At 30.2% G+C, this 122,057-nt stretch overlaps 2 protein-coding genes across 2 annotated transcripts; both read left to right on the top strand.

Moving 5' to 3' along the window:
* Positions 1-1,456: 1,456 nt before the first annotated feature.
* Positions 1,457-6,051, top strand: LOC131842053 (mediator of RNA polymerase II transcription subunit 12-like). The gene is made up of 5 exons (XM_059190487.1): positions 1,457-1,706; positions 2,281-2,501; positions 3,513-4,246; positions 5,435-5,498; positions 5,966-6,051. The coding sequence occupies exons 1-5, from the start codon at positions 1,658-1,660 to the stop codon at positions 5,978-5,980; spliced, it is 1,083 nt and encodes a 360-aa protein (XP_059046470.1). The 5' UTR covers positions 1,457-1,657; the 3' UTR covers positions 5,981-6,051.
* Positions 6,052-26,354: 20,303 nt separating this feature from the next.
* LOC131841889 (leucine-rich repeat-containing protein 24) lies at positions 26,355-66,894 on the top strand. Its single transcript, XM_059190253.1, has 4 exons — positions 26,355-26,608; positions 57,720-57,762; positions 64,059-65,652; positions 65,861-66,894. The coding sequence occupies exons 3-4, from the start codon at positions 64,130-64,132 to the stop codon at positions 66,705-66,707; spliced, it is 2,370 nt and encodes a 789-aa protein (XP_059046236.1). The 5' UTR covers positions 26,355-26,608; positions 57,720-57,762; positions 64,059-64,129; the 3' UTR covers positions 66,708-66,894.
* Positions 66,895-122,057: the final 55,163 nt, after the last annotated feature.

Genomic DNA, 122,057 nt, shown 5'->3' with positions numbered 1-122,057 from the left:
AGCAGCGGGAAAGAAGGAGGTGAAATGATGAGTCCAGATTGTTGTTATGTACATATTTATAATTACGAAATATTTACAATTAATATATAGGTATGTACAAGAAGGCGATTCGGTCTCGAATGACAGGCTTGTTATTCTATTCGTTTTGTCGTAACTAGGCAACGGTGTTGCCGCGCGATAATAGTTAATTCGCCACAGCTTCATGAGATTTTGACAGAAGGTGTAAACCGTGAAGCTCGCTTTATTTATGTAATAAAACATTTTTGACGCAAGTGTAGTTGCGGCCTTTTTACACGGGATGTGCGATGTCATCAATACGTAGGTGAATGCTTCATTGTCGATAACCTGATGAAAAAAGAGCGGGAATTATCAGATATATCAAAATTGAAATGCTGCCGTCCTTTGGATTACATATGTATTTTAATTCCTTTTTTTAACTCGTAATTATTTAAGTGAGTGTTTTAAAAACAATTTACTTATGTATAACTACTTAATAATGCTTCGGTTAAATGCAGCGTTCATCACATAACATGTTGCACATCAAACCATCACGAAAATCTAAAGTATATCTTTCACACGAACTAAAAAAATGTATAATAACAGTTGTCGTCCTCATTACTGTATGTATGTTGGTTATATATCCTTATAAAACTAATCGTGTGGTTTTCTTTTCCTAGAGGAAGAACAACAAAAACATGACAAAATTCCTTCAATAGACGCTAGGACAGATTTTTAACCGGGCAGACACTTTACATAGCTTTTAAAGGTCCCAAACATGTTTTTACCATTAAGTAATTGGTTTCATTTGACCTATATTTCATCTTGGTTAAAAGTCAAATAAATTAAGGCATATTCTATTTAGACTTAATTACAACGCAATGGCGAAGAGTAACATTTTTATGTTTTTTGTGCTATCTTTTTATATTCTACTAGCTGTCCCAGCAAACGTTGTTTTGCCTTAAAATAATAAAAAAAATTAGGGGTGGACTACCCCTAACATTTAGGGGGATGAAAAATAGATGTTGGCCGATTCTCAGACCTACACAATACGCTCACAAAATTTCGTGAGAATCGGTCAAGCCGTTTCGGAGGAGTGAAACCTGTGGGAATGAAAACTGTGACACGAGAATTTTATATATAAGATATAATATTATGACGGATAGATATACTCGTATGTTAGTTAAAGGACCCACTAACTTTATAGGGGAAAAATCCATAATGAAGATTCGTGAAAATAAATAGTGATTAGTTGATCAATGCCTACGCAAAACCACCATCATTGGCTGACTAGAGCTCCATAGGTTAATGAAATTAGTAAATTGGTTTTACCCTTAGTATTATTCATTTAACAGTGGATTTACCATGTGCGTGGGTAGATATTTTATTTAAGTAGTTAATTAGTTATCAGATTTTTATATACGTTCCAATGAGTCTACAAGCATTCAAAGGAAATGTGATTCAAATCATGGCTGCTTTATAGACTATTATTAATGTTTAAAGCTATTAAGTTAATGTTAATGAATAATACTGGTATTTATCTATTGCTTGAACCGTTAGTAAGCATTTAGTTGCAATCAAACGCATGCGGGACTGGTGTTTTGGTTTTGGAGTGTTTCTAAATCTAAATAAATTTGAATAACTTAAATAAATAGCAAAAATGACTATTGATAGTCAAAATAATTGGATATTCACATGGTTTATAATAAGTAAGTTATTTATTGATACTTAATATCCTATATAATAAACAGAGAAAAGTAAATATTGAGTGGATAGATTATATGTAGAAGTAGTGGTGCTGTTCATAAAATCGTACATAGACTAAGGCGACTTCGTCGCCACTTTCTATCACGAGGGACTTTAGCTTGTTTTCGATTCCAACTTCATTTTGTTGTAGACTTAAGTTGTTGTAGGTGTTAAATAATAATAGTAATAGAACTTGGGTACGAGTTTTATAGTGTGGTAGGTATATGCCGATATGGCGCAATAATATTGTAGAAATATGTAGTTTGATGAAGAAAAAGATATGTAATTTAAATACAAATGTAGAATAATAAATACATTTCTGATTAGCCAGTACAGTATAAAACAAACTAATCGGCTAACTAACTAAACTAAACAAATAATAATGAATACTTCTGGATAATTCACACAGCGCCAACTAGTACCAAGTTTTCCAAATAGAGCTTAAGTTATGGATAGCAGAGAGACCAGCTAGGTCCTCTAGAGATGTTATTCTATAATACATATTTCTATAATACATTGTTTTCTATTATTTTGCAGCATCTACATTAATTTCCATCTCATATTCAGCAGAAGAGTCTAAAACGGAAAAACCCCTGACACTGGAAAAAAAGGACGAAATTACACCTGATGTTAACTCAAGATTTTTTGATCTTAGTGGACTTTTTAACCAACTAAATCCCAACTTTAATCAAAGACCCGGCGGGAATACGGGGCCTAATTTACAGTCACCTTACCAGTTTTACCCTAGTGGTGCTCAGGTAGGCGTAACTTAATATATCTAATTTAAATTTTCATTTAATTTTGTGGTACTTTCACTGTTGAAAGATCTAAATTGGTTATTTTTAAACTTTTAGTTAACAAAGTAATTAGTATCTATCTACATATAATTCGAAAATTTAAAGTAGTTATTGAGAAATGAGATAATACTTAATGTAAATTTAATTATTGTAGAAAGAATGTGAATATAGGTATATAGAGAAAAGTATGACCATTATTATAAATTCTATAGATATCTATTGTTGTTTAAATAAATAATATAAAAATCAATGATATAATTTATATGTTTAAAAAAACACACAGATGTATACCCTACCACCCTTGCATTATCATTATAGATATTTGGGGAATAAACATTTGCAGTAGGTACCTATGTTTTACAATACATTTCTACTTAATACATCTCTTTGGTAATGTACTTATATTTTAAATAAGTATCACCTGATTTTTATGATTTAGGTTCATAAAAAATGCCTGCATTTTTCCATCAAATGGGTAGAAATGATTAAAGGTGTTATAAAGGTGTTATAAAAATATATAAAGTTACTTAGTGAAGATAATTTTATTATATCAATATGTTAGAATTTTAGATTAAGATTTCTAGTTATAAAAACGAGTAGTAAGTACCTATATTAAAAGACATCGACATCAAGGAAACAAAATTACTAATGTATTCAACATTACATTTTATCACCCATAGTATCTACCTAAGCTACTTATCAATATGAAGTTGAGTGTAAGATGATAGTATTTAACTACTAAATAGCCTAGTTAAATACTATCACCTTGCACTCACTCATTTTAAGTTAAAATTAAAATACTCGTGAGTGTGTTTATTCAACATGAATCTAAATATACTAGGTTAGTAGTTAGTAATATAAATATAGTAGGAATAAAGTAGGTTACTGTTACCTTTTCTTATTAGGTAAATCGGAAACCTTTTTGCTTTATCAATACCTGAAATTATTGTATTTCTGTAATATCGTTTTCAGAATGGCGGATTTCAACAGAATCCTAATCAAGGAAACTTTAACCCTATGCAAAACCAAGGTTTTAACCCTCAGTTACCTAATAACCCTAATCAATGGCAAGGATCAGAGTACCCTAATCAAGGAAGTTTCCAGAACCCTCAATTAAATGGAAATAATCCAAATCAGCAAATGGGTAATACGAGACCGGATATGAATAATAAGGGGCCAAGTCAATTTCCAAGTCAAGTACAAGGAAATATTCTACCACCAGTATCTGCCGGTCTCCATACTCAAGTTCAACCAAACCAGTGGGATCAGCAACAATATTTGAACCAACAGCGTCCAATACAAGATCCGGATTATGAACAAAATCAATATCCTAATCAGATGTATCAACGCCCTTTTAATAACCCTGGGTTCAATAACTTTCCGAATGGAAATGAACAGAATAATGGGTATCAAAATATTCCGGGACAACAAAGGCCTAATTTTAATCAGCAAGCGTCTCAATATCCTAATGGGGGTCAGGGCTTTCAGAATCCTTCACAGGCTGGCTTGAATCAGGGTCAACAACAGGGACTTATTTTTAATCAACAAAGACCTAATCAGTACCCAAATTCAGGTAATTTAAACAGTGGTGGAACATTAGACGATATAGAACCTCAATACAATGGATCTCAGAATGCGATTTTGGGTAGACCCGTACAAATACCGTCTAGTACATTCTCACCGGATCAAATATATTTCGAAGACAGGTTAGTTGCTTTTACATAATTAAAATCTTTAAATAAATATATATACTGTAATTTATTCTTTGAAAATCACGAGGGCGAACTCGAATCAATTTTATTTAAAAGAAGATATATATACAGATATAAATATCATGTAGAATAATTTTTGTTTGTTAAACTATTCATGTACTATATCTTCATGTACCTTTGCATTCCTAAAAGTTAGCTGGTAGAGAATGAGAAGAACCCCGTAACGTGATTTATTAATAATCAATTAGGCATTAGTTTTAAATTAGACCTAAAAATGCACACAGTACCTACACACAGCTATAGCATATTGTTCACAACCACACCCGTGATTGTAATGAGCTAGTTAATATATTTATTTAACATTCTGTTCCAATGTATAATAAAACTGAATTCACAATTATTATACACGTATATACTCTTTATTGCATTTGTAACTTAAAACACTGCATGATTTCTTTTTAATGGATGTTAATGGGTACTCCGGCTCCCGCCAGCGTTAACCGTTTGCACTAGCGGGGCACCAGTGGAAGATGATAGGATGATCATTTTTAAATTTATTATTGTCCAATTTTATTACTTTGTAATCTTGTTAATTTATTGTCAATGATTTTAAGTTTTGTTTATTTTCTTAGTAGTAATTTAGAACTTATGTGCTATTGGCGTCGTCGATCTCTTATTGTATTAATTTACTATTAAGGGCTATAACAGACTAGTAGAGATCACTGCCCCTTGTGATTTATAGACCATTTGTCTCGTTCATTACTTTTAAATTTTATTATCATCATCATTACACAGTATTAAATAAAGTCGCTGTTGTTGTCTATTCATATGTAAGCTTAAATCTTTAAAGTGTCGCAAAGGATTTTGAAGCGGTTTTTTTAAATAGAAAGATGATTCTAGAAGAATAATACAAGTACACCCACCCGTGCGAAGTCGGGGCGAGTAGCTAGTTATTATATAAGCAGCATTTGTAATAGTTTTTATTTGACGCAAAAAAAGGTGGTTATTATTATTATGAAGTCTGGTCAGTTAACTCAGAGGACCATTCATAATATATGAATATTAAACAGATTGTTATTGATTAAATATAAGTACACATTCAAATTATTATCCCAGTATAATTTCATTTAATACATAGTAATAAAATTATATTATGTGGTTATATAATTTTGTTGTTCACAGTACTGAAAGCCCGTCGCAGAGGCAATGTGTGCAGGACTGTCCGGCCACACCTGAATACCAACCAGTATGTGGTTCAAATAATGTTACTTATTTTAATCCAGGCAAATTTGTATGCGCTCGCAACTGTGGCGTTCGTAAGTATTTCTAGCCACGTAATAGAAGAGCGGAAGTTAATATATTTAGAAAAAGAAATTATTATCATTGTAACAATAAATAGCTAATGTTAGACAGATATTTTAAATCCCTTTATATTAGGGAGATGCTTAAGTTTATACTATCATCTGTGCTATTGTATAAAATATCCAGGCCACTGAATCTATGTACATATTTTGAAAGATATTCTTTACTCCGCGATCTTTAGGAACTAAGACAGTCTGAGGAAGTCGATAGAACATTGAGATCGTCAGATATTTTTATGGCTATATATATATACTTTTAATAGTCAAACTTTTAAAAGTCACTCTTCACTCTTTTAGAAATCTAAATTCATGGCATAAGGTAACTCAATTTTTTTCTTGTAAATTGTTTCAGGGGTCTATGTTTTGAGGGACGGAGTATGCACACCACGACCGATGTGATTACATGCTGTAAAGGTATTTGCAGCTACATACTAGAAAAATAACTTCCTTATATTTATTTAAAAGTTCATTTTAAACTGTAAAGGAATTTGTCTTTGTCTTTATCTTTCTGTCTTTCTTAAATTAAATATGTATTTTAAAAAAGTAATTGTCTTAATAATATATGAATATATATAATTCCTTAATTGTTTATAATTTACGAGTAGCAGCGAACTGCCCCGACGACATCGAATTTCTTGGTCTTACATCTAGTAGTTATGATTATATATTAAGATCTTCATATAGACATACAAAATAAGACTACCTAAGAATCGCATCGCAGTAGTTGGTAATTCTTAATTGTTTAGGGTGAAAATTTAGTAATGCATTGTTAGGGTTGCTTTCCAGCTTTATCGTTGAAAACCCTGTACAGTAGTGTACAATATTTGCTGCATAGTTACATATATTATATTAAGTGTTAGTATTCCAAATATCAGCTTATATAATTGGTCAAATTCTCTAATCATAACACCATCTAACTAGTCCTACCCCCGTAATTTATCGCCCGTATTTTACAAAAATCGCCATGTAGTGCCGTAATCCTGAACTATTTATGTGAGTAATAAACAATTGGACACTGACCGGCTTTATGAAATAGAAATAATTATAAATGGTTATATTTTACAATTTTCCCTAACTTTGGCTGATTTGTAAGATTAAGTAATTGAAATATTCTTCCAATCTAAGAAAGTTAAATACGAACATACAACTATATAGTGTTTTAAAATCTAGTAACTTCGTGTAATCGCATGTCCCAGTTACAGTTTTATAGCATCGAACGTCATTATTTACGGCTATATAATATCACATTTTAATAGAAAAGTGTACCCATTTTAGTATCAAGTTTACAACTTCGTTTCCCTACTTCCAGTAAAATTACGTATGAAAACAATTTGGCGTGAAACACCAACAATAGGTTACCAGAAAGTAAATGTCTGAAGCGAAATTTTGAAATGAAACATAAACATTGTGCATTTTCGTAACGAGATTCGGTTATCTTGTCCCTGAATCAATTATTTAAATTTCAAGCTGATAACAATGTGGCTCTATGGAATATTACTCTGTCAGCGGTCCATGAATGTAGGTATATTTATATTTCGAAGTAAGCTTTTACAACAATGCCTCGATTCATAACGTGAGCTCCCGGTTTCCGAAACTGAATACAATTTATTGTTGTGACGTAAGCAATTTTATTCTGTAAAAACATTTCGACTGGTACATTGTGCGTGTCGATGAACAGACTGTTATTTTGTTTTAAAGGTGTTAATTTAATTAATATCTTACTTTTTCTTCTTTATCTATGTATTGTATCTAGATATATATAAGTATAGTACCAACATGTACGTAATTAAAACTAGGTACATAAGAAAACAGTAGTATTGGTATCTATAGTACATGTACATATTTCAATGCTTTTACAGCAAAGTAAGAAAGGCAGGACTGAAATTCTTATTAATATTATAAATGCGAAAGTTTGTGAGTATGAGTGGACAGATGTATTGAAGGATGTTTGTTAGTTTAGTTATTACCTAGTAGTTTGTTACTCTTTTACGCAAAAACTACTAAACGGATTTTATTGAAAATTAATACATCAGAATAACACATTGATGCATGTGAAATCGCGGACACAGCAGGTAATATACTATTTTAGCCCTTGGTATTGTAACAAAACGCGATCGCACCATATGTCAAAGAGGTACCTACACAAAATCTTAAATATATAAAGATGCACATTTATTTAAAAAACAACAGGCTTTCTTGTCTTCTTCCTGATTGAATCTGTATTCCGAATGGTCATATGTAATGGGCAGACTCAAGGCATATCGTTCAAAAATATAATTATATATATATATATATATTTCTATTATGTTATATATCTTTAGTTGCGCGTATAGCAAAATAAATTATTCGATACTTGTGGTTATTTATTTATTTAAACTTTAATGCACAAATACCTACATAAATGTACATACATACATATGGTGAATTTAACACCTAAGGACGTTCTCCAAAAAAATAAATAATCTAGATAACAGATAATGTTATCTAAATATTTTTTTGGATTATAAAAGATTTAACGTGGTTTGCAATACAAAATATTTTTTTTTATTAAAACTTCAATGCACTAAAATAGAAATAAAGGTGCATATGGCGGACATGGGTGAAAATATATGCAATGTGTTAAAGTACGAAGTGGAAAATATGAAATATATTAGGTACGTAGCGGCATACAAACGCCCTCTACGCTACATACGATCGAGGTATATTACGTTACACTTAATCTACGTTTTAATTAATGCGGAAGCGACTCGCAGACTTAACATTGTAAATTGGTGCAGTTTTTTTTCAATTGCGGCAGTGTTATAAATTGCTTCGTGATAGTAACAAATTTTTGAAAGATATCATTACTTTTATCTTTTCTATAGCGAACATATTGTTTTGTATTACAATAGATATTACCCGCGACTTCGTCTGCTTTATTGTTTGAAGTTTTAATTTTACAAAATTAAAAAAATAGCAGACGTTCAATATTTTAATAAAATTTATGCGTTTAGTCATGAAAGGATAACAAACAGACAGACAGATATATTTGCATTTATAATAAAATAATGTTTTGATTTATCAGGGTGAATTGAAAAAGCGCCAAAACTTTCAAATTTACAATAATTGTTGCAAAAATCTTTAGTGTAGCTTTATTACTGCGTTAATTAAATATAAAAGCTCAACTGAGATTGTTTGTTATGCTTATAGTGTAAAGAAGACTGTAAGCTATTTCTATCAGTTGTTTAGTATTCATAATACAAGATCTGCTTAGCTTGTGATTATTTGGTGCTATGTTAATTGCCCTGAGACAATATTTAAAAATAGTAATAAAATTGATATGACGTACACGAATGGCTGAAACGTTTTATTTCAATAATAGCTTTCGGCTTTGACTTTACTGCGGATAGTTTTACAGATTATCAGATTAGATTATCTAGGTAATTGGAAATTGTTATTTGAACAGATGTATTCTTTGAAAAATTTACTAATTATATATAATTAAGTATTAAATTACAAAGTTTTACCTAATTACGATCTGTAACCTATCTATATATATAAAACGTAGTTGTTACTTATCCTGGTATGTGTGTACAATAATATATTCCTTTTTTAAATTCCATGTCAATATTTTAGCACCAAAAATATTTGACTTTCTTTTTTAAATATAAACTATATTATCCTATAACTACCTTAAATAAAATAACAACTGTAGATCTATACGGACGTTATTAAAAGATTACCATTCTTACAATGTGGCATATATTACTTAATTTTAAAAATGATCTTATTAAATTTATTTTTTTAAACATTTATTTAAACAGCTAAATAATAAAAAAACAGAGGATCTATGGGGTATATCTGTTAAAATACTGGATAGTATAATGGAAATTATTGCGCCGTCTCTTGCTTTTATTTTTAATGAATGTATAGATGATGGTAAATTTCCTAATATAATGAAAATTAGTAAAATCATACCACTTTTTAAATCTGGAGACAGGACTGACCCAATAAATTATAGACCTATATCCATACTCCCAGCGCTCAGTAAAATTTTTGACAAAATAATTCTTATGCAACTTGTCAGTTATTTCAATTTAAATAATTTAATTCACAATAGTCAATTCGGTTTTTTCAAAGGTCGATCAACTACAGACGCAGATGCAGAGTTGCTCAGACACATATTTGCTGCATGGGAAAATAAAATGGATGCGATAGGTGTTTTTTGTGACCTTTCTAAGGCTTTTGATTGCGTTGATCATAACACATTGAAAAAACTTGCTTTTTAAAGACAACGCTTTAAATTTAATAAAATCTTATTTATCTGATAGAATACAAAAAGTAAAGGTTAGCAGCGCTACGTCTGACGGGTCACTTGTGCAAATGGGTGTACCTCAACGATCTATTCTCGGTCCATTTTTATTCCTAGTATCCATAAATGATAGATAGAAATCCATGCTGGATAGATGCGGGGTAGTGTTATTTGCAGATGATACTTTATTGATTTTTAAAGTTAATAGAATGACTAATAATTATGACGATGTAAATAGTCCTTTGCGGCGTCTCTTGCACTGGTTTACAACTAACAATCTTATATTAAACGCTAAAAAAACAAAATGTGTTAATTTTTCTCTGTCTAAAAGTTTTAATACTAGCTCAAATTCAAAATCTTGCAGCGAAACTGAGTTCAGCAGCTTTTGCCGTACGTAAGGTTAGACAGTACACTGATACTGATACTGCTAGATTGGTCTATTTTAGTTATTTTCATAGTTTACTCTCTTATGGAATATTATTATGGGGAAAAGCGGCAGATATTAAAAATATATTAATATTACAAAAACGTGCCATTCGAGCGATCTACTACATGAGAAGTCGTGACTCATTAAAAGAGGCAAATATTCTCATCGTTGTTTCTCAATTTATATATTCAAATATCCTATATGTTCATAAAAATCTTGACTTATTTCCAAAAAAGAGCAATATTCATAATTTGTATTAATACTTAATACTAGATTTAAAGACAAACTTGCTGTCCCCAAGTATCGTTTAGAAAAAGTCAATAGGTCTTTTATGGGCATAGGTATAAAAATTCACAATAAGATACCAAAGGATATATTGGAATTACCCTTAAATAAGCTCAAAAGATCTGTTAAATCATGTTTACTGAACAAAGCCTATTACTCACTAAACGATTACTTGAATGACGAGCGTGCATGGCAATAGTTTTCTTGTTCGGGATTTTCATTTAATGTTAGACATAAACACCTATATAAATACCTATGCATTGTAAATAAACTGGCTTTTATAAAAAAGTAATTCAATTGAGTTTCTTGCCAGTTCTTCTCAATTGTACCGAACTGGACGGTAGGGAAAAAAAATTATAATGTAAAAACTTGACGTTCATAAGCGGCTAAAATGTCCTACATGAATAAATGATTTTTGAATTTGAATAAAGATTTCTGTTTCTATATTTTGGACACTGTTCCCGCGACTTCGTCCGCGTGGAATTTAACTTTATTATTCTAAAATAAAAGTAGCCTCAGTCCTTTTACATCAGCTACCTACCAAAAGAATTCACGTCAAAATCGATCCAGCCAATTCAGAGATTACCCGGACCAAAAACAAATTATGGTTACAAAAAATGATTTTTTTGGTGTATATACCGTATTTATATTCATATGCATGTAGTAACAAACGGTTATTTCAATATTACAGACACTCCAATTTTATTTATAAGTATAGATAAACAGTGTAATGTACTTGATATTATATAGATCCATATTTGACGCTTTCCAAACAAACGTATATAATAAGCATTTACATAATCTGCAGAAATATATCATAGTGTTTGTTGTAGCAGCTTTTGATTATAAATGTACACGCCTTAAAGCAGCTTTGAAACTAGCTCAGGATGCAACAAACAGTTGCACAGTGTAACCTGTTTGTGCTAGTTTGGAAGTAGCTATCTGAATACGATTTCAATGGTGTTAAGTAGGTACATTCGTCTTTGTAAATCATTGAGGCAAGGTGATTTTTATAACGATTCCGTTTTGTCTTTTTATATTTGCAAGAACATTCAAAGGTTGCACTATTCATCCCGGTTAAGTGGTACCATGCAAATTAACTAGAATGAATGATTGAATTATATGAGAATCATTTGGGACTACAAAAAACCGACTTGAACACAGCTAGGTTGAATTGTTTCATTATTATTTTTTTATTTTTTTATTTATATAACTTTAATGCACAAAATACCAAGGTAAAAGTACATATGGCGGACTTAACGCCTTAAGGCATTTTCTACCAGTCAACCATAGGCTGTGCAAATATAATTAATAAAAACAAGGTCAAAAAAAAAAATTATACTTATACTAAAAGCAAATACATGTAAACACATGCACATACATACACAAATACGTATATATATATATATACATATAATATATATCAATCTATAAATAAATATAAAATAAAATATATAAATCAAATATACCATATACATATCATATAACATAGTCTGACAATGAAAAAGTGAAAACAGGGAGTGAACGTAACAAAAGATAGGAAATAGATACGAAAGAAAGAAAAAAAAAGATCAAATATAACTTAGAAAATGTACACACTAAAGAGCAATATATAAGATAATATACATTCCTATTATATATATTATCATTTATTATAAAGTTTTAATAAACTATTGACCAAATATTACGAAATATCTATGCATCTACATTCTGATTTGGCTTCTGCTTGGCGTCATTTAGACGAAGTTCTGAATCAAATCAATCAATCAAAATGTAAACCTCTCCTTTTTTATTCACTTAAGATCCACATATCAGTTTTATTGAAGTCCATATTTAAAAGTATTATACTTTTTAATCTTAGGCATCCTCCCTATATCTACAGATACGTACCGATCAAGCGTGCTTATAAAATTACAATAATTTTGTAGTGAACCATTAGAATAAAGTTTACGTTACGAGCGCACGTTCGCGATTGTCGAATCAGTGGGTACTAAATCGGAACTGTCGTTACGCTTATCGGGTCTGACAGTGCTAGGGTTGCCAACCTTAATAAATACCTAAGTAGATTTGGAAAAAATCGTCTGCGTAAGTACTTAATGTAGTAATGGACAGAGGTCTGGCTATTTAAGCCGTTTCCTACGCTATTTCATTTTGTAGTGTTAGTGTTGTAAAATATTACGTTTAGCATCTTTGTCCTCCGGTTAGGCAATTCATAAATGGTAACGCGGGCATGATGTGTAATTCGTAGTAAAGCCCACGTATATAGGCGATGGTTCCATTTAACATCAGATAGGACGACAACTTGTTTGTATTTCAAGTACACAAAAAAATTTTTAGCCTATTACGAAAAAATAAAAAACCTTATAAAATCTCGTATATTAGCTTAATTTAGCTTTCTAATTTCGTATCGTATTTGGACTTGATTCTGACAAATTTTCTGGTAAAAGTCTTGTACAAACTTGTACAAGAATAAAAACAACCTCGTATTGAAAACTGAAAATCTCGTAGGTACTTACGAGTATTCGAGGATTCTTATTCGGTTGGCATCCCTGGCCAGTTTGTTATCCTTATTTATTAATATTAGTTCCAAAGCTATTTTAGTTATAAATATATATATTCCAGTAAGTATGATACAAATATGCGAAAAATAATATACTATATTTACTATAACATTTCAATCAGTATCAATCTTGAATTAGTCCTTTGTAGATTTGAATTTGCTTGCATAATTATTATATACAATTTTAACAATTATGACTTAAGACCTTTTTACAAGCAAGATACCTATATCAAAACTAATGAGAAATAATCTCCAAAAGTATCACTACTAACAGAGAAGTTAAAGAAAAATCGATTCTAAAGACAAATGTCATATTACTTTATTAACTAGACTATTATTCTTCCTTCACTGAGCAGCATTAAGTTTCTTATATTACGGTTAGTTTTCTTTATCAATAAAACGTAGATTAAAAGAAAAACTTTCAATTTTAAAAATGCAGAGTCTAATCCCCTTTCACATGCTTTGACTCTTAATTAAAGCTGTATAAAATACGTAAATAATATAACAAGGGATGTTACCGTGATGTCATTCTGTAGCCGACGGGAGAAACGGCGTGACACATCTAATATTATTGAAAATCATAAAACCAAATCCATAATTTAAATTATTAACCGGGTCTTAACACGAATAATTGTTGTGTTAAGAGCCGGTTAATAATTTAAATAATGTATATTAAACACGAAAGTTTAAAATTAACCAAATCCATAATTCAATAAAAAGGTCTCTTAGCAAAACCACATATGTTACTAGTGGATCTTGGACTTCCTATTTTTATTATTATTATTTGTTAGAGAAGACAACCCTAACAGTGCGACTTGTACAGGTAAAATTACCTACGTCGCTATTGTTATAACGATCCAACTTCGTAGATAGTGACAGTCATATGTAGGTACTGACTAATTCCAAAAGATTAGTTAAGATTTGGCGTCACGCGACATTGTACTTTTGATTTATGGATTTAATATAAGTATGGTTAAAACTAACATTTACCTTAGGTACTATTCAGGTATTTTTTTGTATAATGCAAGTTGATGATTTAATGTTATATAACTAATATTAAAGTAAGTATTTAGTAATGGCAGAGACTTATAATCCTCCGTATAATTTACTTCATCCTTCCGATTATTTATCAAACGATATTACTTCACATCTTTAAAAGTCCTATAAGACATATATATATATAAGCAATAAATATTTCCATCTTTCGTGACTGTACACAAATATAATGGAGAGTAAGTATTATCGACTAGATCTGCAAATTCAAAGAAAACTGTGAAAACTGTGATTGTTACAGCCTATGCTGTAAAGAATATAAATGACGTACTGGAGTAACTTGAGACAGTCATGCTCGCTGTAAAGTTAAAACTTATGGCGTCGTGGTGGGCCCGGTCAATGTGCTCCCGCTAATATGTTTGAGTGCAATGATGGATGGCTGGCTCATCCGTCATACTCGTGAACGGGTGCTGCTTGTCAGGATTGGTCTGTTCAGGTTACGAACACTAATTAGACTATTTGATTTTGCAATAGCATGGTCACTCTATTCTCCCTAAAATGGATCTGTATTACTGTAAACATTTCTAACATTTATAGTATTTGAAAAGAATACGAGTTGAGTTTCTTGTCAGTTCTTCTCATTTCGAAGTCGTTGCTATCTTATGGTAGAATTGACATATCATAAGAAGCTGTAATAGATCTACATGAGTAAAGATATTTTGATTTGTAATTTGAATTTGAAAATAATTATCACAGTACACAAATCAATCAAGTTAATTGCGCATACATATTACGCTAGGCTACGACAATAAAATAAATCGATTTTCTTAAACTCCTGTTCAATAAATCCATATACTTGGCCTTCTTTGATTATGGAAAAGGTGAAGAGAGGTGCTAAGGGGCAAAAAGGTGGAGTGTCGAGCAAAAAGGGTATGCTAGGGCGAAATTGTGTAAAAGAACCCTTGAGTGAATCTCGACGTCTGAGTGCGTTTATATTGTGATGCGGCGGATACACCGAATTCTAGCTATTTATTAGATTATATTGACTATCGGGACTCATCGAATTGTTACTTGCCTCATATTAAGTTTATTAGGACACTTTCTTGAGAGTGTTGCGAGAGTGTGTAACACTAAGATATTTTTTATATACATCGTACATGTCCCATTCCCACAAAGCGCTACGGTAAGTGAGGTGTAGATAAAGCTACCCAGACATGTGTTATAGACATACAATAAATACTATAGACCATAGATTTGAATATGTTCACTAATATAAATTTAACCCTAAGATACGTATCTGTAAAATAATATATCTTGGGATTATTATTAGGCATATATCTATATGTATTTCTTCTTAAAAATGTACCCTTACCAAAGCAAATAAACAAAAATAGTTTAAATAATTGTATACAGGATATAGTTATTTATTTATTATGATTGTTTATTTAGTTGGAATGGGAAACAAACAGCTTGCGTTATAATTTCGGAGGACTTAGTCATATTTCCGTAGCCTGTAATATCACTGCCAAATGTCACTTCTTAAACAGAAACAAAGCAGGCTGTTTGGCGGCAAAATTGAAGTACCTTTATAGACGACTTTGTACAAAGTTTACCTGTCCCCGGATTAATTTGGTTTATTAAAGGGGTTAACCGCCGTCAACGAAATAGACGCAAAAGGACATCTAGGTTTTTGTGTAAATGTAAAAAAACGTAATATGTAAAAAAATCATGTCATTTGGATATTATAGTCGGAACAGTAAATACAACAGGCCATATATAACTTTTACAACCTTGTAATTATATTTAATGCAATATCTAACTACTTAGTTAATTTTAACCATGTCATCATTGGATATAGGTTGCATAATAGACTTCCTATTACAAAAATCTTTGTAAAAGTCAGTTACTAATAAGATTACCAATGTAAATATACAGTAACACTTTTAGTATTGAATAAATTTGGAAAAATATTGATTAAAATTAAATTTTAAATTTTATTTAAACTTAATAGTTATAATAAAGTACACTCTATCTGTTAATCTAAAAATTGGAATAACTTCTTTGACAATGTAATTATGATTACAAGAAATTAGTTACATGAAAAAGTACGACTGTGGTAAATGCCTATACGAAATCTATAATAATATAATACAGCACTATTGTTCCCGATATACGGTCTATCCATGGAGCATTCAAGACATTATGAGCTAATTAGTTTTTAAAATTATTTATTGTCATTTTAATCATTTATTACAGTTAGTCAGTTTAGTTACCTATACATATAGTTGTACCTATTTACAAATACATACACTACTTCAGGGTCTCACAGTTATTTAACGTTCGAATGTTTCATAAGGAGAAATTATCAAATATTAATAATCGTGCGCAAACTGTACATGATATAATAGTTTATATCTTATGAACTAGTTAAAGAACTTTATATTTAGACGATCATTTAAAACGATTGTTGTGTTTGTTTGCTGTTATTTTTTGGGGTGAAGTATTAATCAAAGACTTTCACTCCCTCTTGCATGCTCGAATTAAGTAGCTCAATGTTTGCTAACTAAGTCTTGGTAAACACAATTAAAACGGCATCTCGCATGTGGACGGATTCCAAGAGACTTAGGTATAATTTTCCATTGTAAATCCGGGCTTTAAGAGGCCTTTGAAAATTCCCCATCTGCCCTAAAGGAAATTTTAATGATACTAAGATACTTTGTATTAAAAGGTGTCTGCGTTTTGAATAAATAAAATCTAATTACTCAGTCCACAGAAACAATTATTTAATTCAAAGATAAAGATAACGCGATAACAAGTTCGTGGCCGGTTGAAGTATATTATAATAAGAAATTTATAGAAGTAATAATAGCAAAGGACTATATGAACATTAATAGCCATGATTTCGAATAGGTGTGTTTAAACTTTAGTTACATTAAGTTAGATTCTTGTATCTAGCATTGCTTTGACTTTTTTCTTGCATTGGTACTTATTTTATTCCTTGACCTTCTAGTTAATAATGTTCACCTTCTAGTTAATTTTGTCTTATTTTATTTCAAATAGAGTACCTAATTAATAAAAATACAATAATAGTAGAATAATAGTAACAATCCAGGATAGTTCACTCAACGTCATGTACTACCATGCTAAACATGTTACAGATACTAAATATCTGATAATATTTTTTTTTTGTAAATACACACATTATAAACATAGAAACACATAGACCAAAGTAATCAATTTATATATGTATATGTATATGTGATTGTATCGAAATCTAGACCTTAGGAGGTAAGGCGATGTGCTCAGCTACTAATTTGATAATTAATAAAAAAACTATTGACTCTTTCAAATGTTATCGAAGAAAATATGTATTTTTTCTTTTTAAAAAGAGAAACAAAATATATCCAGTGTCGAAGGAGATCCATTGTATTAATACACAGCTATTTATGAAATAAAAATTTTAATATTACATTATTTTCTTAAAATTAATAACCGGAACTTTCCAATACTAAGAGTACCTAGGTACCGAGCGTAGTTCAAGCTAAATGCTTCTACGACGCGCTACATCGCGTCGCTACGGGCGGAACTCGTAGCAATCTAATTGCTCATTACTCGGAACTCTAATGAAAACAAATTAATCATTAATTTTTACTTTTATTTTGTACAATATTGAAGTAAATACCGACTATTTCTTTTTCATTTAATGTTAACATTTTTCGGTATGGGAGTTTCTTGGAATAAAGCAGTAGTTGAATCTTACCATTATATCCTAATAAATACAATATAAATGACTTACCGCTATCAGATGATTATTGAATTCGACGCTCACGCAGCTTTTTCTACTAACTAGGGAGATACCTACTCATACATATAAACTATACAGACTGCTGGCTATTTGTGCAAGTTACAGTTGAGACCACCCGATCTCAATAGTCACTGATATGGGGGTGACTAGAAATTAGTAGTCCACGCGTTATACAAGAAATGTTAGATTGGTTACTAGGAGCAGGTTTTAATTATCACAAAAAGTAATTAAAGTAAGAGGTCCACAGAGTGAAGCGAAAATAAATACATAATAGAGATAAAAGTACGTAAAGATAGAGATAAATAAATACATAATAGAAAAAACCTGTCTATGCACATAATCTTATTTGGTGCGAATACTCTTTTTGTTATGCTATTACAGACTTTGTTACCTTGCTCTGGTAGCATATTGGTCATTCCTTGCAACTGGGTTTTACTAGATCAGTAGATTACAATAAAGTACTTTTTATCTACTAAAAAGCTTCTTTATGGTTTTATCTATTCCTCTATCGCCTTTAATCATAGTTAAATAATTTTATAAACTCTCAGTTACTTTAACCTAATTTAACGATGTCTACATATCTCTAGGGAGTTTCCTCAATCTGTTATTTATACTATCGGTAGATGAGGCTGCTTGTGGATAGTAGTCATTTTAAAGTTTACATTAACTTAGTTAAATTTGTCTTCGTAATATGTAGAGTTAATTAGACTAGCATTGAGACACTGAGTAGATGAAGATATTTATAGTAATTTAAATCATTTGGGAATGTAAGGTATCTAGGTAATGGTATTACATAGATTTCAAAAGTAATACATACTAGTATACAAAATAAGATATAAACCTATGAAAAGTACGGATACTACGTTACATACAGAACTGATATATATATGTATATACTATACATCAATTCTGTATTTTCCCAAGATTCCATTTAGAAATCACCACTGGCCTTTGAAACCAAGCAGTAACATTCCGCTGTGGGTTGACATACAAACGATTTATCGAATATCTGCAATATGAATCATTGCAACGAAGTAATCCCTAAGGGAACATAAACAGATTTGCGACACCCGACCAACTAGACTTGTACTAAGGAAAACTTAACTGTATGTAACTTCATCGCCATGAATATCTCTATCAAGTATGATTGTATGCTGTATTCTGATTACAATAATAAGGCATTGAAATTGCTATATATGTAGGCATAACACAATAACGTTCTATTTAATGTAATATAGTGACTATGACTTGAATGTAATAACTTAACTTAATGGTCAGTAAAAAAAAGTCAAATACGTAACGAGTACGAAAATTTAAAGTAGGTAATACAAAACATATTAATTTTTATGTTCAGGCAATAGACGCGATTTAGACAATAAAAATGTAATATAATGGTTGATGTATATTGAAACATCGACTCTTGGACTGACTTTATGGGCTATTAAGAGCTTTTATACTTTATTTGTTGCCTTTTTATTACAGTTAGCCTAAATTTAAAATTCTAAATTGTGGCTAACAAAATTGCATTTAAATAGAACTCGAAAATCACTCTTGCATCGTATTTTAAGTACTTTGCAGTTCCACTAGAACCACTAAAAGAAACGACACTACTCATTTTATGCTAATGTGTCTACATGGACTTTCTCTTGAAAGATAATATATTTTTAATGAAATTTAAGTTCTGTTCATTATTCTTTATATGGAAACTGTAAAACGAATGTGTCCATCTGTCGAAACTCAAACTTCTATATATCTGTATATGATATATAAATATTCCGAATATTTGTTTATAAGTTGCTATAGGTATAGCAATGCAAACTGTACATTATATCAATGCTTGTTTATAAACCTGGAATAGGAGAACAAATAACAATATTGGAGTATGGTAGAGATGTGTATGAGAATAAAAAGTAGACAAATTTTCACCTTCATTCACATCATATATTTGACGACGTCATAATCATTAAGATAATGTTTCTTAATGGAGTCTAAAAATCAGGAACAATTGCAGATAAGTACTTGTGTATTGGTATTGAATGTCTTGTTCTTAATAAAACAAAGCCCGTGTGTCCGTCTTTGTGATACAATAATTACGTAAAATTTCGTTAAGATCCGCAGCTGATTAATGAATAGACATTTTTGCATTATAATATTAGCATAGTTTAAGTACTCCTTATATTATAATTAACAGCAAGTCAAAAGAAAGCGAAAAAGAGAAGTCATTTTCATGAAACAGTCAATGGACGGTCGGTGTGAATAATAATCAGGCCCCCGTCAAAACAGGACACTCTATTAGTGTCGGGATGTTGTCCGAAGCGTAAATAGCCGAGCCTTTTAGGTAATATTCAACGTCACTTGTTCAACAACATACTTAGTTAACTATATAGATCTATATCTCTTTATCTTTAGACATATCTAGTCCCAAACTAAACATAATTTTACTATGGTTACTAGACAACTGATAGTAACATTTAAATACCTACGTATTTTTTAAATATTTATACCTACACGACTATTGAAAGTTACATTAAGTAGATTCATACAATATTTTGTTGGGCAAGGAGAGTAACTTGAGTAATGAAGGTTAACGTTGATATGCATCGGAAAGGGACTCCTTATATATACACCCATGTACAAGGCTAGGACTATAGTTCTTTGTCTCTCTACCATATTATGTATACTGTATCAACATGGTGAATCTGTGAAATGGATCATCCATAATAATATTATGAATAAGAGCATGTTTGTCAGTCTGCTTATTACGTTTTGATGACTCAACGGATCTTAATAAATCTTAATGAAATATGACGTGAAGATTGATTGTATTACGAGGTTGGAGATAGGTTACGAGTATCTAATTAAATCATATATAATTCAACACCAAAATAAATCAAACTTCTAAATAAAAATATTTGTATACGATGGAACCACCTACTATTGGAATATAAAACAATGTTTTAAACAGCTACATCCCTAAGGTCCTAATAAGAAAGTCCAAATATCTGACATCAAATCACATTAATTATAATAATATTACGCATATACTGATAATACGCTGTCTATATAAATTGCAATTTGTATTATTATTTTTTGGTTGACTGGGTTAAAATGTAATAAACTGTTAACTGCGCCATATGCGCCACCGTTATTTGTATATTTGTGCTTTAAAATGAAAATAATATTTTTATCAGTTTATTTACTATATTACTCTCCAGTAATACATTTACAATATACTTTTGTGTTCTTTTTTATTTAATCAATAAATCAATCAATCATTAGTAGAGATGTAGACGTAAAGCCTAAACACAGTCACTTTACCAACAGTATTTCCATATAAGTAATAGTCTTTCTTATCTTTTAACTTTTTCCAGAATTAACCATTACTTATGAAATTTGGTCTACAAGTGGTTGGGATAAAGAAAGCAATGTACTATGTTTTATCTCGGTAAATGAAGTTATCCTAGTCTTGAACAAACAGAATCGCAGGTAAAAACTTGTTAGGAATACATTCCATTCCAGGCATAAAAGAAAAAATGTATGCTCTGTGGAAAAACAAAGCTATGATGATTTTTATAATTTATCTCCAACACAACTCATATTGGAATTCGATTCAAGAGTAAATAACTTGCCCTAACGCAAAAACCAATTATTTTTTCAATGAAACAAACTTTGTACGTCTACGGCTGAGAAAACATGCGGAGAAACAATTTAAATTTCAAGGAATGTGCTGGTGACACGACTCAATTTGTAGATAATAGGGGCGTAGAAATTTCTGAATTTCCAATAATCCTACATAACGAACCCAGTCGGCGCGGCACGGTCACATTGTACTGCAGTACTGGTGATGTTACGACTACGTTTACAGAATTCAAAATAAACTTGTTTATTTAAACAGTTTCATTAAAAAAGTCCTTTCATTAATCATTAATTACATGAACTATTAGTGTATTAACTATTTTAGATGTAATTGTAAATAAAAATCTAATCTCCGTGTATGCATAAGAAGAGTTAATGCAAAAGTTACATGAGTGTGTGCTGAATTTTTTTCTTGAATTTATTTTGTTTACGTATTTATAGACTCATCAGAAAGCTTGCATTACAGCAATAGAACGAACTAGTGAAATAGTAGAAGAATAAACTACATATTTAAAAAATATATCATAATTGTGCGTGTGTGATTTTCTCCGTGTGAATTAAGATAATAAGTGTTCTAAGTCTTAAATGTGATATAACATATTTGTGTAGATAGCAGATAGCATAGAAAGAAACACTGTCGTTTAAGCGCGGACATCTTTACAAACTTTCGTATATGGCTATATTAAAAAAATATACTATCTCTATAAAATCTGTTTTTCAGAAAATGTTATGATAATATTTTTATATCATTTAACTTCTATATTTGACGTAAGAAGAGATTCAATATACAATTATAATGTGAACCGCGATGGCTCAACACGACATCGTTCTGCTGAATTATAAGCACACATAAGGCTGTAGCTATGTATGTGAAGATATGAAAGCCCCGTCTGTCGAAGTAATGGGACGGTCCGGTTCGTTAGTCTGATTCTGTCCCTCCACTCTGATTCGACTGGTTTCAACTTTTAACTGAATAGGTGCCTTCTACTTTAACTCAATCAATTCATGGGCTATATATCTAAGAGTAGATTTTTGTGGACATTCTATTATTAATATTTTTAATATTAATGTGAAAGTTAATGTTTCATACAGTGTGCCTTCTAGTTCGTTTTTCACTGCAAAACTGGTGCTGTAGAAAAATGTTTTAAAATACGTGGAGATATCCCGAGAAACATATTCTAAATTTAATTTCAAAGTTAATTAAGACGAGCATACGAATTAGAAAATTAGAGATTTTTTACACACACTAGAAATTGATTTCTACTAATGCAAATAATACTTGTGATATGATTGAAATAGAAAAACCCCATTAAAAATTCAGTGAAAAAATTTTCACCGACGTACGGTCAGTATAGTCTCTCAATCAAATCCCTACCTGCCCTAACTAGGATTATGACCGTGAGTATTTTAGTAGATAAAAGGATTAAATTTATTTACACCGAAATTACAAAGTATAATTTCTTTTTAATTACGCTTGCCGTTTGGAAATAATGGACAAACAATGTTTTGATTACATTATTTCCTTATTTACCTATCCCTCGCCTGGCTTTAATATGGTGCGTCACATCACGGTGTCTCTTAATCACTTAATTTCACTCTAAAAAGCAGCGGTAGTATAAACCGCACAAATGGTTGGGATCTTGCTAGTGTAAATTGAGTGATACAAGAATGAGAGTGCCTCCCTTGTTTATTTATGAACGGTAAGTAAGTCGGCTATGGCGGTACTGATGTCTTTTACACATCTTGGAATTTCTACTTGGAAATTATACAAACGCATCTCTGAGTCTCCGTTTTACATTTATAACGTAATGAATAGCTGTATCCCATGCATTTAGCCACGTGAATTAGGATAAATGTTCATTTAGCATATGACCTATCTGTGTGTAAAATTTCTTCGAACATCGTCTAGGGATTGAAGAGTATTTTATTTAAAAATCCTTATTGCCTTTGATACTAAATAAGTAATAGAGTAGAATGGATGTGCTAGATTATTTTATAGAAGTTTTCTTTATATTTTTGTCGTCATATTGCATATACAAGTTTTTGCCATTATAAATTTTATCCTAGATATAAGGTAATTTAAAATATGGTACTTTTATACCAACTTAAATAAAATACTAAATACGTGCTCGTTTATGCCTAATGCAGTAACAAACGTACATCTTTATAAACTTTCACAATTATAATTATACTACAACTGTACGATTTCAATTATGCTCCTCGGGGCGTATTCTCAGTTTCATGAATATTATCTTAGGATTTTGACTTCATACATTCATTACGACTAATCTGGGGGCACGGCAGTGCCTTCGGCTAAGTCGGGCAAACAAGATGTGGCCATACCATCCTTTACTCGAAGCAATTCACGACACGTAAGAAATTAGTATCTTTATTTTATTTTAGCGTAGTATGCACTAAATATTAAGAGTAAAATGTGTGCTTAGCTGAATATTTAAAGGAGAGCATAGAGCTCAAACTAGTGGTGTTCGTTTATTCCACAAAAATAAATAAAGCCTTTACGCAACATCATCTATGATTTTATTATTAAATATTATGAAAGTATTTAAAATTAATAAGAAACATATGTAATTTATCTGTTTGTGGGATTTTTTTAAAGATTAATCATTTAGCCTATATATTGACCCATATTTAACAATATATTTAATGAAAATGTATCTAAATACAAGGTAAATAAGTAAATACAAGGATGTTTCAATAATACTATTGTAATATACTAACATTTAAAATTCTTAGATACTTGGAGTAGGTGTAAACTTTGTAAAATTAGCATCTACATATATTATTATTACGATTAGTATAAAAACAAATAATATAAGTAAAACTACCTAACATACAAATTTTTCGAAATATTTTTAAGTTTCAGGGATATTAATTGGTAAAATATAATATTTAAAATATTAGTACTTTAATAACTTGGAATGAGAGATGGGGAAGGAGACAAATATATATATGGTAAATGTGGGTCTAAGTAGGATCTCACAATTTATGGTTAAAATTTTGTCCTAAATAACATTATATAATAATATGTTTTACATTTTAATACTATGGAATACTGCATACTTTTTAGCAGTAATCTTACTAATTACGAAAATGGTGTTCGTAGCAAGTAGTAAGATCTCAACATCGGCTACATATAAAGGTGGGCCATTTTGATACTATTGTTACGCTTTTGCAAGGGTACTCAGAACAGTTGATCCCGAGTTTATTGCAAATCTGCGCTGTGATGCAGTATCACAGAATTGTGTGTTTGCTTTATGAGACACTGAGACAATATAACAATGAACATCAATATGTGTATCTAGAATAACATGAATTCTGCGTAACGCAAACTATATGTATACAAGTATTAGGTATGTAAAACTGTCAGTGGCCGACAGTCATCGTAGAACGAAATCTTCTGTTTTCGGTTTATTGCCTTATTTATTTACTTATTTAAATATCACAAACAAATATAAATCATTGCCTTTTATAAACTTTTAATAACTTATTATAAACTTGTGATATACAGGTATGTATAGTTGACCACATAATTCTTATAATTACGGTAGTAATCTATCACTATGCGTTGGTTAATCAGTGGTCACATTTTTTTGTCTATTTCTTTACATTATTTTATTATGTAGTATTAATTCATGAGAGTAAAAGTAAATAAAAGATATAATCATAATCATAACTCGGACTGATAAGGATTTACCTGATATAGCTATGTAAATAATAAATTATAATTTTTAGTCAAATTCATAAAGTAAATTTTTATTTTACTAAGACTTAATTGTATATTTTTAGTAAAATTAAAAAATATGAGATTTTTCATTTCACCATGACTTTGTTCTTTATATTTTACGCAGTGTTGCATTTCAAATGAGTTCGCACAATATAAATATTATATTTTTTTTCAAATTTCATATTTCGATGATAATTTTTAAATTCAAGTTTTACCCTCCTTTTGACTCATATTAATTTATCACAATTCAAGTTAGTTTTTTTTAAATAATGTTATATGAATACGTACTTGCCTGTTAGTATGAAAAATATTGAATTTTAAACATACACTGTCGAACTGAACTGAACAACCTGTCGCTCGCGGCTAAAAATTAATTCACAGTGTTACGTACTCGCAAGAATTAATCAAAAATAGCCATTACATTATTTAAATATTTATTACTTGATGAAATAAAATAAAAATATCCAGGAAACAAGTATATTTAAGTTTTATAAAATAAACAATAATTTAAAATTAATGTTCTATTATTGCAATGAATGAATGATTAAAATTGAAGGTGGCATATTCAAACTTTATACGAAAAATATTGTCCCCTTTAGCCTACATGTTAACCCATTAGCAACATGAACAGTGAAATTTAATCTAAGATTCTTTCATTTTTGATTTAAATATAAACACATAGTAACAAAATATAAATGCATAGTTTTCGTTTGTCACGATTTTATACTCTATAATATAGTATGTAAAATATATTTTATTTACCGACCTGTAATATTACCAAACCGACTATCCAATATGATATATACAGATACAGAACTGGTCATACAATCCTTTTGTATTTGTCCCGACCACACTTGCCAACCAAGTACTCATAAAAACTTACCACTTCATCGAGTGGGTTTCCATGAATCGGGGAGTGTTCGGGATAACTCGGCGCTCTTCGACATCATTCGCCGTTTTGGGCGGGCGGAAACTCAGTCTTTGAATACTGTAGCTGAGTTTAGACGTACTCCGTTCTCCCTAAGGTTTTACTGTGACATCGTTAAACACATAGTAATTATTGTTGATAATCAAGGCTCGAGCGCGACTGTTAAAAAATTCGTAATAAAATTTAAAAAACTTTAATTAGTTTGAAGTGTAGTGTTAATTAATGTTTATAGTGGAATTATATTGTGAATTAAAATAATTGACTAAGTACATCTAAAATGATGTTAACACGACCTAATAAACGTATAATTATGAAATTAAATAAGGTAAGATAAATAAATTAATTAGATTTGATTATTACAGACATAGGAAATATATTTTATATTTCCTGTGTCTGTAATAATCAAACTTACCTATTCTTTCATTTGATTGCGATTATTATAGTTATTGAGTGTACAACTGTGTTTTTTTATTCTAACCACTGCTGGAATAATTTTATTTATAGATAATGTTGTAACACAGAACAAGCACTAGAAATCCAGCTAATATTATCTATAAATTTTATATTTCTATAGCGGAAAAAGAAACGCGTAATTTCATTGTCCCAAAAAAGCAAAATAAATACAAGGTTTTTGTATTCGTATTTTTGATTTCTTTTCAATAATGAGGAAAATATTGTTGGATTAAGTTTAGTTTATCTTAAAAATCTTTCCTCATTGTTTTATTTTTATAGTAATGACATTCTTCGATATATTATTAATTGTATTTAATAAGTTCTTTGCTTTACATGTTAGCTGCTTATAATTCCTATTTTACAGCGATATTAATTGATACATAATTAGAAAATTATGAAAAATACGGATATGCAAATTAGGCATGCACATTTTGTTTATATATTATTTTATAACACGTGGGTATTTATTTGAATAAGACTAGACTTTAATATTTCGAAAAAATCACAAGTAAAGTTACAAATTGAATTACTGTTATGCTCGGTTTAGTCAAGTGGTATTTTTTTCAGATCACGAGCATTGCTGTAGTACTTTGTGATAAAAATGACATAGTCATATTTATGTAGTGCACTTACAATAATCATATTTTTAATATATCAGTATAATATTATGGTTATATTATTTTGTAATAAAAACTTACTTTACCCAACTTCAAATGTTTAAGAAAGTTACAGTGAAGACTTGCTTACTTATTTATTAAATACAACTTTGGTTTCTGCAGAACGTATTTTCAATGAAGAGAAAACAACTCTTTAAGATGTACCTTGCACAAATAATAATTATGTTTTGAATACTTAAAAGGATTTTTAAATAATATAATAAAAAGGCGACCCTTACATATTATTTAAAATTCCTTATAATAAACACTATTAGAAATTGTATTAATAATTGATCTACTGACTTCAAATAAGATGAGGTTTTTAAGTCGACTCTATTCTTAGTAAATATATAAGCCATATTTTTATCAATTCTTTGTCAGCGAACCAAAGTAATACAACCAACTTATACATAGATTTTAATAGAAATTGAATTTGATTTTAAACTATAATTTCTTAATTACAATTTATTCTCATTGAATCCGTCTTTTACGTAAGCTTAGCATTATTACTGTTCTAAAGGATTATGAGGGATTAACTTTTGTAAAGGTATTGAAAGATGATTGAAGTAGCTAGTAAATGTTGCCGGTTTTCAGCCAAGTAACTACATTTATTATAGAATTTATATTTTGTTAGGCTTCGTTGCTGTAAGTAGTACCTATTCTAACATCTCGATGGTTTGCTGATTTAAACCTTACTTATTAATGGTCGCGGATAAGTTTCCCGTTATATTATCAATATTATAACCATGTACATTCTGTATATATATTTAAGCATGTATATTAGTTATTGAATCTTATAGTAAGTTAAGTTTTGTTTGATATTAGATAGTTGTATGAGGTTTCCACGATTGTTTATTTAATTCGTTATGATTATGAATGTGTATGTTGAATGATTATGTGGTATTACTGATCTTATTGTATATATTTCAAACAATGATACAAAGACAGCACTAAAAGCACTACAATTCCATATTGGATTCGCGATTGGATGGCGCTACATAATTAAAGATCATTAAAACATTCTAGTCTCAGTTATTCATGATATTCAACAAATGCCAAAGGTATTTCGTGTCAATAATAATCCTTTGCCGTTTCGCTTAGGTTGGTCAGCCCACCTCAATATTAGTGGGGTAATTTTATGATATGTATGATTACATCGATTGCTTTCTAAATAATAGACGTAATTACAACTAATTTCCTTTGTTACATTTTCATATGATTAGGGTCGCAAGGTAAAAATGTTGTAGCTGTTGTTCATACACTTCAACAGCATCACAATATACTAGGAATCTCAAGGTAATTCTAAGTCACTAACAGTCATGTTTGTGGTCTTGTATTCGATGTTAAAGAGAAAGAGAAAGAGTTAAAGTTTAAGTAGAAAGAAATCCTACGGTAAAAAATAAATATAGTCGTTTTCTTTTCATTTTTATGGTAAATGCTTATTTTATAACAATATTTATAGTATTATATAATTGATTCGTTTTAGGAGAGAATTGTAATAGTAACAGTCGTATCGACCAACCACTCGTAATGTAATGTAATACTTGGGAATTGATATTTGTATCCATTCAGCAATTTCCTCTGTGTTACCGAGCTCGTGTTCGCTGTTTATCTTTTTCTTTTGTAATATAGAGGCAAATATGTTCACTAATGTAAACATATTAATTTACAGTTATTAAACTACAATCACTGAATGTTTACAGTTCGCATTACAGACAGGTTATAATATTTTATTGCTTTAGCAATACATGATATTTAAAATTTCTCAAATATTATTTTAATAGTAATAATTAATCACATAATATATGAACAACATTTCCTTGGAAGAAACAACATCTACCGTTCCATCCGAGCTATTCAGGTTCGGAATATTTCTGGCCAGTAGAATCAGAGATATGGTTCGCGCAAGTAGAGGGATAGTTTGCAATTTAGAATATCACATCTATTATTTTGATTTAACAAAATTTTATTATGTTATTGGCCAACTGGACCACCAATTTTCAAAAGAATTTAAAGAAATGTTTAAACTGTTTATTATATATAAATAAATATGACATTTAAATTTGTAAATATCACATTGTCACCATTCAAGGGGTAAAATAAAATAGCAGATATTTAAGAATTTAATTATTTTACTAATATTATGAAAGTGAAAGTGACTCTGTCTGTCTGTCTTAAAAGCCAAAACTTCTGAACTGATTTAAATGAAATTTAAAGTCTAGATCTTGAGATAGGACATAGGTTACTTTTTAACGCTAAAAAGGGTTATAAGAGACTAAAAGAGAAATTTTTTAAAAGTTTAAGCTTCAATCTTATTTTTTTGCGTATTGATTAAATATAATTAACGAAAATGGGTTGTAAGGGTCAAAAGGGGAGTTAAAATGTTATATGCATGTATTGTCATTTTTTAAAGCTAGAAACTTGAAACCCATTTTTTAGGCTGTTGAGAAAATATCAGTACCTACCGCCACAGGACTCATAAATGGTTACAGTATAGCGACATCTTATCATTGGTACATGATGACACTAATATAAGTAGCATTAAAAAAAACAAGAAAAAGGGTTATAAGGGGTTGATAATGTATGTATGGTATGTATGGAAGTATCTTCATTTTAAAGATAGTAGTTTGAAACTTAGTTTTTGGCTGTTGATTGAATTGTATGGAATTATGTATGGAAATTTCATTTTTGAAGCTAGAACGATGAAACTTTTTTATTGGGTTAGATTATTAATATATATTTTTTATTATTTGCTCAAGGTCACTATTTTACGCGGACGAAGTCGCGGGTACAGCTAGTTATAAATAAAAGCATGTATAGTTAGGACAACTGAAATACCAATAAAATATAATATACTTAGACTTGTAAAGTTTAATTATAAAAACGTCCATTTTTAGTTAGTTGTTTCTTACACAATGTCGGTGAAACAGAGAAAGAATTCTGCAAATCCCACAAGAATCGCAATAAAACTTAGTTTATACAGATATCTTTCTCGTATTTGTGAGATATTATTAAAGATACGCAGCTAAATTTGTCAAAATTATTATTCACAAATTGGATCGCAACAAAGTTGCCGTAACTACCTTACGATTGTCAGTTGGAAACTTCTTGACTGAATCACTTAGCAGCCGATCGTCGAGGCCTAGTAAGTAGGTATCCGACAATTAAAATTTCCCAACGAGTTGGACGTTCAATTTGTCATTGACAATTATCAAAGTCATATTGGAAATTTGTTTCAATATTAGAAATCTTTTGAAAACGATTACGAATTGTCAGTAATTGCGCTTTCATCTATGATAGGATCGCTCAGGTATCTGTGTTCGTATTTATTATGAGTTATGGGTATTGCCTATAAACTATAGAGTTTATATACGTATTACACCGACCTTAAATAAATGAGGCAAGGAAGAAGCAGATGATGATGCTCTATGCCTATACACTAATTATGTTGGGGATAGTTAGGGAACGTTACTTGTTTGTTGTTTACCTCTTTTCTTGTCTTGGTACCTAAGTTGTCATATACATTGTCCAAATTTTATCCTAAATATTTTATAAATATACATCAAGTTTAGTAGCTTTATATAATAGCTGTGCCCGCAACTTCGTCAGCGTGGAATAGGCGACGAATGAAGAATTTACAAATATTCATTCCCCTTTTTATTTTACCCCCCTAAGGTTAAATTTTCAACACCATTGAAGTTTCAAGCTTTAAAAATGACGATAATTCCATACAACTCATCATCTCTCCTTTCAACAGAGATAATCTATACCCTAAGGTAAGGACCTCAGGTTCTATTATAGATTATCTGTGTAAGTACCAAATTTCATATAAATCGGTTAGTAGTTTTGCCGTGAAAGCGCGATATACAGGCCGACAGACATAGTTAGTTTTGCATTCATAATATTACCATGGATTATTTGGTACTAATAGTATATATTATTTTAGTAGTAAATTACATAAATGAATAATTAGTTCATTGCGAAAGTGATTAACTACTCCGTACCAGACTACACAGCTAAGAGTTGACATCCAAAACTACGTTAAGACATTACAAAGAGAACACCGGTAACCTTTGTTACGATTTCGAGAATTGAAGGAGCGAAGTGTGTTTAAACGTTATTTAGGGAAATCACTTACCTTTCGGGAAGTTATTAAAAATAATTAAGTTACATAACTTAACATTTTCGTGGATTGTTATTTAAAAAATTCTGATAAAAAACCTGTCGCAATACTAATGTTTGAATATTACCACAGTATTAATAATACACTGTAATTTATTACTCTGCAATATTTAACTATTTAACATAATTATTTGATAGTATTTTTTTTTTATTTCGATTTAGACGTAAAAATATTCTTCAGGTATTATTTACTAAATATCGCTAAAAGATTGGAAAGTTTATTTGCATAGTTGGAAAATAGCCTGAAGTGCAATGGCTGGTTATCTGTCCTGTAGTTGCCTGGTTCGTTACCCACTAAGGGGATTACCGACGTCCCTTGCTGCTCGGAGTCGACGTGAGTACCGTAACTACTACAACAGTAAATACATTAACGTACATCATGCAAATAAATATACATATCGACTACTTATTGTCTAATTTTTTTTAAATATCCGTATTCTTTTATCCTATTATATTTCGATTTTAAATGAGGGAGAATAAAAAAAAGTTGGATATACTAAGGACTGAGATCTTATATACATTCTTTGATTGAAGATAAATACGAGTACATACATTTGCGGAGACAATCGATGTTTTTTATTTGACTAAAAATCTAACTTATCATATATTTTTCAAATATATAAAGATTTCTGAAATAATTAACTTCTAAATGAATATTGTTAGAAAAATAGCGTATTATATAGAACAAATCTTCAAATCTTATTAAGATAGATTATTAAAATTCAGTTGTTCTTGAAAACAATTATAACTAAACGTGCTATGTTTATTTTATCTCAAAGAAGAGACTTAACTAAATCGAAACTATGATAATTTTACGCCATAGGTATCGCCCGCAATTTTTATCTGTTCAAGATATGAAATACATAAATTGGATGTTTTTAGCAAGAATTAAATATAGTAATATGCAAAGAAAATTATACGAACAAATCAAGCTTGGGTAACTACATCAAATTGCTTTGATCGTCCTAGATCAGCCTATTGTAAGTGCACGCATCTATCGTTTTTTTTAAGTTTACGATTCACCGGTATCACTATGAGTTCCGATTCAATTAAATTTTGGAAACTTTAGGAAAAAAAATATACGCGTTTCTGTTACTTATGAAACATAGTCGTGTCGACAGCATTACTGTATTAGCATAAAATAATTATTTAATTGAGTTCTTTAGTTCTAAAGTTATGCATTACTGATTATTTTGTTAAATATAATTTTATTTTATCTAATAAGAGTTGATTAGTTTTAAAGTACTCATCTGCTCTTTTAGTAGCGTATGGGCAGGCAGTATTACCATGACATTAGTTATGACTGTATCATTTGTTATACATAATATATGTATATATGTGATTTGTAGCTTCGCAGAGTGAGTTTGATTAATTAATTTGATTTATTAACAGCATTAACCATCACTGGAGGGTTAATTCCAAGATTTGACGCTCAAAGTTTTTGATGTCAAATTGAATTAACTAAAGGTCACGGTCTACGACGCCCACATTATTTCATACCTATCTCTTTAATCTATGACCAGCCAATCATGATAACTATCAATAAGTTGCGACGATTAAGATAAAATTATAAATATGTAAGTTAACACAGTAAACTAAATTGGAACAACGACCAAATGTCGGTGTAATATCAAATAAAAATATGGAAGAAAGTATATATTGTTTTTTTGTGAATGAGTTTCTATTCAAATATTTCTCTCTGTCTACCCTGATCTAAATCTAATCTAAAAGTAGATAGATATATACGGAATTTTGTTGTTATCGCACTATATGAAACTTTCTGTTAGAACAAACATCGCTTGTTGTCTTCTATCAAACTTTCATGAGTGTCATCACAGGAAACACGGTCCTTGAAAGTTTTTTTTCTGAGTATTTCGCGTTGAGTACATGGTACTTAAATAATTTATATGCCTACTTGTAAGAGAAGAGTGAATTAAGGATTGGTTATTATATACTCCCCATGTATAATATGGCCAATTCAACATAAATTAATTAAAATTATGAGAATTTTTAAAATGAAACCTGGAAAACGTACATTTAAAGGGAAATTAGACAACACAATAAACATTAGAATAGAAAACTTGGTAGCTTTAGAATTAAAATTGTTTTAGACTTATATTATTTAAAATACAACGTAAAAATTCTTCGCTAATGCAATCAACGAAAACTGCGTTATAATTTTTATTTTAATAATACTAGAAATATATTTTAGATGATAACTCACTTTGTTTTTAGAGGAGACTGTATCAGGTGCCTCGAGAACACTTCGTTCAACACTTGACATTTTTATTTTATTTGATTCAATTAATAAAATCGAATTTACTTAATTGTAATTAATCGAATGTTCATTAAATAGTTTTTGAACCTTCTGGCCTTATTTTATTTTCTTTTGGTATATGTTTTTGTTTCTAATAAACCGCAGAATGAAAAGACAATCATTGGATCGCTGAAATTATATAACTTACTTTTCTTTATATAACTTATAATGTCAAGAAAATAACTTATGAAACAATTAAAACTACACCCACATCAATTGTTCATAGTATTAAGGGATGGACTTCTACTTGGCTGCCCATAAAACCGAAAATTCTCCACAAATACTATTTCTGCCTTAAACATGAAAATTATATTAATTACTTTTAACTACTGTTGAAACAAGTTATTAACCGTTCTCGTGACCTTGGGTATGTTCGTAAATTATAACTTAGTTGGTATATGACTTGTTCCTTACTAATAATCAGTTTAACTCAGGCACTTATATAATCCTACTATAATTATAAATCTAAAAGTTGTTGGGTTAATCAATCGCGCGTATACGGCTGTATAGAATTGAATAAGGGACTATATGTTCAAACAATTGGTATTATCACGCAGGTAATTGCAATAGGTAGGTTTATACGATAAAATTGATATCATTATATAAGTATCGAAATGTATTTGTTAGTAATATGCATATTTTATAAAGTACTGTCCTTAATTATAATTAACCAGTGGCCTGCCCCGATTTGTCCTAGTTGTTTAAAATTTTGTCAGTTTTGTATCTATTAAAAATTATATATATATATATATATACAAAAAATGTTGTATATGTCTGTTTATATATATCATCATAGAATATTGTATACAAATTTATTTGAAGTATTGAAAAAAATTCACAAAATGTGATTCTGGAGTCTATTAAAAACAAAATTTGCTCTCTGTTATTATTATATTAGTATACATATATAAATACAACTTTAAAAAGAACATTTTTATACCATTAATAATATTATTGTTCCTTTGAATTTGAAATATTTGAACTATGCATTTTTTACCACAGAAACTTTTTTTTAATTTAATATATTTTACACGAAAATGTGGCCTATATTGTTTATTATATTTTTATGTTTTGTAATTGTGTTAGCCGAATTTCTTACTGCGTTAGAATACACAAGTATTTTTATATCTTTAAAGGAATCTTTAAAGCTGTTGTTTTATGGCCGTCTCGTGGTGTAACCGTGCGATTACAGTATCACGTGCCGCGGTTCACCAACTTGTAAATTGTGCTTTGTTTGAAAAGGCAACTTCATTATACAAAGGCGTATTATCCGTTTAATAAATATCTCGAATATTGAAGCAATGTTTCAAGTTAAACAACTAACAAAATAAAATAAATCGTACATTATTTGCCAATTAAATTGTATTAAATATATTGAGTAATAGATAAGGTCCATATTAAAAAAGAATAGTTTTTTAGCCGAATTTTAAAAAGAAGAGCTTGTCAGAACCAAACTACATTCTGAGTAGGTACGTTACGTAATATTCACACTAACTGCCTTAGATTAATGCGAATATGAAAAGTATGATAATTCATTGTGAAATCTATAGGATTTACTCTTATGTTCCTGTATAATAACTTTGCCAAGTATATTTCTTACATGTAATAACGACTTTATCATTATACTATGAAATATAATATTTTATCATTTATGCTTTCCACTCTTAATACACACATAACTTACATTTTATTTACATCGGTAACTACATTGTCCTTTATTTATATTATCCTTTTTTAAAAATAAATGTAATAAAATAAATATAAGTACCATTACTATACGTGTACTTCATTGTATTTTTATTATTACTACATACGAAATATTATATATAAAATAGTAAATAAATAGTTTTAAATGTTTTCAATTAATCGGCATATTTGAAATAAATAAAACTTGGTAAGATTCCGTGATTTTTCCAAATTATATGTCTATTCTAGTATATCTACTCTAGTAATTATACGTATATATCATGATGTATACATTAAATTTATTTTACACAATTTCCTTTTATGTATATCTGTGTGAAAAACATTCTCAGAGCATTGCTTATTCGTTCATATTAGCCACTATAAATTATATACATTTTTGTTACATAGAAAGCAATAACTAGAGATCTTATAAGAAAATAATTACATCAGTCTCAAAGTAGTTAACGATACCCCGAGCCCTGATTTATTAGCGTTCGGTCATTACAGGGCACGCCCTAATAATGTGGCCATTTAATCTATTGAATATCACTTTATTATGAGTATCAATTACCTAGTTTTTATTGCGTTTATTACACATTTAGGTGTATGAATCATCTTTATTCTACTAGTGTTGGTGGATATCCCATTGAGTATATCGGTAAATATGTACATACTATCTAACTGTCTGTTGGTGACAGAAGGTTAAACATTAAGGGTTGTATGTATTCATAAAGCCATATTATAAAAAAAAATTTTGAATTATGAAAAAAAAGTTTTGGTGTGAGCCACCCTTAACGCTTAGGGGCATAAAAATTAGTTATAAACCCATTATCATATCTAATAATATTCATATAAAATGTCATCAAAATCAGTTAAGCCGTTTCGAAGGAGTATAAACACGAAACCACGAAAACACGAGAATTTTATATATTAGATTTGGTGCCTTTGCAACGATAGTTTTATACAGTGGCTACTTCATGTTGCTTGCCAAAAGATTGCCAATCGCTGATTTAAGGCATTGGTACTCCACGTGCGATCAGGCTAAGATAGATTGCGGGGTACGTACATAGTATATTGGGAAGTTTCAGTCTGTCTGTCTCCACCAAATAAGGTACTACACTAGTCTTGTTGGACGGGCGGTTTCCTAACTGTGAAGTTGGAAGATTCATTTCGAAGTAAAACGGAATTGTTTTTTTTATGGATGGAACATTTTTTTGTATGGATGTGAGTAGTGAACCACGTTACTCATTTCTACTCAGTCATCAAAATAAACAGTCTACAGATGACTACCTGAATGATTCGTATTAAAAATATGATTATGATATTACATGTAAGTATGTTAAGTAGCAAATACAGCACGAATGTTTCATACTTTCGCGTGATTGCTTTCCTAGACATAAATAAATGGGTCAAATTAAATACTACATAAAATATTATTGCGGAGGTTGGAAGTAATTATATATGTACCTATATATTGTGATAAATGTAATGCTTCATGTACCTACCTACAAGTGCACAAGTTATATGGAGCATATTCGAATTTAATAAACTAAATAATATTACTACTATTTTCATGTTTCATCACTACCCAGGTGGAAATAATATTGATTTTATACCTTCGTGAAGATTGCGGTCAGTTTTTCTAAATACGACTGTACGGGGGAAGTAAGTCGGATCATTTTAAAGTTTATGAAAATTTAATACAGTATACATGCAGTCTCCCTCCCCTGGGTATATATACTAGTACATGTACTTATACTAGTATATGTGTGCATTACAAATAATTTTCACTTTCTCAATATCGAATTGCGTTTATGTTTTGCATTTTTACTAATATAAATGTTCAAAATTTGTATAAGTTACATTTTCTGTCATGTATTCTTATAGACTTTATTTAAGTATATGTATTATGTTAATATGGTACTGGACAGTAGCGTAGCGTAGTAGTAGTAGTAACTGGACCACAGACATAGAGATAGATGTTGCTAGTAGCACAATTTATTTAAAAATTAAATGTGATATTAATAACCATATTAAATAAGTCTATGAATATTTCATATCATATTACAGATTTTATAATATACATATATGTTATTATTATAAACTAAAAGCTACAGATTAAATTAAGTATATACAATCTGTAGGTAACATTTACCAATTTAAACTATTTCAACATCAATTTTATACAGGATTTACAACATAAAATGTACTCGTAATTATAACCAGCAGAGGCTCCTAATATAGGGCTAAAAATTTATACTGAAACATCATGCATTTGCGATGTCTATACAAACATATATCTATGGTAGCGACCGTCAGAACTGTTTAGATAGGACAAAAGCTCTAAGTGGGTCTTTACAATAGCTCTGACACCTCCTTGTCCTACTTACAAGCGACGATATTTATGGCTACGTACAATAAATATGGTATACACGAGACGGTAATATGTTCAACTGCAACAGCGAAGCGGCCAGCGATTTATAAATCTAAACTTCAGCAGTAATGTACAAAACTTTGGTCCGTTGGTATATTTTTATTCAAAAACTGTCTTGTATAAATTTCTCTTCTGAGAAATTTCGAGAAATGTTATTTTATGAAAGGATTAAAATAAAACTATTATTTTCATTCTTGTTATATCTAATGAGAAATTAATGTATTTTCGTAGTAAAATTACAACGTTAAGATATAAATAGTGACATGAAAGATGTAAAGTACATTGTGGTACTCATAATAAGAAAAATCGAAGTTAAAGTCATTATTATTGGATATTTTTATTTTAATCCTTTCATAAAATAACATTTCACGAAATTTCTCAGAAGAGAAATTTATACAAGACAGTTTTTGAATAAAAATAAACCAACGGGCCAAAAATTAATATTATTAAAAAAATAATTAGTTTGTTTTGTTTCAGACTTCATTATTGTAGTAAAATATACATATACATACATTTACAAATGTTTCTGTGCAATTTTACTCTTTTCTATATAATGCAAATAAAAGTATATCTCATCTAAGTATTTAGATATTTTAAAGGTGAACGATTGAACGATAAACTATTTAAAAATTTCGATACACATAATCGTACAGTTTGTACAATAAAAGACGTTTTTATATGTATACTAAAGATATTCTAGGCGTCTTACATATTTTTAGAAACTGTAAGAAACCCTACGTTCCTTGTGCGCAGACAACATATGGCGCGGTGATAAAATTTAATGTACTTACATTACATTACAATGTACCGGTTTTTGTGTAACACAAATAATGTTAGGAATACACAAGCCGTCATTTTTATAATGAAACCGAGATCTCATAATTGTGTGCTCCGCATTTATGAATGTGATATTGCGCTAATTTTATGTGATAACAATGATTATATAAGATCGGTTATATTGGGACGCATTATTATTTACTATTGATTATATTGAGTAATAATTATCCTCGATTTCATGTTATATTTTTCTAGATTAAATGTATCCTGTAGGTAACTGTTCTTGTTTTGTCTTAAAAAGATATCCGTTTGTTGTACATTTATCAACATAAATGTGTGGATTTTATTCTATTTTTAGAATTGAGTAATCTGTGTGATTCCGTGGTAAGTACTAATTATTATGCATTTGCAAATGCACAGAATGGAAGAGAAGTTTGCAGTTGTATTAAGTGCATAAGAATGAAACTTTAATTAGTCCATCCAACCGTTCCGGGAAATAAGCATTAGGTATATAAAAACAGATAAAAATAACATAACATGGTAAGAGTTCAATTTGAATAATTTTGTATACTCATTTTTTTAATTCCCATAACACATTGATTAAAGTACCTAACTGTTTCTAGGCATCGTAATTATGACGTAGTATTTTGATGAACACATCGAAACATATTTTTTAATTCGTCACGATAGCTACAAACGTACATAATTAAATTGTAACTAGAGCCCTGTTTTGATAAGCCCTTAAGAAATCTCAAACATTAGGAATTCGTGGCCATTCGCCATTAACCTTTAATTGCCTCCTTTGATAGCATTAGCAATAATAAAAATACTTCAACACAGTTTCATTAGAGCGATACGGATTGTGTACCAAATAATTGATAGGCAAAATAGTTGTATGTATATGATATTTTGATTTGTGGTTTCTTGTCAAGGCTGGCATTGTTTCAAATATCGGAAAACCAAGCACGTCCTTAGTACTGCGTGTGCGGAATGGTAATCTAGCGTTTTCAATATTTTTTCTTATAAAACGAATAAAATATTACGTATTTTTTGTATCGATTCGAACGACCTGTATTGCCATGTCGTGTTATATAAAGACGGCTATTACGTAATAAAGTGTTTGTAATAGCCATCTCCTATAAATAATGCGCGTATGTATTGCATTTGTGGGAGTGTGCTACCTTACTGAATACATAAATATGGTTGCTGTATCTATCTTTAGCACGATATAATTCAGTAAAAGTATCTTTCTTTATACATTATTACATACACAATTAACTTAATAAATTAACTACTAAAAGAAAGACGCAGAGCAAGTATACTTTGAAAGAGTTCTCTTCCCGCAACATTATAAATCATTAAAAGGAACATATACATTCAATTATTATTCTAAAGAACATAAACTTACCGACTAGGTATAATCAACTTTTTATACTATTGTAATATTATCAATACAAAAAGTATGGCTTACCTTTTCACGTTTACTGTAAATTGAATTTAACGTAAAGATAGACTGTATTACAAGGACAAACATAGGCTATACTTTATCCAAAAAAAAAAAAGCAAACATGTGTATTTTCCATTAATAGATTCTATTTTTACAGTATCGTTATGAATATTTATGTATTACATACTATAAGTATTCTATTGTTACTGCTGTTCAACGGTTAATATTTTGTTAGTGGCAAATTGGAAAATTTACAATATAATTTCTGTTGCCAGAGGCAAAGCATGATTGTAGGAATATTGATAGATAAATTTGCAATTACTTTTATCACAATGTAAACTCTGGTTTCTCTGGTTATTATGCATGTAAGTATCAAATATTGTACTTATGGTGCCACCAATTAGATAACAAATTCTTCAGCCTACTCTAACTGTACTTTAATGTATAGATTATTGATTTTACAGTATTCAATATGTCTTTGTAATGTTTGAAATTTTTGCATTGTTTTCTATGATTATTTGTGTACTGCAGGTCGTTTTTGTATCTAAATATAAATATACTACACCATGTGTTATACAATTTGTATGCGGCCATCAAAAAATTATCACGACTAGTAAAATTTTTGATTATAATAAAATTGAAGTTTTTATGATTTCCACTATTATAAATAATTGTAGCAAAATATTAATACGCATTTTATATACATTTACAATCGTATTCTTAATACGATTATAATGTATATTTATATTAAAGAGGTACTAACCATACGGTAAATTGTCTTATTGATAATCGAATATCCGACTGAGATAAAATTGTCTCCCTAAATACAGAAGATCCCTAAGAGGGTCGTGAAATTAAAATCGTACTTTACTATATTGTATTCGCAAAAGTATTTATAATATATATATGATTTCTTATATTCACGTTACAAACATATCATTATATAAATATACATTGTTGACGAAATGATGAAAGCAAAAAAACTTAACATGGTAACATGTCGCCGAATATATTTTAATTCAACGGTCGGTAGGCCTACCCAGATTAATTTCTGTTTGTCTGTTTTGTTTCAGTTTTTCTGTCAGAAATATATTTTAGTAACATTATAATCCCGGAAATTTGTGAGTATAGATGTATGCATAAACTGCTGAGCTGATTTTGATGAAACTTTACGATTCTATAGCTTGTATATCTAAATCTCACCTAGACGATAATTTTCATGCCAGTGACTCCGCGGGCACTGATAGTATAATATAATAAAAATATATAACTTGATTTTTAAAGTTTTGTTTTGGGTGGATTCAACATTGCCACAACGCTCTTACTTTATATTATTATATATATAAATCATTGTTATTATTATTTATGCGTCACTACTAAACATAATTCACGAGTTTCGCCCATAGAGAAGAATACTACTATTACGCTAATTCTAATTCGTCTTTAATTCACATATTTTTTTTTATTAACGAGTCGTGACATCAAATTGAATAAAGTATGTAATATAAGTGTAGGCGGTCTTGGTATTTCATTTCAGAGTGGACCACAGACGCGAACACTCGGTTAATACAGTACTTGTTTTTGATGGAATTCTAAAAATTACAACCTAAAAAACAGACGAAATTTTCCGAAGCATGTTTTGAATACGTTAAGGTGACAGCTGTTTGGGCACCATAGCAAGATGATTGGATGGGCAGAAGATCAGATCAGTTTGGCTATCGTGTCGAATTTACCAGGCACTAATAATAATAATTTTGAGTGGGACAATGTGGAAGTCACGTCACGTAAGATGACACCGATGCGATTACCTATAGATTTAATTCTTTCTTGTTGTTGTGATGATTTCACGTTGTAAATTAATGTTCTTGTATTTTATATTAATACATCAGGTTCACAAAATCAAAGTGTTATTAAATTATTTCCCTCCACTCAATTTCCTGTACCATATATAGGTACTTACGACTAAACTGAGGGTGCGTAGAACCAATTTAAAAAGAATTTCGGCAAAAGATTGCGTGAAAATTGGATTAAGCAGCAAGCAACTTTTGGGGTTTCAACAAATTCCCAGGGAAGGTTTAGTGTATATTTGAGTATTCACCTACATATGTATATTAGTAGAGGATGTATATTTTTATTCGAATGAAATATTGAAAAATGTTCTGCAAAATAAGTAAGGCCCCATCAACGTGGTCTACTACTCTGAATCGCACCCAAAAGATCGTGAGTATAAATTTGTCAGAAATAAAAAAATGTGGGTATATTTATTATTATTTCTGACCGACTCTCCGGTGAAGAACCGATATCAAGCCAAAAATAATCTGATCCGATGCGTGATATCAGAAGCAGAAGTACCCGCGACCCACTGAATTCAAAAATAGGTACCCAGGGAAATTGGGGTAGGTATGTCAAGTTTTATATCCACCACAATAATAAGTGGTATCTAATACTACATCGAAAGTTGACAATACCAACTTCTTGTATAATTGTCGAAGTCATTACGAAGTCATAAATTTATTATCATTTAAAATACAAAGTTGTATAAAAACAAATAGTTCCTGAAATAATTTCAAGAAATAAGAAAAAATTTATTCGTTTAGATAAGCGAATAAATTTTTTCTCTGTGTCTATATATTACTCGATACATTAGTCCATTATTTACTAATTACTAACTACAGATATATTTATTTAAATCAGATATTATAAATACTGTATCTATTGTATATATTCGTAAAGGTATTTTACATTTAATGTTGCTAATACATTCTATAACGCGAGTTATTTGTGATTCCAATAAATATATGTAAATAGTCTACTATAAAACCAATGTTGCCACAAACAAAAATCAAAATACATTTTAGAATTATAAATAATTTCCATCAAGGAAACTACTTGTATGCTTTTGTCAGCACCTAATATAAAAAAGCTAATTTTACCATCTATCAATCTTATCCCTCGAACTGAAACATAATAAGGCACACATTGCTGTTTCATAGTAAAAATAGTTGTAATGGTGGTACTCGTAGATGGCCAGGGGAATTATACAAAGTTCTAGTTTCCATATAAAATGGTACTTTGTTATAGGTTTCTTTAAGTGAAATCAATATATCTTCTTATAGTAGGTCTATTACATACTCTTAACATAAATCAAATCTACCGTCAGTTTCGAGTGTTTTTGAGTAAAGAAAAACTAACAAAGAAACATAGCTGTTATTTTTTTTTAATGTTTCTGTACATATAATTACATAAATAGAAATTCATGTATAAATTTAATTAAGAAAAATGTGGTAATGTACTACATTTTTGTTAAAGGGAAATAAATATTTTAAATAGTAGTCGTAAACCGAACAGACCTACAAGTACTACAAGTTGAAAGTGAATAAGAAAATTAAGAATAAGATCTGTAAAATTCTAATATAAAACCTATAATACGTGTGTGGTTCGTGATAGTCCCTACAAATTACATACCGCTTCAGGGCTTGATTGTAACATAGTTTATGCTCGTTATATTTGTTACATTTTCAAACCAATGTTCGTTAAATTGGATTATTGTTTGTTGACCCTTGTCGTAGTTTCATTATTGGGTAAAGTGGTTTACATTAGATTCCATAATTTGATTGTAGTTCGAGATATACATCTATCATAAATATTTTGATAACACTTATATTTATATATATCGTCAAATGTAGACACTAGGTACTTTTCTGACTTGAAAAAAGACTGTTACTCTGTTAGTCCTAGTAAGGTAATAAATATACAGACAGAATGCTTACGCTTTTATAATAACATACGTAGTACTAGACAGCAGTTGTATCTCATATTATTAACATGTAAGTATGCTTTTAATACAGCATAGTATACAATATTTTGTATGTAATATTATCGAAATAATATACTGAAATGTGTAATGAATAGAAAAAAATATACAAGACAAATAAATTAAAAGAAAATAACAAATTTCATGACGCTTTTATCTATGTATTTTAGCATTTTTAAGAATGGGACAGACAGAAGTTTGTCGTAATCTGTAGTACCTACCTAAATACCTATTACTTTATGACAATAATATAATATACAGTGTGTAATTACTAAATATTTAATAATTGTGTAAAAAAAATCATACTAACATGAAGATTGACTGTATTATAAGAACAGACACAGGCTGTCCTTTAACTGAAAAAAAGCCGTAGGTAAGAGCTAATAGAATCTTACTAATATTTTTTATGCGAAAGTTGGGAGTATGGATGGATAGATAAATAATAATAATAATCTCAGGACAATTCACACAGCGCCATCTAGACCCAAGTTAAGCTAGTTAAAGCTTGTGTTATGGGTACTAGATAACTGATACAAATACATAGATATTATGTATTTTTTCTTGTAAATACATACATATTATACATAGAAAACACCCAGACTGATACAAACAATCATACTCATGAATACAAATATTTGTGCCGTGCGAGGAATCGAAGCCGCGACCATCGGTCGTAAATCGGTGTCTAGCGGTGTGCTAATACCGCTAGACCACCGAGGTCGTCAAATAAATGGATGTTTGTTACTCTTTCACACAAAAACTACTAACTGAATTTTGATGAAACTTTACAGTAATATAAGTTATATTACTGTAACGTTATGAGACGTATATATAAATCATAATAACACATATAATATAAATTTTACGTGGGTGAAACCGCAGGCAACAGTTAGTACGATATAATTTTATCCATACTGTCATTCATGTACGCAATTGTAATATTAAAATGTTAGCTAAATTTTGTTCGAGGAAATTAAGTATCCTTTTAAATCTTACTCGTTTATATAAATTATGTTGCATTTTTTATTGTCCTTTTGATTTCATGACAAAAGGAAGAGCGAAAATATGTATATTTTTGCTTTTAGAGGCAAAGGCAAGAAACAACAGCATCTTAATCTTTTTCTGTGAAGGAAATTTTAATTGTACTCTCCGATATTATAACAATGTAAGCATTGTATGTGTAAAAAGGTATTTAGCGGGTTCATATATTATATATCATTATGTCTAATTTTATGTAATTGTAGCTTCTGTTTGTTTCTGTAAAGTAAATCATATTATATTAGGACTTATGTTATATTGCCTATATATTATAATTAGTATTTTTTTCATCTTTCGCGACAATTGTGTTAACATTATTTTACTTAAATTTCCACACATAGTTATTGAAAGTTAAAAAAAATATACATTCTTCTGCTATGTAGGATTGTATTTTTTAATGATGTATGGTCACAACTGTTATACCAGATTTGGTTGTCAGATGCACTGAGGTGAACGCATGACATGTCTATATTTCACAGGATATTTTGAATCTAACGTGGCAAGTGGCCTATAGTCGTCGCATAGATAAATTTTTGTTTTGATAATGGTGTTTATATACCAGAAAGTCAGCCAGAAACACATGTATATTGTCATGTATTCCAACTCATTTTTGCTGACTATTCTGTTTTCTCCATTTTTATTATTATTATTTAAAAATCACGTTAAATATGTTTTTTCTACGAGTACTTATAGTCTTTAGGTATATAGTATTTTTAATCTTACCACAAAGTTTGCCAATGATTATCTACAGGCGGTAGTTTGAATAATAATGGATGATTGCAGTTAGTTACAAAAGTGAATTCAACTCCGAACGTTATTCGAACAAAGCGATTAGCTAATTGCTGCTGGCGACTAAACTTAGTGAATAAAGTATGCAAAAAACTTATACTTGCTTGCTTCAATCTACATTACTTTAATTCAGTGCTAACGAAGATCTAAGGTATTCTTACAACGTATCTGCAGCAGTATTGCCAAAAAAAGAAATAGGTAATTTTTGTTTGCAAATCTAGTGACCCGTGATGTCCGTTACAGCAGAAGGACTTGCTAACATTTTAAATTATTATATTAACGAATTCGTCAATTATTTGTTTTTCAGTTTAAACGACACTTTTGTACATACGAGTATGTACCTATTTTACCCTAAGATATAGGTCTACATTTCTTTCTTTATTTATTAACTCTTCAATTTAAAAACGCCTTGAAATAGAACATTTCTTCTCAATTTTGTGCCACAATGTCAATGGTTGTAAGAGTGAAATTATTGAATATAGAAGAATGCTACCTTTTTATTCTTCAGACAACACATGACAGGACTTACGACTTGTTTAATAAAGTTTATAGACAATGATCACTACTCTACGTCTGGAGCGTTGATTCACGTCTTCGCACCTACCACCAAAACGCGTGTGTGTTACATTTACAGTTGTTTTTTTTACATAACAACATATTTGTAATTTCTTATAGTAATGGTAACAAAGAGATATACATATAATGTTTAATCCAGTATATGGTAATTAAATAAGAAATTGTAAAGAATAAACAACTAGTATCTTATAATGGAGCTATAAACGTCCCGGTATATTATGATTTGTCACTTTTATACATATGACATGAGTGGTCGTAAGTTCGAAATTGACTAACGTTAAATAATGGTGGCTTAAATCGAATAATATTTTGTTTTAATTTAAAAGGCTAAACTGTAGGAATTAAAGTTATAAAATAATGATAGTTCTCTTCATGTATGATAAGGGGACTGTTGTCACTTATCATCATATAGACCAACAGCTTGTTTGTGGTTTCGATTCAAAATTCCTCTCCTTTAATAGATATATGCGAAATCAGGTAAAACAGTATGTTAAACAAATATAATGTAATACACTGGTTTACTGCTCACATGCTGTGTTATAGCATACAATATTATGCTCTGGACAATATCGACTTACTCGTACATAATAAGCACAAAGAGGGATCAAATAAAACGTAAACATAGACTAAATACGAAACCAAATAGTACCATATTTACTGTAAATTCAGTACGAATTTAATAATTATTCAAGCGAATTAATACAAATAGTTCGCATCCATAAAATTATACCTAATGGAGACCACAATATACATGTGTTTGTTTACAGAAATAAAGGCCATAATAAACGTTACATGGTTAGCGGTCGCGAATAATTACGCGTATTGTGACAAGGCGCTAATGTTGTCGGGAGACTGTCCGCCTCTGATGAGGGTTGCCTGTCCTATTTGTTCAAACTTTCTGGGACACTAATCTAACCGGCCTCGATTAACGGTAACTAACTTCATGCATTTCCTGATTTCTGGGATACATATTTCAAATTCCATTGGTATGTAGCATTTTTGACCTCATTTTGAATTGTTTCATGCCAGGTAATCAACACGAAAATCTCAAAACCGTTTAATGAAAGATCTATTTAATTGTTTTAAGACAATGATATCATTTTTTTTAAACAATGTTATTGTTACATTTTACGTACAACTGAGTGAACATGGTGTACCTAATAGTTTGTTAAAAGAAATTAATGTAGATAAACAGCCAAAATATGACTGATCATAGCTACATGTGATGTATAAAAGACTCACAAAAGTGATTCAAACGTGAACTGAATTTAACATACGATTTAATATATATTAGTATGGGTACATTTACGTAGTTAGAAGTTCACAACCTTACAACATTTATATTCCATTATAAAGTAAACTCTCCGTTTTACTTCCTTAGGGGTTGATATATAAACAGTAAGTCTTTGTATTTAATCATTTATTTATTGGAGTGCGTCGGAGTTTCCACTTGCCAGAATACAGTAATATTTTTCTCATACTAAGTTTGAATTGCCAACCCTTTCTCTTTAGCGGATAAACTATGAAATGCTTTTCTTAAGTTGATGTTTACTATATTTAAATGTTTACAGATGCTTAATAATATCAAAATAATACCCATAACTTTTTAATATTTTGTAATCATCAGATTTTGAATCCTTGTTATTATTTACTTATTTTGTTATAAGAAAATCTTGCGGCAATAATAAAAGTTATTCTATACCGTCTATCTATTTATACCGGCTGTATCAATTGATTCTATATTTCATTATGACAGCCTTGGAGGTCTCGCGTTTTAGCACACCGTTTTACTTCTGATGGTCGCATGTTCGATTTCTCGCACGGTGCGAACAATAGTATTTATGAGTATGATTATTTGTATCAGACTGAATGTTCTCTTTATCTATATTTAAGTATTTCTATCAGCTGTCTAATACCAGAACATAAGCTCTAGCTTGAGACTAGATGGCGTTGTGTAAATCCCCTGATCGCTTACCCTGAATCGCCCGATGTGTAAATACTATAAATTATATAAATATACCTGATATTATATTCATTCATCAACTGCACTATATTTACAAAATAAGTAAACCTAGGATAATAATATAGAATCTTTCATTAAATTATGAAAATTTGATGAAAATGAAACAAATCATTCAGTATATCGCTGGAGTTTGATTCGTGAATGACACACGTCGCGAAAGTTTCACTTCAAACCGAGCGTTTTTCTTATCTTTTTTGTTTTTATTGGAAGTGAATTCTCCAATAAACGGTTGGAGTGTTTGTGTTAGGGTCTCGTACGACTGAATAAAGCGAAATTTGACAAACCAATAGAATAGGTAAGCCGATTCGTGACAAGAATAAATTATGACTGTTTTTTCCCCTCCGCTTCGTTCAGAATTGCAACGTAGAGTGCCGCGCGATTTGTTACTGCCGGCGTAAGGTTCAACGAATGGTAGCCGTTTGTTGAAACAAAAGATATTAATCAAATTCACTGTTCTAGTTATGATTAAATAAAATTAAGGTTTTTATGATATAATTGGATTATAAACTTAAAAGATCTATAGAATTTTGATGTTCATTACATTTTAATATTATTCTAGAGGCGATTGAAATTATTCCGTCTATCCGACAGTCAGTTATTTTAAAGGTTGTCCTTAATTGTTGTCCTTAAACTTATTGCATATTTTTTTATTTTCAAGCATAATGAATAAAAATACGTGATATTATTATTGGAGCGTAGATAGATATAGTAGTATAGTTACCTCATATCTACGTAATGTAGTTGTTTCGATTTCCTATTGGCATTTCATACATATAGAGTTTGAATACTGTCAATTATAAAATGTAAATATGGTTGCGGAAGATAGTTATAGGTTGGTATTATAAAATGTTGTTATCCTCGACTTCGTCTATTTTTTACGATAACAAATAGCCTATATCCGCCTTCATGAGAGAATCTATCTCAAGTCAAATTGCATTAAGATTCGATCAGTCAGATCAGTCGGATAGCAACTAAAACTAATGACCTTGCTAAAAGGTTTAAATTGAAAACTAAATAAAATATTCGCTACGGATTGAAATTCTTTTGAAAACCTATTCAAAACGGCATAATGTATCCATAATAATCTATACACAAATAATGCAGATTTTTTTGTTCGTTGCGTAATTAAAAATATATTCATTTTATTATTTATAAAATTAATATCTCACGTTACTCCGTAAGCGGTTTCCCTTTTTTTGTGAAAAGTTTTTAACAAGGGTCCTTAACAAACTAGGGTATTGCGTTGAAGTTTCTTGGAGCTCCACTTATTTCTGCAGATTGTTTTTGTCTTATATTAAAAAGTTCTGGATAAGAATTTAAGTTCAAAATAATATAACACGTTAATGATTTAAATATAGATTACAACAAAGTATTTTAATTGTATCGTAGGGATATACAAAATTATATTCTATCATGTATCTAGTAGAACAGGTAAGGAAGACTTGTTTAATACGTAACTAGAACCCGATTCCAATTAGTATGGAAGCCCATATTTTATAGAAAAGTGTTGTTGATTGAAAGGTCTATGTATTTATTAATATCTAAGAGGTACCTAGACCATTGATAACAAACTCAATAAGTTAGGGAATTTATATCATATATCTACGTAATGACAGACAAGCTGGCGGCTCATTTGATGATAATTAATAATCTATATAAAATATACAAATAGATACTACGGATATAACGTAATCATGTGATGCCCTTGATATCCGTATGAATTCGTGTATTAAACTTATTGTATTACTACAAATATTTCAAATAAAGATCATATTCACTATATGCCTCTAAAATAAAGTGAAAAACCTGATTCAATTTCAGCTTTATATGAAGACATTGAAGTTGAAAGCTGTTCACCAACATGACGTTTGCTTTAATAACCATATTGAACGGAGCACCTGGGACACAGAGTACCATATTATTAAGTATCTACGATAGAATGGAAACCTTTGTAGAGAGCATGATCCATATTTATTTGGGTATAACTTATATTTTTATGACATTGTATCAAAGACTTTTAATGTCAATTTATACAACATGTATAATTAATTTGAAAAGAATAAGTGCTGAATTTCTTGTTAGTTCTTCTCATCTCGAAATCATTCCGAACTGACGGTAGATTTGACATATCATGAGAGTCTCTAATAGACCTATATGAATAGATTAGAATAGATAGAATAGATTTTGATTTTATTTGAATTTGTATATACGTTAAATTGAAACTAATTTAGATCTATTGCGATTTGTTCATCATTCAGCTTATAGATAACATAAAGAGATTCCATCATATCAATGGTACTTTTACAGTGTTTAAGAAAATAATATTTCTACTTAAGATAATCGGTTCTAACAATATATCTAATATCTGTAATAATTTTAAACCTAATATCATAATTAATTACAGATATATATAATATAAATGACAATAAACACTAATAAGATCACATTTCGTTGCTTAAAAATCTGATACCTACAATTTATGTAGGTAGTATTGTTCGTGGTACTGTAGTATCTAACGAATTTACCCTCTGTACGTACATGAGTACGATGTGCTTGGCATCTAATACTTTGGTGGCTAGGGCACGCGATCGCGTGATATAAAAAGGGCACACTACAATTACAAAGAGAATGACCGTTGCTCATTCTGCACGCGAATGTAGCCGTTAAACAAGACCTAAAATTGGATTATTAAAAATTTGGTGACCATGGACTGGTTATTTCAGTGGAGTATAGACTGTCGGTAATTGTAACATGACACTTTAATTTGCAATGTTGTCTGTTCTGCTTTCAGATATTTGAGAGCGCAGACGAGTGGTTAACGTATTGGTCCATAGATATGTCCACGCTATTAATTTTCAAAGTGAAATCGGCTTTTGTTGTTGTTTCAAATATAACATTGATTGGTTACTGCTGTATTTATTTCACATTCACGATACTTAATTAATTTTAAGAAAAAAGTATTATTTATGTTGAATGTACAGTTTCAGTTATTACCAAATTATAAGGTTTGTTACAATTGTTTTCGTAAAGGTCATTTTGCCAATCATTGTAAGAAACCTGGCTGTAAAGTTTGCAAACGCAAACATAACACTCTTGTTCATGTGGTCGATCCTAATCCGGTTTTAAATAATGAGACTCTTCATTATGATGTCTGTTCAACTTCAGACACTTCGCGACCTGTTGCTAGGATGCACGATGAGTCTAATATTCCGGTTTCTTTGTCAGCTAATGTTGCTGATATGAATAGAGGCGGCCAAGAGGTTCTAGTATCGACTGCATTAGTTAAGGTGTATGATATTCATAACCGCGAGCATGTTGCTCGAGCAATACTCGATATTTGTAGCACTTCATATTTAATGACAGAAAAAATGTACAGTCAGCTAAATTTGTCTACAATTAATGTAAATAAGTCAGTAATAGGTATTAATAATGTATCGTCGCACGTAGGCAAAATGTGTTGAGTATCAATGAAGTCATTGAATAATAGTTTCTTGGTTAATATTAATTGTTACATTTTGCCATCAATTACCGATAACGTGCCTTCACGTCAAATAAATTTGACGAATTTAAAATTGCCATCTAGCTGATCATTTAGCTGATCGCAAATTTTTTTTCTCCGTCTGTTGTCGACTTAATACTTGGCGCTCATATGTTTTGGCATTTAATAGGTTTACAGCAAGTGAAATAAAGTATTGATAAGGCGATACTTCATGAAACCAAACTTGGTTGGGTGGTTACGGGCCCAATAAACTGCGGCTACGTATCATCGTCTTCACATAATATAAAACGTAAGTTTTCTTCTATACATCATTCATAACTCTGTCAGTTCGAATGAGTCTGTCCTCAGTCATCTAATTATTCCGTTGAAGAAAAGTTATGTGAAGAACGTTTTATTAAAAATAATTCTCGTTTGAAAAATGGTCGATTTTGTGTAAGGATACCACTGAAGCAAAACTCTATCATGTTAAGCTATTCATTTCAGCGACCTAAATATTGTTTTTCAATAGAGCATAGGAAAATGAATAAACCTATACTTAAAATAATGTACACTGATTTCATGTCAGAATATGAATCTTTAGGTCATTTATTTATTCATTCAACAACAAGCATTACGTTTTAAAATGTCAATCAATTTACTATCAGAAAGTTCTTGTTGAATCGGCAATTATTTTCTCATTACTTTGTTAATTATTTGTAAGCGTGAATACTTCAGGTACCTACTTTGAAGACTCTTTGAAAAAAGGTTATTGTATAAAATTTACGCTAAGTTCGTAGGATTGTCTCGTTGATGTAACGATAATACTCTTGAAAGTGTGCCGTAGTGGGTCATTATACCATTAGGTGACATTTGTCACATTTCTCGTAAAATTTCTCTCCCCCGAGTACAATTAGCTACAGCAATTGTTGTTTTGTCATCTTTACTTACATGGATAATATTAACATAATTATGAAGTATACCCCAGGTCGCATATTATATTTTAAGGGACCAGTCTACCTACTTTACTGTGCTGTGCTTTTGTCTGTTTCTTGAACAAGAACTTAGGAATAGTTTATTAAAAGAGACCTTTTAAATGACTACCAGTACAGTATAGAGTACGGATATTACGTAACCTTATATTTCAATTGCAAATAATAATTATTTTCTGTACTTACTCTTTATTGCACTAAAGAGTATAAATAAATAAATATTTATAATGTGTTATCATTTTCACCAATTCTAACTTTCATTCGAATTTAATTCGAATTTGAATTCTGTCTCTCAAATCTATTTTGTTATTATTTTATTTCCTTCAGTAAATCATAAACATGTCTACCTTATAAGAATATATATTTATCCACGCGTTCCTTAATTACCTACGTTTACTTTTCTCCGTTCCCTTAATTATCTTAATTACCGTTACGTTTCTCCATTCACTTAAATATCTTCGTTTAACAATATTTTCCTGTTTATAATTAGCCGGTCACAAAGTATTGTTTTCCTATTATTAAAAATATTTCTGTATAAATACAAGAGTGAAAAGAAACCGACTGAATGTACCAAATGATATTATAGAGTTTGATCATTATGTTATATTAATAGTGATTATTCTTAGTACTTATAGAGGTTGATTTGATATTGATTTGGAATTTGAGGTTGAGTCGCAATTTTAGAAGTGCGCATATGATTCTGTATCTAAAGCAATAATATAATTTATATTCATTAGACAATAGTTCGATTGAGGATAACTAAACTTAGTTCGATGTAATCTTACCACGATACAACCCGGTCCGTTCACCGCTATTTTTTCATTACGATATCTTTTCCTCTTCGATCACGAACTCTAACACAGTTATGTATCGTAGGACTAGACCTAAAGTATAACTTTATATGGAGCATTTTCTTTTTACAGTATTCACGACTTTTGTAAAATAAACCTACTGAGATTTTGTAATAAAATCTTCATTTCGGTGGACTCAATAAATATCGCTTTAAAATATGTTAATTCCATCTTGTATTTGGGATGGAAGGGACCAAATAAATATTGCCGATCCCCTAATTCTTATCTGTTGGATGCTCCAAAAAGATAATGGGATTAAAGTATTATGTTAATAAGTATAATCTGCTTTTTTAAAAGTTAGTACATATAATCAAACTGTTAGGGAGGTTAGTCAAGTCTGTTACATTTAACTAACTTCAAAACGGAATATTTATTTTACGAAAAATACAATTTTAACTCAGATGCTCACAATTGATTAAGGTTACTTTGATGTTGGTACTATTTATTTATTCCAGTAATGCCTTATTATTTATTAGTGTAGTAACATATCGTACGTATATATGGATGACTTTTATGTGTTATATTGTAACGTAATTGACTAATTCTATTCACCCTATCCTATTATCTAAATTTGGTTCTAACCTGTTTAACTGCATCGGTATTAAATATCCAACTTAAATGTAAGTTTAACATTAAAGATCATGAGGTATCTATTGACTTTAATAATTATGTAACACTATATAAATAAATATAAGCAATTGATTATCTAATAAAACAATTAATTGAAATGAAACTAAGTTAGTGTTACATTTTTAAAACACATACACTACTTATACAAGAGGTATATGCTGCTTATTTTGTCATTATTAAAGTTTATATATGTGTCTGTAGCAAGTATCCGTCAGTGTTACGTACATTCGACCTTTTAAATTATAGGGGCGTATAAAGTAAATATTTGTCAAAATAACAAATACACGTAAGTTATGGTATTACTCTAGTAAAAGAAAATCAACAGAACCTGTGGGGTTCTGTTGATTTTCTCACCAACGATTATATTGAAGTACTTACTTCAGAAATTTTATTTAGTTTGATTTTTAATATCTATCAATATATCTACATTTTATTCTTAATTCATACTTAAGGATCCTTATTACATAATTTTCCTAACTTATTCAAGATCTCAACAGTACAGAGGATATACAGACAGATGCTATCGGTCGCTGTAGATTCAATTGTTTTATAAAAATATAGTTAATCTTGTTTACACAAAATTACATGTATAATAAGTATATAGTAACATGTAATTATATCTAGTTATGCATAAATAGTTCACTTAGATATTATGTCCATATATATATATTTAATTATTGTCATAGTTGATGCATTTGTTTGATATCATGTCTTAGAGAATTGATTGATGCCACTGCGGTAAAAGTTAGATATTCTACTATCGAGAAAGTAAGCGAAAGTAGTTTGCACTGCCTGCTGGGAATTAGAGTTTTTTTTCGTAAAAGTTATTCAGACCACGAAAGAAATGGCAATCAGTAAGCACAATGTTCGGCAAGTATCTGTGGTGAATGCTGAAGTTGAATTTGAACATATTTAAACATGGCAGGAGAAATCTGTTGTATATAAAAATATGATAAAATTATACTATGGTATGATGAGGTGATAGTAAGCTGCATGCAGATAACTGTAATATATCGTTAATTATATTAAAATTGTACTTAAGGTATCCTTATTAACATTGTTGTACAATAAACAATAATAATAATAAACATATCTGTTTTCTCACTTTATACGTGAATAGAACTACATATAATTGAAGTAGAAAATGTAGAAACATTTTTAATATTTATTGACACCTCATTTTCTACAAAGACTTTCAAGTTGTCTGTGTGGAAACCGTTAGTATATAATATGATTAATTTTATAAGTTGACCACGAAATTATAAAGTTCCATTATGTTAAATAAATTTGCGTAAACCTAAGTACTGTTAAGAGATAAAAACCGCAGGAAACGAACAAAATTGGCGGCAAGGTAACGAAGGGTATAAACAAAAAGGCAGAATAAAATAAGAGACAAGTCCATGGCTTTTTTGGGTATAAAATAAATAACGGAGTCTGTTAGGGAAATAGGTAAACAAAGACACAAAATCCCTGTTCGTAGAGCGGCTTTGCCGTAAATCGGGAGCAGTCAGCAATAGAAGCTTGTTAAATCTGGTATTGATATTCAAAGTCGGTGAAGCAGTAGTAAGTGAAGGGAGGGAAATGTGAAAATGTGGCACTGGCTGTAATTGTAACTTTTATATTTTCTAGTTTTATACACTTGAGAGGTTGGTGGGTATGTAAACCAGTCAGAAAGTACCAAATAGATAAAACTTTACTTGCACATAGAAATCCATACTATTTTGGAGCAATTTAGGTAATGTTTTTTAAATATTGCACTATTAACCCAGGCATCTATCAATATATAAAATTTTATATCTCACATTTTATTTCTACATCTCAATATGTTTCTTGTCATTATATGTATAGTATGATGTAAGGTACTAATTACATTGTAGTTATAGTATAGTAACCCCGTAATAACCTTCATTACGGGGTTGACAAAGAGAAAACTAACACTATGCAAGGATTGGTACCTTTTGGTGCGTGAACAATAAATATCAATGTTTAAGAAAATATTCTTGACTGAAATATATAAGTTATTCCTAAATTATAAAGTGAAGAACCAAATTATAATATAATTAATGCAATGTGATGATAGCTCTCTAAGCGGTGCTTCGTAAATTTCAAGTAAAGCCCCGTTGACTGTTTATAAATCATGTGAATTGGGAATCTTCACAAAGAAATAAGAATAATGGAACAGTAGGGAACGCTGAACAAGTCCTCAAAGACTTGTGGCGATTTTACGACATGGTAGTTATTCGTCGCGACGTTGTTTCTGTATCTTTACTTGTTATAGGACTGTTGACATGTTGATTATCTAATTATTTATTTGTGAATATTTTATACAAGTATATAAAACTTTGACGTCGGATATACATACATTGTTGTAATGTAACTATATTTTTTATTATTAAATAATAAGTCTTTAATACATTGTATCTGGTGGTAACACGAATAATGTTATGGTAAATAATGTTATTTACCTTCTTTGACGTTTCGACTAGATTACACTAGCCGTAGTGTACTATAGTCGAAACATCAAAGTCACTCTGGTCAGCTCGAGACGACTAGTATAACCTAGCCGAATCATTGAGAGATGTAAATTCATTCAGCAAAAAATATTCGTCGTAAGACCCAATTCAATTAATAATCTGTATTAAAAACGAAACTTTAACGCTAACTAGCTGGCAGGCTAGCCCTGATTTAAGTTACCTTTTTTAATTTAATTAGATAGCTATCTTTATATGGAATTAAGGCGACGCTAATTTTTTTTCTTCGTTCTTTTATTTCTTTTAAACAACAATTATTTATAAATAACTAATTTGTTCACAACAATTCTGTACGTTCAACGATGTGTACATCTTATTACTTTATCATTTTTATAAGTTGGTCTATTGCTCTAAGTCAGTTAGAAGTTTCAATTGTTTATTCACTATTTATAAGTAGGTAATATCTAAAATTGGCATAAAGTCTTGTCCGGTAGCAATATTGCTTAGTAAAGAATGAGTAGGTTACATTTTATATTCATAATATGTGATCGATCTAACAAAGTATGCAAAGTTTTACCTTCCAGTGTAATAACATAAAATATGGACTTTTATAAGACGTAGAATTTATTCGGGGCGTTTTCGCAGCCCATAGATAAATTCCCTATAAATTATATGCCGGATACCGTTACACCGACGGTAAAAATTCTTTTTATTTTAGTAATAGCCCCGTATGCGACTGCACTACGTCTGTAATGGTATCCGTTTAATCTGTTTTGTATAATAGAGTATGTAATTTGAAAGCTAACAATGACCGTTTTCTTTCAGATTCGACGGCGTACAATAAAGGAAGGGATAGTGCGAACTTGAGGTGAGTCCTGAATTAGCGCCTTTGACGTCATCGATCATCTATTGACACTGCGCCTCGCAACTGCGGGCAGAAAGAACTTAATGGACATTTAATGTGATATTTTATCCCCAAAAATTCCTGATAAACTACTGGTTTACGTAAACCTTGTAAAATATTTCGAGTGAATCGGTTTTCGTAGGTGTCGGGAGGTTGAGTGCTCTTAACATTAAGTGGTCGATTTATAGATAGCTGCATCTTAATTTATAGTAACATTAGATAGGTTTACCAGAAATAATAGCAGAGATTGAGAAAGATAAGAACAATATAATACTTGTCTTTCAATGTTCTCATAAATTCTTACTTCAGAATTTAAATATAGCGATCCACTAAAATAACAACACGTCAGCTGAGTTTCTGGAAGAGAAAATAATTACTGATTTGTTGTTAGCTTTAATTAACCCGGCTATGTTAAACCGTGGAAGCATTAGATTTGTTAGCGCGTCACTGTCGTCTTGCCGCCAAGATTATGTGTTAAATACATTTTGCTTCTAATTACAACCATCAAAAAGATGTTTACTTTTCGAACACGAGAAAGCATTGGTTAACTTTTTATTTATAAGTACCGTTTAAAATTAATGAAAGGATCTAGTGAATATAGTATCAATAAATTAAATTTTCCCATGTTCTCTTCTTCCACTAGTCCCTATTGGCCATCATTTAATGAAGATAGGTATATTTTATTATAACAAATGACTGGTCAAACTGCTGAGCTCACATTTATTACTACTACTTTATACATACATGTATACATAAAATATTATTACTTGCTCATTACCTATATTTATTTTAAAACAAATCTTAAAATTAATTAGGTTTATTTCTGTTTGCATTCATAAGTGTCATAATATATAACTTCTTAACCTCCCATGCAACACTTTCTAAATTACTTATTTGAAATCATCACTTAGGTACTTTGTATTAAATTTGATGGCTGATATTTAATGATTAGTTTACATGTTTTGAATTTGGTTCCGTACTGGAACTACCAAGACTGATATTTTTAAAAACACACTATATTATAATATATGTTGATATATTTTTTATAAGGAATATCGAGTAACACTTATTTAATTGAGTCTTGAATTGAGTTCTGGAAATGTCTTTCAGGAATATCTTTATTAGTGAATTAGCAAGGTATTCTTGGAAGACTATAATACTTTCTATAGTGTTTATTTTAAAATACTATAGTCCTTTATGTTCGACACCTGTAAAATTGGTAATATAAATATGGAAGTAAAGTTTACTATCGACATTCACACACACATTCTAAATGTATTGAGATATAGATATTGTAAATGGTAGTCCTCATAATACAATCTACCATTACGTCAATTTTCTTTAAGACTCGACGCGCTCAGTTCTTTAGCCGGAAAAAGGATATTAGTATGAATTTACTTATACCACAGATAAGATAATATTATAGAATAGTTAAATAAAAACAGATGCAAAAAAGAAATAAGCGTTTCAGACAATAAGACGACGTAAATACCCCTATAAATAAAAATCCACAAAACTCTTCAAATTTTTATCTAAAAGTTAAAACCATATCTAAAATCGGCCTCTGGGGTCTAGTGGTTTAGCACATCGATTTATTTTCTATAGTGGCCTGTTTAATTCATCGTACGGTACAAACATTTTTATTTAAAGACTATGATTTTTTGTATTGGTCTAGTTGTTTTCTATGTAAGTATATTATATATATATTTGTATATACAAAAAAAATGTACTAATTTTTAAATAGTATAATCGTAACAATATTTCTAATATTTAGTCATAATATGAAATGACTTATTAAACAAAATAAACTCAACTAAATTTCATCATTTTGCTAAAAAGGCGCAATAAAAAGCGCTTTCGTTTTCCTTCGAGGCTTGAAAGGTCGAATGTGAAAGCGTGGTCGTAAATAATTGGGACATTTAACCTCGGGATGTATTCAATGGGAAATTTACTCCAATGAAGAGGTCCAAGCTTTTGTATACAGCTACGCGTAACGACTGAAAATTAGTATTCTTCATTCGGGGTCTGCCCCTGCGTGTGTGAAATTTTTCATTAGATTAGATAAATTCTCAAGTAATTGAAAATAATATTAAATTACTTTACGTTGCTATTTGTTAAGTTTATAAAAAATTATACACGTTTCTGAAAATTATATTCTTAAACATTCGGATAGATAGAAACATATGCAATGTTTAACGATATAGTCAATATTATTCTACAATGTTTTGTGGTTCTTATTTTAATACAAATAAAATTAAATAATTTACTTCATGTGTTTTGAATACATCGAATACCTAGTACAATACCAAGTAAAAAATAATAAAATTTAGAAAATTCACTCTAAAGTTTTTTAGAGTGAAAGTTGAAAGCTAAACATCAAAAATTTACAATTTGAGTCAGTCCAGTATTTGAATTGGGTGTTCACACACCCAATTCAAATATTAATAAATACTAACTACACTACCTACTAACTAAAATAAAGTTTCGTGAATCTTCAGGTTAAAGTTCATTAAAATACATTCAGCTGCTACCATGAAAAGATAGCAAACAAATGGACAGACAGTAAAGATAGTTCTTAACAGTTAAGAGTTATAAATAGTGACGAATTATTTCCAGAAAATATATAGACACGAAATATATCAACTTGTTTCGCTTCGTTGGAAAAATAAAAAAAATGTGAAACTTCATTACGAAAACAGAACATAAATATAATATGTTGCTCCGAACAGTTACTGTATTCACCGTGTCTCGCTGAATGCAAGGAAAACGCTGAATACCGAGTTATCTCACAATGGCAAGCAAACGAGTTTTTGCCTAAAATTGATATAGGACGGAGCTGCTATCACGGAAATGTACTCTAATTCATTTAATAACGATTTACGTCTACCTAAATATAAACGATGAAGTGAAACAACCAACCAACTATAATTCTAGACAGAATAGTCTGCGACATTGTCAGCTGTATACACTGTCATGAACTGAACACTAGGTCAGATTAAATTTAAGACATTTCTGTCATATGTTATTTTTTCTAGACTTAGTTTTAAATTCAATAAAAATAATAATTTTATAATATTTATAAAGCTAATAATTGCATATAAACTGGAATGAAAAAATATATTCCTAATGATGACAGTTACTAGCTAAGTTCTAATATAAGAGGTGATTATTCTGATACAATCCAATATTTAATATATTATAATTTATATATTGTATGTTTATAATTGTTAAAAAATCTAGATAGAACAACCGTAAAGTTCGATTCCAATGAAACAGTATAATTTGTTACACTGTACGAGCATACTCGTATATGTGCACAGGAAACCGAGCTCAATTGTTGGTTTTTAGGCCATCCCAATGAATATGGATGAAATCAGTAAATTAACATAAATGATTTCATTAATTTCCCGACAGGGATTGGTTTTCATTGGAAAGTATTATTTTTGAACCGAGCATGATTATATATTTTTTGCATTGTGTAACCATAATAAGATAATATCCTGATAGTAATTCATATAATATTGCCAATTTAAAATAAACACTTATTTACTTTATAATACAACATTTATTACATTTCATAAGGTGTAATCAGTATTAATAGTTAATATAAAACGATTATAAGAAGAACCTGGACCTATAGATACTGTAGGGCGCAGCAAGTTATAATATAAAGAGTGGCTTTAAGATGTTTCTATTAATATAAATATTTTTTTAAGTTATAATATACATATATGCATCGGTTTTTTTATATATTCTAATAATATGAAATAAATATATTTACTTTACGAATCAAGTATCAAATGTTCAATGATTCCATAAGAACATATTACCATTAGGAGGAGTAGGAGTTTAATTTATAGGTAAACATTGTATCATTTTTTGTTTTTTAAAAATATCTGATATATTTTTGTTGATGTTCATATAAATTTATATCTTATTATTAGGCTCCAAAATGTTATTATTGTGTCAGATATGATTCAATAAATTTTATGGGTTTTGTTCTCTATTAATATTATAAATTCAAAATCGGTCTGTGTCTGTTTGTGTGACGCTTTCACGCCTAAACTACTGATTTCAATAAAATTTGGTACAGAGATAGTCTGGAGCGTAAAAAACGATATAAGCTCCAAACTATCTCTTATTACTTAAAAAGATATTATGTAAATGTCAAGTAAGTTGGAATAAAATCTTCCATCTGGGAGCCATTTTCGTTTGCGTTGCAAAAATCGTAATATAATGTATAGTGCAGATGTAACTTTTAAATAGATATACTAAAAAATCCTCGTCAGTATAAAAATAATGTACTAGATAATTATAACTAATTATTATGAGAAAGAAAGTTTGTATAAATATATGTGTGAATGTTTGTTTATTTTTCAAGCAATAACTACTGAACGGATTTTAATAAAACTTTAAAATTAATTTAAAGTTTTATTAAATACCTACTTCATACATAAGAATAGCATATAGCTAAAAATACATAAAGGTATTGAGTAAAGTGTCCAAAATACGTATATATATATAAAATAAATAATATATAATAATGAGTAAATAACAAATATAATATAAATAAAATAAGTGTCAAGTAACCTAGGAAAATGTTCTTTGATCTGCAAGTTATACTCGTGTGCGCTGCAAAAGCCGTTAGAGCTACGCGTACATAATGTATGATGGAAATGTTTATCTCCAAGACTCCTACAAAAAAAGTTTGGGATAACATATATGTATATATATTATGTAACATATCCTTTTACGTTATAAGCTATTGTCGCCGAAATAGTGAACCATAAATAAAATAAAAATTGATACTACATTTCTAAAGTACATTTAGTCTTAACAAATTTATCCTTATCAAAAGAATTACTTTTGTCGATTATGTCGGTACTTAAAGTAGATAAACTTTGTCTTTCCACTACATTATTTGACAAATATTTTAGTTCACGACGATGACCAGTCAAGTGCGCAGTGTAGGATACTATGTAATATTATGTTATCTGTGTTGGTACTATATCAAACATCTATACATCTGCTTTGTCTTCATGACTATGCGGTATAACCAATTTTGATGAATTCTTGTATAAAAGTACAAGGAACTTAGGAAAATAAAACAGGGAACTCAAAGCACTAAGCACGCTAATTGGATTGGATCTTCAATGAGAAATGTTACATAAACGGGGAAAGTGTGACGCCGACAAAGTTGCGCGGGTCAGCTAGTATAGTAGATACTTTACAGTTATGTCATTCTGCGTATTAGAAATTGAATATTTAAAGTTGCGTTGTAACCATTTAAACTATATATAGACACACACACTCGCATATTCATAACAGGAATCCATATTCATAGTCCTGCCTGGTATTTCTGCAATTTTAATATATTGTGCATGCCTTGCATTATATTCAGAATGTATTGGCATTCTGAATATAATGCAAGTTCATCTTTATTAGATATTCAATTGATGGGCTATTTTTTATGTTTATCTCATGTAATATTATACTAACAAATATAGAACAAAAATTTTAATACTTAATTTTATAACTATATTACTTCAATGTTAGTCAGTGCTATTCTAATTTCGTTAGTAATTAATTACATAGTATTTTTGCGGTACAGAATTTCATATCACATATTTAACATACTAATAATTAGTTAATACTAACAATAACTTTAGATAATGTATTCATAAGAGCATTCATAATGCGAAAATTATTAATAGATATTGTGGAATCACGGGTCCACTTGACATTAATAAATGAATAATCAATAAGGGGTGAAAGCAAATGTAGTCGTGGTCACAGCAATGTCTTCATTTAGTAAGATCGACAATCTGCCTCTAAATGAAGATTTATGACAAGTAAAAATATTAAAATGATGGGCAACATTATTAGATAATTTTATTGGGTAATCTTTATCATTTTAACATTTTTACATATATTACAATATATTAAAAAAGAACATATTCAATACATTATAGTAATACGATATTTACTATTTTCAAAAAGTTGTTGTTTGTTGTATTCTTACTAATATAAATCAGGATAATAATCATAATAATAATTGGATATTTGTATGTAATAATTACATTTGAATTCAGAATGGAACGAAACGGAAAAATAGTACACACATTATTATTGTTATTGTATCCTATCATTCGATTTAATCAAATATATATGAAATGGTCATAAATTTGTTGTCTTCAATTATAAAGAGACTAAAACCGAGGAGTATTGGTAGTTTTTAATATAATTTCTTTTGGTTACAGAAAAGTCGTCCAGGGGATGACGCTCGGAGGTGAAGACGAACGAAGTGGTGCGGGGTGAGCTGGCGCGGGGCATGTGGGTGCTGTTGCTGTTCGCTTTGGCGGCGGCCGCCACCGCCGACTGTCCCCGTCATTGCGAGTGCAAATGGCGAAGTGGCAAGGAGTCTGCATTGTGCGCACATGCTGGCCTCACCGCTGTCCCACCGCGACTAGATCCCACCACACAACTTCTTGATCTTGCCGAAAACAGCTTACCTATTCTTCGTAACGATGCCTTTGCTGCTGCTGGTCTACTTAATCTACAACGTCTATATCTTCCCTCCTGCAAAGTACGGACTATACGAAATTTTGCATTTCGTGCTCTTGTAAATTTAGTTGAACTTGATCTTTCACGCAATGTACTCGATAATATACCATCACATGCTTTTGATTCTATCCCGGAGCTTCGTGAGCTACGCCTGAGTGGAAATCCTATAACAAAAGTATCAGATGAAGCATTTCTAGCTTTACCTCATTTAGTTCGGCTAACTTTGAGTGCCTGCAAAATATCTGAAATTGGACCCCGAGGTTTTATTGGACTAGAAGCATCCCTTGAATATTTAGAATTAAGTAAAAACAAATTGCAGGTTCTACATGTTGCCGTACTAGCACCATTAAGATCATTAAAAGGCTTAGAATTAGCAAATAATCCATGGGATTGCACTTGTGCTTTAAGACCAATGCGGGATTGGATGATAAGAAGAAACGTGCCTGCTACAGTAGTACCAGATTGTGCTCTACCACCACGATTAATGTCTCAATCATGGGATCGCCTTGACCTAGAAGATTTTGCATGTCGACCAGAAGTAAGCGCAGCAACAAATCATTTTAAAGGTGTGGAAGGGGAAGAAGTAACGCTAGTATGTCGAGTATCAGGTGTACCTGCACCTAGAGTTAGATGGATTCGAGCGGGTCGTTTACTTGCCAATACAACATCAAGTAATGTCAATTCTGGTAGGACCTTTATGTTACGTAGTGAAGGAAAAACTAGTAATTTAACTATTAAATCAACAGATATGCAGGATACTGGTTCTTACACATGTAATGCAGAAAATCGTGCTGGTAAAGCAGAAGCTACTTTAAATTTGGTAATTGAGAAGAAACCACAAGGTAGAAGTTTTGGTGGCCGAGCTCTTATGGCGGGAATGGCAGTATCTGCTGTGATAGTCTTAAGTTCGTGTTTAATAGTATTATGTGCTTATGAAACTCGTAAAAAAAGACAATTAGATAGGTGGAATGAACAGATAGTCACAACAAATCATCGTGATGATAGTTATGAAAAAATAGATGCAAATCTTAAGAGCACTGTTGAAGTTCCAAGAGTTTTACCTAATGAGGGTGGACGAAAAAGAGGTGATTATAGAAATGTTCCTTCACATGATCCGGAGGATGACTATCAAGGTTACTTGAGGGGTGAAGTTCAAGAAGAGTTAGATACATCAGTATCACCACCTAGGGAAACAAAATGGCTTCGGCCAGAGTTCAGTTTAAGAAATACGATTAATAATGTTCCTGAAAGAGATCTTCACATACCACGGTTCAGCGATTACAGTTTACGGTAATATTTATTATTGTAATATAATTTAATGGTAATTTTTTTATGCTTTAACATGTACATGTATTATACATCTTAGTAACTTATATGGTAAACACATAAAGTAGACTATTGGTATAGAATAACCCTTTAAGATACAGTAAAAATTGCGTGATTTGTGTTCACGTACTACATTATAGCTACTTTATAACCTATTTTTCCATTGTTACAGAACTGACGGAGCTTTAGAATCGGTACAGGGCACAAATTCAACAGGAGTTCTCAGTGCGCACGTAGAGATTTTATCCGAAAATAATCGTTATAATAATAACCTTCGATCGTGTCCTCGACCACGAACACGTGACCGTCTTGATAATGATCTTTCGGGCAGTGATAGTGAAAAAAACTATCCAGATTTAATAGAAATGAGTGCTTTAGGGACTTCTTCATATTTACGAAATGAAATTAAACATGATCCTTACTATTTCTATACTATTCCTCGAAGAAAAGACGGAGATAGTCGTAGTCCTCTACTGAGTAGCAGAAGAAATAGTTCTGGTGGTGATTCAGCTACTTTTTTTGATAAACCTTATGATAAAAATAGACAAAAACCTTCTGGGCGACGATCTAATAGTTTTTTAGATCTTTCTACGGGTGGTAACCGAGCACATCGCAATCCCAGTCTTCCCGCTTCACCCTCGAGGGAACAACCAACTGTGCCGTCCGCTACACCACTATTAGATCTTTCGGGCCTTCGAGATTATTCTCGAACTGGACAACCAATGGAGGATTTTGACTTTAGAGCATCACAGCTTGAAAAATTTTTAGAAGAATATAGAAGCTTAAGAGAACAGCTCTCAAGGATGAAAGAAACTAGAGAAAATTTGCAGAGAAATAGGGCAGTGGATAATGACGAATTAAGATCAATTTTAAAAGGAAAACCAAGTGTAGCTGTAACGGAAACCTCGTCCTCTGTAGCTCTAGCTGATGCAGCATCCCCGTTAGCTCTCAGCCCACCAGAGTACAAGCCGCAACAATCTCGACCGGAGTGGCTTACTACTTTGTTGTATCGTAATTAAGTAGGTAGCAGGTGCTGTGTTATGAATTTTTATCACCACGGACTAAAAGTAAAGTGTATAATAAAAAGACCAGACGTTGAACACTCCTATCATAATAATTAAGTAGATTATGTACAGATAGACATTCAGTAACTGTTAATAATTATGAAATTGTAAATACTTGAACTGATGATTGCGATAAGAATTTAAATTGTTTGTAAGTGAAGTGATATCATGGATGCATTCTTTTAAAGTTGAAATAAATGAAATTCAAAGTACAATCATAATATTTTATTATTCCTGAATAGTTTTATTGTACTCGAAATAAAATAAAAGTTATAAAAATGCAAATCATTTTAAAAATATGGAATTAATTAATTTACTGTCACTATTAATAATATACAGGTTTTTTATATTTATAAAATGCTTGTACTAAACATATTTATTAATAGAAATAGTACTAATATATAAATTTTATAACGACAGTTTTATTAAAGAAAGAAAAAAAATTAAATTGAGTTCTTGTACATTGACTTATAGAAACATTGGCGGCATATAGGATTGAAAACCATTACAAGCATCGCTTACGTCTCAAGGGATTGGAATGATCTCACGTAAGTATAGAGGTGGATACATAACAGAATGTGAAACACCGGTAAACGTTACTGACCTACTTTATCGAACTATTCCTAAGTGAATCATGCAATAACATTATTATCTAAGCAAGTTAGATAATCTATCTTACGTTTGAAGAAGTGAAACTTAGCTTTGGACTGAAGGCACAAATACAGGTTGCTGTCTCTCCTAAATTGCAAGCATTTATGAATGTTAACAAAAAATAAAGGTTGACCCTTATTCTGGATTCACGTGCTGGAATCGACAAAATGACTTTGAAAGTTATGTAAAAAGTTGGTGTAACAGCCGTTAAGCTCGTTAGTGCGTTATATAGGGGTACTGATATAGCAAACTTACATCAGATATTATAATGTATGGTTTTAGTTAATTCGAAAGCAAATATATATATATATATATCAAGAATTATTATAGCAAGTGGACAAGAAAAGGACCAAAATTAGGACCGTAAAAAAAGTAGCTCATATTCGTTTCTCCAGATGAAAAACAAGTAATGACATACAAGTTTGTACTTTTAAATAGATTTGTACTTTTAAATAGATTTAGATATATCGAAATTAGATAAAAATATTATAAAGTCACTTGATTAGTCAATTGTTTTTTTTATTACATAGTTGTTTAATAAAACCACACATTTCTATTATATATAATATTTGAAATGTTATATGCCTAGGAATCAATGTGTAATCGTCATTATTTCACAATAACTTAAATTAGGTGTTGGTTTGGTTCTCAGAACATGTCTTATAAAAAGTATATATTTATTCTGAGCAATCTGAATTTAGCTGCAAACCTGTCACGGAGTTCACTACCCTTTCAAAAACCTTCTTCGAAGGTAAAGTTAATTGAGATTTGATCGATGAGAAGCACTTTACAGCATTTAAGGGTCCGTACTAAGTAGGTACGTAGGTAGATGAGCTAAGAAAATCAGTCACATAGATCTAAAATTTCTTAAATTTGGTATTTCTGTGCTAAATAATAATAATATAGCTATTTTTACAATAATTTGTTATGAGAGTATTATTAATTTAGATAGTAAACGCAAGTAGGTGTAGTAGAAATCTTCGAAATATTATATATAAATATTTTTTTCACGGCAAGATTTATAAATTGTTTTCTTTTTGTATTATTCAAATCTGTGCTTTATTCACGATTTCTCACATTTATTGATCATATAGAACATGTATGTATTTTAACATTAATAAATACATGATGTGACTGCTTATTGCGTCTTCAAAATCCAATTAAAGCGAGACTATATTTTCATAGTTTCCAATTTGTATTGCAATGTTTTCAAGAGATAACGATCTGCTTTGACTTCGAATTTTTCTTTGAACGGAAATACTTTTGTTTGCAGTAGTCTTCACTTATCGCACGGTCGTTGTGATTTCAAGTTGTGCTCGGTCTCAATACAATGCTTGTATTGCGCTTAAGTAAATAAATATAGAGACAGTGAAAGACGAGATATTGCTCAATTTGGGATTCGCGTCTATCTTGGTTTATGAGGTATGGGAGACTGTGTATTACACTATACACAACCGTTGGAGGGTTATTATTTTAGCGTGGATGTGCGTAAATAACGATGCATGTATGGTGCGGTTATTCCAGTACAGCTGTGTTACGAGTGTAGGAAATAACCTCATTAATATCTTGGTAAACTAATTACATCGTGGATTTATTATATAATACCAAATACGCATCGTATCGTAATTGTGTAGTATACAATTCTATTACTTGCAACTGCTGAAGAAATTCAATCCACTGTACCTTTGCCTATATTTATTTTTATAATGAATTATTGTTGTATAATCTTTTTATAGGTAGTATTAGTTTACTGTACTAATTATATAATCAATTAATTTACGAGCTTACATTTAATATCATACATACAACATAGCTTTATATTATACAAATATTTACATATAAAATACTTTTGACTTAACTTACCTGTCTTCCATTGGTGTCAGTATATAAAAACAATCTTAGAACGTACAACCTGATTTTGAATAATTGTAATATATTAAATAAATTTAATAACATTCTCTTCAAATTAACCTTCGAAATAAATATTAGATAATTCACAGATTCAGGTATTGAAATCGTAAAGAGTATGTAATGTCTCTCCTTTATTTCAAACATGCACTTACATTCGACCTCTGTGGGCGTTGGATTACTTTCAAACAACGAAACGTAGATTGACGCTTATTTTCTCGATCCAAGATTTATCACCTTACCTGTGGCAATTTCGTGAACGTGTCGAGACGACCCTACTTCAAATTTCGTTATCACAACACGCCATCATTCGACACGAACTTGTTTTTCAGTTTCGTTAAGATTGTGCAGCTTAGAAGATGAAAATGTATATTAAATGACAGAAAATAGACGAATAGACGAACAGAAACCGACTGATAAATTAGTATTAAACTAATATCTCTTTTTATCTAATATTTTTTTATAAATTACTTATATAAAATTACTTAAATAAATTACTTATACTATTCATATAAAACACTTATACTTAATAAAGAATCTTTTTTATTATAAATGGGTTTGCCCTTGGTATTACCTCAACTTACATAGATACGGTATAACCGTAGAATTTTGGGTGATAAATAGGCTTTATTATTAAACATAATATTTAAAATAGAATAATTTAAATGTATTCGATTTCTTTCTTTTGTCGTGGTATCTCACGTATCTATTGGGGGCTAGTTACAAATGTAGGTTCCATATCCATTCCGTTCCAGGTGTCGTAGTCATAATCACCTACTTCTTAGGTGATTATGACTACGACACCAGATTACATTCTAGTATTTTTAAAGACACTACACAGAGTCTGTATTACTAGAATAACTATTTTATCATCGTTCGGTACATTTTGAATTATAGAGTTCTTCATATGTAATCATTTTCAAGTAAAATTACAATTTTGATATTATAAAGATAATCACGCTGGTATCTACAGATACCAGCGTGATTATCTTTATAATATGGATGTAACCCAATGTTTCTTGATGTAGTGGAAAAGCTTATTGGCATGGGGCCAATTAATCATTTAAGATGAAACTAATATATACAAATGTAATATACCTAATGATGTCGAGGCGAATCCTGAAGTAGGAATAATAGTAATAATGTATGGAGTTTTGTACAAATTTGTTTATAAGTTTTTATAGGTTTAGAATAATTATTGTTTTTTTTTATTAATTTTAACCACTAAATGAACATAGACTGCATTAATCTAATGAAGCAGGCGAAATTGTAGTTAACGATAAGTATTTAATATGTGTATAAATATTATGTACGTGTATTGATGACATTTATCTTGGCATACTCACCCAATTTATAGTATTTTAATTCGCTATGGACTATTACTAGCTACCGTTGTGGCATAATGCAGCTTATACTTAGTGACGACGAGCGAGAGAGAAACGGATTAAGGACAACCAACTACGGACTCAGTTAATACTATACGTGACGTTTTGTGCACAAAACGCATTCAGCATAAATATAATTTCTTTGTAACATGTTTTGTCTCTTTTCTTCACATTAGGTATATACACGGATTAGAGTATGCAGTTAATGTATTCCAGGCTAGTATTTACTGGTAGGTAGTAAACTAACTGAAATACAAGAGTGGAGCACAAAATACAACTGCGGTTAACGACGGGTAAGAGAAATGCCTCTTTTTTATATACCTATTTAAAGTTCTCGGAGTGTTGTGAAATGCGTTAAAGTAACTTTACAGTATTACATTGGTAGTTTTAGAGATGTTTGCTTAAATTGTTACGTTTTATATGGGTACAAACGTTATGACACAGAAATGTAGCCGCAATGAGTTAGTATGTGATTTTATAAAAATCTGATTTCAAAAAATATTTTACTACAGTTCAGTCATCTGTATAAACGGATAGGTTTTAAAAAATAAACTAAGCCAAAGAGATAGGAATCCTGGTTGTGACGGACTACGTTGACTACAGATCATTATTAAGAACATGGTTTATAGAACAGTATAGTACGTACTAGTTGTAGTAAAAGTTAGATTACTCATTAAATTAATGTTAATAAATTTTGAGGTATATATGTATAAGTAAACGTAGATATGTTTCAGGGGTCAGAATATTTATTCTTCCCAGTTGTAATCTAAGCGCCTCTGCTGATTTAATGAAAAAAGTCAATTACGACATGATGTTAAAATAGTGGGGGTTAAATTACGGAACCAATAGACACCGAGTGCGGCAGTAGCAATTAGAACTGTCCGAACGAATTGTGTTCGACAATAAACGCGATACTTTTATTGTGGCTGTAAATTGCCATCCCGTCGTCGACACGATGTCGTTGCGTGCCCGCGGCGGGGCCGTCCTGGAGTAATAAGTTAAGTTGATTTAAAGTTATTGTATCTATCTCTTGTTTCTCTTATACTGTAAACATTTGACATTTTATAACTGCCATGAAACGTTAAACTGACGGCACACTTGATAGTAAATGCTAATCATCATATACTTGAATAACACCACGGACATCACGTAACATCAGGAACAAGTCAGGTGTTGCTTTTCCGGATATCTTTCATACTGTTAATTTAACTTCGTACACGGCCTTATACCCTTTAAACAAAGACGTCTTTAAAAAGCAATCTGAATCAACACAGTCTGTATATGAATACACTTTCTCCAGGTATATATCTAGGTATAGTACAGTTATCGTATGGATACTTGCAATACTGTGGATGGCATCTGTGTACATGGCCATTTATTTTCCAACGTATAGATAGATATGTACTATATCTATAATGACTGGAACATTGTACAGCATTGTGATGATAGGATATGATATGGGTATTATATCAAATAGTTTACTGTAAACAAAAGCGTAAGGTTCTATGAAATTTAAACCTACGAAGATCAGTCAAAATGTTATGACGTATGATTTTTTTATTTCGTCGTAGTAAGCTAAATGTAGGCAAAAGTGTTACAGGACTGGCGTGCTAGAGAGAAACGTAAATGACTGGCAACATAAATAATATGTATAAACGTCAGACCGATGCTACATTCAATTTTCTTTTGATATTGTGCCGCTTAGTATGGGTAGACGTCTTGAATAATACATATATACGTAATAATTCAATATGTATATCACGCATAATATATAATTAGTTAGTGTCACTTACACTAACAAATGGCTTCACCAGTTTAAACCTCTCTTTATTATATATTCTAGAATTAAATCAGTTGTAAAATTTCTAAATGTATAATTGAAATAATATTGTACGGAAATAGCTAGTACAGATCATATGTATACGAAACTATTAATTCTACTTAATTTGTATATCTTTTTAGTCATATATAAGACGACATGTTAATATGTTACAAAATTCGTATAAATATTTTTAAGATCAACGTTCATGAAACAAATAAAAGGTCTATATTAAATCGTGATCGCACTTTTCCGATTAGAACAATCAATCAATTCTAAGAGTTAATTCTTGTCGAATGAGTAATGTCTTGTTTGTATGAATATAGATTGATGTCAACTGAAATTTATAGTAATTATTATATTCATTATATATAGATCAAATATAATGTTTGAGAAAGCAAATTTTTGATATTATACAGAAATTTGAAGGTAAATTATACATACATATAACGTAATGATTAATGGTATAGTTTTATTGACTTTGATATAGTACTAGATTTTAAAGTATTAACTTTATAAATTAAAAATTACAATTCTATTCCATGAGAAGTAAGTAAGTAAGTACTTGAAACCATATAGATTCGTATTGAACATTCTGTAAAACCGTGTATTAGTTTAATAAAGTTCAATAATTTTATTAAAAATTGAAAAAGGTCGCAGCTTTCAACTCTTTTGATAATACAAAAAGTAAAAAATATTGCACGGGGCTTTTATAATGGCAAATTGGATTTTATAAAACTATAGACCGGTCATATTGAATATGTTTCAAAAAACTAAGCTAAAGAATCATTGACCTTATAGCACAAAGAGAAGGTGTTCGTAAAGTGTTAGTAAGTGTTCTCTCTCATGGTCCCTAGCGGCTCTTTCTTTGGTTTGTTTTATCGGAACACCGGTTTCAAAGGAGGTCACTCCCCTATGTAACGTCTGCAGCTTTGTATCATTTGGTTATATACCTACTCTTTTTAATATCGTATAATGTACATAGTATTTAAAACACATTTAATAAATTATATCATTAATTCTCTTTTCTTTTTGAAGAAACTATTTTATAAAATCTTTTTTCTTATGTAGTCGTAAAATACTTTTAAGTTAACTGAACTGATTGACTAGAAAATAATAATAAGTAATTTAAAATCCTAAAAAAATTTAAACCTCTAAATACGAATAATACCTAATATACCTAATCGAATTGAAACAATAGCATGTACGAGTATAAACTCTTATTACGAAGCCCACGATTACGCTCCTCTTTACACGTATATTCTTTTTAACTAATCAAAACAATAATGCTTTAGTTATTTTGTTGCTTATTATGTTGTTTTTAGTAAGACAGTCTATGTTCGTCTATGTGATACAATCTATCTTCAATGTATAAGATAAACAAACAGAGGTTTGGTATTTTTTTTGTGGATGATAATGGAATGGTGCACCCGCCTGCGCTAACGGTTTACGCTGGCAGGGCACCAGTGGAGGATGATAAGATGAGCATGAGGTCAGGTCAGTTAGCCCATCGTGACAAATTCACCAGGAATTTATCACGATGGTTTCCAGGGGGAACCGCGTGGTGGTCGACCTGACATGATACATTGCTAGCAATGGGGTTATCAATCCACATTACTAACAATCCCCTTCCCCCCGAGCTTTGGTATTTAGATATACCTAATATTAGTTTGTGTATTCAATATAATTAAAAATATATAAATATGTTTTCTCGGTTTTCAATAAAATCTTATACATACATATGAATACATATGTATATGACTAATTAATATAGTGATATTCCAACTTCTAAAATATTATTCACCACATCCTTGTAGCAGGTACATGCTATAGAGATTGTCAAATTCTTTGTAATGTCAATTTACAAAGATATTCATTCTCACATGGTTATGGATTTTAACATGTCCTCAACAAACAAACTTCTATACTATATTTATATTGATGAGCATGGCAGGACCCAACCCGACTCCTATTCCACGAAATGGCGGTCTTTCTTTTTATCCGACTTCAGGCGGACTACTGCCGGTTTCGATTGACGAAATCCTACTGTTTTGTGGACGAAGATACGGTTATGTGGTGACGTCCATACATATTTATTGCGTACCTATGTACGGAACGACGTACAAATAAAATTTATTGGTTTTCCTAGATAATGTCACTAAAGTGTCATGTCACTCCGTATATTGCAAATATCGACCATTCTTTCATAAAAAATAGGCAGTAATTTAGTCGTGTTACTGAAAAGAAATAATGAATTTTATTTATTTTTCAATAACATATATATTAACGTAGAATTGAACCAATTATTTAGCTATTATACCTTATGTTTGGTATTCTGCCCACTGTCCTGTACCTATATAGTCTCGTTAAGTACTAAGGCTCTCGTTAAGTACTTCAGTAAATATAATTTGAAAATATTGTATCAGAATTGGCAACTAATTTCAATTATGAACTATTTCATATTTATCATTTATGATATAGATATATAATATTTATTATGATATAGATATAGAGAATAAAATAGGTAATATCTTCTTTAGCCCATATAAGCAGAAAATAAAATTATTTTTAAAATACTTAGAAATCCGTTACCTGCCTTTTGTTCTACATACTCGTAGGAAGGTTCATTCCAATAATTATGCCTTCGTTAACTTACGTTATAACAAGCATCTGACATAAGTATGTCTTTTAAATAAACGATAATTTACTTATTTCTAACTTTTACTGGAATAAAACAATATTGTGTTTCTTATTATTATGTTTCTCAACTTCAGAACTCGATCTCAAACTGCGACGTTTCACGAAATGTTTCAGATTCAATGAAACATCATGCAAATCTAATTTGCTATTATTTATCTGAACTTGGGGAAAAAAGGAATTTTAGATATTTTACATTAGCTATCCAGGATTTTCTTTAGGATAAAGATAAAAAATTGAGCCCGGTCGTAGAATTCATAATACTGCTGAATATCATGTTTTATTTAATTATTGATACAGTTATAATAATATACATAGATGCTTCTCTCTGGATTGGTAAAGATTTTAACACAAAGATTGTATTATGTTACTGATACAGTATTATGAAGTATATGATAAAAAGAGAAGAGTATTGAGGCATATCTACCTATACCTTAATATTATATAGTTTTAACAAATTGAAAATGTGATCAGGGACAAAGAACTTTTGCATAAATATTGTATAGCTAAAAGTTTACAGAACATTTCGTTTTTATTAGCGATATAATTGTAGGTAAATCAAGAATTACATATACCTATACATAGTAACCTGTACATTGTAATACATACCTGTGCATTAGTTTTTTTATACTCTTTCATAACATATCTTTAATTTCTTACATTAATTGACAAAAAAATACTGTATGAATTATATTTAAGGTATGGAAATACTCTGTAGTTATGGCATGGTCCGTGATACTAAAAGGTATATCATATCATGAGAACCCATTAACTTTCGACTGCAAGGCATAGGTCTCTGTTTATAGGAGAAGGATAGTAGCCTACTATTACTTGTAGCTTAGCTAGCCTGATTAATTCACCATTACAGGTAACTTCAACCTTCTCCTGTCATCCTGCACTAGCGCTATTTAAAACACATATTGTATATGATAGAAAAATAAGATACTTATCCTAGTTTATTAAGAAACTTTAGTTTACGATCAGGCAAATTACTTGTTATTCCAGCCACATAATACAGTATATAATATACTACAGTCTGGCGGAAACATCAAAGTGAATCAAGAACTTTGCAATTATTTTAAACTTGATATCAAACGTTAACTTACACTATGTCAACTTAACTAATGAACTATCTGAAACACAAATGTACTTCTAAGTAGCAATTGTAAAGTTTATAACTAATTTCCTCTATGTCTAAAAAATATTAATACAAGATTTTAAATATAATATTTAAAAGAAACCTACTGAATTCGAATGCATCTGAAGTATACCTTAATGATTTTATCCAAGTTAGGGAGCGTCGTGGTAAATGCAATAAGCTTACATGTCGTTTCGTATATTTGAGTTCAAAGTGGCAAGGGCGACGAGGAACTGCTATACTGATTAATTTTCATTTATTATAAAAGTCCATCGCCAGAGCATTTTTTTGTAAATATAAATTGAGACGAAGTTTTTTGGATATCAGCAGATTTGAACTCACGACCTGTCGGTGTAGTAAATAAACAGTAAGTAGTGTAGTGAGGCCACGGCGCTCATGTGAATATATATTTATTAATATCTTTTTAAACCTGGTGAGGTAGACTAGTCATAGTCTAAGTCAGTAGTCAGTAGTCTATTTCGTATTTTGAAGTATAAACTGATAACTCTTAGCCTGCGTCATTAAAGATACGGATTATTTTCAATCTAATATTCAACAAATTAAAATTGGCCCGGTAGAACTTAAAAAAACAAATTTGCCTGCAAATTGAAACCATCCTAAGCCTAAGATAAAGTATTACTGATCAGGGCAGTGTCCTGCGTGTCAAAAAAGCTCCAAACCACGTGAATAGAAATGGCAGTGCGTATATTTTTTTCAAGACAGCGCATGATACTGGTCAGAAGGGTTGCTTGTCGTTTTTTCGTCCGCGGCCCAAGCGCGTCCTCCGTCGCTCGTTTAGCAAAATGACGGACGGACCTTTTTTATCTCGGCCAACCGCAATTTGTTGCCAGCGATCTCTGCTTGCGATACACAGCCTCGGTTTCCTACCCGAATACATTTAAAATTCGTATCCTATAAATATTTAGCTTTCCAATGTTGATGTCAGTACATTTAGATCTCAAATACATTATTTGTAGGGGTTAATGAGGCATAGCTGTGGTTCCACATTATCAATAATTCGGTTAATTAATCCTATCCAGCTGGTCGTATGTATGGGTATCTACTATCCAATTTGAACTAAAATATAATTATAGTAAACAGTACTGCATACGTTAAATCTATTGTACTTGTACATAATATAGAATTTAATTTCCTATTTAGAACGTCGTGAATATTAAAGGCTTCATATTACAACTATTTAATTATAAAATTTATTTATGCTAAAATTATCAAACCAAATACAATAGAAAATTATACGTATATATTATATAACAGTATAAATATCCAATATCATTAACTTTTCGTGAATTTACAGATCGACCACCATGCGGTCAGTGTTTGACTGAAACATCTAAGATGGAACATAATATCGACTGTATTGACTCATCGGTTTTACCCAAGCTATTATAAACGCTTTATTTGCAGATGAAGCTTTACTTAGAGTTCGGATTTCTGCAAGTATATATCAATAACCATCAGTATTAATAGTTGTGCACTATTGTTTCGTCTCAGACAGATGAATAATATCTTTGTATATGCGGTTGCTGAATAAATAATAGTATTTACGTATCGATACAGTTTCCTTGTAGATATTTAAATAAGTTGGAAGATGAGCTCATACTCAAAAAAATTAAGTATTTACAACTTTTGTGTCAAAAAGTTTTCGTAATTTCATTTACAATAGTTAAATTACGCTAGTTTTATGATATGAATGATATAACTCTCAATGATTCGTAATATAGAATTTAAAATTATTTAAATAATTAATATTAATTATTTTAGTTTATTAATAAATTTACATAATTGTGACAGTTTAAGTATCCATATTATTATACTATTATATATACAGCACTTGTACACGAGTAATATTACATATAACATAGGTATAATATACAGATATGTATAAAATTTTTGATTCATATTTAGGTACATAAATATTCTAATCAAATAAATCTAAATATTGTATCTACCTAGGTAAATAAAAGATTTTCCTAGAGAAACAAGAAATAAGCAATTGTCCTATTCAGAAACGAAATCTGATATGTTAATGTGTACACAACATATTTGTATAAGTAAATAGAAAAGAAGTTTAATATAATGTAACAAAAAAAAATGTCTGTAGTACTCGTTCGCTGCAAGTTTCTTTAGCATGAACTTTTTCAATTCATGTCATGTTTCATATTATTTTCTACAAAAGAAAGCCGATCTTTGACTTAACAAAGAAATTGCTGAACGCCTCGAACTTGGCCGTCACGATATCGAGTGAGCGCGGCGTTTCAATAAAATAAAAGTTTCAGGAAGCCTATGTCTACTTGTTATTGTGCAAGTCAGTCAGTATAGCTGGAAACATTTTAAACTTACTCACCTCGTTAGACATTTTCATTGTAATTCTATTCAATAAATTGTTAAATTTTTGTGCCTCGAATTGTATCTCGAATTCTATAAAATTAAAATTACATAAATTTGGTACTTTGTAGAATCTACTAATTGTATACATGTAAATATACATGTTATACGTAGTTAAATAATAGACAGTTACTAAACAATTGAGGTCTATAATTAACTTACAAAATTTGAACTGCCTATTGATAAATTATTTATATATTAGAATGGATTTCCCAATTTAATAGGTCAATCTATTAAAACTCACACTGCTAATTAATTTACACTGTACATAATAATATGATCGGTATATACTAGACATAAACTTAAATAAAACCATCAATATAGATCAAATTTTCTTTACGGCATTCGCCTTTTAGGAATTTAATAAATAATTTCCTTTTTATATTAATAATAGATATAATTACAATGTATTGAAGAGTAGATGAATAGTTCTATTAATAATGCAGTTATTTTTCAGATTATAAAAGACCACAGAATCTGTATAATAACTATGGGCAGGAATGTGTTTCGCGTATGAAATTTATTCCTGTTTCCAAGAATTATATATACCACTAAGTGCCAATAATCACCAGTATCAAAAAGTATCAAATGCTCAAATAGTTATAAAGTAAAATGTATCAGTATTATCACTATATACATTAAACAGTTACAAAATTATTCTTTGAAAATACAAGTTGCGTGCACAAAATAGCTACAATCTTAGGAAGCTTCGCGGCTAATGTTTTCTTTAGGCGGAAGCATCGAGATAGGGCACAGACAATTTTTCAAAATGGCTACGTTAAAAATAGTGGTAGCTAGTAACTGTCTACAAGGGAACTCATTACCGAACTCCTTGAGGTACTATTTCGGGTGAATAGGGAGGCGGCGCGGCGAGATAGCGAGCGCTTATGAGCGATATCGCGACAAACGAAGTGCCCCCCGACGAACGACGCAGAGACGCCCGCCATTGCCGAGATTGAAGCGAACTCCACTTCATAAAGCATCCTATCATCTCCTCCAAATCTCAACCTTACAACCATTACTTTAAGATTCTTCCGATAACGTTATCAACAGCCGAGAACGTTAGTAACTAAATAGTTAGATGTTTCAGTGTTTATTACATTACAATGACGGTGATGGAGCAATTTCAACGGTCGCCGTTCCATCTTGTAAAAGCGCTTTTGAAATGATGTGATTACTCATCTAGAATAACTTTTGAAATATAATTTAATGATAACTGCTAAAAATCCATCTGCCTCTCATTCATATAACTTTTATGCACAACTCTCTGTTACGTATGGAAGCGGTAAAAATTTTGCGGATTTCGAAAAGTTAAAGGGCAAAAGTTGTTTAGAGCAGCCGGCGTGATATACATTTGCATATTATATTTATTGCCGTTCTATCATACTTAAAGCTGTGTTAGTGTTTTAAAGAACAATTTATAAACTAATTACAAAATATAAATTTTATATTACAAATAGTTATGACTATAAAATTATTTTGATATAGACACACGGATATATAATTTTCATATATTTTAATACAGTTACTGATATTATATTTTTGTATTTGCATGAATTAAAAGTAATAAAACAATTTCAGTTGAACGGTTGCCGTTCGACTGGAGTAGATAACACACATTACAAATGATGGATTTTTAAAATAAGTTCAGTAGTGCCAGAGATTATCCTTTATGTAACATTGTACATACTCCCAAATTCACACTCTCTTCACAAGTAATAACAGATTCAATTTAAGGAAAATAAATCAAATTTACCACTACAAGTGCAATATAATATTATGTTATCAGTCCTACCTACAACCATCCCTCAAATATTAATTAGTTTGTGGAGGATGAACACCATCTGTTACTATGATAATGATGGGTTGATTATTAAAATTGTCGTACTTTGAATATGTATTGATGTATACATAAGGAAATTACGTGGAACGAGCTGTCTGTCGCAGCTTTAAACGTATGATACTGTAGCAGCACACATGATGAGTGTTTCAAAATTTTGCTTTTTAACGGATGCTTACATCATAAAATAAACATATTATTATGTTTTATATGTCTATTTCTAGAGTTAGTGTGTGTTGTGTAGTCAGTCAAGTCAAACGGTTTTATTCCTAGTCTTAGGTTTCGCTTATGTGTGAGTGGTATAGGTACCTATAGAAAATACTGTATTAACATTGTGCATTGAAGGTGGCAGCACTGGAATGAAGACAGATTGACAAGATGAGTCTAGAGGTTTAATCAATTATTATGGAATCTGTATGAATATGTTAATTTATATAAATAGACGTAATTGCAAATACTGTAATAAAAAGGTTATTCCTATATATAAATGTAATAAAAAAGACTGTCTAATGGACTTACAGTAGATATGATTTGTTGTAATTGTTTACAGAAATTGCGTTGTTGTAAAGTGTGTAAAGAACCAGATCTATTTAGTTTTAGAGAAAAGGGATATTCAAAATAGCAGCCGTCGGTTTGCGGTGCGGAGAAAATAGAGTGAGCCACAAATTGCAACCCGACTAAGATAAAAAGGGCCCGTCATTTTGTTAAACGACTCACAGTCTAACCACAGTACAAATATCCAGCCCACATAGACTAGGTACCTACATCAATAGTCAATACTATGTACGAGCAATAAATATTCAGTTGCAAATGTATGAAATACTCGTATATGCAGGTACTATAGTGTGATTAAACGTTACAGTCCAGTATGGAGTAAATACTCGTAGATTGCAACTGCGCGTAATTTGGGTGTCAATTTTTAGCCTTAAATTAGGCTCTGCAGACTAATTGGCTCTGACCTATTTCAATTCAAAAATCGAGGGTACTATGTATATAAACTTCTGGGTTGCCGTGTTTCATTCTTGATTCATACTAAAATATTGGCTATAATTCAGAGAGCTTTTGATACAATAAGGGAAGTAGTTTAATTGTGTAGCAAGTTTTGGTACAGATTGAGTTAACTATATAAGTTAACTCTGATAACACACTAAATAAGTTATTACAAATATATCGTGATATCTTCATAACACACAATCCAATATAAACACAATTCATGAAAATACATTTATCTATATAATAGTGTTATTGTGTGGTAATCGATCTTTTGATGATCAGAAAATAAAGCAGTGTGCCTTTAGAGTATTATTTAGGCAACCATATAAAACCTATTTAGTAAAACTTTATTAAGAACGTTCAAAATGGTTTAATACTCTTTTAAATAACAGAACTACATAACGATGCCAATTTGTAAGGAAAGAAATAAAATTGCGGTCGGAGCATTTATTTGAGGACACTTTTCGGCACGAAGACCACAACCGCTTAGAGACCCGTAATAAAGAGTTACAGAAGTTTCTAAGTAATTAATTCAGCTTTGTTTATATAAAATTTTACTCTTCTTCCATCTGGAAACATGTATGTATATTCGTAACTATAAGAATAATATTTGGACAATATTAAATAGGCATGTGCAAATTGTATCAAAATATTATATGTAAATGTGTTAAATTACCAGTTTAGTACTATTTCGTTTGGGTCACTATCTCTTGGGAACGATATTGAAAAATTTTAGCCTATGGTTTTTAAATTAAGTACGTTCTTTTCTTTATTTAAATTCCTATTCCAAAAAAGTCACAATATTTACATTGATTATTCTTATGTAGATATAAAAAGTATAATAAATACCCACTTAATGCAGTTTAATCAAAACAACGAAGTTGAACATGTCGTCAACCATTTCATAGTACCAGTAACCATTCAGTAGTATAAGATAGTTATTTCTACAACTTGAATTAGTTTTTTTAAGTACAACTATAACTGAAGCTGTAACTTCACAGTTTATCACAGTTTACCATAAAACTGCGAAATCATTATGATGAATTTATATATTTTTGTAAAGATTGCATTTATGTTCAATACTTTATTTACAATAATGGTTTTTGAATTGAATAAGAAACAAAACAAAAATCCATTTTGTCGTAATTGGAGCTGTCGCACTGTAATTAAAAATTAATAGTAACAGTTAATTATTATAGAAACAGATTAGGATTCCATAGAAGTATTTACAGGTCCAGAGCGTATATCCCATGAGCAAGATGCCTTCTTCCGTTTCATAAGAGAAAGAGAGTATTCGGAAAGTGAATCTATGGTGGGAGAACGTGGAGGCGAGGTAGTGGTGGAAGACGTGGAGAAGAACGTTGAAGTTTACTATCAATAAATAAAAATCTTAAAAGTCCCACGCGCACGGATGCGTATCTTTTTTGATGTTAAAAAAATATGAAAGGTATGTTCTTTCATATTTTTTATTTATTATACATATTTTATTGTAACATTTTGAATTACTATAAAGATGTTATGATCTTTCACGAGTTATTTACGTGAATTTTAGTAAACATATAAAGCATAAATAAACTTTCATTACAAACCGTAAAACTATTAGTTTCCTTGTGTGCGGTATGTGACATTTCTTCATCTTCGATGCTATTATTTCAGTATTGTTTTACATGTATATTTTCTATGTAAAACGACTAGATTTTATTCCAAACTAGCTCATAAAACTTAGCGCTACTCGCGACACTACCCACGTGAATAACAGTCCATGTGTGTATAATGCATTGAAATTCAGTTAATAATATGTAATTATTTATACGTGATACCCTTTTATGTGTACCTATACATATGTACGGCAATCAGAACGAAAGTTGTATTCAAGGACAATTTAACTGTTATCGCTATGTACACAGCTCTTCCCGAAGTCAGTCTGAGTTGGGGATGAATGAAAGGCTCTTTCATCGTGTACACTCTTTGTCTAGCTCCGAATTCATGTGTAAGCTGTCACGAGAGAGGTAGGTACTGATGCCGCTACAATAAAGCACTGTACACTTGCTAGCAATAATAGGAATACGCACATTAAACTACGCATAACGGTTTATAGTACCTATTCATAGAATTCAACAGACGTTTAGAGTACCAAAATTTATTGGATAAACTATATATTATAAATTGTGCTCGTTTCTCTGAATTACTACGCCGTCATTTTCTATTTTACATTTGAGCAGAGACTTATTCGGTGATAGCAGTGAGTATAAAATATAATAACACAATATAAAATATAAAAACACAAAAGTGTTTAGTAAGCACACCATAGATTTATCTGAGATTATTGTTCTCTATTTTAATATTTTTGTATAGTCCTCAAAAAAGAAAAAAAAGAAACATTTAATATCAATTAAATGTGTTTTTCTTTTTTAAGGACTATATGTATATATATATGATGATTTATTAAATATTTATGAAGTAATGAAATAATGATTTATTTGAAATTTAATGTCATTAATGTCAAAAGTAAATTCACGATTACTTAATCTGGTATAAATTAATTCCTTTTCAAACTAACCTAGAAAGACATAAACAGTAACCAATTAAAACATAAGATTTAATTACATGAAGTTAATTACAATTAAATATACAATGTTATTTCTAATATAATTTTAAAGTAATATCAAAAGGAAAATCAGATAAGTTTATAGAAATATAATAAATTTACCCTAGGTTGTGAGAACAAGAAGGCTCAGAAGATGATTAATTGCTCAGTAAAATGTAAAGAGCAGATCATATTCTCGGTTATGATAACGATAACCTATGTATACCTGCTGTAGCTAGTGATAATATTTTACATATAGTGTATAAATTTGATATATAATATATTATACGAGTATACTAGAATAATATACGAGTATTATTAATTTTTTATGCAGCAACCAACAGCATGCAACAACCAGATGCAATCCGTAAGTCCTTGTTCTAAAATAAATCTTTTTCATAAAATCTTTTTACAGAAACGACTATATTATTTCAGCTATTGGATAAAACTCAACTGATTTTTACTGTTCGTTTTCATTGTTCTACGAGAAGTTATAATAGAACAGATGAAGATTAAATTGTTAAAATAAATATGCTACGATATAAATTTTGTGGTATGTGTAGGTCTACATTTTGTGCTCACCCGTTTTAGGCAGACGTTATTTTAAACTGGATGAAAAGCTTAAAAGTGTCCATTAAAATCTACAACACAATCATTAAAGCAAATAGTGATGGACGGTGTAAATGTGTGAATAAATGAATATATTATACACATTATCATCATATTGTTATAATAGTAGTTCCGTATTATTATGATAATGAGGTAATGTTCGCCTAGATGAAACCATCGTATGTGGTTTTTCATGCATTTTGTATGCACGAAACTAGAACATGAAAGCAATGCATGATCAGAAACAGTATTGGGTGTTATAGTGCATTTTTATACTGACATTTCATTTCATTAAAATATTCGCTGAAATTGTTTATGAGACAATAACAAGCAGGTTACAAACGAGTGTATGGCGCTCTGAGACAAGACTGTTGATTTATTTTATTACAGTCTACAAAATAAATCAAGAGTCAGTCAGATCAGTCAACAGATCTAGTCTCTTCACCGCCAAACTGAAGTATCATTTAGAACTTTGAAACTGCATTTATCCCGTGTGAATATCAATGGCGAATACATACTATAATATTTTTTTTCAAAATTTAGACAATTCAAATGATGAAGGTAAAGTCCTTATAACAGCTTCACTGTATGAACAAAGATATGTTCTGAAACGAACATGGACAGTTTTAAAATGATGTGACTCTTATGCTTATGGTATGGTAGAGGGTGGGACTACGATACGTGATCAACAGTGAGGATAATCAGCGAATTCAACTGAACCGATACCTACATATTTGAATTCGTTGTGCACGATGCAGTATTTTAAAAAGTACACTACATGTTCATCTCTATACATTTCCAAATTTGAATACGAATAAATAATACTTGTTAGAAGTCAGACATTGCTGATCTGCGATGAGACTCCAAATTGTTCTGCTGGCCCTGATGGAGTTTCACTAAAATTAAGTGTCATGTGTATAGATCAAACTGATAACTTGACAAGTGAATGTAACCGGAGGTTCTTGAGAGGCGATCTAATCCGAATAACTAATTTAAAGTATAAAGACCCTTAGATAAATGTGTGTTAGACTACCTCATGAGTATTATAGGGATTCAATAGATACGTGTGACCCTAAAGCTCCTTTTGCGATTACCGAAGAAAGAAAGCGGATAGAAAGCATAACCAGTTAGTTAGTACTTCCTATGGACATCGACAACATGAGTCTCACATGATACAATAATCAGTCTTTTACATGGGACAGAGGTTGCTATGTTATAAAACTTGTCTTAGCTTCAGACCTAAATAAACACAGTTGTAAATAAAATCTACAGCAACTATCTTCTTTAGGAAATATAAAACATAAGTTAAAAATAAGAAAAAGTTATATCTCGATAAGTCGTTTGTAAGCACATCCCTATTTATGAATCGTGTACTGTATGCCCAGAGCTCTGCGGAGAAGAGTGACGTTGCCTTAATAATTAAACGCGCGTGGCCCAGCATAACAAATAGCTCAGTTAATTTATGTCTTCCGATCTTATGAGTGGGACATTAAAAGATCCTCGTGGGAAAGTCTCCCGTATAATTTAATTAAGGGAATGAATGCATAAATTGTTCCGAATGTAGGCTCTGTCACCGCTACTGTACGAGAATGGTAAATGAATGTCTTTACTAATCAGACTAACTTTCAATTGTAACGCTATCTACCTACATTTCAAATTCAATGCGGATCTAATTGGAAATTTGATGCATTGTGCAACGTTCCCCTTTTAATGGGATGAAAATTCAGTAGCGTAACTGATTCAGTCGTTATTCTACAGCTTATTGATCGTATCAGTTGGTATATACATACTTGCATACAAATATCAGCAGCTAACTGTAGTATTTTAATAAAAAAAGATATGAAAACTTCGTTCCCCTCAAACATTTATAAAACGATGGTAATTTTTTTCTCATGGTTATTGACTGTAAGGGGTCGCTCATCAATAACGTTGTACGGCGCGGATTACAAAGTAGATACATATTTATACATAAGTAACTTATATGCAACGTTTGAGAAGAAAAAAATCTTTGATGGATCGCACAGACCCGCACAATTTGTTTTCGTTATATTGTTTGATAAATTATTCCATTTTTCGGGGTCTCAGTTGGCAAAATATTAGCTGGCCATGTACCTAAGACAATTAACTAAAAGCAAAAAATTTGTACACTTTGTAAATTAATCTTACGACAAATATAAATTTCTTAAAAACTACGTAAATAGATTGTTTGACTCATATATACATGTAAAAAACTTACAAATATAACATGCAAAATCGGAAAATTTTATGAACATAATAAATTTATGTACCTTTATAGTAATTAATGTTGAATGATTGATTTTTAACATGTAATTATTGAATTTAGAAACAGGATTTACTGTTGAAAACTGTTGATTCAATTTGTTTGTCAAAGTTTACTCATCCTGTAATTGATTATCTACTAAAGTTATATAGGTACTCTATGTTGTTATGCTAAAGTAAATAATATACAGTATAGTAATTAATTATATAAGACACTTTAAATTATTACTAGTACAGATATTAATGTACATATCGGAACAAATCTATATACGATATATAAAGTCATTAAGTACCTACATAGACACATCGCAGTGACTTGCAACGCTACAAACTGACCGAAAAAATAAAACGGAACGAATAAAAGAGTATCTCAGCCTATTTCAAATGTAAATCTCTGCTGTTGTAATGGGCCGACTCTCTCTGAAAAATAAGACATAGGTCGGCGAGATTGTCGCTTCTTGCTTTCGTTGACTTGGAAAATTTTAGAGACGACGCTCTGAAACCCTCTGTAGGATTTGCGACGAGTTTATGTGTCGTCCTGAGAGAGAAAAAGTTAAACAATACGCGGGTAGGTTTATGTGTAGGGGCGAAATTGCAGGGGTTACCTACACTGATCATCTCAGATTTCCACGGATGCTGTAACATATCGAAGTTTGCTTTAGCCAGCACAACTCGTGATTCAATTGCATGAACGATATTTCTCTCATATTCTTTTGGCAAAATTGATATTGGTTTTGCTCTAACAATGCCCCTGTAACGAATGGCCTCCTATTTATAAAATATAAAAGATTTAAGAGAACGAATAGTTGCTATTACTTTACGATTTCTTATAGACCTCCTATAGGAAAACAATAATAGATAACATTAATAATAAGAACAATAGTTGTATAAATAATGATATATTAATAGTACTTAAATAATTACATTGTGTAACAATATATCATGCTCATAAGTAAGCAATCTTGGTTACAACTGATATATTTCGTACACATTATTATTTATTTATTTCTGTTCTATTCTATTCTATCGAATAAATTTAATTACAGTAACACTTTCCAGGGTCATCGGAATAATATTATCAATACTTATATTATAACATTTTCTTAGGAGTAGATATATTGTGCTGATTTTTGCAAATTTTCTTCGGGGAAATTTATATTGTCAGTTTATTAGTTATTTTAGTAAAAATGAAATTAATTAAAAAAAGTATATTTATAGATGAACTGATTAATTGATTATGGTAAATATTAACTATTACTATTAATTTCATGATAATTTAAGAAATTAAGAATTTCATTACAAAATTATAGATTTTTCAATGAGCTTGTATACCTGTAGATGAAATTAACAAGGGAATAAAAAACTTAAAAAATAAATGTATGCAACGTAAGTGTATATATTAATAGAAAGGATCGCTAAAGTAAAGTAAATACTTACATAAAGTTATAATGTGAAATTGAAAATGAAGATTTTCAATTAAAAAGAGAAGTTTTTTTGTTTTAATAATAAACTGCCTGGGTGTAATGATAAATTTTGAAACTGAATTCCGATCGGTTAAGTGATTTGGTCAAAACAAATGACCGTATCATATCACAGTGACAGTAAACTAGAGCTGAAGGGTGGCGGCGGCAGAAGCTCTAGAGTAATACAATAAATTGTTAGCGAATTTGAAACGAATCAAATTGATTCGTTTCGATGATTACGTAGCTGACAGATATTAATAGATTACATAGAGTCTGGTCATATAATTATCTATAAATATGAGCTATTTAAAAAATATTATAATATTTTACAATACCTTTGAATATTATTCTTTCTTCTGTGCACCTTGGTTTTTCTTTTACAAAATGACTATATCTTGTGTACTTATTCTATAATTGATATGCTCACAAAAACGGAATTTTGTTGTACATTATTTTCTCAAGTCTCCTGGGTCTAACTAGGTGCCAAATTTCTTGTCTTGGGTCTGACAAGGGTATAGTTTATAATTTATGCTGTCAATATTGACCTCGAGAATGTGAAGATAATTTATATTTATTACCACCTATAGTGGTCTTACTTCTTTTAGTTAGTTTGGACATTTTGATTAAATAGGTATATAATATATTGAAGAAATTTAGCTCATTGATTGATTATAAATGATTATAGATTAGACTTCAAATACGAGACAGTACTAAATATATTTTTTTTCTAAGAAGGTTACTCCGAAATATACTCAATTGTTGTATAGAGACACTGTCACAGTTATTTTTTAATAAAAAATATAGAATAATTTAACACTTATAATTTTTTAATAGCTTGATCTGGTAGGATTCGAATCCAAGTCTCTTACACGTGTACGTACACATAGCATTTCCATTCACAGTTACACCACAGAAATAATATTATTATTACATACATATATTAAAGAAATTTAATTTTAAAAATATTACACGAAAACAAAACACATACATTTGACTCTGAGATTTGATGATAGTCATTGAAACTGCAACTTTTAATGACGATTGCATGTGTTTACTTAATTTCCAATATTCTTAATAGCTTTATAAATTTTAATTTACATATTATTCTGATATATGAGGTATATTATTTTAAAGTTTTATCAAAATCCGTTCAGCACTTTTAACGTGAAAGTGTCAACAATATACCTACATAATCACGAACTTTCGCGTTTATATAATAATATTAGTTTAGTAAAGATTGTGCTCATATCATGTATCTAGAATCTTTGAGAAGGCAGTTTGCTGACAAAGATGTAATAAAAGATACTAAGAACTGACACAAGTTTAGGTTTGTACCTTATATTGCGATAGCCTCTAGTAACATATTGCATTTTCGTCAGCGCTTGCAAAATTATTACGTTGAAATACAAAAAGAAAGTTTGTATTTCAACATTGCTTGTATTTAGTGTCGAATAGAAAATATTTTTATAACAATAGTATAATAAATCTCTGTGATTTTATTGTTTTTTTTATAATTATATATATAATTATATAATTGACTTTAAAGTATTTTATTTTTCATTTGTAATATTATTAATAACAGAAAAGTAAACCATATATTAAAAGTAACAAGGTGGAACATAAATAGATCTGTAGTTGCCAACGCGGCTAATATTCGTTATTATACTATGGTAATTTGTATTTTATTGCTCCATCACTTTAATCTATGACCAACACATAACACACTCAATGTTTGAATCAAGATAAATCACAATTGTATTATCGTTCAAGAAGGCACGATGTTAAGATACAATTCTACTAGTGTTTACTAGGGCATAATACTCGCCTCATTCGATAGATAAGTCTCGTGGCGTAGTTATCGGGCCACAAGGGCAGTAAAAGCTAATTGGTGGGGCGGCAGTTACGGGCAGAACGTTAACGCGGTGTCGGGATTGGGAAAATTAACCCTATCCGAGGGACCCAATTGGTGGCCTATGATTAGTTTGTAATTTGTGACGGCTTCGCCGAACTGTGGTCGGATACGGTGTTATGGTTTTTGTTATATTAACCACTGATATAGATGACTTCAATAGATACTCGGGACAGTTACCAGCCAACGTTCATATCAATTATCTATGTACTAGCTACTAGGTTTCCCCCGCGTTAAATTACCATATATTAATTTCAATAGTGTTATTCAGATGCATAAGCTATATATTACTATAAAATATTCATCACACCCCGTTCAGTAGTTTTTGTGTAAAAGAGTAACAAACATCCCTACTTACAAAATTTCGCGTTTATAATATTATTAAAATCAAGATTGTATTGACATAATTTAGATTTTAGTTGATCTATACTTTGAATTCCGAAACATGTTTTTATAAATAGGAATTCTATTTTCCAAACTACAATTGAGTTATTAATGAATGCATGTTATTTATGAAGTATCAGGTGTATTCGGAGTGAATATGAACGAGGCAGTCAAAACGAACCCATATTAAATCCCTTCGATAGTGCGATACTATACGCGGCCGTTCCTTCAATAGACATCAGTGCGAACGGGTTCATTGTTCAGATTATAAACACTTGCTGAGCTTGGGAGTAAAAATGAATCATATTACTTCTTTTATATCAAATCAGAGTTATAACAAAAAATAAGAATCCATTTCGAAGTGTATAATTCAAAACGTATACCTAGTATATTTTAAATTACAGACTTCGAAATGGATGGATGGAATGAAAGTGCAGTTCGGACGATTGAGTACTTCGAAATTTTATAAATAAATTCCGTAGCTTCAAATAATAATAATAATATAAATAACAAACTTTTATTAAAAAAATATTGATATTTAATAGATTTTAACGCGTGAAGCAGTATTAGCACTACGTTTAATAATGGACAGAATAATGGAACTCGGTAGGGAGACTTGTATTGCATTCGTAGACTTAGAGAAAGCCTTTGATAAAGTAAATTGGAAAAAAATGATGCAAATTTTAAAAGACGTAGGTATAGATTACAGAGATCTCCTATCTCTGTATTAATTTACCAACTTTATAAAAACCAAGAAACTATAATAGAGATAGGAAATGAAACAGAAAGAGCTAAAATTAAACAGGGAGTACGACAGGGATGTCCACTTTCACCTGTCATTTTCAATATCTTTATAGAAGCTGCAGTCAAAGAAATATAGAATTACACCAGGGAGGTATTCAAATAAACGGACAAAGGATACATTTTATAAGATTTGCTGACGACATAGCTGCCCTAGCTGAAGACTACACACAGCTTCATACACTTTTGGGCGTTATGAATAGAATTTTTAAAACATATGGACTAAATATTAATACCAAAAAAACTAAAATAATGACAGTAACAAAACATAAACCCCATAACAGAAATACTACAAGAATTAAAAAAAAATACAATTTGAAAATGTACCCATTTAAATATTTAGGTAGTTTGATTACCAGTGACTCCAGATGTACTAAGGACATTAATATTAGAATAGCTATTGCAAAAAGGGTATTTAATGATAAAACACATTTTTTCAGAGCTAATACATCAAAGTCCTCTCGGAAACGACTTATCAAGACCTACATCTGGAGTATAGCCTTGTATGCCTGTGAGACGTGGACATTGACACAAAAGGAAAGAGACAAACTGGAAGCCTTTGAAGTATGGTGTTGGAGAAGAATGGAAAGAATTAGCTGGAAAGATAAAATAAGGAATGAAGAAGTGCGTGAAAGGATTAAAGGAAATTTGACAGATCATAGGTATTATTGAGAATGGGCGGGGAAAAATGTTGGGCACTTGATACGACACAACGAACTAATTAACAACATTATTGAAGGAAAAATAGATGAAAAGAGAGGAAGGGGAAGACCAAGACACAGCTATATCAAGCAAGTTAAAGAAAAAGTTGGAGTCGTGTCGTATCAACAGCTAAAAGGACTGATGGAAGATCGTGGAAGGTGGCGGGAGTTCCACCGACAAGAGCACAGCTCTTAAATTATGAATGAATGAATCGACTTTAGATGTTAAGAGTAATGAGACATATCCAACCTGATTATTGAAATTTTAGAGCACACGTTTTGGCATTTGGAAATGGATTTCACGTTATGGACAAATATAAAATACTTTAGACACAATTTACAATCCCTTGTATACCCCTCCTTTGGCTTCCGAAAAAAAACCAATTGGAAAAGTCAATTTACTTCTATCTCTTCAATTAATTATGCTTGTTAATATTGTTTGAATTTCGTATATATTAATCTTAGGGAAGTCAGTCGGCGAATTCATAATTCTAAATTATTATAATTAAAGGGTCTTAATTATAATTAGGAGTACATTTACAATCTTACATATTTGAAATATGCTATTCATTTATTATTTACCTAAAATATAGAAATTAAGGGTGTCAATAGGTAAATATTATAAGGAATGAAGCGTGGGTGTGATGGTTAATTTGACAGCTATTTTGCGCTATGAAACAACGATTACAGATATATATACATAGAATTTCTATGTATGTATTTAGAATTGCTCCTTATCGAGTGTGTAGTCAATATTATTTTAATTAGTGTTTTTAAAGGAATGTTAAAATTGCTTTATGTTTGTGAAATTTATTTATTAGTCACAGTATGATTCAGATTAATTATAAATATGACGAAACGTTACATAGAATTTAAATATCAAACCATGCGTTCGAATTAGGAATTAAACATTATTTGAATAAACAAAATTTTATTTGAATAACATTTTGTTTATTCAAATAATTTTATTTGTCTAGTGAATATAGGATAATATGTAGTACAACCGTTATTTGTCTATATCAAATAAATTAATGATAAATTTAAAGGATACGAACCAATTTTTGTATGGATAGAAATATTTTACATGCGCTAGTTATGTACAGTTTTTTACTCGCTGTGGCGTATTTCAATTTGCGCCTGAGGAAAATATCCACCATTGGCAATTTTCTCAAGTCAAGGATGAATTTTATCGGTGATTCTATCAACGAAGCTTCGAAGATAGCTAATAATAATCTGTTGTGAAGTGCCAAGAAGTTTTAAGTCAGCAAAGTTTTATTTTTTAATGTATACTCGACATTGTTTCTCATCCAATTATATATAAGTAATCTATAAATATAATAATACTAATGGTAAATAATGTTACTGATCGCTATGTAAATATGAAATACATTTAAGAACAACCATAATTGGGATCTTTACTATGCTAGACCAGAATCAAAAATAATTATTTATAGGATTTTTAATTGCTTGCCACGGGCAAGCTTCTGTGGAAATCTAACCTAACTAAGTTAGATCAAATCTAATCTAACCGATTTAAGTGTATTTTTTACAATATAATCCGGTAAACCTTATTTTCATTTCAATAATTGTGTTTGTTTTATTCAAATCAGTTTAGAAACAAAAAAATATTCGTCAATACAGCTCAGATTGTTCTCTAATAAATTATGGTCATTAAAAAGGTATACCTACATTCAATGTAATAGTGAAATCTAAAACTGTTTGTTTCCAATTTCATATTCGAATAATTTAATAGCTTGCTATAATTCTGATTAGTTTACTTTTAATCGTATACTTATGTAAACAGATAGTATTGTCAGGACTGGTATATTTATTTATTTACACCAAATGTCATAAATTATACGGAGTTGTTTAATTTCAATAAGTTTTACAAATGTATTTCAATAACATTAGTGTTATACTTTTAATAAAAAGATTAAACACATAAAATAATACTGAAAACATTGGAGTATCTCAATAAACTACACACCTAATATGTATATATTAGTTATGTTATGATAAATGAGTATGAAATAAATTTAATAGTGAATGTCGCGTATACAGTCTATATTGATAATTATAATAAAGAGAATGAACGAACGAAAAAAAATTTATCATACGGACAGTAACATCTGGAACCATAGCACAGCTTTGAGTATAATTTTTAATGTATGAATGGTATCATTAAGTCCATTATACCATAACTATTATGGATATTAAAAAGACTTAAACCAATATCGATAATACGTTACTTAATAAGTAAAATAGTACCTATCACTAACATGTTAAAAGTTAAGCTTATCATTTTAAAAATAGACATTAAAGTAACCTATTAAAATAAGAAAACGAAAACCAGACTTGTAATCTAATACTAATTGTGTGGAGTGTATAGAGTCTAAATTTAGTGTTTCTCAATTTGTTTTTAACAAGTTATTGACGTCATTTTACTAATCAGGTAACGTACTTTCGATATCGAATAATTTCCTGTGCCCACTTAAAGATTTTTAGTTAGTTTTAGTAGATTAGTTTTATAAACGTCGTCTCACCAAGTAAAATTTTGGTAATAAAATAAATATTATTTTCAATTAAATTACGTATGTATATTTTCAAAAGCGGCCATAAAACGTGAACAAACGCATACAAAAGCATAGACGAAAAAATAAAAAGTAGAAGTGTAGTATTGACCGTGCAGAAAATGAAAAAATGGAACAAAAACAACTGTCACTTAATATCCTCACTTTTCGCTGGGTACATTTGAATCAGATGTAGCAAATGCTTAGTTTTCTCTTGGACTTGGGTTATTTTGTTTTGATACTATCGCACGAAAATACATAGATAACAGATTATTAATTTATATAAATTGTTAAGTACACAAAGATTTCGGTGTCAGCCAGATTCGAACTCCTTTCCTTTGGACTTAAATCGGCGATCTAGTAAACCACTAAGGCACGACGCTCTCATATAATTATACTTACCATTTCTCTGTATTATGTAAATATACGTATTATTTTAAATATTAAGATACGCAGATAATAATGTAAGGAACAGTAGCGTAGATAAAACAGTTGACAAAGAAGACCGCCCGAAATACGTTGTTACCTACAAAGCGGAATTATTCAAGAAGTCCTGAAGGAGTATAGAGGACTCACTACGATGACTCAATTGTGAAACAGAGTAAGATCCACGAAGGGTCCGGGCCTTTTTACGGCCTATATTATTGAGCTATAAACCATAAAGGCGCCCCGCTTTATAAAGCTGAAACAAAACACAAGCGGCCGCATATTTCTTGTTTATTCACTCCAAGTTACATTATGGTACGCAATCAAGTGAAGTGAGATTTCTTTATGAAGGACTTTTAATTTTTTTGTAGGTGTATATATACCGTACTCATCTGTTACGAGTCACGACAAGGATTCGAATAATACGAGTCACCAGCTAGGGGAAACAGTAAAACGAGTTCCGTTTAATTCGCATAGTTATTAGGCCCGTAAACCAGTGGCTTGCTGGTTACAGTTTTAGATTGCATGTGTGTGGCCCATTCTACTGTTGCCTGATTGTAAACATATCGTAGATACGGAGGCATCTTTTTCAGGTTAGCGTGTCCAAATAATAAGGAATGCCTTTGCACAATGCGTCAATTATATTTCTCCTAAGTAAAAAAAGAGATTGTCAATTTGTATTGTGGGTATGTCACGCGATAATATCAGTATTTCTGCACAGATTTAGACAGTTACTTGCTCCGTATTCAAATCGAATCAAAATTGATAACGTCAGCTCATAATTCACATTTGAACTAAGAAAAAATCTCCGGCTCTTGTTCTTTTCATATGAGGTTATGTATGTCTACAAAAATGTTTAAATGATATATTCATGAAAATGTAGTGACCTGATACAATATGCATATTTTTGTTCTAAAGATTATTATTATTCTTAAAGATACTAATTTGTGATGATTAAAATAGGTTTTTGTATTTTTTGTAATTGGAAAAAGCTAATAAGACATATCACATTAATGTATTTCATGGAAAGTGGTGACTACATCTTTCAAGTTTCATACATCGCTATGAACACCATATGATTTATATATTAGTGTAACAAATATTCAATCAAATATTATGTGTGTAACTATTACAGTTATATCACAATAACCATTTTTTCATGTTAAAATATGCAATAGTATCACTGCTATAAACTAGGACACATTATTAGTACCAACCTACAACATTTTGAATTTTTAGTAAATACACGTGCGAAACCGGGGCAGACTTCTAGTATATTATATGATAATAGTAAATTTTCGTAACCAGTAATTCAAAGTCACATCTCACCCTTAAAACAGTTCTAGGCACACCATGATAGGCACACCAAATAATACATGGAGAAATATTTCCAATTTATTTCTATCGTAGTTTTTGGTAAGTAGGTATATAAAACGTATATATAGTTAAATGTATTTTAGTCTCAAAACCGAACTTAACAATTCTGTGGTATTTCAATCTTCATTACAAAACGAACAGATCCTAAGTATATTTTGCTCCGAATAAAAATAACTTTAACCGTAACAAAATTTATATTGCCTACAGTAATCTCACTATTCTTTTATTAAAATGAGTAAACGCAGCAAAATCGCAATGATTACTTATTTGCGCAGCGAATGCATCAATTAATACCTGATATGAGATACGTATATATAATAATTTAAATATTTGAATCAGGAACATAAATTTCAAAATTTTAAAGGCTTCACAATATTTAAATTTAGAATTTGGAATACTCTATTCCAGTAAATTAGAGGTGTATCAATCACCAAAAATTGGTGCAGGAATCGATTATTAATAATTATAATAAGTAATGAAAACACAAAGATTGTATCAGTTTGCTTTTCTATTTAGTTCTGTTTACCATTTAAAGGAATGGCAAAGAGAATTGCGCCCATACAGCGATGTCTGCACGTTCGATCAGTTTGATCGTATTATCCACTTTCTTGCTTAGTTTGTCATATTGGCATATTGTGTTTGCGGTAGTCACTTACCTATGCCCAGTTAAGCATTTTAGTAAGCTTCACTGCAACCGAAATATTGTATTACAAAAAAAGCTTCAATTAACGATGAGACAGCTATAAGCACTTATTAAAATTAGTGAGTCAGAATTGGCGAAGATTTCGATATATGTGGATATATAAAATAAATGTTAAATATTGAAGCGTAACTGATAGACGTGAATAAGTTCTAAGTACTTGGGTGTAGTATGAGCGGCAGTGTTTGGGTGGTGGCCGGCTTACCGATCAAGTGGCTTGCCGTGTCCGGTGGTCGCAACAAACTAACTTTGTCCAAATTTTGGACTCCCAGTAGAACTCGGCTCGGTTGCGGTCGCCATCTCTTCCCACGACGCGTCTCATGAACTTAGTTGAGAAATATTTTTTAATCGAATAATCATTAAAGGCAAATTGAAATATAGGTAAATAAAATCAGTTGATTTTATTTATCTGTTACATATGAATGGTCAAATGTATGTTTAGGTTAAATATAGATAAATCGTTAGATATTGTGCAGATAACACAATGTGTTACATACATTATAGAATTAGCTTATTATCTACATTCAATTCAATATTTAGTTTCTAGTTCTAAAATTATAGTTAACGCAAAATAGAATAATCTTATATATAAAATTCTCGTGTCACAGTTTTCGTTCCCATATTCCTCCGAAACAGCTTGACCGATTTTCATGAAATTTTGTGAGCGTATATTGAGTAGGTCTGAGAATCGGCCAACATCTATTTTTCATCCGCCTAAATGTTAGGGGTAGTCCATCCCTAAATTTTTTTATTATTTTAAGGCAAAACAACGTTTGCCGGGACAGGTAGTATTATATAATATTATCATGTTAACGGATTATCTGTTAGTTGGAATTAATTAATTGATTATTTTTTACAGTTATCAAAATAGTGGTTAATAGTTGACAGTAATGGGTATCTACTTTCAATAAATGGTAGTCGGAAAGTACCATGACATCGTTATAGTAACAAATTTTGTAACAACGAATCTAACACAAATTTACCTAGGATTAGAACGGAATTTACATTGAATGTAGTGTATGTATACAGAATTCGGGGTAAATATCAATCCAATTCCAATTAACTATACACACACTTTGATGTATCGTTTACCTGGATAGTAATTATATGTAATTTAGATATAAAAATCACAGATTAGATTTTTATTTATAATCAATGTATTTTTACTGTTTATGTTAGGTAACAACTAGTAAGTTTATTTTCTGAGTTTGTGGCAATTTCAGAGATTGAAGTCTTGCTGAGTGACAATATTTACTGGATAATTTATACTATTTACTACTACTACTTCTTGTTTAACCACAGCCTACCTGATAGCTTATTATTAAAAGGCGATTTACACTCTTCTTGGATCAGATACATGATATAATACTAGTAAGCCGCCGACCTTCGTACGGATATTCATAAATTTGTAAGTTTTGTACATATTAATATTGTGTATAGTTAGTTTCTCTCAGGAATAATGTATCTTCTAAGGAGTGAAAGAATTTGTAGTGCATAACTTTCTCAGTGCATAACTAAACTTTCTCGCTCTCTTTATAATATTAGTACCGATAATAATAATATATCGTATTTATTAAAGTTAATAAAACTTATTTTTTCAATATCTGGTTCAATGATAGATAATAATACGTGATTTATTACACCCTGTCCTTTATGGGATAGCGAGACAAAAATTAGAGCAAATAATTTGCTATCCTTAAATGCAGTTACTGTGTTCATATGTTGAATGTTATTACATTTTAGTATTTGAAGACCCTTCGCTTTTCATGTTCTTTTATGGATGTGAATAAAAATGCATTTGAGATAGGTAGATATATATATTTTTATATTTTATTTCACTGAAATGTATTTTGATGCACACAAAAGTCACAAGACAATAAGAAAGTTTTTATTGTCATTTCATACATTTATTTTATTACGGGCTGAGCGCACCTACAATACTGAATGTCCGTTTTGATTTTGAGGGCAATTGAATATAATACAGTTGTATAACTTAAAATAACAAAATATGTAATTGTAATGGTAAACAAGCTTATAGCCTGATGTTAATTGGTCACTTTCAACTATATACATGAACAGCACTACGGATATCGCATGCATTGCTATTAATGAAAAACTAAGATCTCATATATCCAAGCTGTTTGAAATAAGTGAGACTGAGGTACTCATTCAGACGATTCTTACAAAGTCTACGTCGCTAAAAATTGTTTATATACATGGGGGTATATATATATGTGGGGGTGAGATAATAGACGGGTGAAACAGACGTAGGTATAACTGTGAGATGGTGTGACAGACGCGAGTATGAACGAAGATTCACGAATGAGAGAGATATAATGTGTGTTTGTGAAAGAGAGAGTAAGAGTGTAATGGAGGTGAAAAGACGACGACGATGACGTGTAGTTAATGCTAAGATTTTATTATTCAAATAAATAATAAAAGTGCTGTAAAGTGTTTTAATATCATGATAAAACACACCACATATATATGTGGTAGGTATATATGCATATCTATGTAGGTATAATATACCTACCACATCATTGAAGTTGGGATATTTATATATATACATATAGTCACGTACGATCACTTCATTTGACTCCTATATAAGAAATATTTAGACGACAAAGACGTTAGCTTGGTTAAAAATGACCAATGATTTTTAAGTAAATATAAATTATCATGAAGTTTATATTTTTTCTCTCCAACGTTCGAAATCATATTATTTTACCATTTTTCGTCTCGAGCGGACTGTAAGCAGAATCAGTGAAACATATGTATTTTTATTGAGCATGTTCTCGTATACATATACTGAATTTAAGGCACAAACATTGAGGTATTAAACACTCACGTAAAGATAATAAAGAGAGTAACACAGATACTGTATGTATAATGTAAATATATTTATAAAGACATAAGCCAACATACATATATCTTTATGTTCTTATATTGACAACAAAATGTAAGTGTTCGACCTTACTAGGTAATGAATCTGCAAGCATACTGTGATTCAGAAATTATTCGGCTACGAGATGGTCTTAATAACACTGTAAATTTCTTATGAGTGCCTGAAATATCGTAGTTTATTTATGTATTCTGCCAAACTGACCTAAACTAACCATCATTAGAAAATTGTACAAATAAAACCTCTACGTGTATACCAGGAATTAAGCAGACATGTATTGTATACATGTGTACATGTTACGTGTACGTAATATAAACATTACAAATACACTGAGTGAAATTAAATTGTATACTCAAAGGGTTTACTTAGAATTGAATTGTGAATACAAAAGGACTGATTTCGAATGATTACTGTCAAAATGTTTTAATAAATATATTATTGGCGAGGGAAAGAACTGTTGACGACTGTGATATTAAAAGTAGATTCAATTTCAGATGCACTTAATTATCATATTATATCGGCTTTGCAGAAGTTAAGGTAATTTCTGCAAAGTAGATCTGAAGTGGCTAAATTATAGGGAATATTTGAAAATCATGTAACTTATGACTTAATATTTAGAAATACATACGAATTCAACTTCCAGTCGATTTTTGAAAAATATATTATTTGTTTAATTATTATGTGCATGTTTGATATGTAGATTAATTGATTATAAAGAAATTGAAACAGGATTACTGTTTAAGATTGAGTTTAAAAAGATAATGTCACTGCTCAGCTTCTAAAATAAAAGCGCGATAATATGTATTTGAGATATTTCTCCTGTCCTAGTATAAAACATTACTGAAAATTCATTAGAATTAAACAGATAGATAAACATTAATTATAAACGAAATAGTCAACAGAAATTAAAAAAGGCAAATTAATGTTCAGACAAAAAGCTCTTGGCACTTTATTATAGTTGGCATTTTATTGCCTTATTAAGAACTCTTCGAACAAAATAATAATTATCATAACAACACGTTATCGTACCACGATTACAAGATTTTAATCTAATTATGTTAGCGCGGGATTTAATTTATATAAATAGTTTATAAATAGCCTGCAGATAGTAGAGATCAATAAATTTGATCGTATTTTAATTATAACAATAAGTATTCTAAAGGCCCTTTTTTTTAAAAAAAATGTGTTTTAAGATTCATAGAGAAATGTACAATACACTTGATTTTATATATTTTGATTGAGCATCGACCTTATGGGCAGCCATTTAATCGTCTAAATATATATAATTATTACAATTGCGAAAGTCTAACTATCAGTTCATTTTTTACCAATTCGACTAAACAGTTCAACAGACCTTAATCAAATTTGACGTAAAGATAGATTGTATTACGATGACAAACATTGGCAATCTTTTATCTCAAAAATATTAGATGAAGTCATACATTACTCTTATTAATAGCTAGATTCCTATTTGGTTTTAAAAAAACAATATAGGCTATTTGTCGATATCAATCATATATATCGCTCAATTGAACGAACACCAATGGTCATATGTTCAGTGATCAATTATTTTATCAATTAACTACTACTTATAAATAATTGCCAATTAATTACAGGATCAAAGGCAAATGAAAAAGAGAAATTATAAAACATGCTTGTTATTTTCAATGTAGAACTTCATGTGTGTCGCTTTCAAACAGTTTCATTCGGGCTTCCGTTTAATTGAAAACCTCTTTTTGAATTGTAAAGCAATCATTGCTAGACCAATAAAAGTATTGCAGTTGAATTTTGCAATTATAATATTCCGTACAATGAAATGAATGAATTCATCAGTTTTTATGACACTGTTTTATACATTTTTTTTATGTGTGTTACCTGAATAATAAATATTTTTTGGATTTTGATTTGAATATTAATGAATATAAAAAATATATATAAGATAATCCCGCCACTGTCTTCCTCAGTCCAAACTCGTACATATCAAATTTGATGATAATCGGCTCAGCCGTTCAGTCATGAAAATGTAACAAACAGACAAAAGGACAGCGTTACTTGCCGATAATCTAGAAGATTATGAATGTCACTATAAAAATATATTTTTTTAATTAATTCACTATATTTTATAATCTACTGAACAGTGAAACATTATATTAGGTATTAATATAAATGTAAGCATGTAAACATTATATAGAAACCGAAAAAAATATTACGCCGACCCTCAATTAATGCGATAAGGAAGAAGCAAATGATGATGATGATGATGATGATGATGATGAAGTAAACACTATCAAATATTTGTAACACACTAGAACTGCACACTTTACGAAGCTACGCAGAAACTTCCTGAATTAGTTTTCGTCTATTCAATCTCGTCAGTATTTGATTATATGTTTATCGAATCTGCAATCGATTGCTTATTCAGCTTTCGTTTGGAAATTAGGCCGACGTAACCAGTGGATCCCTGGAGAGTTTTGCAAATAAATACCACGATACTTGAATAAACACGACCTGTGATTGCACAGATGTATTATTGTGGAGTCTTAGGCGCAAGCAAGATGGAATTGAAACATTAATTAATGACTAGGTTTTACCTGTTATTTTTTCTGTGTAAAGTTGCATTCACTTTCATTTTTTTTGATAAAAATTATCCTGGACGGTTCTCGCAAAACGATGGCAATCACATAGTCAGAAGGACTGATATTATTTATAGTAATAGTATGGATTTTGTTGACGTCAGTGGGACAGATGACGAGACAGCGTCATTTTTTTAGATAAAGGTTATTATGTTAGTAGCCACGTAGCCCATGCCAAAACTGTTCAGTCGTTTAGAGGTTAAAAAGTTACAAATAGATATACAGACACAAATATATATGAATATGAATATGAATTCTGCAGCCAAGCAACTTGCGAGATGTGTTCTGTTTTGGAAGGTAAATATAGCAAAGACATTAGTAGATCCGAAAGCATAACACAATTCCTTACTCAGTTCTCAGCATGATATTGGAAATCCTAACAAAATTATAGGTGAACAATTTCTTACCATTTATTTAATAAAATATAACTGCGAAATCAGTGTCGAATGATCGGTATTTGATTTTATAGGCTATATTATTTATCTATAATACTAAAAAAATTATTTCTGCATGTTTTTAAGATTGTAATGAACAATATAAAAAAAGTAGTTAACCGATTTAAAAAATATATTAGGTACGTTATTAAGAAGAGAACCATAAGCTATATTACACGCAAGAACTAGTAATAAATATAAAGCAAGTTAATTTAAAAAACTAACTATCTTATTACAAAATACAGACTAAAGATAGACCTTAGTTAATACTAGGATTATACCATGGACCAAAGTAATTCCACGAAACATATTCGCTAGTTGAACGTTGTTAGTTTTTTTTTATAATTTTCTACAAGGGTTTTGTCAACAGTATTTTATAAATTGAGTACATTTTGTTTCTGTGCCTAAAATAAAAGAAAATATATATAAAAAAATAAAGTAATAAATCGAATATGCCAGTAAAAGTCAGGGATTAAAGGCAGTAGTAAATTAATACAACTCAAAATTACTATTCAGTTAAACAGATGCATTATTTCCAAGTCAAATAGCAATTGTTTCTGAATAGTGAACACCAATGAGGAGCATTTGTAATTACTAAAACCTTTGTAATAGAAACGCTCTGCTATCCTATTTCTGAACTTTTCTAGGCACACTCTCAGTTAGCTATATGAAATAATGTCATTCTAAAAATTCTTGTAGAGGTAACACGTAAAGATATTTTATTACTAAACTTATTTCTAAAAAAATATTATGTATTGTATTATATTCATTTATGTAATCTATTTTATAATTAGTCAAAGTAAATATTTTGTATTGATAATGACACAAAACAACAATATATTACAAAAAATATTTTATTAAAATGTTTCGCCCACTACTGTACCCTAAAACGGTTGTTAATCTCGCTTCACGCTTCATGCTCGGCGTATTCAGATCAAGTTATGTTTGGACATTCTTGGGAAGGATAAACAAGAGTTTTTGTTCCGAATAATACAGTGTTCCTGCAAGCTAGTAAAGCAAAAATTCCACTCGGACGCGGCTACTAACAAAAAATAGTTTTATTACTTGTTTCTCACTCGCGTCGCTTGCATAGCTTTATAAGCGAAATATGACATCAAAATATTTCTGATGGTAGGTGATAAGACGACTTCATACAAAATCTCTTTCCAATTTGTTATCCCTTCGTCAACTGACTATTCGCTTTAAAGATTTCAGCTAACGTTTAAATGATTGAATATACAATTGGTAAATGGACGACCATTAATTTATAGTTAAAATATTTCTATAACGACAACAAATGGGGATGAGCCATTTTGTTCTATTTTGTAACCTGCTAAAGATACAATTGAGTTGGGGAATTAATGGTGTCATTACTTGAATACAGCAATTTGAGAGACAAAACCGTAGGGTCGAAGGCGAGGAAATAATTAGAGAAACTAGTTGGTTCTCTACGGACGATTAATGTTGGTTCACGATTTGGATTTACAACAGAGTCTGTACGGAGAGGATTGCGCGGCGCTTCGTCTTCTAACTTTATATTATGCTGTGTTTTGATTTATTCATATAATTCGATAACTTTTGACTTGATCTTAATAACACTAATGATTTATCTAATTCTAACTTTATGTTCTACCTTTTGCTAAATACCGGTGGACCATTTCGTTGTCTCTTATATGAAATAATAACAGAATGCAAATACTGTGCATTTAAGAATAAATCTCTCTTTATCCTTAAATGCATAGTATTTGCATTTTGAACTCTGTTTTCTTTAAACCCCGATACAACTGTATTCTAATGCCTGCGGATTAATGTCTTACGCCTTCATATTTTTTTATTTGCAAACGAAATTTAAAATATTGTGCTTTAGTGAGCTTACATTTTCTATTGTCGGTCATTTTTTACAAAATCACTATTTAAATTAGAATCCTAAAAATTCATAATCTGTAGAATCGAATAAACGATGATGATATATCCATTATCTAATTTCATCTATAAGTTTCAAAAATAATTTCATTAATAGGTGTGTATAATTTATAAAATAACCGAAGCAATTAAAATCTACGATCCATTTGTGTAAAAGCGAACAAATAAATAATCAAACCGCAGCAGTTTCATTATATACATCTCATAAAAATTGGGACATTTGATTAATATTTCAGATTATTAACAGTAGGTATAAAAATAATAGAAATAATATTGATTCAACTTAATATTAACACTTTTTAATATTTATTATTTTATTGAACTGCTATTACAAGCTTAGTTCAATAAACAAATGTAAATAGAATATGTTTATTTTGTGAATATGATACAGTACTACTTAAGTATTTAATTTTTATGTACTTCTTATACTAAGTATGAAGTTACAGTTTTAGCTATAATAAAATTATTTTCACATAATAGTTACCTATACCCCTATAACTGTCGAACAAACAACTCCCTTCAACTTGTTCAAGAAATTTTAATAAATCGTTTTTCTTTTTGAACACAAAAAAAGAAACAGCTTTACTTTGTGAGTGCTGTCACTTACAAACCCTTTGATAGCGTGGTAAAGACAAACCGCTACCCACTAGCTGTGACTTGTGGTAATTAGAAACGTTTCCAGGAATAGGTACATCTAAGCGATAAGAGGGATTATTCTGAGAGAGTTTTTGTACAAATTTGTTTATTATGCATATTATTCTATAGGAGTTTTAATACGTAATACACCAGATTGACCTACTTAATCGGATTTCAACAAACTAGGTATTATAAAGTAACGTAAAGCGGATTTTACAGATTGACTAGGTGCAAGCATTAGATGCAATGAAGCACTGCTAAGGAATTATTCACTATATACAATATATGTTCATGTATTATAACGTGTCCTCGCCCGGACTAATGTCACTTAATAATCTGAACTAGTGAAGGCTAGAGATGTTGGAATATCTCGTATGCACTTTGGGTGATGTCACATGAATATTTATCAAATTTGTAGCATTCGCAAAAATTAAAACAATTCGTAAAAAATAAAAACAAACCAAATACCTCAATATACATAAGATAGTTTATTTTCGTGTATTTGGTTCAATTCTATTTTACAAAGATATTATGCTCAATTTCTAATCATATTTAAGTGTTTTTATGTAGATAGTTATTCATAAATGTTTAATTATTATAAAAAAACTAGCTATTCGTCCCGGCTTCGCACTGATGTACAAATATTATATATATAAAGCTTCCTCTTGAATCACTCGTATCTATTAAAAAAACCTCTTCAAAATCCGTTGCGTAGTTTTAAAGATTCAAGCATACATAGGAATGGACAGACAGCGACAAGGACTTTATTTTATACTATGTATTGATGATATAATATGGAGAATTACAGTCAGCAATTATATGATTTACATTTTATTATATTATAAACTATAATAGGTACTGAGTGACTTCTTGACTTGTTTACTTTTCACCTGTCACTGTACATAAACAAGAGTACTGTAAAGGTTTTTAAACGAAGAAAAACATTTGTTTCCTCTTAAAAATTAAAATAAAAATCAGTAATTACGAACACCTTCGAAATAGAACATCAAAAGAAAATATTTCAAAAATGAATCAAGTTATTACTCTTACAAAATAATATTTTTAAAATTTCCCGCTTTGATTAAAAGAACAGATTGGGGTAAGTACCTACTCTTTTATGTTTCAATGAGTCCCAACAGTCCCAAGGTTGTAAGTATATTTTGTTAAATAATTTTTGGCTGTAGGAATATCGATCTTTGTTACGAATTTGTTAATAGTTACGAGAAAATATTGCCTAACTGTTGATCTACCTGTGTAAGTAGTCATAATTGGACTAAATAAGTGAAATTAAATAAATAATAATAATTATTATTATTAACTAACAACCAAATAATTATTACATATCATAACATTATACATACGTTTACTTAAATACACAAGTAATATATATAAATAATAATAGGTAGGTATAATATAGGTAGGTGCTTCCTATATACATGACGCGTGTATTCATACAGATAGATATACAAATAGAACAGATAGTCATATTCAACAAATAATACTAAATGAAATATAAATTGTGCAGAAATTGAACTCACAACAATCGGAAGCTTAGGCAATCTTAAATGGATACACTAATATACTCACGTTATCGATCTGAAGAAAATTTTGAATTATGCCTTTAGTACGTAATATATAAGTAAATTATTTTTATTATTCCTGTTGACGGCAAACATGTTTCCTTTTCCCTTTTTCTTTTCCGGGTTCAACCAAAGACCTCTATAATAATACGTTATTACAATCTGGTGTTTTGGTTTGTATTTTAATGTAAAAGTAAGGTTATAAAAATATTATACTATTTATGATTACACAATGCGAAAATAATATGATAATAAAATATTATTTTATATGTCATATATATTAACCTGTGACAAACATAGCCACATGCGCATGTCATTTTTCTGTGTCGGTTCGAAAAGCAATTGTAGCTGAAAATTTGTAATGAAATTAACTGAGCTCTTCTAATTAGTAATTAACATTATACATACCTAGTAACCAAATCATTTATACGGATGTATGATTCTAACTCAATCCATATGCTCAATAATGTCTGTGATATATTTACATGGAATCACATTTTATGTTACTCACTGCCCTTAATGGAATTTGTTTATATAGATTTTATTTAAAATATTCGAATAGGTACTTATATTTATTTTATTTGCAGTACATTTTATTTTACGCGAGCGTCCCACCCCCGTTTTATAACTCTAGAAAATATTACTCTCAATTTTTTTGACGATAAAGTATATTTAAAAACATATCGTTTTTTATAGAGGGAAATGTAACAGTAATCTTGGCTAGGTATGTTAATCGTTGATTATATAGCTTTTTTAAATACGTTCCATATTTTTTTAAGTTTATTCAATACGTAGGTAATATTTTGTCTATATAATATTAGTTTCAATAAGAATTTATATTCTATACGTGTCATATTTAAAGCTCCTGTACAGGAATAGGGACACTCTAATGCCTTAGTTCGTGTTGACATTGCGACGGCACTGAACGCTAGTCAGTAGGTACGAGTATGTGTCGATTCAAACGCACTCCTCACCTCAATGTGCGTGTATTTGCGTTCCTTTAGAAATAGCTGATGCGTCGCGTTCGCACCCGCTCCACGGGAAAAAGGCCATTTATTTTTCACACGTTATCTTACGTAAGGGGTAACAGCCTAGTTTTTTAAAATAGCTGTAATTGGCGGCATGTATCATAAGTAGATATCATGCAATACACATGTTAGATAAATAAAAAATATATATCTAACATGTTTATTGCATGATATCTGGTCCATCTATAGGTATATAAAACATTAAGATTATCAATAAAATATATTTAATTTAATATGGCAAGGTACAATTTTTTTTTGTTTTACATTAATATTACAACGGGAATTGTTATAAAAATCCTTTTGAAATTGGATCTGATGTGTATTGATGTTACACACAAAAATAAACATCACATCCATAAACTTCATTTAAATTTCTTTTTCCTAATTCATTTTATATTTTGCAAATATTTTAATAAAATATATTTCATCATTTTAATTACGGGTTTGGATATCAATCCTTCCGTAATATGAGATTACTATATTCAAGGATGGAAAGGATAATTTTAATCTCACTGAGTCACTATTCATTGGATAAGCAATTTGAATACCTACTTAGTTAAGAACTACATTAAGGATGAAACAAATACTCGTATCTCCAACTGGTTTGTATATATGACTGTAGGACTCTGCAAATTTCCCTCTTGCATCTACGAAAGCGATTCATAAGGCTTGCTTCGTTTGCCTCAACTCGTCTGCAATCTTGTATCTCCGGAGTTTAAGTGTTTGACCTCCCTTTGCCCAAATGAAGCTCGCGAATACATCCACCGTAAAACTATTCGGTCTCCTATGAGTTTTATTCCTTCAAACGCATGGTTCATAATCCATCGCACCAGACCCGCAAGCATTTTGTTGGCTCGCCTTTTGTATTCCTTTTTTCCGTTTTTTGCTTCACTGCCAGGAGAATTAAGCAGCTACAATCCAAGTCTATGTCGGTAGTCCACTAGAGAAACGGCACGTAAAATGGTTGAGTACGTGCTTTGCATCATTTTCTGTTATGTGGTAGGAAAACAGTAACCTACTATTCACATCAATTTATCATTTTGCGGTTCGCATCCAAATTTGCATATGGTATATATATTTAACATTAGCAGATACCTAGAGATGTATCGCACATAGCGATTCCGAATACATATGAAAAGTCTGCAAAGTTTTATTTTCGCCATCTTCTTCGTGCTTAGGGGATATACGTGGCGAGTGTGATAGTGTTTATGCAAAACTATTAATATTGTACCTTGATATTCTGTTCAGACTTTCACATGTTTTAAAACAGTTATATTTTTATTTTGTTTAAAACGAAACTTTCTGTATATTGCTTGTTCGTATTATGTGTAAAAATAGTAAATACATATTAAACACTATATTATTTGCACTACAAAACGAATATAAATATGTGAAAATAATAATTTAAACAACTTTAGACGAGTAACAAAATATACTCCGAAAATCTGTAGGTACTTTATCGACAGCTTATTTCGGACTACATTGCTGCGACATAAAGCGGGATAAACTTACAAGCTAAGGTTTTTATGTAAGTTTTCAGTTCAGTGACAGTTCAGTTTTCAGTGACAATGGCAGCATATAAAATATCTAAGTGATTTATATTTATTATTATTGAACAATACATTTATTTTAGGCGCATAATGTTTCATATAATAACGGTAGGTACTTATCTAATATAAATACATATATCTATGTTTATTACAAAATATAGTTCTGAGTACTTCTGTATATATATATATATATATATATATATATGCGTGATAATCTATTAAACGAATTTTCACGCAGTTTTCTTCATTCTTTAATTTTAGGCTACAGTCAATCATGTGCTCCTTAATATGACAAAACAAATAATAATAATTATATAAAACACAAAAACACATTTGTTACACTAACCTATGTATTTTGCAATTAAATTAAATACAATGTAGAATAAGTGTGGGCAAAAAATATATAATTTTCCTAAATGTGTAGAGGTATGCAGTTGAATCAGTCTTAACAGTGGATTTTACGATTATAGTTGCAACTGAAGATGTACCCGTCACATTGTAGCCAGTCATACAGTACGGGCGAGTTCTCGAAACACGGAAGATTTTGTAGGGGCAATAAAACATTTTCTTAACAGGGCAACTGGCGAGGCAACCTCCTGTAGTTGCAACGAGATTGCATGTTTCAGTATTATTCGCAAGAGACAACTCCTGTACACACACATACGGAATTTAGCAGCTGTTTTGTTTTGACTGCGTAATAGGGTTGGATACATATATGTATGTATGTGTGTGTGTAAATGTTTAGTAGTAGGTAGGGTATTACAGCTAAATGAGAGGGTGGTAGCTTAATGGTTTAGTACTCCGACTGATAATCCCCAAAGGACATGATGAGCTTGAATTGTAATCGGCTGACTTCAAGAACTTTGTTTGAAGAAGAATTATTAAAATTTTAAACTTACTCTTGGGTTATGGAAAACTTTGATCGTCATAGTTCGCCTCGCCTTAGTACTATTTTTTGTGGTCTCCAAAGCAATATATATTCCTCTTCCAATGAGTAAGTCAAGAAAATTTCATAAAGGCCCATTAAGATTTTAGACAGGAGCAAAACCATAGCAAACTGTAATAACAAATTAAGGTATAAAGGTCTCTTATGGTTGGATATATTACATAATATAAATTAATTAAAATTGTTTCCCATGAAGAAAAACACCTAAGTGATATTCAAACCTTTTTAAACAATAATAAAACCAAATACAAAAAAAAATATATGTAAATAATCCAAATCACCTCCTAAGAGTTTGTCTGTAGGTAATTATAAATCGAATGACGGCCTAGATATTCAATAATTAACATAAGTAGATATTTAATTTATTAAATAACTAACTATTCGCCCCGGTTTTACACGGGTGTACATATATTATATAAATAAACCTTCCTATTGAATGACTCTATCTATCTATTAAAAAACCTGCTTCAAAATCCGTTGCGATTTAAGCATACATAGGGACAGACAGCGACAGCGACTTTGTTTTATACTATGTAATGATAATGATTTTTATCATATAACGATTCTTCTATTATAAGGTAAATGATGCTAAATAAAATTATGTCTTAGAAGTAAGAATACTTTTGGGTATAATTTTTATCATAACTTATTGATGGAGATATAATAATTGAATATAATTTACTATCTTTTATGATTTAAACATTTGATAATGTAGTACGTTATTAAGGTTACTAAGGAACTGCTAAGTTTAAACGTGATGTATTATTGCAACAATGTGCCGATACGGTGTGTAATGTATGATCCCTTAATCCATTACAGTTAGATAATGTACATATAAGTATATAACAATACACAGAGGCATAAATACTAGTAGCAAAAATACATTAAATTCTGTTAAAATGCTATATACTATCACTAATTCAATGCCTGATAGAGATAATTAATACATACAAGAGCAGTAAATATATGTAATAAACGACTACCGTTCAAACTATAAAACTATATGTAAATAATATAATAGACAATATTCATTCAGACTAATCATCAGACAATAATCTATGTGGTAATAATAAAAAACAAGAAATTTTACTTACAATACTATTTATAACATTAACGTTAACACTGAAATAATATTTATAAACCTCACAATTCAACATAACATTTTCGCAATTCAGTCATAAGAAATTTCGATCAATTACCGATTTTGCTTACAAAGACCTTTGGATAAAGTTACCGAATAAAATTTATGAAAGTTCCACCGTGTTATTTTTTTGTGGCTATTATTACATTGTTCAAAGTATTAAGACGTGTGTTCTTTTCAGGTCGTTGTTAAATGCATACATGAAGAACTGTTATTATTTTAATATTAATAAAAAAAACAGAAGTCATTTATTTATTATAAAGATTTCTTTTTAATTATGTCACTACACGTGCAGTAGCCTCGGTTTGTATACATATCTTATGAAAATATGTAAGTACGATTTTTAGGCCCTAGACTGCACTATAGTTTTTCTTTATTTCAGAACCCAACTCACACAGCTTCAATGAGACATACTCATTGCTGCTTCATAGAAAAAAAGGCGTAATACGTGTTTTTTAGTGCATCACATATAGTATTCATACCAGCCTTAAATAATATTAGCAAATTATTCTTCATTACAAAACGGTTGTAACAATCTCTTTTACCCATTATCCTCTCTCTTCCAATTTATGATAATTTCATTAAGTCGACGCGAGACATACATTCAAATACTCATACGCTTACAAATTCGAATTATGTGGTACGGGTATTTGAGTATAAAATGTGTACAAAGTCTGACCAAACATTTATGTTTATACTTTATACTTTAGTCAACTTGGGTTTTCCTGTCGGTATTTATTTAAATTAAAGTAATAATAATAAAAACATGAATAGCCAAACACTTATATTCGAAACTATATTGTGACTCTAAATTACTTAAACTAGATGTAATATCAAAGATTACTGTGATGAATGAATAAAACAGATCAGCCAACCAAAACCTACTCGAAAGTGCAATTATACAAAAATGTTGATATGATATCACTCGTGTCTAAATATCCACCTTGGGACTAGGATCTACGGTCTAAAATATGGCCTGTCAGACATTATTTGCAGAAGAGGGAATACTCATATTTACTATTTTGCATCTTTTGTAATAATATGTACAGAAAATATCTACGGGGTAAGCTTAACAAAAAAATGAATGTAACATATGGAAACATTTTTTCAAAGGCTTGTAAGACATTTCTCGCACTTTGTGCTCCTAAGAACGCTATAAAAGTAACTTGTTCGTATAAATAACGTTGATGAAAATATATATCGGTGCTTAGGCTGTCTCACAAATCAGGGTAAAGTGGGACTTGCCTATCTGACAACGCCAATCTAAACTTTGATAGCGTTGTAATAACGGGAACGAGATTTTTACATTTCCTACCCAAATTTAATAATTAAAATCCGTTTTAGATGTACGTCATGTGGAACAGTTTTTCCTCGAATCCATCTATAAAATACTGTAGATATAACAATGAAAGATGCTTGAAGTACAAATAACAGAGAGCATAAAAACAAGCTATCACTCCATTTGGTGTACTTTAAACTAATGTAATAAATATTATTTTTATATACATCGCTATTATACACTACTAAAAGAATAACCTAACTTAAATAATTAACATACATCATTAAAATATATTTGGAACTGTATATCATAAAGACGATAACTAATAAAAAAAATCAATAAACAGTTGTCATGGAAGTCAAGAAATTATTAATTATTAACATTTCATGAAATATGCAACGTCAGAAAAGTCTTATTCAAAAGTTTGACATATCATGAAGCCCCTGAAAAATATATTTTATGGATATCTACTCCTTTCCATGACAGTTAGCTACTTTAATTTTCTTGTAAAGCTTCATGAGTTTTGAATTTGTGTTGTTAAAGTTGTTCTTATGAAACGTAGGTAGAATGTTTCCTGTTATGATGCTATTACATACAGACATACCTACGTTCAGTCATGACAAAATTACATTATATTACAATGTTTTAGATATATATCCTACAAATCAACTCCTTCAATAACTTGCATTTAAAGCAACCGTCAACTGTCGCTTAGTATAGGTATACATATTGATCCCTATAACTCTCAGCTGCAAGGTCCATTTACGCGACGAAAGCGTCTCATCAATTTTGGACGAGAAATCGTTCGTAGCTCCGCTAAAACTGAACCTATATCATGCGTTCTACGTGCCAATGCGTATTCGATCTTTAAAGGCCGGATTCTATTCGAATTTAGAAAATGGTATGGCAACATCAATGTGGGTACTATATAACTACAGAGGCAATAAGAAACGTGACAGTTATCACTAACAAGTTTTTTATTATAAATTCATTTATTCATAACATATCTCAGTACTGTCTTACTTCAATACGGATATATTGAATTAATTTGTACTGATACATACTCATAGTACATACCTCAATGCTATCTCCACCCATGACTATTGATCAAATTTCTTGACATTATTTATAAATTTTCGGAATTTTAAATTACTTATTTATTATTTATAATTAATCATGTTTAATTTTACATATTACTAATCTACTACTAATATATATTGAATTGTGCTATTTTGATTAATAATCTTCACATATAGTATTACCAAATATATTCATCATAGGCTCATGATCTAAAATTATTATTATTATATTACCTCACTGTCTAGCGGTTTAGCACACCGCCTCAGTTATTATTACTGTGAAATATATATTATAGGAGTGATTCCAGACGAGGATGTTAGAGATACTGTCAATTCCACTGTTTTGACTTTGCGGAAATATAAACAAAATATCAAAATACTGGCATATGATATATAATTTTTTACAGCGTTGAGTTTGATGACATATTGGATTACAATGGAACTTTTAGAATAATAATAATAGATGTGGTTGTGGTATATATGTGTGTGCGTGAGATAGATTTATTTGACAATAGACATCATTCGTATCTAAAAAAAATGTATCCGCCTCCTAATAAGTAAACTAAAACTAACAGTACGCTAGCCACAAAGGTAGAGAAGACATTGTCAGTGACGAATACTACCTACTGCCGGCTGATCCCCTGGCAAATTGAGGATCCTAATCTGAATCTACCCATACATACATCACTTCCAACCACAATCCTCTCTCAACTCTATCATGACTTTTTTGTAACATTCCAAATAGGATAGTTTTAGGACGAGTTTTAATAAAAAAAATATGTGACTATAGTTTATACATACTTTTCATTTCATAAGATTCCCGGCTAAGGCAAAGTTTGATTCATGTAGGTTAGTTTACTTCAGAAAAAATATATAAATTTCTTCTTTTTATTAAATCTATTTATAATTTCCAGCATTTCCCTTAATATAATATTTGCGTATGTACCGATATTACTCACCTAACAATATGTGTATTGTGTGTGTGTGTGTCATTTACATGAATGTCATATAAGCATAACGAATAGGTATGTATTTTTTTAAGATGTTAAGGAAATGGTGCACCCTTTTGTGCCAACGGTATACGCTGGCTGGGTACCATTGGTGAATAATAAGATGAACATGAAATCAGTCAGCATCAAGTCAGTTAGCCCATCGTGGCAAATTTATCAGGAATTTATCACGATGGTTTCCAGGGGGAACCACGTGGAGGTCAATCTAACAGGTTACATTAATAGCAATAGTAGTCCACATTAATAACAATCCCTTACCTCCCATACGAGTATATTATTTAAAAAGTATTATTTCCAGATAAATGTAATGTTCCAAACATTTATCTGGATGTAATACCTTTTAAATACCTAAACTTTAAAAAATTCAAATTCATTAGCAGTAGATTAGCGTCCATACACACATGCACATAAAGTTTACTATCGTTACAATATATTAGTGTGCATTAGTATAAAATTGTTTGTACAATAAATACATTATCTAGTTTTGTGTAAGTAAATGCTTATAGAGTTGATTTCTCACCATTTTTCAAACGAAACGAGGTGTTCATGGAGTAAACTGAAAATAATCGTCTGAATATGTTACATTCTATCAGATATTCTGTAAACTTCTCGTAGCAACGTGTGCCGGTTATTTATTCTTCCACTCGGAATATCAATTTTCATCTGTGGACTAAAAACATATTCCTAATATACGTGAAAAAATTACTGCGTGGAGGAAACAATAGTGTTTAAAATTCTGTATACTATAAATATAGCTATTTATTTAAACTACCTTCATCCTAATATAAAAAACGCCTCGTTAATTTACAAATGTGTCACGCATTAACAGTTGATAGTTTGTTTAAAAGGTACACTAAGTACATGTAAATTTTGAACTAAGCCTTAACTGAAATATAATTTCTTTTCGAGATACATAAATTATTTTATTAAATAAATAAGACATGAAATCACTCTATACTTCTGACAGTTTACACGAGTCTCTTTGAAAAATAGCACAATCCGATATAAAACATTGAGCCACCTATTTAATACAATATTTTACATAAATACGCTCGACCCGCTCGCTAACGAGCTAGTCATGAATATTCTTGAATATTCAACAGGATATGAATCACAATACTTTTATATTTTAGAAGTTTTATAAATGGCTGAAGTTTAACCCTCTTCATGTCAAAGAAATTGTAATGTTGAATTGATTATATATAGTTAACGAAATTATATATAGTTAAACGATTTTTAACTATTTCTTTGGACAAGTTTTGCACATTTTAATAACTAAATACCATCTTAATTAAACCAATATTAATTAAAATCGGCTCAAAATGACGATTCTGTAATATATCTACTCAAATATATCAAATATTTACAAAAGTTCTTTCTCCACATCCATTTTAAATTATTTGAATGTTGATTATAATTTACATATATAAGTTTATTAAATATTGAACTTTAATAGAAGTTTTGATATAAAACTAAGTGTTTTCTTTCGTATATTCTTTTTTGTGTAGACTTTACTTAGTTCAGTACCATCTTATTTAGATCTGATGCCATTTAATGACTTATTTTACATTCAGAATCACAAATTCTAAATACGGTATTATTCATAGTATTTTTCATACAACTAAGGGATCTATAATAGTTATAGGTGATCTTTAAATTTTTTTTTAAGATAAGGAGTTATACCAGTACATGACTATCTTAAAATACTGTACGAGTTCTTAGAGCAAGCAAGCAAAAAATAACAATTGTTTCTTAACTATTCGAGAGGGAGCGAACTAACGAAAATACAAGCCGACAATCTAGTATAGCAGGCATCTAGTACTTATTAGATATCTACTAACTAGATTTGACGGAACCAAAGAGAGTTCTAATATCTGAAAATATGAATTATAATATTGACACTGATATTATTATAACTGCTAAAGTAGGTATGTCTTTCCGTATGTCATATTTGTTACCTTTTCACTATTAAAATGGCTGAACGGATCATTCTAAAATTTGATAAAAAGATAGGATGCATCACGAGAACGAACTAAATTATGTTTTACCCAAAAAAAAAATCCAGGAGCTGTTGAAATAGTGGATTAAATTTGAATAGACATAAACCTAAGTAACTTGTAAGTAGAGTGTAAAAATATTTAATAAAATATACTAGCAATTCTCTTCAAAGTAAAGTGAGTGACACAAAAATAAATTGGATAAGGATAATGAAGCCATAGAAAATCACTGTTAGTCAACTTAAAGTCTAGCCCAAAGGCGGAGATATAATGCTCGCGATAAATATAATGTTCGCGAAGGACAACATTTTGTAATAATGAAAAAATATTAAGAATATTTATTTATAATAAAGTTTTAATTGCAGTACTTTTATTTGCAAGTGTAATTCGCAAAAGTAGGTAATATTCAGGATTTTGTGAATTTTGTTTATATAATACGTATTCTATTATAATATATAACCTATGTACTCTATAACAATGTATCTTTAAAACCGAAGCTTATGTTTTTAAAATGAATGCAATGATTACAGTCTCCTCACAGCAGAATCCGTTCTTTTTTTAAATATTAATATAAATTGGTAAATTATATATGAAAATGTAGCGTCTACGTATCTATAGTATAGGATTTGCTTGTAGTAACTGGCCGCAGTCCAAATGATAACAGACGAGGCTTCATATCTGAAGTCTTAACAGCTTGTTTGTGACCGATAAAACTCGCCGAGTTTTACTCAAAGCCATCAAATGAACGACTATCTCATAATACGGAATGATGAATACGTGTTAAGTACATCTACAATATTATAACCATACTATTGTGTCTAAACATAATGTTCTTTACCATGATAAGAGAGTAGATTAATATATATCTTTACATCCAATGGTAATACAGTACTTTGATGCAAAAATAACTGTTTCAATAATAAGAAAATGTGAGTATAGATTAAAAATATGTATATATTGAAGTATATCTACAGTTGTTTAATACTTATAATAAAATATGTGTTTACTTTAGGACTAGATGCCGAGATGTTCAATGAGTTATTCCTTGTTTGTATTCCTAGTGAATTCTTTTTTATATACGGCGACTTGGTTTAGAACTGATGGAAAGCGTCAACTGTTTCTTAATTGCACCACTAATAAATTCTTCTTGCCTTCGGCAAAACTAGAAAATCCTACAATAGCAAACTAAAACAATACCGTTTGAAGCAAGGAAATGTTCAAATCGGAATGTCAGTGTAGAGTTACACATTCATCAGAAATGACCCAAAACATTTAGCTGTTTGACCTCGTTAGATGACGAGTGCCATTGTATTGTGAGAGCCTCGATGATGAATATATGTAGATATTCTAAATACGTACATTTCTGTACAATCAAATCACTCGCATAAATAATTATACAGTACATACTTACTGCTTTTTTATGATTGATAATCAAAAGGGGAAACGAGTATATAATACGACTTTGTTTGTCGTCAATAGCGCAAAGTTCCATAAATTATTGCAGAAATAGTTAGGACTAATAAAATCGCACCGAAAATAATTCAATAATGACGCTGTAAATAAGTTAGAGTTTAGTGTTTGGTTATGTACATCAAGCGGCAAGTCCAGCATAAACCAAATTTAATTTAATTTGAATGTTAAATTGTATTACCAGTTCATGATGCATGAACTGTTTCAATTCTAACGTAAGTCCTATACTATGTCTATCTGGGTAGTACATGAATAACAGTGCATGATTGTATTAGTAATATTTGGACCAGATGGATCAGATAGACCTACTTACTCACGCAAGCTTAATCGTGGGTTATCTCTAAGGTTATTAGTAAAATCAATACTCGAACAAACTTCAAACACGTTCTTCGCTGCTTGTATGATAATGGCAAATAAATTTAGCTTCAGAACTTTGCTTTGAAAGTTATAAAAGAAATTTTAATATCACATCTCTTTCTCACGTTATATCACAATTGGATTCGTTATATTATTAGGCTATACATTAAAAATAATACGACTGTCGTTACGACTGTAATCTCAGATGGGATAGTCGTGCTGAATGTAATGGTTGATACATACAGACATGGTAGTTTATTTCTCCAGTATATTTCCATCTAATGAGGCAGGGGCAAGACTACCGCTTTCATTGGATTAATTTGGTTTGATATTGATTTTTCCATCACAGGAAACTCGGACAGAAATATAAATCTTTGGACTTTTGGACCCAGACCTGTTGTTTTGTTCACGACCAAGATATATACAGAGTATATACATACATAGATATATATTTTGATTATTATTTATCTAAGGAATTACTTGAATTTTCGTTAGAGAATTTTTAAACCGAACGGTAATCGGATCGGACCTTAAGCCATCCGCCATATTTGATTAAGAATTACTTCACGTAATTTGTCGTTTATTGTTTGTCAAGATCTTTTATTCGATACCCATATCAAGGGGTTGCGAAATGAAAGGGATTTTGCTGTCTATATTCGATTTAGGATAATTAATTTCGTTATAGTAATAGATATTACAATTTCAAACAATAAAATTAAATAACAAACTCTATTAAAAATATAATACTGTATTGTTATCTCATAATACTACACTTGCAAAACTATGCTGAGAGTCAGTATCTTAATTCAAATTCATTCATCATTCCATCGAATTTTCTGTTTAAGGATAATTTTAAATTAAGTCAATTTTGTTAAAAAAAATGAAGGCATTTAGCTAAGATTACTTCGATTTATTATATTATATTTGGGACAACACACTGGAATTTAGTCACTCGTCGGAATCAAGAATGTTCGATAATCATATCATAGGACCGTGTCTTAATTTACGGGTAGGCATAAAAAGATAAATCATCGAAGATGTCTCTCTCCGCGAGGGGACTCCTTTATTAAATACAACGATAATTCATAGATTTCGTTCGAATCAGAAAAATAAATGATTCAGAACTTGAAAATAATATAAATTTTTCGTACTAATATAATATGTAGGTAAGGTAACTATTTATACTGCCTATTTTCTATTTCTAAACAATTTTGATCGTAGATATTTATTTAGATATCTAGGCATAAAATATTACCCAAGGAATAGTTATTCACAACGCGTATGACTGAAGTAACATTATGGTAGATAAAACATTAGCAGATACTTGATCAATTATCATAAAGTAATGAATTAACTAGCCATTATACGCGACATTATCTCCCATTTAAAATTAGCTTTTATCCATCCTCATGTTACAATCCATCATTACATAATATAAATAAGCAGCGTAGTCGTTTCAAACAGATAGACAAGTACATACATATTGTGCATTTATAATCTTAATATGGATTTAGCAACAACTAAAACATATAAACTAATTTCACAACACTGATTTGATCACGTCGGTAGTCGGTCTACTCTTGAAATGCAATTTCTACATAGATGCAATTATTACGTAAATTCATCATTAAAAGACTACTGGGAAATAAGAAAATGAATGTTCTTATTTCCCAGTAGTCTTTTAAGACCCAATATTATTCCAAGACTAAATATCCACATGTGACGGACTTCAGAAATAGTAAAATGTATTTGGTTACATAGCTTTTCACTTCAGTCAGCACAGTGGGTAAAAGCTAAGATTTACATAAATTATAGTACAATAGAAACTTTTAAAAAATAAAGATATCCAATAGTCATATAAAATTACCTTTTGAACATACCTATATCTTTTAAATCATGTGTAAGCGATTCCAATATGCTAGGTAGATTGTAGGTGGTTCAAGTTTTTTTAAGATATGCAATTACTCTATATGAAATTCTTGGTTTTTTTTTTTATTCTTTATTTTATTAAATACAGTTTAAAAGTATTGGCCGCGACTTTCTTACACTTCACGTGCATATTTGTAAACCTCTCGATGACAATATTTTAATAATTATTTAATAAAATTGCGTTAGGCTTAAATATTCACAAAATTAATTATTTCCACCTATGAGGCGTATTTAACAACATATTCTGTGCAAATTTCTACTAATTTCTCTAGCCGTTTTTATGTGATTGCAAAAACATGAAAATAGTCAGTTTTGTCTCGTAAAGTTATGGTTTTATTATGTAAAAAATAAATGTGATTAAGGTATATAACCGCTATCATAACATTGCCAAGAACATAATCCTCGTGACTAAACCATGCTTTTCCTAATTCTTCCAAATTCAAAACAATTAAACTCTCGCTTACTAAAGATGATCTCTTAGATCTTATAAAGCATTATGTGCCATATCTAATTAATTTTGTTATACTAACAATGTTGAGGTTTACTTCAGCTGCGTACTCCCTGTAGTGAAAGGAAACTCGAAAACTTCATGAAAGATTTTCCAAGGCGACGTGCTCGTAACAGAAGGCGATTTTGTTGCATTATTATTTTAATTAAATATAGGTATTTCATTGTCAGTAAGGATATAACGGCTGTAATGTATATTGCGAACGGTGATTTAATATTTAAATTAATTAGTTATTATGCGCGACTTCCAATATATATAA

This window comes from Achroia grisella, unplaced genomic scaffold, assembly GCF_030625045.1.
Source record: "Achroia grisella isolate CSIRO2021 unplaced genomic scaffold, CSIRO_AGI_Agris_v1 utg204, whole genome shotgun sequence".
In the NCBI taxonomy this organism is placed as follows: domain Eukaryota; kingdom Metazoa; phylum Arthropoda; class Insecta; order Lepidoptera; family Pyralidae; genus Achroia; species Achroia grisella.
The sequence above is the reverse complement of the archived record's forward strand: the minus strand, read 5'-3'. Positions and strand labels throughout refer to the sequence as shown.

What these genes read in the sequence shown, in the direction of transcription:
- LOC131842053 (XM_059190487.1), top strand. Translation starts at nt 1,658, where the DNA reads ATGACTATTGATAGTCAAAATAATTGGATATTCACATGGTTTATAATA. An exon ending in ATTCACATGGTTTATAATAA is followed by an intron (nt 1,707 to 2,280) that starts GTAAGTTATTTA and finishes ATTATTTTGCAG; the next exon opens with CATCTACATTAATTTCCATC. An exon ending in CAAATATATTTCGAAGACAG is followed by an intron (nt 4,247 to 5,434) that starts GTTAGTTGCTTT and finishes TGTTGTTCACAG; the next exon opens with TACTGAAAGCCCGTCGCAGA.
- LOC131841889 (XM_059190253.1), top strand. Translation starts at nt 64,130, where the DNA reads ATGTGGGTGCTGTTGCTGTTCGCTTTGGCGGCGGCCGCCACCGCCGAC. An exon ending in TTCAGCGATTACAGTTTACG is followed by an intron (nt 65,653 to 65,860) that starts GTAATATTTATT and finishes CCATTGTTACAG; the next exon opens with AACTGACGGAGCTTTAGAAT.